Genomic DNA, 124163 nt, shown 5'->3' on the forward strand with positions numbered 1-124163 from the left:
TCCATGTTTAATTTGCAAAGGACTTTCATTAAACATCTTTTTATGTGTAGGTGACAGGCCCACTTTAAGACTACTAGAAAATCATGTAAACATTAAATAAACCCAACAGCCTGATTTTGCTTCCAACAAGGATTATTATATTTTAGTTTTGATCAAGTACAAGCTGCTGTTTTATTATTACAGAGAAAAAGATTTTTCTATTATGTCTCATTCTTCTCTTTTCCGTGTCTTAGGTTTGGACACTTGGGTCAATCGAAAAGTTAATCAAAGCCAAAATGCCAATGCAGAAAAAGATGTATGACAAAAATGAAGTAAGATATTGAGATGCAACTGTATAAGCAATATACAGGTGGACTTGAAACTCATTAATAGATTTCCAGGAGAATTGGTGTGGAAAGTACAAGATGGCTAGGACCTGGAGTTACTTAAAATGTAGAGAGAATGACTTGCAACCAAATGTGATGAGTGACTATTTTGAAAGCAGTATAAAGGTTAAGCACACAGAAAAAAATGAAATGCCCCTTGGACTTTAAAGAAAACAACTTAGCAATTTTGCTCTCTGCATTGACCATATGTGGGCTCATTGTAGGTAATGTACAGAGTTAGACTGTTAGCAGTTTGTGACACAAGGCTTTTAAACAGCTGAAGAGAAGGGTAAGAGGATAAAAGGCTATACTTATCAAAGAGTGAAAGTAAAATTTACCACAGTTCACATATTCAACATTTTGAACACTTTCAATTTACTTATATGGGATATTTAAGAGCACAAGTTTGAAGGTGGTAACCTTCCCAGCAACCAGAAAGCAGAATTCTCCTAAAGCCATACTTGTATTGTTGTTTGTATTTTCAGTAATTACCTTTCCAGTAAGATCATTTCTTCCTGTCATATATTCAAACCACAGCCTGGTTGCTAGTTAAGTAAGACCCTAGCAACCAAATACATTTAAACTACTAACTAGAGAGCTACACAAAAAAGTTGAGTAAATAAAATTAACTATTGAAAAAGAAAAAGCACGTACCAGTTGTTTTAGTTTTATCAGTAATAAAGTTAATCAGTAATTGCATAAGCAGTAATAAACAATTTAACAAGGGTTTCCCTAATCCTTACAGGATTGCAGTTTGCAGTCAGGATTAAAGGAACAGTAACACCAATGACAATATAATGTGCTGTAGCCCTGCACTGGTAAAACTGGTGTGACTGCTTCAGAAACACAACTATAGTTTATATAAACAAGCTGCTGTGTAGACATGGGGGCAGCCATTCAAGCACAGGATACACAGTAGATAACAGATACATTCTGAAGAATCCCATTATATACTACAGAGCTTATATGTTTTCTGCTGTGTATTCTGTGCTTTTTCTTCTTTTAAGCTTTGAATGGCTGCCCCCATGGCTACACACCTCACTTTGAAGAACCACCTACGCTGCTTCAAATTAAAGTTATTTTCCTCTAGTCTAAGCTTGCTTAGTACCCTGGTATGAATACCATTCGGTCCCAGACCTTTTTTTTTCTTAACATGTTGTAGTCTCTTTTGAATTTCCTTGTACATGAACCATGCATCATTGGTTGTATTACTAGAATTGGGACTATTAAGAAGGAAACCTTCATTAACTGGTCCCTCATTTGTGTAGACAGAAAATAACAGTTCAGAATTTAGCTTTTTCTCGATTTATATATATGCCCAACCTCCACAGCTCACAGGTTCAAAACATAATGCTCAGCAAAACTCTGTCAATATTCTGCCATTTTGGACACAATACGAGTCAATTCATCAGACTTTGATTTAATGTTGTTTATACTTACCACCCTACCTGTCAGTGCAGGACTGAGGTTAATATACTTCCTTATGGATAAACTGTCTTAACTAATTTTGCTAACGATATTGCTAACTAGGAGACAACAGCATGGCACAACCCAAAAAAAGGCTAGGGTGCTGCACTGACCTACACAAAAGGGATTTAGTAGAAGAACCAAGTCTTCTGAAAAGCTTCTCCGACGGCACTGTACAAAAAAGAAGCCTAACTACATAGTACTGTTAGCCCCATTAGATTCTCCTTAATTAGCCCATACATTTTCATTAAATTGTAAAAAATAATGTCCTTGTCTTCACAAAAAACACTATACCAGAATTGAAAATGACCGTGGCTGACGGTCGATGCTGTCTAACTTCTATGTAAAATGGAGGAAACCACTGCCAACACTGGTCTTCACCAATGCCATTTTGAAGCCCCAGAAATGACAGAGAACCTGCACGCATCAGAGTTAGGACCAGAGGAAATGAAGAGTGAAAGATAACGTTTACTCAGTTTTAGGATCAGGGCAGTGGTGTAACTAGATGTTACTGGGCCCCACAGCAAATTTATTTTAGGGCCCCCAACATATCCAGAGGTTGCCCTATTTTAACAATATATGTTGAAATTTCTCATTAATTAGGGCTTCATGGGGCCCTCTATACCTCCTGGCCCCGTGCAGACGCAGGGTCTGCTTCCTCTGTAGTTACGTCCATGGATCAGGGCACACAGGCAGATTCAGGGAGATTTGTCGCCTGGCGGCAAATCTCCTCTTCTTTGGGGTGACTTATCTCCCCGAACTGCCTCTCCTGCCTTCCCGCCGGCTTAAATGTAAATCGCCGGCGGAATGGCACTTGGCGCGATTCGTTTTCCGAAGACGCCCGAAGTTTCAAACTTTGGCCGACTTCGGAAAACAAATCACGCTAAGTGCCACCCCGCCGGTGGGAAGGCAGGGGAGGCAGTTTGGAGAGATTAGTCGCCCTGCGAAAAGAGATTTGTTTGTCTCTCGGAATTTGCCTGTGTGCCCTGACCAGGGTTGCCACCTGGCCGGTAAAAATTATGGCTGATCCCAATGTTATTAATAGGGAAAAAAGTTAAATATATAGGAAGGCCAGTATTTTTTTTCAAAAAAGGTGGCAACCCTAATTCATAGTTAGGACATGTTCTGGCACAAGCAAGAGCTCTGCCAATAAACAAAACATTTGTAACGCTTTTCTGGCCTATCCCGCCAATTAGGGGTTAAGGGTGTCCAGCTAGTGTATGAGCATGGGTTACACTGTGAAACTACACTCAGGGCGGAGCCTTCGCTAAATGGAAGCTTCCCCTTTAAGATGGTGTAAAACTACAACCCCCAGGCTAATTAGTGTGAAAGATAGAATAATGGACGCCAGGAGGTTCTTAGATAGTGAAAACAAGTGAGATGGTTTATTTAGCTCAACAGATATGCAAAAGCAATTGACCACAGGTTTACTCACGCAGGAGTTGCAGTAGGAGTTAGCACATCACAGAGGAGAAGGGATAGCATTGATGATGATGCAGCATGTACAGATGTCACTCCTCAAGTTAAACAGTAGGAAGAATATCTCACTCCCAAAGACCAGCGACCAAAGTGAAACAGGATCGATCAAGTAGGGGTCAGGCAGTGCTCTGCTAAACTGAATTCCCTATCACTGAGTTCCTTACACTAAAGGCACCTTAAAAGCCTTTGGGAGGCTACTCCCTGCTATTCTCCTCGTTGGAGCACAGAACTGCTCATGCTACCTAAATCTGGCTATCTCTCTCTCCTAGAGAGACTATTACAAATCTGCCCTAATGATAGCTAATCCTCATTCACGGGATTGCCTGGTTCCCGACTTCAGCACCAAAGGTACAGGTCCCTTTGGGGTAAATGGCTTTACTGGGGCCTTGGTGATCCCAGGCTCAATGGGAAACACCTAGCAGCACAGACACCAGGAGCCAAAGAGGCCACTCCCTACACAACACTATATAGCAGTGTGGCAGGGGAGTGTCATTACACTCTTTGTCCAATAGGTGTGGATGTTACACTTTACCAGTTACAAGGGCAAGGCCCAATAACAAGGGAAAAGAGAACTACATACAAAAGGTAGGGAATTAACTCTATAGGGATAGGATATCCTATAGGTCCCTACATACACCCGGGGGAAAAATCCATTTCGTCCCGACAATGGTGAAATGATATAGACACAATAGTAACAAAGTGAATATATAAGTGCAAACCAACAATACCATTGAACATCAATCTTCTGGTATCCCCTCCTGAGGAATACCTGGTAACAATGGGTACTGTGGAGAAAAGAACAGTAACGAGCAAAAATGCAAATACTGTATGAAGTAAGTTTCAGTGCAAATAACATCAGTTACATAACTTTATTACATTTCATGAGAACCCCTAAGGACACTCAGGCACTTAACTTACGATACGTGAACCATCCATAGTGTATCAGGAGGTCCAGGCACAAGCTTGGCTGAAAAGAAAAATTAGCATATATTTCTTTTCACATATGAACACACATTTTCAGTGCAGTTGAGTTACATGACCCCACCATAACCAAAAGCTTTATTCCATATCACACCCCCCCCCTACCCAAGTGTACAAAGTTACTGAGAGCCACTTGGGGAGTAGTAAGGCAAAGAATAAAGGTGCTACTCAGCGAGTAGTTAGAGGTAGAAGAGTTTTGGTGGGGGCTCAGCAGTCTTTGTCTCATGAACCCAACTATTTACAAGTGGTCCTGGACAATGTCCATAAGTCCAGCAACTGAAAATGGTGAACAAACAAATGAAGAAGGCCCAAACAGGGGCATCAATCTAGACGACTTCTTTGAAGAAGGCCCCAATAATCGGGCATCAATCTAGACGAACAGCAGACAAATCAGGCTCTCAAACAGGAGTCCCTTGACCTGTAACAACCTGCAGGAAACCATATGTATAGGAAGGAAACCTCACACCCCCCTAGGGGATGGCTGGTGGTGCTCCCTTCCAAGGCAGGACTTTGCCACGGTATCCTTGTAGGACAGGTAATAATTGGGGTGGGGCTTCTCCACACGACCCCCATTGGAAACTCTCTCCATTAAGCTAAACTGCTTATCTTCTTGGAATTTTCCACAACTTTTCACAAAATGCTTCAGCACAGTGCGGCCATACCACCATTCATGGACCACATTGCTCAAAAAGGAAAAGTCACGCTCCCCCTTGGAAGCATTTTTCTGAAACAGCCCTCCTGATCCAATCTTCTCCCTTCGGATTAACTCTCCATAAACCCATTCGTCAAGGTGTTTCTCCACTTCGTCATAAATGAACTCAGGGGCATATGGCATGTAGTAGCCCCATTGATCAAACACCCGAATATTTATTATCCTCTGGATCCTCGAAACCGTACGCTGCTTTTGGGGATCAGCACGGCCAGGAGAAACCCAAAAGGAAATATCAGTAGCAGGGTCCCCTGCAGGCGGCATGGGTTTGTCGAAGAAAGTGACCAATTCCTCTTTAGAGGACGCAGAAGATGAAGGCAGCGGTCCAAAATCCATTTCTCCCCAATCTGGGTCAGGAGAAGAATGCAAGGACTCAAAGCTGTTCCCTTCAGAGGAGCAGGAGGCGGAGGTAACCACACCAGTCAGCATGGTAGGTGGTTTTTCTCCAAACACTTTGGGAGGGGCGCGTCCGCGACCCCTTCCCTTTGTAGAGGTCTTCTTGGTAGAAAGTTCCACACTCAGACCCCCCATGGAATCTGTAACTTCCTTCAATTCCTCCCCTTTAGGCTCGGCCGAGATAGGAGAAGAAGATGGTGATTTGGAAGTAATGGTAGCCCCCATAGGCTGTACAGCAGGAAATGGTGGAGCCAGTATAATGGGCCCTGAGGATTCCTCCATTTTCATGAAGGGCCCCATCCAGCAGCTTCGCCCACACATCTTGCATGAGGGAGTCAGTCTCTTAAATGCAGCACCACATTCTGCCCCACACTCCCTGCAATATGGCACCATAATATTACAGCCAGGGCTGAGGAAATCTTCACCAAAAGTGCCCCTCCAGACATACCTGTTAGGTGAAGGGGCTGGTACGCTTGGGCGGAATGAAAAGGTGATATGTCCTTCTCGGGCCTCTGGGTCAGGCCATCCATCCCAGCCTTGATCCGCCATCCTTGTTTAGGACAGGTGAGGGGCTGGAGAGTTTCGTGAACAGCGTGTACCTGCAGCCGCAGGACAAATATGATATGCTGGGACCCTGGAGAAAATGGATGATTTTGATTCCAGAGATCCACAGCAAGAAGCGGTATGCCTTTAGCAGTTATCGCTTTGTAGTGGAGGCAAAAGGCAAGTTCCCTTAGCAGCCGCTAAGGGTGTAGGCCTGTGCAGAGTTTGGAGCTCACAGAGATGCGTCCGTCCTCTAGGAAATCCTCCACAAAATGGCGGCGGTGACGCGACGTCAGGGAACCGCCTAGTCCAAGCGCGCCAAAGGGTATGCGCAGGGACAAAATGGCGCCTGCGAAATCTCGCGATGACACCAATGGCGCCAGCGAAAATTCACAGCGCACAAAAACAAAAACGCCAGCGAATATGCGCCTGGCGAAAGCACTAGTGGCGCAGGCGAATAATGGGACACGGGAAGAACCACCAAGCCCGAACCCACGGCCTTACTATGCGCACACCAAAAATAGCAAGTGCGTGCAGGACTGCCCTTTGCCTAATGGGTCCGGCAGCCTGTCAGCAAAATTTAAAGATACAGTGCACAATTTCACAAAAATTGTAAAAACACAAATATAGCCTGGATTGGGGGCGGAGCCCCACGTTGGGCGCCAAAATGTAACGCTTTTCTGGCCTATCCCGCCAATTAGGGGTTAAGGGTGTCCAGCTAGTGTATGAGCATGGGTTACACTGTGAAACTACACTCAGGGCGGAGCCTTCGCTAAATGGAAGCTTCCCCTTTAAGATGGTGTAAAACTACAACCCCCAGGCTAATTAGTGTGAAAGATAGAATAATGGACGCCAGGAGGTTCTTAGATAGTGAAAACAAGTGAGATGGTTTATTTAGCTCAACAGATATGCAAAAGCAATTGACCACAGGTTTACTCACGCAGGAGTTGCAGTAGGAGTTAGCACATCACAGAGGAGAAGGGATAACATTGATGATGATGCAGCATGTACAGATGTCACTCCTCAAGTTAAACAGTAGGAAGAATATCTCACTCCCAAAGACCAGCGACCAAAGTGAAACAGGATCGATCAAGTAGGGGTCAGGCAGTGCTCTGCTAAACTGAATTCCCTATCACTGAGTTCCTTACACTAAAGGCACCTTAAAAGCCTTTGGGAGGCTACTCCCTGCTATTCTCCTCGTTGGAGCACAGAACTGCTCATGCTACCTAAATCTGGCTATCTCTCTCTCCTAGAGAGACTATTACAAATCTGCCCTAATGATAGCTAATCCTCATTCACGGGATTGCCTGGTTCCCGACTTCAGCACCAAAGGTACAGGTCCCTTTGGGGTAAATGGCTTTACTGGGGCCTTGGTGATCCCAGGCTCAATGGGAAACACCTAGCAGCACAGACACCAGGAGCCAAAGAGGAAGAGGCCACTCCCTACACAACACTATATAGCAGTGTGGCAGGGGAGTGTCATTACACTCTTTGTCCAATAGGTGTGGATGTTACACTTTACCAGTTACAAGGGCAAGGCCCAATAACAAGGGAAAAGAGAACTACATACAAAAGGTAGGGAATTAACTCTATAGGGATAGGATATCCTATAGGTCCCTACACATTAAAACAACTTCTTATGAAAAAATGGGGGATAAGATGGAGTAGGGAATGGTGGGCAACCAACACGAAAGAAACATATGTTTTACTTTTTTATTTTGTTTTGTAACAGTAGTAGAAGTTGCGAGCATTAGAAAAACTTTGACTGCACAACTGCCACCACAAACTTTCGTCCATGTCTACGTCACTCCCACCAAGGCGGATACGTGACGCGTCACAGCGCCTACGTGTGGTTGTGATGCCATAGTCTCGCGTGATGAGACTTGAGGCGTGGGGATTTTCTGCGAGACAGGAGACAAGGTGCTTGCAGGTAACAGCTTTCCGGGGGGTGTAAGTAGCGATTCGTGATCGTGAGTTTTGGTTGTAAACTCGGCGGTAGTGATAAGTGGGACTTCTGGGTAGTATTTGGTTTAGCCGGAGCCCTTTCTGTCAGTGAGCTGGTGACTTCGGATGGGTGGGCGGGAACTAAGGTGATTGCATGTTGTTTCCCCTCCACAGCTTTCTATTCTGTTCGTCTTGTCATTGTCACATAAGTTACTTCCGGTAGGACTGCGCATGGATTTGTTAGGCTACAGGATGAAGTCCCCACAGGCTCTACCTGGCTGAAACCTTCAGTGACAAAACAAACATTACAGAAAGCTGCCACCTTAGCTCAGGCCCAAGTCTGCAGCTCCCTGACAGCCCGGTAATACATTTAATTGCAGCACAGCCAGGCCCCTCCCAACATCCAAAACCCACTGTGCCTGTGTGTATATATTTGTTATATAGGAGGCCCAATTAGATTGTGGCTTTGTATGTGACTAACAGGCCAGAGGCACATGTGAGGATCTGTACACAGGATGGAGGAATGAAGTAGCTTGTGACATTGTACTGGCTGGCAGCTGTTGCTTCCTCTACAGTACACTCTGGTTTTGCCCCCTATAACATTTGTAACTTATTCTCCAGCCTTTGCTGTTTCTGGTAGAAAATAATTTCACACATTCATCAAGTTCACCCCTTTCAGGGGTAGGCGACCTTTTATCCAGAATGCTCAGAACCTGGTGTTTTCCATATAACAGATTTATGTTATTTACATTTCCAGACCTTAAAGGGGAACTCCACAAAAACATAGCTTAAGCTTTTTGAAAAGTAAACATTTCAATATACATCAATTAAAAAAATATGCAGACTTTTCATGATTGGTAATGGTTTGGAACAGTTCCCTTAGCCTATTCTCCTGCTGATCTGTCTGACTACTTTGCTGAGTTGGCTGACTACTGTTACTTTGTATCAACAGCCATCTGTCCTTAGCTGGCATCCCCCAAACCCCACAATTCCCTGCACATGTGATTTCAATAAGGCACAGAACATCACAGTGCATTGTGGGTTATGTAGTTCCTGCATGTTTTCTGTAATCTGTGGAGAAGATGATACAAATTATAACATCAGTGTTTTAGTCCGTCCTTCCCTGCCAGGATTTCAAATGATACAGAAAGAAAAGAACTGTTAAACAGCTGGATTCCAGCATAGAAAATGGCATTTATTCATACTCTTAATCAAATTTTTGTTTGGAAGCCGGAGTTCCCCTTTAAGTATGATAAAAATCTTTTCAACTTTAATTAAAATCAATAGGATTGTTTTGCCTCCAATAAGGATTAATTATATCTTAGATGGGATCAAGTACAATATACTGGTTTACTATTACAGAGAAAGGAAATCCTTTTTAAAAATCTGAACTATTTGATTAAAATTGAGTCAGTGGGAGATGGCCTTCCCATAATTTGGGGTTTGGTATAAAGGATCCCATACCTGTACATATGGGTTACAGTGTACTAGTTCTGGTGACAACTTTTTTTTTTTTTTACTCTCTCTCTTGTTTTGTGTAAAGCTTTGCCATGGATAGCCATAGTAAGAAGTTTCATTTAGCACAACCTTTGTTAAAGCTGCACCTGCTGTAAAACAGAGGCTGATATTTGGATGTGCATCTTTTCTGTTCTGGTTTCATATGAATACTTGTATGTTAATCTGGCATGTTGCTTTTCCTATTTTACTTTGATCCATGTGATTGGGGCATCATGGACTTTCTTTACAAAACTATTCGATCACAAACAGGTGTGTAAAATCACCCACGGCAAACCACACACAGAGACCTACTTATAAGCAAAGATGTGTTTGCATACTTTGCACAGTAAACTGGTATTCCTCCCCTGAGATCAGTCACTTATTTTTAGCCAAGACCAGAACCCCTGTCCTAGAAAAAATAACAACAGAACACTGGAATATGGTACTTCCATTGAACATGATTGAATATTTCTCTTCACTCTTCAGTCAGGTAAAGTAATTGTGGCTAGTGTATTACAGGAGGGGGATGCTGGTGGTGCCCAACAAACTGGCATAGAAAGTGCATAACATATATTGCCTTCCTATAATCCACGTAATACAGTATAACTATACACCCTATATACTTAGGGATTATGGGTAATGGTTACCAAAATTATGTTTTTATTGATGAGGTCTGATAAAGCCTATTGAGCCATACTGCATAATGCTGTCAGACCAAATAAAATCTCAGACTATTTTAACTTGCGGTGTAATGTGCAATCATTCATGTACATTAAGCCGTCTGTTCTGTAGAAGAATTGTAGCAGGGTTGTGAAAAGCAGGTTTCCCTCCTGTTGTGTGTTTTCTCTGAAAGTTCTAAAAAAAACATTTTATGTGTAGTTTGGCCTGGTACTGTCGATGTGGCCTTTATTTTGCTACAGGCATAGGCTATTCTATAATATTAAGGAGGTTATTTACTAAAGTCCAAATTATTCCATTTGGACTTTTAAAGGGAAAATACGATTTTTTTCGTATGAAAAGAAATGTTCATTTTTTTCCTGGATTTATTAAAGTCTGATGGTGTTAAAAGTCTGATGAAAAAAGTTCTCCAACTCAGACCTGTCGAGAAGTCATTGTCCTGTTAACAATTGGAAGATTTTCTGAGTTGTGCTGGTTTTCCGAAAAAATCGTAGCTTTCGGGCGATTTTACAAAAAAATCATAGGTTTAGAGAACAAAATGTGAAAAAAACATAGGGTTTGGATTTTTTTAAGATTTTATTGTGACTTTTCCCACACAAGAAAAATTTGTGAAAATGTATTGATAAATAGGGGGAAAAGGTCAGTACGAAGTTGGTCGGAGTGGTTTTCAGAAAATAGTGAGAACATTTCGTATTTTGATAAATTACCCCCTGAAAGATTTATATTTTTCTGGGAATTTCTGACGTTTTAAAGGAAAACTATACCCCCCAAACAATGTAGGTCTCTATTAAAAGATACTGAGTAAAACAGCTCATGTGTAAAACCCTGCTTCATGTAAATGAACCATTATCATAATAATATACTTTTTTAGTAGTATGTGCCATTGGGTAATCATAAATAGAAAATTGCCATTTTAAAAAATAAGGGCCGCCCCCTGAGATCGTACGATTCACTGTCTACACATACAAACCACATGTAAGGTCACATGAGCCAATTAACAGACAGAGTTCTGCCTTTTGCTTCCTCACTTCTTCCTGTTACAGTTAGTGTTGTAGTATTTCTGGTCAGGTGATCTCTGAGGCAGCACAGATAGAGTCACGAAATGGTGGTTCAAGGCAAGAGATATAAAAGGGCAATATTTATGTAAATATATATTCCAGTTTGGTAAGATTCTTTAATATGTCATTCAATTTGATATAAACTATCTGTTGCTTAAGTATTCATTTTGGGGGTATAGTTTTCCTTTAAGGGTGACTTATGCCACCTCAGGTCTGGTTTAACCCATTAAAGCCAAGTTCAGATATATAAATATTATTTCTGGCATTAAAAGTAAATAGTTTTTTATGTGGCTTTTTAAAAACTCGATTTAACGTGGCACACCATGGTGGTGCACTGTGTGCCTTTTTTCCACACCTCTATAAATATGCCTTTAGAGGGGCTGAAAATCATTGGTTTGCTAGTTTTGCCCTAATCATCATTTTCATTTCCTCTATGTTCAAGAAACCATAGGTTTTGTGAATGTGTTTTGTGTATAGTGATGAGCGCTAATGTACAAAAATTTATAAAAAAAAAAGCTGCCTAATTACCTGTTATTTACTAAAACACAGTGGCCAGTCCTACCAGCTTCAGTAGAGATTATTTCTAGTGCTTGTGGGGTTCATATTTTACATATTTATTGTGTATTTTTAAGTGCTTTTTTGTGATATGTACTAGCTGGAGCCACCTCGTCTCACTGTGTATTCGTATACTGGTGAGATGACAATAAAGTTTACTTTGACTTTCTGGCAAGAGCAGAGCTGGGCGGCCAAGAAAAAATTTTGTTAATCTGCTTTACAAGTTATCCATAGTGTTGATATGTTCTTTATTGTCTGCATATAAACTGGAAAGCAAAAACATTCTTTGGGTATAAGTTGAATGTCACACTAATACTTCAAGGTAGTGAGAGATTTTATAAGACTGTTAACCAATATAATTTTCTCTTGGTCAGGGGTCTGTCTACTGGTCTCCAGTGATGTGAAAATGACTCAGGGGAAGAAGAAAAAACGAGTGAATCGTAGTGTACTGCTGGCAAAGAAAATCATCATTAAAGACGGGGGATCTGTGAGTTTATGTATATTGTAATTGTAACGAGAAGTTGTAACGTGAATAACCAAGATCCAGGCAACTGATGCATGCGGGGGATTAGAGCATACGCTTGCTGTCTGCTACTTTAAATATGTGAAATTGCCTGGGGTGTCGTGTAGAGTTGCTATCATAAAAAGAGATTGAGCTACCGGGCAATAAATTAGTAAGAGAAAGTCATGTTATTTCCTTTCGTGGAAATGTAACAGTTGGTTTCCTCTCAAACTGTGTGTCAGTATTGTTCCACCCCTGCCTATAAATGTTCTCTTCTAGCTCAGTAATCGGGGGCTTGCTTTACTGTGGCCCAGCTTTTACTGGCTAATACAATAAACTGTATCTTACTAAATATCAGGGGCCTCACGTGGCCTTGGCTATTCAAAAGTGTTGTATTTCACACTGATAGCTCAGTACAAAAAAAAATCTTTTAACACTATCTCTATTAAGAGCTTATGTCTATTTATTCCCATGCTCCATTATGTAACATTTTACTTTTAAAGGAGAACTAAACTCTAAAAAATTAATGGCTAAAAATACCATATTTTATTAAAGTGGACCTATCACCCAGACACAAATCTGTATAATAAAAGTCCTTTTAAAATTAAACATGAAATCCAATTTCCATTTTTAATTAAAGCATTCGTAGCTGTTGTAAGCTCATTTAAAATCTCAGCTGTCAATCAAATATTGTCTGCCACTCCTCTATGCCTAGGCATAGAGGCGGGGCAGACAATTACTTTCACTTTCCATTCAGCACTTCCTAGATGTCACTGTTCTCCACACATTCCCCCAGTTCTCTTCACTGTTTAATTGTGTACCCAGGACATGGGGATAGACATCCCCCATTCTGGTGCACAAACAAGATTTTGAGATGATGCAAGTCTTCAGAGGTGTGGGCTAATACACACTCTGGTTGTGGATAACAGTAGTTTTTTTTAAAAAAATTGCCCCCCACCAGCACTAGGCCTTCTGCACTGGGAGGGAGCTCCAGACCGGAGTGCAGGCTCTATTAGCTTGCACCTTTGGTTGGGGATAATATTTTTGCCCAACAGATGCCTAAATTGTTTGCACTTGAGGAAGCACGCTAAGACAAATTCAAAAAAATGAATAAACATCTGCTGTTTTGTAACTATTCAGCTTTAAGGATTGCATAACCAATTTTCCTGTAATATCATTTTCTTCTCTTTTCAGCCTCAGGGGATTGGCTCTCCTAGTGTCTATCATGCAGTTATTGTCATCTTTTTGGAGTTTTTCGCCTGGGGTTTGCTGACTGCTCCAACTTTAGTGGTAAATTGTGTTGCCTAATAAGCATCATAATTAGTAACATTTCTTTGAAAATGTGTGGTTTTAATTTCTGCTCAACAGTTTACTCTTCCTGCTTTGTTCCCCTTGATTTTAGCAGATTTATTAAAGCAAAACTATACCTGCTGAACAATGTAGGCCTCTATAAATATATATTGCATATAACATATGTAAAACCCTGTTTCATGTAAATAAATAATTTTCATAATATACTTTTTCAGTAGTATGTGCCATTGGGTAATCATAAATCAAAAACTACCATTTTAAAAATAATGTATTCATGGTGCACGCAAACAAACCATACATGTTAGGTCACATGATTACAATTAATAGAGAGAGTTCTGTCTTTTGCTTCCACACTTCTTCATATTACAGTTAGAGTTGTAGTATTTCAGGTCAGATCTCTGAGGCAGCACAGAGACCATCATGAAATGGTGGTTCAAGTCAAGAGATATAAAAGGGCAATATTTACTTATATATTTACTTACTAATATATATACCAGTTTGGTCAGATTTTTTTAATATAACATGTACCGTTGAATTTTATTACAACAGCGTCACATGCTGGTCATTTTCTGACCAGTCTGAACACGAAGTAGTCAAAGAAGTTGTCAGGAGAAAGAAAGAGGCTGCTCTGATGTTCTTCTGCTTAGGAAAGATTTGAGAAAGGTTTCTAAATTTTTTCCTAAGCAGAAGAACATCAGAGCAGCCTCTTTCTTTCTTTCTTTCTCCTGACAACACCCTTGACTACTTGGTGGTCAGACTGGTCGGAAAATAACCAGCAGGTGGCGCTGTTGTAATAAAATTCATTCATGTTAACGGTACATGTATCCTTTAATATCTTGAAATTAAAAATAAATATATCATGAATGTACATTGCAAAAGTGCTTAGAATAGCACCCTTATTAATTTTATTGTCACTTATTTTTAAGGTTAACTTATCCTTTAAGTATTCATTTTGGGGAATAGTTTTCCTTTACCATCCTGGATGTTGTCATTAATTAACAAGGGAGCTGCTCTATAAATGTCTGCTTTTTTTAGGATTTTTGGTGTAAAAATAAATTACTGTCTTTATTAATATTCAGCCTAGATGTTCGTGGGAGATGTTAGAATCCAAAGGGTTTGACTCGGGAGATAGAGTTGCCTTGTTGTAAAGAGAGCTTTAGTTACAAGTGAGATAAAAGTGGGTGTTATTAATATTTTATGTTTTTTAATGGCACCATAATCTCCCACAGCTCCATTACTTTGTTCATCTATTCTGCTGAAATGTTTTAAATTGTATGCTAATAGATCATCTCATTTAACCTCTGTAATGCTATGGATTATAATATCTGGTGCTCTGATAAAAAGACAGTAGTACTGGCACTATAGATTCTGTTTTTTCTGTCTCCTATTTGATCTAGGCCATCCTTGGTATCTGGATTATTTAATTTTACATTGGACAGTACATAGCCAGAAACTACTGCATTTTTCAAATAGTTGCTTGAATGGTTGCTACTTAAAGAGGCCCACATAACACAGGAGGCCCACGTAACACAGAAACCCCTAATATACCCATCACCATTATCTGTTTTTTTTTTCAAAAAGTATATATATATAAATGCCATTTTCTATGCTGAAATCCAGCTGTAACAGTTCTTCTCTTTCTGTACCATTTGAAATCCTGGCAGGGAAGGAGGGACTAAACACTGATGTTACAAATTGTAACAACTACTGCACAACTTACAGACAGCATGCAGGAACTACATAACCCACAATACATTGCATTATGATGTTCTGTTCCTTATTGAAATTACGTGTGCAGAGAATTGTGGGGTTTGGAGGATGCAGGCTAAGGACAGATGGCTGCTGATACAAAGTAACAGTAGTCAGCCAGCTCAGCAAAGTAGTTAGACAGATCAGCAGAGAGCAGGGGGCTAGGCTTAAGGAACTGTCCCAAACCACTAAAAATCATGAAAATGCTGCATATTTTTTAATTGATGTATATTGCAAAGTTGCTTGAAATTATGTTTACTTTTCAAAATGCTTTAGTTCTGTTTGTGTGGATTACCCCTTTAAATCATGTAAATAGTACCGACAGACCAGCTGTCTGGATAGCATTGACCATACACGGTTGAATTCCAAGTTCCCCCTTGATACTCTATCTACTTGGCTGCAGAGCAGGACATAACTCTGGGAGAATTGGAAGTGCAAATTAAACCTCAATTCAATTTTTTTTACATCAATCATAATATTGCCTTTGACAGCTACTTATAACTTTGCCATAAAGTATTTGCACAATGCTTTTACATTACAAGTCTGATGCCCCATATTCCTGTATGAGTGCAGCAGGAGACAGTCAGTTTGGCAAAACAGTCAGGTATTTAGAAACTTTAACAATTACTTACAAAAACAAACCTCTCCCAAAAAACATGTTCTATAAGTAACTTTTAATATACTTTCATATTTTTAAAGGCAGTTTTTTAGTGTCCGTATCACTTAAATGTTATATTGTATTGTATTCTAAAAATTTTAAGTTTGTTTGCCCATAATTAGATTATTATTACCTGATTATGTAGCTCAATACGGCTCATGCTGAGTGCAGTTATATGTCTACAGTCTGAGTCACTACTATTTCCTGTTCTTGTGTGTGCATGCTATTTACTGATTATCTCTTTAGCTGTCACTAATATTCCTAAACTGTATAATTCTTTTTTTCTGCTTAGGTTTTACATGAGACATTTCCTAAGCATACCTTCCTCATGAATGGACTCATTCAGGGTGTCAAGGTGAGAGCTTTTCTTCTATACATCCAAAGAATCTGTATAGCAAATATCTTGTGTTTTCTGATGTGGTTGTGTAATCTTCTGTGGTCCTACAGGGGATTTTGCAGTGTTTCAAGAATTCTTCCTTGCTAAAATTTGGGAGCTGTTTTATTGTATATTGAACTGTCAAATCCAAACGATTCCCAGCAGTTCAATATAACACTTTCCTGACCATTGATAAAACTTTAACACATGGGCACATTTATTAAGTTGATAAAGATGGGTGTTTGTCAGTTTGTGTTTGACTACTTTAAATAGTAAAACACATTCTTATTTTCTGGTATTTGTGCAGTGTAGCACAGTAACCGCTCTATGTCCTAATGCCCAACTGGATTGTGATATCCTGATATCTCCAAGTGTGCCCTTACCTTAAATGGTTAGTTGCAGGTCAGAATATTGGCACAGACGATTGTTTGTCCAACATAGGTGCTATAATATGCACATCTATGGCCAGCTTAAGTGAAACTGCCAGTGGAGCATTTTGGGAATGATATTAGCAGTAGGATATAGAAGGTTATTTTTCTGCAACTTTACCAGCAGTCTTTCAGTGTCCATTATTTTCAGGTATATCCTGTTGAGTAAAATATTCATTTATAGTTAAAAGATTTTGCTTAGAATATATGTTTTTTATAGATTTTCTGTATATATATTCTCAGGCCCGGACTGGCAATTTGTGGGTTCTGGCAAATGCCACAGGGGCTGCTATAAGATGCCATCGAAAGTCAGTATTTAGTGGGCTGGTGGGGGCTGTTTGGGGCTCTGTGTACTTGAAATACCAGGGCCTATTTTTAGTCTCAGTCCAGACCTGACAATTTTGTACAATGCCAACTTTAAAGTTTTAGTGGCAGATACCTAGGATAACTTCAAGAAGTGGTAGAATGGCTTATATCAAGTTAGAAAATAGAGGGTTGCTGAAATTAGATATTCGCACAAAGTTAAACTTGGGACTGGTCTGATTGCCATCTTGGAGTTAGTAGAGAATTTTGTCCTTCACTGAGACAAATTGTCTTTTTCTTTTTTTAAACCTAATTACCATGTTTCCTGGTAGCGCAGATTAATGCAGCTCTGTGGTTATTTTTTTTATATTCTTGTCATATTAACAAACCGCAGATACTTTCAATTTGAATAAAACCAGTTAGGCCAGATATAGAATAAACCTTGTAACATGAAAGTCGGGGCTTGTGAGTTAGAGTAGTAACTAGTGATTATGTGCTTCTTGTATGGTTGTAAATAGGACTGGATAAAACAATGCCCTACATTATTTACCAGAAAGGTGCGATTAATAGTAAACATTGATGATGTGTTGGTCAAATGAGCCTATGATGATGGTGCTAATGCAGCAGAAATAATGGCATGGAGAGAGGATTCAATGGGTAATCATTCTGTCATTCACAGATGGAAATATTTTTTTCAAAAAAACTGTTCCTGTTACTGTTCAGATCAACATATGACTGTTATCTCTCTTTACTTTCAGGGTTTATTGTCCTTCCTAAGTGCTCCTTTGATAGGTGCACTATCAGATGTTTGGGGGAGAAAGTCCTTCCTGCTGCTAACAGTATTTTTCACTTGTGCCCCCATTCCACTAATGAAAATCAGCCCATGGTAAGTGGGATTTGTGTTTGCCAAGTCCAAAAATGCAGTAAATCCAATGTTCTGTTTGAGATTTACCTCACTCTGACAGGAATCCTTGCAATTGTACAACTCAGCGAAAACACATTTGTACTGGCATACAATTTTCTCTCTAATTCCATCTTGGCTATGTTCGCAAAAAATTGTGTGTGCGCAAAAAAAATTTGTGTGCACGTTTTTAAAATTTGTATGCTGTTTTTTTTATACACTATGGTCACAAAATTCTTTATGCACGTCACAATTTGTTGTGTACGATGGGCTCAATTTATTTGCGCTTACCTTAGAGGGAACGCTGCTAGCTTAAACTGCCACTTTTTCATGATATCCCATCAGTTTTTAGTATTCCATCTGAAGTTCTAAGCTAATATCACACATGGGGTTAAATAATAAAATACACTAAGTTTGATACTCAGACACTCGAATACATTTGCCCAGTAACCAAAATTAACCAATCAGCAGGAAGCATTTACTGGTCACCTGTTTAAAAGCAAACATCTTACTACTGCTTATGGGCAAGCTTAGTGCCTTTTATTACATATGGAGGGGTTAGTGTATTACATATGGAGGGGTTAGTGTTTTCTCTGTCTGTGTGACATTAGCCTTTGTAATTGGGCAGATATATATTTCATGCATCCTTACACTAAACAATATTTTTAAGACCACACTACAACTCCTCTTGCTGTTTCAAGATACTGCATCCACCAATCCAGTCTTTTTTTTTTTTTTGCAGGTGGTATTTTGCGGTTATTTCAGTGTCTGGGGTGTTTGCTGTTACATTCTCTGTAGTCTTCGCATATGTAGCAGATATAACGGAGGAGCATGAAAGAAGTATGGCATATGGTCTGGTGAGTTCACATCTGCTTTATGTCTTGGTATAATCTGTGTAATAAGTTAGGGTACAGAATGTACTCTTAAAGGTACTGCTGTCCCTTACTGATTTTAGGGACAGACTCAAAATATACAATATACACAGAATATAAATGTCACAATATAAGACTGATTAGTAATTAATACACATAATTACTACATGGCAGCACAGGTGCAATTAGCATCAAGATTGAATAATCAGCCCTGTTGCATCAGTTTATATTACAGGCCAGCCTCATTTTTTGCTTGATAGTTTACAACAATCCCTAAGTTTAGCTTCTGAACTGCTGCTCAGATCCCACTGAACATGTGAGTGTCGCAGACACTTTCCAAGATGGTGACCCCCTGTGACAAGTTTGAAGTCCTGGATTGTTTCTGCTATTGAGAAGCTGATACTTTCGGTTGGTGCAATAAGAATATGGCATTATTACACATTCATTTTCATTTCTCCTTTAATGCCGTTTGAGGTATTTTATTTGCATATTGCTCCAGCCCTATGTTAATCTGAGTGTGTCATTAGTGTGGGTGTAAAACTGTTCTGTCTTAACTGAAAAGTCACATGGAACTGGAACTAACACCTGCTTTATAGTAACGTATAAGCCGAGTTTTTCAGCACCAAAAATGTGCTGAAAAAGTCGACCTCGGCTTATACTCGAGTCAGACAGCAAATGCCCAGAGTCACCATTGCACAAGCAACACAATTGCTCAGCAGACAGGCTAAGTAAGTTAGCATGATTACTTACTTAGAGAGACTGACTGTCCCTGCCTGTATCCCCTCACACATTCTTCCCTACTCCTTGCGTGTGTGAATAGCAGGCTCAGAGGCACGGGCGATCACATTTATGAGCGGGGGGGGGGTGCTTTCCCCCTCCCTCAGTAGCTGCTCTTGTCAGCAATAATAATGGTTTAACCCTGCAAACACCCTCTGATTTGTAAGTAGCTTTTTTTTTTTTATTGCCCTTTGGCTTACTCTCGCTGGGATGTAATTTGTGCTTTTTCTCAGACTGAAGTTTTTATGACTCAGCACCACTTCCTGTGCTAAAGTATTTACTGTGTCAGGAACATATCTGTCATTATTAGCCGATCGTTGAAACACTCCATTATTGTCTGACAGTGATATAGCTTGTACGCAACATAATCTGGAATGTTTACTGCAAGAAGTGGAAATTTGTGATCAGCGTGCAGGTGTATTGCAGTGTTAGATGGCATTGCTTATTTATTTTTGTCCTGTATTTCTGCTTATACCATTGCTATGGAAAAAAAAATCTTTCAGAGAACTAACTGTGCTCTTCAGCATGTATTGCTATTTAGTTGGGGAGCATTCTGTCCCAGTGGCTTCACAGATCCTATCTGATCCCTATTGTAAGCAGCAGTTCTGCCCTGCTTTATGGCAGCTGAGATTCTAGCTATCTGTATAACAAAGCATTCTGTCCCAGTGGCTGCACAGATCTTATCTGATCCCCATTTTAAGCAGCAGTCCTGCCCTGCTTTATGGCAGCTGAGATTCTAGCTATCTGTTATTTAGGAAAATATAGGGAATCTTACCCTAAATTTCTCACCCTAGGCTTATACTCGAGTCAAAAAGTTTCCCCAGGTTTTGTAGATAAAATTAGATACCTCGGCTTATATTCGGGTCGGCTTATACTTGAGTATATACGGTAAGCAGTATCTACAGGGATTGTTGTTCCCCAGAACAGATTTCCCAACTGGCCTATAAGCTTTCAGAAAAGTTTGTATACTAGATGTGCAAAGTATTGTATAGATGAATGCCATTGCTGCTTTGTGTCAAATTTGAATTTATAATGCACCACACTAATGAATGAAACATCTCCTACAAAATTCCAGATGGAGGAGTCCAACAATAGCATTACACAGATGTATATCAGCTTTGCTGTGCTATGACATTAATTATGGTTTTGGATTGGGATTGAATTGATTCAGTCCTAAAATGTCATGTCAAGCTCCCGTGTAAGACAAATAATGTTTTGCACTAACGTCCTTTTGTGTTTGCTTTTTTTTATGTTAATATTTTAAAAACTTATCACAGATTTCTTGCCATTTACCTTATACCATGTTTTACAAAAAAAAACTCCACTTTAACCCCACACAGGTTTCTGCAACGTTTGCTGCTAGTTTAGTCACAAGCCCAGCTATTGGCGCTTACCTGGGCCATGTATATGGGGACAACCTTGTGGTGCTTCTGGCCACCGCCATTGCACTGCTCGACATCTGCTTTATCCTGGTGGCTGTTCCCGAGTCGCTTCCTGAAAAGATGCGGCCAGCATCCTGGGGAGCTCCAATTTCTTGGGAGCAAGCAGACCCTTTTGCGGTAAGTGGGATTGCATAGCATGATCTAAATCCTAAATTATTGACTTTTTCTAGCTTTTCTTTGTTTATCTTTTTAGTCTTTGAAGAAAGTAGGACAAGATTCCATTGTACTGCTTATATGTATCACAGTATTCCTCTCCTACCTCCCTGAAGCCGGGCAGTATTCCAGTTTTTTTCTGTACCTTAGACAGGTAAGTGTTGGTCAGGATGGATAATGCGAAAATAGAAATAAGCCATTCAGAATCAAGATATCCACTTAAAGAGGTTGTTCATCTTTGAGATAACTTTTAGAGAGTGTAGAGAGTGATATTCTGAGATTAATTTTTTATTATTAAAGGTTTTTGAGTTATTTAGCTTTTTATTCAGCAGCTCTTCAATTTGCATTTTAAGCAATCTGGTAACTTGGGCCCAAATTACCCTAGCAACCATGCATTGATTTATAAGAGACTGGAATATGAACAGGAGAGAGTCTGAATAGAAGGATCAGCAATAAAAAATAGCAATAACAATACATTTTGTAGCCTTACAGAGCATTTGTTTTTTTAGAAGGGGACAGCGACACTCATTTGAAAGCTGCAAACAATCAGAAGAAAAAGACAAATAACTATAGGAAATAAATAATGAAAACCAATTGAAAAGTTGCTTAGAATTGGTTGTTCTATAACATACTAAAAGTTACTTTAAAGGTGAACCACCTCATTAACTTTGGCTGTATTTCCCCTGATAATATATTTTGTCCCACCGTTTTGTTGTGCTCTGGGAAAAGGGATTTAAAAAAAGTGGCTTAAAGGAACAGTAACACCAAAAAATGAAAGTGTTAAAATGTAAATGAAAAAATATACTGTTGCCCTGCACTGGTAAAACTGATGTGTTTGCTTCAGAAACGCTACTATAGTTTAGCTGTGTAGCAGTGGCAGAAATTGAGAAAAAGTCTATATGGCACAGGTTAAATAGTGGAAAACAGATAACACCATTATGTTCTACAGAGCTTATCTGCTATGTAACCGGAGCCTTTTCTCCTTTGCTGCCCCCATTGCTAAACAGCAGCTTATTTATATAAACTAAACAAACACAGCAATTTTACCAGTGCAGGGCAACACTGCATTATATTTTTATTACTTTAAAACACTTTTATCTTTTGATGTTACTGTTCCTTTAAGTTGGTAGTGTTTTGGGGATAAAACCAAAAGTTAATTGCAGATGTGGTTAAAAAATAAAAAAGTTCCAGCCAGCTCAGTCAACCTATACCAGTGCTTCACCAAATGATTACTTGGGGTATCCCAGATATACATATATTTTCTAAAAATCTATTTCAAGAGTTTGAGTTGATTAAATTTGCATAATATAAACCATTTTGACATTTGTATCACAAGAGTCAACTGATCTTGTATCTGTAATATTCCAACATACGTTTTGGGAGATCCAGGGCTTCATCTATAGGTCCCCTCTGAATCACTCTGTACAATTACAAAGTTAGCATATAAAGATTTGGGTAACAGGAAACTCAAATTATATTATATTGAGGTGATTATTATTCATGAGCATAGCATTCCTTTTCTCTATTATGATATACAGTTACATGATAATACTCCATTATAATCCATACTATGCATAGATAGCACAGCCATAGGCTCCATTTTGATTTATAGATACATTTCAGCACAAATATATGTTCTACATATAACTATGGCTCCCTCAATCTGCTAAAAAAAACTAAACCCTTTGCTCTACTTTTCTACTGTTTTACCCAGTGTTCAATTGGCCCATAATTGTTGCTATATTTATGACCACCAGATCATGGATTTTTCACCAGAAAGTGTTGCAGCCTTTATAGCTGTCTTGGGGATCCTTTCCATCATTGCTCAGGTAAGCTATTTGCCTTTAAGTAGGTGTTCTGCTTCTCCTTTCAGTCTTGTCTAATATTCTGTGCAGGGAATCATTCAATGAAAATTGCACCTTTTTGGTGTTATTTTAATGTAAAGCAATAAACACAGCTTTAACGGAGTACACAAATATACTTAATAGCTATGCCCGGAAAGCATATGTATATTAGGATTTGAAGCCAATCGCGCTTAAGCTGGCCATAGATGCAAAGATCCGATAGTTTGAATCCTCGAAAGATTGGACTTCCCCATCTCCCGACCTGCCACTAACCATTCCGATCAAATAAAGTAGTAAAAGAACAGATGAGCCGATGTTCTGCCCCTGACAGCAATCGTACGAAAGTTATGTCCGACAAAAGCTAGTGATATTAGAGATATTATCAGCAGCCGACAGAAATTTTTTAACCTGGCCGATCGACCAAACGACCGATCTCCGTTAGACCAAAAATGTGGGGACTCTCCACACACGTTCCGAAAATTGTACGAATCCTCGATTCGTACGATCGGATCTTTGCATCTATGGCCAGCTTAATATCATGTGGTTTGGGTGCATCCTGCCCTTAGCCCTATGTTTGAATTTAAAAACTGCTCACTAATGGAGTTTTCAATAGTTCAGAAGATTAAAATATTCTTACCCACTTGATGGCCAGTCCCAGGCCTGTCAATTTGGATTTTGGCAAATTGGAAGTTCTTCAGCACTTCTTTTATTTGCGGGGGCTTCTTGCCGATAGCTTGGCTTCAGGTGTCTTCTAATTGTAACATTACTCACAGGTAACTTTAGACCTTCTTTGATCTTTCTGGAGCTGATCACTGGCCGAGTCTTTGCCATTTTGGCTATTCTTCTATTCATTTGAATAGTAGTTTTCTGTTTTCTTCCACACGTCTTTCAGGTTGAGGTTGCCATTTTAAAGCATTTAAGATCATTTTAGCCTATCATTTTCTGTATCTCTTTATATGCTTTCCCCTCTCAAAGTACACTGTCTTCGGAATGAATGACCTCACTAAATGAACTCCACACTGCTATTATTTGGAACAAGCTATTTTTTTTAACAAGCCCCAATGAATGATTCAGTTACACAGTTATCAGCAGCATGCATGTCATGACTGTTGGGTCTGTTGGTTTTCTATTACTCTACTACACCTACCAATAAATTATTTGCCATGTAGAAATATAATTTCTACTAAAAAAAGTGATTGATCAGGTTAGTGATATGAGACTGCTATTATTCTGAACACAACTGTAAATTTATGCTAGAACTTTACTTTTGATGCCTGGTTTGTGTTTTAAAAGTGATGCTATTGAAATGACAATGCCATTCTTACATTAGTTTTCTCAGCAATGGTTTCCACCAGGTCTCACTATAGGTATGTTTGCTGCAATTAAGTGGCACCAATGTGACAATTGTTCTGGTGGTGTCCTTAAAGGAGAAGGAAAGCCCCAGGGCGCAAAACCCCTCCCCCCCTCCCGTGTATTGCCCCCCCTCCCTCCTCCCCCCGGGCCTACCCCTCCCGCTGGGCAAATGCCCCTAACTTGTTACTCACCCCTCTGCACAGGTCCTGTCCACGGAGTTCACAGTCGCCATCTTCTCCCACGCGCGTCTTCTTCCTGCTCTGACCGGCGTCTTCTGGCGCATGCGCAGTAGGAACAGGTACCGGTACAGCTCTATTGCGCATGCGCCGAATGTCACGAAGTTTTCCGATTTCACTTCGTGACATTCGGCGCATGCGCAATAGAGCTGTACCGGTACCTGTTCCTACTGCGCATGCGCCAGAAGACGCCGGTCAGAGCAGGAAGAAGACGCGCGTGGGAGAAGATGGCGACTGTGAACTCCGTGGACAGGACCTGTGCAGAGGGTGAGTAACAAGTTAGGGGCATTTGCCCAGCGGGAGGGGTAGGCCCGGGGGGAGGAGGGAGGGGGGGCAATACACGGGAGGGGGGGAGGGGTTTTGCGCCCTGGGGCTTTCCTTCTCCTTTAAAGAGCACCTATAGCTCTAATACTATACACTTACCCAATGGGCACTGGAAACTGACGCTTTTGTCTGGGTGTGGAAAACAGTACCGGCACTAGCAAAAGTGCAGCCAGACTTGCTTTTCAATACTAGATACTTTTTATCTAGTGTTGCCTGTAGATTGGAAGCAAATAGAAATAGAACCCCCAATATAACACTTGGCAAGTATGGTTTTTGCCTGTTCTCCGTTCTATTAACCCTGCAGAATCCAATGTGTACCACTAACCCTTTAAGAAAATATTGCCTTTGGTTTTGTTTGCCTTTCTGCCTATTCCTCTTTACTTGCATAGTCCTACATCATGTTATGTGGTTTGTTTGTTTTTTTTGGCAGACCGTTGTTTTGAGCTTACTAATGAGGTCAATAGGAAACAAGAACACAATTCTCCTGGGCCTTGGCTTCCAGATATTGCAGCTGGCCTGGTATGGCTTTGGATCCGAGCCATGGTATGTAAAAGTCCATAGATAATGTACCTCTACATTTATATTTTGGTTAAGTTTTTGTAGGGTGCACTTATGGGCTTGGTCAGGGGTGCCCAAAAGGTAGATTGGGATTTTCCAGTAGACCTTTAGCTGGTCATCAGTAGATCTCAAGACACTGTCAACAAACAGCTTGTCAAAATCACCCTCCTATTTCATGCTTTTCATTCAGATATTTGTTACATTAAGGTTACATTGAACCTGAAAAACTCTGGCCAGTGCATTTTATAGTAATAATTGCCTGACCCATGAGAACACAACTGGTATTTAGCCAAGCTATGAAGTTTGCTATGGTCTGAGTTTAAATAAATAGAATTAATAGCAATTATAGTCATATGTGTGTATATAAATATTTGTGTTTGTCCACCACTGATTTTATATTTATCAATTTGCCGTTCCGCTTTCCTTTTGTTGACCTACTGTAGGATGATGTGGGCGGCTGGAGCAGTGGCTGCAATGTCCAGTATAACATTTCCTGCAGTGAGTGCTTTGGTTTCCCGAACGGCAGATGCTGACAAGCAAGGTATGCGAATTGTTACTGTAAGTGGTTGCCTGACTGTAAGGGACAGATTTATCAAGGGTTGAATTGAAAATTCGAAATTCAAATTTCTGAGTTTTTTTATGGTAAAAACTCAGATTTGACTAGGGAGTTATTCAAATTCGATTCATGATTTTTTTTTTTTTTTTTTAAATCTAATTTAATTTTGGAGATTTATCATACTCTGGCCCTTTAAAAACTTAAATTTGACTATTCACCACCTTAAACTGTATAAGTCAATGGGAGAGGTCCAGGGATCTGTCTTCCTGACATTCAAGTTTTTTTAATTCGATTCAAGATAATTTTGATTTTACTAATACATTTCGACTGGTCGAATTTCGAGTTTATGGGAGTTTTAAATAACTTGCATAAATCAGAAATTTGACACTTAATAACTCTGCCCCTAACAGTTTAGTAATGTTTGTTTTTAGGTGTCGTTCAGGGGATGATCACAGGCATTCGTGGACTTTGCAATGGGCTTGGACCTGCCCTCTATGGCTTTATATTTTATATCTTTCATGTGGAATTGAATGAGTTGCCTATTACAGAAACAGAACATGAGGGGAAGATGCCAGTCCACAAATTAGAGCAGGTATGGTCTTGTACAGTTCCTTAAAAGGGAAACCTCATACAATGTCATGTGCCTTTACAATTTACTGTACTTTTCACAACCCTTTGTTTAAATTAAGACCTTTTGTGAGAAGCTTTGCATAATGTATTATTCCTTTCAGGGGCGCAAATTCAAATCTTAAATCGTGTTTGTGGCACGAGAAGTGTTATTTTGGTATTCTTCTTAAGTGGCAATGATCAGGGCTAGCATTTTGAGCAGTGGTCTGCCTATCTTTATTAGGTTATATAGAGCAAAGTGTTGTGCTTGTATTTGCCCATACTCTATTCCCTATAACAAGGGTTTTTTTTGTTTTTTTTTTTACACATGAGCCACATTCATATGTAAAAAGAGTTGGGGGAGCAACAGCATGCAAAAAGCTCCTGGAATGCGGCTGCGATTGGCTATTTAGTAGCCCCTATGTCGACAGGCAGCCTGCAGGAGGCACAAACGAAACTTGCCTAGGAATTCAAAAATAAGCACTTGCTTTGGGGCCACTGGGAGCAACATCTAATGGGTTAGAGACCAATATGTAGTTTGTGAGAGGCTGGTTGGGGATCACTGGAAATAAAATGGAGCGGACACTCAAAATGAAGGCAATCTCCAATTAGGCAATTGTAGCAAAGTAAAACAGTTAATTATGTCCACAGCCTTCATTTTGAGTGCCTGCTCCATTGTATTGTATTATCGGTTTATCCGCTCCCTGTGCTGAAGGCTCAGGGCGGGCTACCTAGGCCTCCTCCCTTATGTGGTGAGTAACAACTTTAGTACTCTAAGACCCTCATCTAGGTTCTATTGCATGGTTGGCAATCACCACCCTATACGTTAGATATAGAAGTAAGCCATATGCTGCTTTTTCCAACCTCTACCAACTGGTACATCGGCAAGTATGCATCCTTATAATGTGTAAATAGTTTGGAAAATATTCTGGTAAGCCTTTAATTGTAATGCTGTCTCCGCAGAATTCCATAATCCCAGGGCCTCCTTTCCTCTTTGGGGCTTGTTCTGTGCTGCTGGCTTTGCTTGTAGCATTATTTATTCCTGAACATACCAATCTGAATATTCGTTCCGGCAGTTGGAAAAAGCATGGAGCAGGGCACAGCCCCCCAGCACAAGGTGAAGGCAAGGAACCTCTTTTACAGGACACAAATGTATGATGGTGCTTGAGACTGATGTTTGCTGCTGTACATTTGCATTCCATTCACTACTGTACTGGGGTATCGGCTGGATTCTTTTTCTCAGCTGCTGGACATGGGACCCATTCAACTTAACAGCAGGACCAGCCTCCAACTCTATAACAATGGAACCAGCCTTCTCAGTGATGTACCAATCCTGCTTGTTAACTGGCTTGTTAAAGCCTTGACCCAACAAAGCTGGTGTATTGGTGGCTATAACCGTATCTAGTCACTTAGACCAATAGAGTACTACAAGCCTGCAACTTAGAATGGTACAAGCACTTGTCTTTTTTTTGCTGAATTGTCTGGACAAATTGCGAGGTTTAACCTCAGAAAATATTCATTTTTATATAGACAAAGCCAAAGTATTTTATTATTATGTAATTTAATAGCAGCCGCTTTGCTCCTTTTTGACAGTTGTGTAAGCATTTTGTCTGCTGCTAAACTACTAGGTAATTAGTGCAGCTCTTTTACTTGTTTACAGAAATGATGGGGTTTTTTTAACAGTTAATATGGAGAAGTGGTAGCCAGGGAGGTCTTTTCTCTCTCGCTGCCGCTTTATAAAGGCATGAATTTCTGGTGCTGCCCATTTCCTTTCATCAGTCTGAGCTCTAACTGACAACATACAGGACATACGATTTGAAGCCTTAATAGTGAGTGCATAGTACATGAAGGATTTAGTTTGTGCTGTGCATTGAGATGCAACGTTCCCATATATTGATACAAACACCTCTGCATTAATAACTGTATAACAGGAATTAATAATGCTACAGAAGTCCAACTAAACTTCAACTGTAACTCCCAGAATTCCTTCCCAGCCAAATGCGAGGATCCTGTTGGTTTGACATCCCATCTCTATCTTGTAAGTTTGCGTTTCTTAAAGGCAACATCATTTCCCAGCTAAACACAAAGGTTCCTGGCAAAAACAAGGTTTGTTCAGCCTCCATTCATCTTATATCGCCAACATCAACCTCATGTTTATTGAATACCACTATATTCTGGACACTCAGTTCCCAAAACTTGAATACACAGCACACAACGCTAAACCAAGCGCCTTGGAACTGCCTGTGCATTTATTGGTGGCCTTTCGCTGTACATTCGATTTTTGAAGTTTCAGTTTCCCCAGAAAGCTTTATAAAACAACCGATAGTGAATTTCTCTTCTAAAAAGTATATTTGTGTATATTTTTGGTTGGTTATTTAAAGTGTTTCTTTGTATAAAGTGTTGTTTAACTTAACATTATCAATTTTTTTTTTCCTATTTGCCTGAACATTCCTCATTGGCTCAGATCTGAATGATGTAAATTTATGAATAAACCTAAATATTTTTATATTGAGATTTGCTAGGGTGGCTTTTTTTTCTTGATAAGAGAGGAACATTCTTGTTTCCCATTAGTTAATGTTGAGGCTTAAGATAGACATGGTTTTATGGGATCTTTATATTAGCACCTTCTGTTACTTCTTCTACACAATATATCCCTCATTCACAAACCATGCTCCTAATAGCTTCTTGTAAACAAATTCTACCTCCAGGTGTTAGAGACATGCTCGGGTCGTGTTAGGCTGACCCACATGCAGTTTAAACATTCACAGAAACTTAATAACAGAATCCTCGGCCTCTCGCACAAATTATCCTGAAAACTGTGTTCTGACTAAAATGCCATGAAATCAATTATCTTTGAAGTTGCCTTATTTCAATTATCGGCATACAAAATATTTAGTTGATTAGATAGTGGCGGCGCACACAAGTATTTTATTTTAAGATTATGCTACTCCAATCAAAGGAGTGGTGTGTGAGATAATTAATTATTAGATCATAAAAAAGTGTCTCATTTATCTCACACATTACACAAAATATTTAGACAAGAAAAACCTAGACCTTGTTAAAGGAGACACTTGATGGGAAAAACAGGAAAACATACCCTTCATTATTTTCACCCACCCAAGTGTAAGTATTTGGTACCACACCCATTGGAAAGCCCTGCCTAAAGCCTTAGATTAGCTTTCTATTTATATGTTACTACAGTTTGAACCAGTTCTTTAAGATGTGAAGGGAGTGCAAACCCTTAAAACAAATGAATCCAAAATTAACTTTTGCAAGACATTTTTTACACTGCTAATATGAGATGAGACACAACAGCACCAGCTGTGGGACAATTGTGCGGATTGTGCTACTATCCAGATCAGAATTCAGTAGAGTGGCAGAACTAACCAAAATACCTGGCAAATAACCAAGGTTCTTTCACCACAATTCACACAATCCTCTGAAATCTTTGATCAGTTTTCCGCTCATGACAAACGAATAAGCGCAGGGGGTGTTATCCAGTTACCATTATCAATAAGTCTGGCTTCTTGAATGGACCTTGTTCATTGAATTAAAAAAAAACTCTCAGTATAGTCATTTGTACTAGGCCTGTAAGATCTAAATGTGTGATTCCTTACCTGGGAAGGGAGATCTGAGATATCTCTGTTCACAGCAAGATCCAGCTTTTCAAGTTCTGCTGGAATATCCGAGATCTGGTTATAGCTGAGCAAGAGCTAACGCAGCTTAGTGACTTTTCCTGCGTAAGTGAGATATGATACAGAACAATAAAGAGTGCTGCTAAGCATTCTCATTGCATTAGTCAACTTATTTGTGGTGCAGTGAAACAGGGTTATGGCGGTTTAAAGTCCCTTTTAATACACATTGTCAGCATTGCTAAAGGCATATGCACAATTAAAATGCTTTAGTGTCCCAAACACATAGCTATAAATCCTCTTATAGAATCCTCCTCTGTTCCCAAGCTACAAAAAAGCCCAGAGCTTCATTGTATTGTTTTGTATAGTTTCCGTTTGTTACAATGGTACTAGTGCCACTGCAATGCCAAAGGGAAATGATGTAAATATATAGATGTTACTACTATAGGCAGGGTAATACAATGCCAATAATACAATTAATAATAATTCCTTCTATTATTTTCTCATTATTTATTCTCTACTCACCAATCTCCCGTGGGGTTTTAGTTATAGAATTCCAAGACAAATCTAAGACCAGTAGGCTAGTAAAATGTGCAATGCATGTGGGGATTGTAGTTAGACCTGTGCAATGTATCTGTCAATTCTGATGCTGAGGAATCTTCACCAAACATGGTGGCAGGGTCTGTAGCAGAGAGCAGAAAATCTTTCTTAGTTCTTATAGGAGTCTCCCCATCCAAGAAAAGGACAAAAATATACTGTATTTATGATATTCTCCATTTTCCCTTTTTTTTTTTTTTTTTTTTTACCCGAGTGCAAACTACAATTTTTTTTTTCCATTTAACATGGAAATGTAAACCTATGAAGAGCGCACCCTGTAAAAATCTCTTTCGCAGGTGAAGTTCAAATCTGCCGTATTTAAGGGTATGGAAGACATAATGTGGCACTGTAGGGGGGATTTCATAAATAGAAGAGGGGGATGGTGGTCAGTACAATTTTCCAAACGATTTGTGTCCGATTCCTTAAAGGGATACTGTCATGGGAAAAAAAAAATTCAAAATGAATCAGTTAATAGTTCTGCTCCAGCTGAATTCTGCACTGAAATCCATTTCTCAGAAAAGCAAACAGATTTTTTTTATATTCGATTTTGAAATCTGACATGGGGCTAGACATATTGTCAGTTTCCCAGCTGCCCCTGGTCATGTGACTTGTGCCTGCACTTTAGGAGAGAAATGCTTTCTGGCAGGCTGTTGTTTTTCCTTCTCAATGTAACTGAATGTGTCTCAGTGGGATATGGGTTTTTACTATTGAGTGTTGTTCATAGATCTCCCAGGCAGCTGTTATCTTGTGTTAGGGAGCTGTTATCTGGTTACCTTCCCATTGTTCTTTTGTTTGGCTGCTGGGGGGGGAAGGGACGGGGTGATATCACTCCAACTTGCAGTAAAGAGTGATTAAGTCAGATGACTTGGGGCAGCTGGGAAATTGACAATATGTCTAGCCCCATGTCAGATTTCAAGATTTTAGTTTGCTCTTTTGAGAAATGGATTTCAGTGCAGAATTCTGCTGGAGCAGCACTATTAACTGATTCATTTTGAAAAAAAAAAATTTTTTTCCCATGACAGTATCCCTTTAATGGTTGCTCTGTGCTGCAACTGCTACAAACAATCCAAGTATAGAAGAAGGAAAAAGAACTCCAGCAGTGTTGCAAACAACTTTTTATTCCGGGCAGTGGGGGGATTTCATAAAACTGCTCAGACCATATTTAAAATGTTGATGTGACTATAAAGGCGGTACATTGTATTACAATATTTTTATATGTCAGATTCTGGTTACCTTCCATTCTTCCTGTTCAATCCTTAGGATCAATCTTGTATCTTCATTAGAAACCTTTTCCTTCAATCTGCACAGTTGGATGTGGCTCTCCCATACATTAGATATTCTGTGACACGTGAGCAATCAATTATAGAGATCTGTGTGTATATATGTATATATATATATATATATATATATATATATATATATATATATATATATATATATATACACACACACACACACACAGTATAGATACTGACTCATTTCTATTCAGATTTTGGCAGAACATCAATCATTTTCCCTGGCCTGTCCCTTTGACCGCTAACTAATCAGACATAGCAGAACCCACATATATAATTATGAATGTATAACCGTTGTAGTGGCATTTTATTATTCTCTATTTAAATAGCACAAACATGTTTATGCAGCATGTATATCATTCATATTAGTCCCTGCCCCAGTGCAATTTAAAATCTAAGGCCCTCATTCACCCTCACTCTAGGGTCAATGTCAATCGAGGTCAGTAATGATCAACAGAAGTACAACTATACGCACGGATAACAAAAAACAATTGTTTCATTGGGGTTTTCATACCAAACGAGGGAAAAGGAGTGATTCATTAATTGGATTCAGAATGAGTCGGACACCCTCTTAGTAAAAAAATGGCATCTATCATTTTTGTTTTACTGTTCGATATTTGTAAATCTGCCCCATGTTGTTTCACTGCCATTGTCCTCTCCTTTAAACACTTAGCAACAGTTAAAAGTTTCCCCTGTCACCTGATGTATAATCTACACCTTCTGTCAGTGTTTACCAACAATCTCCCTACCAACAGGGAATGTTGGATTGTCATATACAGTATAATACTCAAGTAGAGGCCTATATTATAACAGCTAAATGACAGCTAAAAAGTATCAGCAATTTCGGACGTGCAGTTGTTGCTGAAGAAAAAATTTAAACATGTGGTTGCCATGGGATTCAGGAGGGTGTAGTTTAACAGCAGCTGAAGGGCCTTGTATAAGAGACATGAGTGTAAAACACAGCTTGGTACATGTGGACTAAAGTGATGAGTAAAAGATTCCTGCATAAACCACTACAAAAATGTTTACCAAAAATTGGGCAGGGACTGATAGCAATGAGAACACAGGGTCGTTGATCTTTAAGTTAGCTTTTAGTGTGTTATACAGTGGCTAATTCTAAGCAACTTTTTATAGTTTTTTAATTATTTGCCTTTTTCTTCTTTCAAGCTTTCAAATGGAGGTCACTGACCCCATCTAAAAAAGAAAAACAAATGATCTACAAGTCTACAAATGTATTGTTATTGCTACTTTTTCTTACTCATCCAGTGTCGGACTGGCCCACAGGGATACCAGGAAAATTCCCGGGTTGGCCCAGGTGTCAGTGGGCCTCTTACTTCTAACCATTTGGCATATTTCATGGTCATTCCCTATTTCTTTATGAGAACAAAGAGACTAAATAGATTGAATAATAGATTATAGCATGTAAAGAAAAAAGACTGGGAGAATAGAGGTTGAGTGAGGAGAGGAATTATAATAGTACTGAGAGTGGGCCCCTGATCGCTAAGATTTTTGGATGGGCCCCTGGTGTCCCAGTCCTACACTCTACTCATCTTTCTATTCAGGTCTCTCCTATTCATATTCCAGTATCTTATTCATATCAATGCGTGGTTGCTGGGGTAAATTGGACCTTAGCTACCAGATGCTGAAATTGCAAACAGAGAGCTGCCGAATAAAAAGATAAACAACTCAAAAACCACAAATAATAATTGTAAATAAAAAACCCTTTGCAAATTTTCTCAGAATATCACTCTCTACATCATAGTAAAAGTTAATTTAAAGGTGAACAACCCCTTTAACTTTAAACCACAAACAATTGAATTAACTACTTTAATATTATTCAATTAATATTTCATTATTAGACAAGACTGTGATCCAAGTCAGTTACAACCATGTACACTGAGCTGCATGCCCACTGACTTGGATTAAAATCACCAAAAATGAAAATGAACAAAAAAAAATCGAATAAGGAGTTTACTGGCCCCATGGTTCTCTATGGAAACAGAAGCCATGAGAGTGCTTTGAAATGCCGAGTGCAGAAGAAACACAATACTAATGAGCCAGTGGAATGCATCACTGTTCAACATAATTTATCATTAAGTGTATCATTCATTGATTTTCTTTGTTTGGCTCCACCACTTATAAAAATATGGTGTCTGGTTGCTAGGGTCAATGGCCTTAGCAACTAGGCAATCTTTCACATAGCTGACTAGGATGAATAGTAGAGGGTTGGGATAAAGAATAAAAGTAATAATAATAACAGCAATAAAAATACAGACTCACTAGGTATCTGCCTTTTTTTTACAATAGTCACTATTTTTATACCTGACCTTTGAAAGCACAGATATACACTAACAGTATGCCTAATATAAAACAATATGCTGATACATATTAAATATTTATTATTCATGTAAAACACCCAGTTCTTAAAGGGATTCTGTCTTGCTTTTTATGATGTCGTTTTTATTTCTAAATTACACTTATACTGCAAATAATTCACTCTACAATATAAAATTTCATTCCTAATCCAAGTGTACTTTTTTTTTTTTAGTTGTAATATTGGTGTGTAGGTGCCATCTCAGATCATTTTGCCTGGTCATGTGCTTTCAGAAAGAGTCAGCACTTTAGGATGGAACTGCTTTCTGGCAGGCTGTTGTTTCTCCTACTGAATGTGTCGTAGTTGGACCTGGATTTTAGTATTGAGTGCTGTTCTTAGATCTACCAGGGAGCTGTTATCTTGTGTTAGGGAGCTGTTATCTGGTTACCTTCCCATTGTTCTGTTGTTAGGCTGCTGGGGGGGGGAAGGTGATACTCCAACTTGCAGTGCAGCAGTAAAGAGTGACTGAAGTTTATCAGAGCACAAGTCCCAAGACTGGGGGCAGCTGGGAAACTGACATTATGGGGCACATTTACTAAGGGTCGAATATTGAGGGTTAATAAACCCTCGAATTCGACCCTCAAAGTAAAATCCTTCGAATTTGAAGGATTTACCGCAAATCCTACGATCGAAGGAAAAATCGTTTGATCGAACGTTGAAATCCTTTGAATCTAACAATTCGAAGGATTTTAATCCATCGATCGAAGGATTTTCCTTCAATCAAAAAAACGTTAGAAAAGTAATGGGGAAGGTCCCCATAGGCTAACATTGTACCTCTGTAGGTTTAAACTGCCGAAGTATGTAGTCGAAGTTTTTTTTTAAAGAGACAGTACTTAGACTATCAAATGGTCGAATACTCAAAAAGATTTTTAGTTTGAGTCGTAGTCGAAGGTCGTAGTAGCCTATTCGATGGTCGAAGTACCCAAAAAAATTCTTTGAAATTCGAAGTTTTTTTACTTTGAATCCTTCACTCGAGCTTAGTAAATGTGCCCCTATGTCTAGCCCCATGTCAGATTTCAAAATTAAATATAAAAAAAATCTGTTTGCTCTTTTGAGAAATGGATTTCAGTGGAGAATTCAGCTGGAGCAGCACTATTAACTGATCTATTTTGAAAAAAGGCATTTTTACCATGACAGTATCCTTTTAAGATGTTAGTGGACTACAACTCCCACCAGCCACTCCCCAAACAACCTGAAATGCTGGAGGGGGCACAGGTTGCCTATCCCATATATGCAGCACCTAAACAGAGTTACTTATCTTGATTTAAGAAGAGATCTGGTTTACTGCTCCTTGTAAGAAAACAGGGCTCACAAATATAATCAGGAAATAGCTCAGGGTCCCATATTCTATAGTAAAATCCATACTAAAGTCATTTTCCAGTCAGTTTTCAACTGTGCAGGTGACACGAAGAGTCTCTTCTGTAAGACAAGACAGCCCATGCAAGAGACAGCCCGTGCAAGAGACAGCCCGTGCAAGAGACAGCCCGTGCAAGAGACAGCCCGTGCAAGAGACAGCCCGTGCAAGAGACAGCCCGTGCAAGAGACAGCCCATGCAAGAGATAGCCCATGCAAGAGACAGCCTATGCAAGAGACAGCCCATGCAAGAGACAGCCCATGCAAGAGACAGCCCATGCAAGAGACAGTCCATGCAAGAGACAGTCCATGCAAGAGACAGTCCATGCAAGAGACAGCCCATGCAAGAGACAGCCCATGCAAGAGACAGCCTATGCAAGATATAGTCCATGCAAGATATAGTCCATGCAAGAGATAGCCCATGCAAGAGACAGCCCGTGCAAGAGACAGCCCGTGCAAGAGACAGCCTATGCAAGAGACAGCCTATGCAAGAGACAGCCCATGCAAGAGACAGCCCGTGCAAGAGACAGCCTATGCAAGATATAGTCCAGAGTCAGAACCACACGCCAGGATCTCCTCATGGGTTGGAAAATGTCTCCCCAGAGGGTTGGAGATTCATGCTAAGCAAAACCAGTTGAAGAGCTATACAAGAATTACATGACATCAATAGGATCCAACACAGTACCAGACATTTGTCATAAGGATTCTGTTGTATCCCCTGTGCAAAAGTACAATTAGTTTTTGTCCCGTTGCGCTGTTTAGGGCAGACCTTCAGCTCAGTTCTGAGAGCAGGAGGGAGGAATGTCACCCATGAAATGAATGCGACACGTGACCAGCTGAATATAGTCATGATTGGAGAACAAATCCTAATCAGCAGGTAGCACAGACAAAGGCATCACTGTTTTCATTCTTTTATAACAGACTAACCCAGCAGTAATCCTTAACTTTCCTTTTTTAATTGATATTTGTAACAATGCATCATTTCAGTTGGAATACTGGCAGTTACTCACAACAATTACAGGGTTAAAAATAATATATATGCATCCAATGTTTCGGCCCATATTCGAGCCTTTATCAAGGATAGAAGTGTTTCAGTGCATACTTATACACTAAGCCCTTCCCATTTCAAAAAATGGCGCCAAACATGACGTCATACATGTTAAACCAAATTGACAAAGCAAACATTCTTTAGACATTTAGTTAGGCAATTTGCATTCTCACCACAAGGTGCCACTATTGAGGAAAGCTGGAAGTGTTCTTTTCAGATCCACAAGATACTGTATTTTATACTGTTTTGGGGACTTTGCCCAGGAGCAGTAACCCATAACAACCCACAAGATGTTTTCTTTTAAACAGGTAACCAGTAAATGTTTTCTGCTGATTAGTTGCTATGGGTTACTGCCCCTGGGCAAATTAGTGCCATTAGTTTTTAGCTGGATGGGACGGGGGGAAGAGAATAGATCAGCTGACCGATGCTGGAAAGTACAAGGTGTAGATAAGACATTAATAAAATCAAAGGACTTGGAGACTCAGCTGATAATGCTGCAATATTATGATATGCTTGCATGATAGCTTGCACATCTACCTAATATGTAAAAAGAAAAAAGGTAGATGCAGCAAATGATATACAGAAACATTTTGGCCTGCAGGTGTCACTCACAGTACCCAGCATACACAACACAGAGTGCAAATATAGACTGATTCCTGAACACATACTCTGCATACGTGTCTGATGTGGGATTCCAGACACTCCTGCTACAACAGCAAAGATCTCCTTGAGATACTGGGCCCAGGACAATATAACAAACAAGCTTGTATCGTTCATATCCCAGCGCCTTCACTGCCTCCTTAACAAGCTGTGCCAGCTCCAGAGCTCGTTGGTGGCTCCCTGAGGCATCATACTCCGCATCTTGGAGTTGTTTCTCAAGGACAGATTTAATGACCATTGATACCTCTTCAGCAGAAATCATTCTTCTTGGCTGTAGACCTAGTGCTGAGTCCATGGTTCGTGGCTCTTTAGCACCCAACCCTGTGCGACTTCTGGGTTTGCCTTTATCTTGAGTTTCATTCTTACTTTGGGCCCAAGGCCTCTGAGCTTGTTGACTTCCAGTGGGTTTCATGGGGGTCTCTGGAAGACGTCTCATTGCTCCACTTTTGCTTCTTTGACGATTTGACTTTGGTTTTGGGAAGGTCCAATGTGGACTAACTGAATCTTGTCCAATCTCCATTTCTCACCTTATGCAATATAAATAACAGAAACTGTGTAATAAAGAAAATAACCTTTAAAACTACCTTTGGTTAACTAGATACATTTCTGAAAGGTATTATTAGGATTCTCATCTGCACAAAATGCAATCTACAATGTACATACAGAGGTTATTTTAGTGTGTGTTTTCCACTTGCGGTTAGGCTGAAAATTGTGGTTAATAATATGTTACTACTCTGGATTCATATTTGACTATAGCAGAATGTATTTTGTGTATCTCACAGGTACAAACTAACACTGGTTCAAATGTTGGAGCACAAAGGTGAGTTCAAAATTCCAAAAACCTCTGATATATATATATACATTCTGCGCGCTTGCACATTAGCTTGAAAAAACACAAACCCATCAAGTTTAACCTTTTAACGCTATATATATAACCTGCTTAGGTGCTAGTTGATCTAAAGGAAGGCAAAAAAAATTGACAACATGATTCTAATTCAGGCAATTTCTGCCTTTTTTCGGTTTTGGGTTAGTAATATGGGGATGAAGTATGGACTTTCTAATAAGCCTGTAAATTTAAATTCAAATCCCCGTAGATATGATCAGTGCTCTATAGTTATCCATATATTGTCCCGATGCATAGGAGTCAATGCTTTGGCCAAGGGGACGATGGTTGGATCAACAGTTAAGCCCCACATACATTTGTATTCTAAACCTTTTACCTGATCAGTCTTGTAAGGTATATCCTTGGAATGGACAATCAAGATCAAGCCCTCTGTCGACTTGGCAATTGTTCAAGTCTTTGTAGTCTTTACCCTTTTACACCTTCTCCTTTGTTCACCTCTAATGTCTGCACTTGGTTCCTCTTTCTGGTCTTTTCTCTTCTCAGTTCATATTGGGTACCTGTGTGATAGAGTTTCTTTAAGGTTTCGTTTTACTTCTCCATCTGTGTATCTGTCTTGTCGCATCAGCTGGCTTTTTTAAATACAAGCTGTTTTTCTCTTTGCATTTCTCTCAACCCCCTTTGCTTTGTCTGTAACGAGCTATTGTACCAATAAACCTGAAAAGGCCTGCCGATTCTGCATGCTAACACTGCACAGTACTGTCACCATGGAAGCCAGTCCCATAACTTCTCTCAGTGTCACCAAAATCCATCCTCTCTTTGAATTTGTTTATTCATGGGGATAATAGAAAGGTTTTGTTTCAGCATTTTATACATAGGGTATAGATGATTGGGAAGTGGGATTGCACTAGATTGACTTGAAGAAGTATCTCAACAACCTTCGCATGCACTTTATCCAGAGTAGCCTGTATCCTCCAGGCTTTATAACCCACAGCCTGTTCTCACCAGGCTTTATCAAGCATAGTCTGCTTCCTCTAGGCTTTATCATCATCTGTGATGTCATCAGAGAGGGGGAGAGGGGTGGGTATTGCTAGTGACTGGCTAATTTTCAATCCTCTAATGACATCACCAACTAAATCTAACAACAGCTGATTCCCTTTATTACCAACACGGTTTCTAACTTAATAAGCTCCTGTTAGTAGTAAGCATATTTACTTATACATCTAGACCAGTAATTAATTCTGTGTAAGTAGTGAGAGCACTCCCTTCTTTTTAGGGGATTGTATTACTCAATATAGTGCAAATATCAACCATGGTAAAATTGTCCCCTACTCCTCCATGGCCCAGAACCCCCAGAACTATAACTTTATAGTCATGGGGAGTTTCCTTAAATGAGAAGGATCTAGGGGTCTTTGTAGATAACAAGTTGTCTAATTCTGGGCAGTGTCATTCTGTGGCTACTAAAGCAAATAAAGTTCTGTCTTGCATAAAAAAGGGCATTAACTCAAGAGATGAAAACATAATTATGCCTCATTATAGGTCCCTGGTAAGTCCTCATCTGGAGTATGCAGTGCAGTTTTGGACTCCAGTCCTCAAGAGGGATATAAATGAGCTGGAGAGAGTGCAGAGACCTGCAACTAAACTGGTTAGGGGGATGGAGGACTTAAATTATGAGGGTAGACTGTCAAGGTTGGGGTTGTTTTCTCTGGAAAAAAGGGGCTTGCTAGGGGACATGATTACACTTACAAGTACATTAGAGGACATTATAGACAAATGGCAGGGGACCTTTTTACCCATAAAGTGGATCACCGTACAGAGGCCACCCCTTTAGACTAGAAGAAAAGAACGTTCATTTGAAGCATTATAGGTGGTTCTTCACAGTCAGGACAGTGAGGTTGTGGAATGCACTTCCGGGTGATGTTGTGATGGCTGATTCAGTTAATGCCTTTAAGAGTGGCTTGGATGATTTTTTGGACAGACATAATATTAAAGGCTATTGTGATACTAAGCTCTATAGTTAGTATAGGTATGGGTATATAGAATTTAATTAAAAGTAGGGAGGGGTGTGTGTATGGATGCTGGGTTTTCATTTGGAGGGGTTGAACTTGATGGACTTTGTCTTTTTTCAACCCAATTTAACTATGTCAGGAAAGTAAAATTAATGTATTTGATTTATTGTCCTAATTGTCCTCTTTGTACTTACCAGTATTCCATTCAATTTATTTATACTTTATATTATAGCCCAGCAACCTTTGGCTGCCAAAATGATGACGTATCGTTCTAATTTCCTATTGATTTTTTTTACAAATCTATTTATTGCTATAAATATATTGGCAGACAAATAATTAACAAAATACCGTATATACTCGAGTATAAGCCGTCCGGAGTATAAGCCAAGGTACCTAATTTTACCTCCAAAAACTGGGAAAGCGTATTGACTCGAGTATAAGCCTAGGGTGAGAAATGCAGCAGCTTCTGGTAAGTTTCAATCAAAAAATTGAGGGTTTCTGCTCCCATTGGAGGTGCTGGTGTCTCGTTTTTGGATGCCAGCGACCAGTCTTGGACGCCGGCGAATATTCTTGGAGACTATTATTGGACGCCGGTGACTTTTCTTGGACGACGGCGACTATTCTTAGACGCCGGCGGCCGTTTTTGCGCTTGACCCGAGTATAAACCGAGGTAGAGTTTTTCAGCATATTTTGGGGGCTTATACTCGAGTACATACGGTAAACAGAATAACATCCCAATCAATTTATTGGGTACGAGGAAGTGGGGCTGGAAAGTGATGGGGGGAAAGGAAAGGCATGCGGCAGTAAGAAGTGAACTCAGTACCTTGACTTTTGTGAATCTTGGTTAACCAAAAAATAAGGGGGTCGATGAGGATGATAAAGCTGGCCATACACGAAGAGATCCGATCGTCTAGCGACATTGCCAAATGAGCGGATATTTCCCCAATATGCCCACCAATGGCAGGGCTATATCGGGGTAATCCGAACATTCGGCCCTAGGGCCAAACGATCAGATTACAACAAGGAAAAATGGGCTCCGACGGGTCTGTCGCCGGAAAAATTTAAAAAATTTGACCCGTCGGAAGCCCCCATACACAGTCAGATAAGCAATTTATTGGGTATGAGTAAGTGGGGCTGGAAAGTGATGGGGGGGGGGAAGGAAAGGCATGGGGCAGTGAGAAGTGAACTCAGTACCTTGACTTTTGTGAATCTTGGTTAACCAAAATATAAGGGGGTCTATGAGGATAATAAAGCTGGCCATACATGAAGAGATCGGCTCTTTTTTTTCCCCTTTCACTTAATATGATATAAAACATCTGTTGGTTAAGTTATTCACCCTGAAGTTATAGTTTCCCTTTCAGTTATTTCAACTGAATTGATATTCATATCATGTAAATTAGATGCAGAAGCATACTCCAGCATTTCTTAAAGGAAACCGGTCATTTTTTTGCCGACAGTAGGACTGTAATTAAAGAGTTATAAATACTCACATATATATCGCTATACATTACTCATGTCTCAAGGTGACAGGTCCTCGATAAGGTCAGCCCAGCCTAAAATAAAGGTGTACAAACTATTCTATACCATACATATAAAACTGCTCTGTTCTGTACATGTGAAAGAGAACTTTGAATGAAACAAGATTAGTAAACGTATACAGTAATAAGAACAACATTCTCTATTTTTTTCAGTTTTATTCAGGAACAGTGTCAGTTCTGTCTATATCACACTAACAGAGTGGGCTTCAAGGACAGCGAATTAAAATTGTTAATTTCTTCTATGTTCTAAAACATACATCAGTACAATCCTGCCATTATTTACTGATCCGTAGTAGTGTAACAGTTGCTCAGATACCCCAATTAGAGGTCTTTACATAATGACCTATATCTTCATCAATCACAGATACTGTACTTTCTTCTTAGCACTATGAGGCATTGTAAGTGCAAAAATGACGGAGGCCGGAGGGTCTCCTGTCAATGTTTCAGCAGACTTGAAGATTTAACCATTTAGCCCGACACAATCATTATTATTTGCACTTCTGGAAGATAAAGAATTCACGACACACCCACACAATGTGTTGTTCTAGATTAAAATACTATATAAGGTACCTTGGAACTCACGGCAACTTTGATTTGTTTCCAACCGTGGCCAAAATATTAGTGTATATATATTTATCACTTTCATATCTCATCAGTGTGCCTTTTATACACATAGATAAAATATGATCGTGGCACAGCTTTTATTATTCCAGTAGGGCAACTGAATGGTTTAATAGAAAAGACAATATTTATTGGTATCCTGAATAAATTATCTGTCACCTACTAACACTTTCTTCAAATCCTTTTAGCTTCACAAAAGGTTGATCACTGTTTGCCTTAGGTCCCCCTAAGGTGAAGGAAGCTGGCAGAAGTTCTTCAAAAGGGAAGAGAATATGATGTCCCTTTTTTATGGTCGACGAGGACAGCACAGGAATTGTGTTTGCCTCTTTATCACTTAAGTTCCAGCAGCATCAGGGATGGATTCTCCAAGTAGGATTTCCATAGGTTAGAGAAACGGGACATGGTTGCTCCATCGATAATCCTATGATCTGCTGACCAGCTGACGTTTATGATTTGAGCCTTCACTACCTGTCCTTTAGAATCAAACCTTGGAAGAACCTGTGTGCAAGGAGATGAAGTGGTGTCAGAGCTATTTTCTGGAAAACCGTCTTGTGAACATTTCTGAACTATGACAATGCCTCTTCCCATAGTGTCCAACTTAATTTAGCATTTCTAAAACAATACCGTTACCTGGTTACTCCTGTTTGCTAAATTAAAGGGGTAGTTCACCTTTAAAACTTGTGCCGTGATGTAGACAGAGATATTTTGAGTAGGGATGCACTGAATACAGGAACCGGTTCTGGATTCGGGCAGAATTTGGCCTTTTTCAGCAGGATTCAGATTCAGCCAAATCCTTCTGCCCGGCCGAACTGAATCTAAATCCTAATTTGCATATCTAGTCAGATACACGATTTTACAAAAAGTAGAAGTAGCCAGTACTACCCTCCCTTCCACCATTCCCTCCGTTCGCCCACTACCTATCTACGTTGGGAAGAGTGGGAGCTAACCACACCACCTTCCACCAACGCCGCCCTACGCGTTTCGCTGTATATACAGCTTCCTCCTGGGGCAATCTGGTGACGTTTTGTCATGAAACAAGGATGTAAAAAATGTTTTCCCCTTCCCACTCCTAATTTGCATATGCAAATTAGGGTTCGGTATTCGGCCGAATCTTTCACAAGGGATTCAGAGCTTCGGCCGAATCCAAAATTTTGAGACAACATACAATTGGTCTTATTTTTTTTGTCATTTAATTATTCCACTTTTTGTTTAGCAGCTATTCACTTTCCAATTTTTAATTGCTATCTGGTTGCTAGGGTCTAGTTTACCCTGGCAACCAGACAGTAGTGTAAATGGAAGACTTGCAGGTGAATTGGGGAGGGCTGAAAAGAAAGAGAATTAATAATAAGTGACCCCCCCCTTCTGAAAGCTGGAAAGACGCAGAGCAGGAAAGCAAATAACTCAAAATCTTTAATAAAAAAAAAAGGTAAAAAATTGAAGACCGATTGAAAAGTTGCTAAGAATAAGTCATTCCATAACAAAGTTAATCATAAAATTGAACCAACCCTTAAAAGGGGGTTTGCAGTCTTTCCACATTACAGAAAGACCCGTAAAACCCCAGGATAATGTATAACTGCTATCCCAACTTCTCTGGAACAGAATTTTTCTGGCCTACGTGGTGGTAGAGGGATAATGGAAGCCAGTGTAGACCACTCCCTGTTTTTAAACCACACACACATTACCACAAGAACTTTTAAGACCATATCCACATTAATGGTGGCAGCACCACAAAAAAAATGAATGGTTGGTGCTCACTGCAGGGATATCACTCATATGTAAACAATGTCATATAAAACACACTCTTAAATTCACATGCCTCCTCCTACCCTGTAGATAACACAGCAACTCCCAGCACATGATTAAACACTTTAGGGGCCCCTAACAACAATCGAACAGTTCACACTATGCTGCATACAATGACACAAGGCTGGTGACCCTCCGGTATCTTGTCTGAGGGCGAACAGATGAACAATGTGGGCACTTTCAGTCTGGCTCTGAGTTGTGAGTCTGAGTTGCGAACAATAGAGGTGTTACAATGTGAGGATTATAGGCATGAACAATGCAAGAGTTCACAGTCTGTATTTGAGGTTTAAACAATGCATCATACATTTTAAAGAAGAACTAAACCCTAAAAATGAATTTGGCTAAAAATGCCATATTTTATATACTGAATTTATTACACCAGCCTAAAGTTTCAGCTTGTCAATAGCAGCAATGATCCAGGACTTCAAACTTGTCACAGGGGGTCACCATCTTGGAAATTGTCTGTGGGCTCTGAGCAGCTGTTGAGAAGCTAAGCTTAGGGGTCGTCACAAAATATCAGAAAATGAGGTTGTCCTGTAATATAAGCCGATTCTACAAGGCTGATTATTAAATTCTGATGCTAGTTGCGATGGTTTCTGTGATGCCATGTAGTAATTATCTGTATTATATACTAATAAGCCTTATATGGTGAGATTTATTTTCTATGTGTATATTGTGAGTCGGTCCCTAAGCTCAGTAAGTGACAGCAGCACAGAGCATGTGCAGTGAATCAGCAGAAAAGAAGATGGGGAGCTACTGGGGCATCTTTGGAGACACAGCTCTTCCCTGCTAAAGGGCTGTGGTTGCCTTGGGCTGGTACAGAAGCCCAAAACACAATGTACAACATTTCCAACCTATTTCCTTAGTTAAGCTTTAGTTAGCCTAAGCAGTGACAGCAGACAGGCTTCCATGTGTGTGTGTGGGGTGGGGGGGGGGGTTGCAGGCCGGATGCAGTTGGACAGCACTGATTTATACCATACCTATACTAACTCAACATGTTAAAAAGTTTTACAAAATGGTTATGTGGCCTAAAGGTATTTTAGGATTGGTACACGCAACTATAGGCCATCTCCCATAGATGCCACTGTAATCAAATAATTCAAATTATTAAAAATTATTATTTTTTCCGTAATATTACAACAGCGCCTTGTAATTGATCCCAACAAAGATATTACTAATCCTTACTGGAAGCAGAAGAATTCTTTTGGATTTATTTAATGTTTAAATTATTTTTTAGTAGATTTAAGATATGGCAATCCAAATTACAAAACACCCCTTATCCAGTTTGCTTGGGAGCAGGTAACAGGTCCCATAACTGTATACAATTTAACACTAGAGTTCATAAAGTGAAGAAGTAGGAGGATATTTAGACTAATAAGATAATGTTACACAAAGCCTGGCTGAAAGCTCTAAAATATGGAAATGCTATTTCCCATAAAGGTCTGTGTAAGCGAATTATTCTTAATTTCAGATTAATTTGCTTTTTGCATTAATAAAACAGTATCTTGTACTTGACAGTCACTAGGTTAGAATAAATATACATTGTTGACTAGACAATTATATGGGATTAAAAATTTTGAAGTTGCCTTAAAGCTTTGTGCTTCAAATTACAGTAAAACCCCTTATGTGGATTGTCCCAAGAAATCCAGATTATAGATGCCATATCTGTACTAGTTATTTTCAGTAACTAGCTAGGGATTTATGGCATTTCCATTCAACTGGAGAAAGTTGATTAAATCATATTAAAAAAAATCTGTGTACAATGGAATTCCTTGAATATGGAGAGGTAATTTTGCTGAGAGGTAATCAATTAAACTGCAAGCACTAACAACGCAAGAGGGAAGTCTATAAAAAAAGCAAATTCACCCAACCACTCACTGAGTTGGAGTTTATGTGTGCTGAGGCCAAGTTACTTTTCGGTTCTTACAGATTATATTTTATGACATTAATTAATATGTGTGAAAGCAATGGTTTCAATGGTTACATGAAAATACCAATTGATTAGATTCCTGGTACACATTCAGAACTAAAACAAACCTGCACTTTTCCAATGGCTCCTATTGCCACTTCAGGAGGTAATATTACCGGCTTGGCATATGTGCCTCCGATCTAGAAGGAAAGACACAAATGTCAGTCACTAGTAAAAAGATTTCTTAAACGCCACCTGTTTTTTTTTTTTAATGTACAGCTCACTCACCGATCCAATATTGGAAAGGGTAAATGTCCCCCCAGTCAAGTCTCCTGCCCCGAGTTGCCCAGTGGACCCTAAAGACTGCAATCGGTTAAGTTCTGCAGCAATCTCCAGGATGCTCCTGACCTGGACATTCTTTACATTAGGGACAACCAGGCCTTGTTGGGTGTCCATAGCAATTCCAATGTTATGAGCAGCCTGAGCAGAAGCGAAAAAAACAAGGTTGTTCATGTTATTCAAAAGCTCTAATTGGTTCTATTAAAAAAGGCACTTTTGAGCTTAAGCAGTGTGGACACAGGTGTATAATTTGCCATAAAATTGTACCTTGTATGTAATGTTTTGGCAATTTTCATCCACAGAAGAGTTCAGGATCGGGAACTGCATCAGTCCAAGGCTGGCTGCCTGAGAAAAGAATCCATATAACTTAGACATCAGCAATCATTGAAAAAAAATAAAACTGTTCTGGAGGGAAGTCTCCAATAACAAGTCAATTTCCACCCTACAATTCTTCTACTGGGTTATTCACCTACAATTTTAACATCTAGAACTCAATGCACCTTTGTACAGCCATTAAAAAAAAAAAAAAAAAAAGAGCTCCACTTCTCTTGCACTTGTGTTTTGGACAGAACTAGTGGAACAGGTCTACAAGGCCAGGAGCTGTCCTGACATATTTACTGAAATGTGGACACTATTCCCAATATGTAATAAAGGCACACAGTTTGCCCAGGTGCAGTGACCCAGAGCAATCATTAATATGTTTGCACTTGTAGTTACATTGTCCCCTATGTATTTTTTTAGAACAGATGCCAACAGTTTACATGCAAGGCAAAATATATTTAATCTATATTCCCAGATGTTGCAGAACCCCCAATTTTTTGGACATACACATGCAGCATATCCCAGAAAGTGTTACTTGCTAACAACTTCTAATGTTGACACAGATGGATTCATATTATGGACTTTCTCTCATTTGTCAGTCTTCCACCATTAACCCTTCCAGTAAATGATGTTCTTTTGCCTACCTTTAAAAAGAAGGGCATAAAGGACAAACGAACTCCACGAGATTCAGCCAAGGGTTTCAGGTCCTTTCTAAGTTGGGAAAGATTTGTCATGTCCACTTCATCACAGTACCCAAAGTGAGGAATCTTTAATGCTGCTGACATAGTCTTCACCATGGCTTTGTGGAAACCTATAAGAAAATATTAGTTTAAAACACAAGAAAGCAAGTAGTAGTGCAGCAGTATTATGCAAAATGGAAGAAAAACTTATCATGTAGGATAAGGATAAAAGAATTCTGGGGACTGAACATCATGGGGATGTAAGGAAGGAGGAAAGGCCAGATTAAATGTACATACTGTATACAAAGATTAACAATTTGTTTTAGATTTATTAAACTCAACATGTTTTAGGCATATAAATTAGTACATTTACCTTTTACAGGCTCTGTGACATCCTTTCCAGTAAATACAACTGGTTTGATCAAAGGAACAGGAATACTTGCAGCTTTGGCCTTTTGTTGTTGTGTGGAGGTCTCAAACGTTGGGGGTGGAGGAGTGATCTCCATCTGAGGTGAAGGTGGTAGAATAGCTCCAGTCTGCTTGGCTAGAAAACCAAGAATGTCCTCCTTAAGGATACGACCGTCCTTCCCGCTGCCCACCACCTCGCTGAGTTTTATCTGAAAAGGCAGAACACTGCAGCAGACAATCATATACAAAAATATAACTGCTTTGCAGTACCCTCCTTTTAAAAGGGATGCGATACATTCAATACGGTTACAGTAAATACAGCCAGGGCATCATTGCTATTGGTGACTGTTCACTACTTATGCACCATTAAGCCTCTGTCTCTCTGACAGGTGAGGGACTCATGGATTAAAACAGAGCAGACTCTGAATTAGTCCTTGAACTTGGAAACCATGATACATCTCCATGTGCAGCTGGGTACAGAGAAATAATGGAGTCTTATACTAATCGGACAGCTTTCACTGTCCAGGAAACTGAATGAAGAATGCTTTGTTGGTGACTACTAGTGTAGCATCACAACCTTCTTCATTCGTTTCCTATACTACAGGTATGACCTTTGATGATCTTACATTGTTTTCCATTGCTAGCCGTCTAACAGCTGGAGTTGCTAAAGTCTTATGTCCCTTTATCTCCTGGTGTGTGTGCTCATCATGGGACACAGCAGGGGTTTCCACCACATCTTCCTCAGGTGCCACATCTGAAAAACAAAGATAGACACTGTAATGGTGCAAAACAGATGACAGCTCTATAGCTACTTGTAATGAAAAGAGAAAAAGAAAGAAAAGAACCTTGTTTTGTAACTGTATCAAATGCTACACCTCTGTAGTTCAACCACTTCTCTCCAAAAATAGTTTCAATTCGTTGTATAGTTTAGAAAAGGATACCCTTAATTATTGCAGTAGTCCGAATTGAAACTATGTTGGTAATCTTTAAGGTAAACTGATAACACCAGATTAGCAAGTTACAATGTTGCTTATTGTTAAGGTCTAGTGAATTTAACTCCTCTCTACTGGATATGGCAATTCATGTGCAACATTCACCTTCAAACACCTTTTAATAATGATTCTAATAAGGAAACAACTTTACAGTTGGTATCATTTGTTATTTTATTCCGGTTTGACCCACACAGTCGATAACCAATTAAACTAAAAATTAAGAGTTGATTACTCCCTATTCAATCACTTATAATTTAAGGTGCCGTTTATCTTATAAGGATTCCAAATTCATTGAATTCACTCTCAATATTCTATATCAATTTAACCAATAAAAGGTTTACTATTGTAATTCATTAAAATGTATAATATAAAGTGACCTGTGCAAACAATTCAATGTTGAATAATTCTAACCTACAGGTCCTGTCGTTCTACATCTTTGTGGTGCTCCTAGGGACTTAGAAAAAACTATAGTTATATTCTTGGGAGCAACTCCACCCTCTATACAATTTCACTTTTCTCAACTTTTAATTAAGAGGTTGATAACCAGGAGGTTTTGACCATAGTGATTAACTCCTAGATTTTAATTAATTTATGCACAAGCCACTAAATGGAATGGTGAATTAATTAATTGCACATGGCACTTTATTAATCAGAGCACATCAGAATTATTCAACATTGAATTGTTTGCACAGGTCACTTCTACTTCTGCTGGAAGTAGAAGGTTTTGGTGTTGGTTTTGGTTTACTTCAGTATTTTTCAAAGACATTTATGTAGTTTTACAAACCTGAGGATGAGCGGTATTGATGTGCGGGTCTGGTTTTTCCCGACCCGCCTTCCCTCGAACCACGACCGCCAGAGCCCGACTTCCGGGTTTCTTTTATAGACACGACGTCACAAAAAAAGTGGGGCGAGCAGGCGCGCGTCTATAAAATATGAACTTGGAAGCCGGCATTTGTAAGGTCAGCCCGACCCCGCAGGTCCCACAGGTATTGAGCCGGACCGTACATCACTAATGAGCGATATATCTGATAATTTTTTGCTCACTTCTCTAATGTTTGCATAAAAAAGGCATAAACTCAAGGGATGCCTACATAATTTTGTCTTTTTATAGGTCCCTGGTAAGGCCTCATCTGGAGTATGCAGTGCAGTTTTGGGCTCCAGTCCTTAAGAGGGATATAAATGAGCTGGAGAGAGTGCAGAGACGTGCGACTAAATTGGTTAGAGGGATGGAAGACTTAAATTATGAGGGTAGATTGTCAAGGTTGGGGCTGTTCTGTGTGTGATTGTGTGTATTTATGGATGCTGGGTTTCAATTGGAGGGGATGAACTTGTTGGTACCATGGTCATTGGTATTTTTTCAACCCTATTTAACTATGTAACAGCAAAATGATGAAGAGCCTAACGTTTGTAAAATTCTATCTGCCATTTAAAGTGATATTGACACATTCAAGAGTCTTCCAGGACTCGGTCAGTATAATTTTACATAGCTTTCTGGCATGAATCTAATGTGGTAAAACTTCCTATAGCTTCCTGTTACTTGTGTCAGCTACGACAAAGGTAAGTAACCAGGGGGATTGGGTGGAGACAAGGTGTTAGCACATTCGTTTACAGGATTTTACAGGGTTATCTGTTAATATCACTGTAACACAGATTTAAACTGGCTTAGCTTGTGGTTTCATACTCATGCCACTTTGCTAAAATCATTTAACCTCCTTGCGTTGCACTTCTTATCAATTCCTTATCTTCCACCCTACATATTAGTTTTCTGTACACAATACAAAACCTGCCAGCTACAGAACTATTCACTTTGCCCTTGATACATTAAACATGAGGCAGCTGTGTCATTAAATTGCTAAAAAGGCATTTCACTTATGAAAGTAGATATAAGATATTAGATCTGTAGAAGTAGGATACTATTGGATATTGAATGACATTTTTCGAAAAAAAAAAAAAATATGAATTACCACCCATTTTCACACATCTAAGTCAGTTTAAAATCTGTATTTAAGTCCTTGATATTAGTGACTTTAAAGAGTTTGGTGACTTTCATTACATGCACAGCCCATAAACAACCAGGAGGAGATAATGTTGGTAGATCCTATTGCAATAAATTCCTCCAATCAGTGCTTTTGTAATGTAAATAACCTGAAGTGAAGTGTCAGGAGATGCATCTGCTATCTACATAAAGCCAAATCTAACAAGATCTGCTCACTAGGCCTGAAGCTTGATCACCTGGATTATATAAGAATAAATTAACTTCTTGGTGTTTTAAATCAATTCATATGAATCAAACTATAGCTCAGGAGAGAAACTCCCTCACAGATATACTATACATTATTACTAAACAACAACATATGACTGCACAACCTTATCAAGTACTAATCTAATAAATATATTACATTTTACAAATTCCAAACCTTTTAAAGCATCTGTCTCTATGTCCACTAGAGGTCTCCCAACATAAGCCGTGTCATCCACATTGTAATGCAGCTTTTTGACAACACCATCATAGCGGCTGGTGATTGTAACAGAGGCCTTGTCACTTTGTACCTCACAGATACTGTCAAACTGAGATACCGAATCACCTTCTTTTACATACCTTAAAAATGGAGCAGAGCCAAAGAATTAGGACACAGAAAAAGCAACAGTACACACAAAAGAGCTCTCTGATAGAGCAACAAACTGTGATCTGTATAATAAAAAAAAAAAGATACCGTACCAAACAGGGCAGAACTGGTAGTCTAACAAAAGCGAAAATGTATGTAAAAGACTTGCTATTCATTTTCTCTAATATTTTGCTACAAAGGTCACAATGTAAAGATACAGCTTTGTGTTTCATCTGCATCCAACTGGAAACTAAGTATCGTGGTCCCCAAGTTCTTGTTAAGACATAAAACAATATGCTACTTTTGGGCCTACAATATTTTCATTGCCGAAAATATTTCTTTCACCACCAGCTAACTCTTTCCATAGAAAAGGCTTCCATGTAGAAACATGGTGATACAGTATTAACACCCAAACGTTCACTGTGCATTATACATTCTTGGTAAATATATTTTAACTTGCTTGTGGGCAGACAGAAGTGATGTTAGGTTTATGTTTTTTCCCTGATGTTTTATTTTAAAACAGAAGGCACCACTAAGGATTTCATTATATTATATTGTAGTAAAAATGTCTGTACTCCACTGTATTAGTATTATAATTGTTTGTTTTATGTTTGTTGATGTTAAAATCAATAAAATTCTACCTTTAAAAAAAATGGCTGTACTCAAGTACTACATTTTTCAGACATAAGTAAATTAAGTTAATTACTGTTAACTTGTTTTTTATGAAAGGCAGTGTAGTGTAGAAATAACAGTTAACTGAAAATCAGCAAGTTACTAGAACTAAAAAAAAAAAAAAAAATGGATTACCTACCAGTCTTTCACTGTAACTTCTGTGATCCCTTCTCCAATGTCTGAAAGCTTGAATTGAACAATCTGGCCATTCAAAACTGCGGAAACAAAAAAAAAATCAGTGTCAATCATAAGTATCAGGCTTGTTAATGAAAACGTGTTAAGTAAGAATATTTTTAAAAATGTGATCCTTTTCTTACTAGCAGTCAATTCATAGACAAGTATTCTAGTCATTTTGAAATAGTATTACTGTACCAATTTGACTCTAGGCTTATTCAGACTACTGTTTTCTACTGCAGTCAGACCAGTTGATGCTACTATAAATCAAATATGGCTTCACAAACAATGCAGCAGAACTTGTTCCTACAGACAGTTTCATATGAGTTACCACTACAACATGTCACAGGCCCGAACTGGCAATCTGTGAGTTCTGGCAAATGCCAGAGGGGCTGCTGTAAGTTGCCATAGACAGGCACTATTTATTGGGCTGGTGGGAGGCTGTTTGGGCCTCTGTGTACTTGAAATGCCAGGGAATATTTTGATTCCCAGTCTGGACCGGACATGTCATATGGGTTATAATGTGGGACTTTAAAGTTGCTTGCTGCAATGTTGGGCCACCAGTCTGACAAGGAACTTAAGTCCATATAACTCTAGCAAAAGTCAAATCATATTAGGGAGTCCAGGATTCTGCCTTTTTTTTAGCATGATTGGGATTCGGCCGAATCCTTCTGCCCGGCGGAACCAAATCCGAACCCTAATTTACATATGCAAATTAGGGCATGAGGGAAATTGTTTGACAAATTAGGGTTTTCCGATTCGGTTCGGTATTCAGCCGAATTTTTCAAGAAGGATTCGGGGGTTCGGCCAAATCCAAAATAGTGGATTCGGTGCATCCCTAAATCATATATCGATCTAAAGCACTGCAGCGTGAAACAGCAGTTCTGAATGTAAACAGTGGTCCTGTAAGTAATAAATAACATTTATCCATGTTGGTGGCAAAAGAAAGCTTTTTTTTTTTAAACGGTTTAAATGTTTTGAGCAGCCTTACAAACAGGGCTCCAAATTACAGGGAAACCAAACGCCTGCACACTTAAAGAAAAGGCTTTGGTAGAGTATTTTTACAGACTTTTTACAGACTATGACTTTTTACAGACTATGATAACAAAACTCACTCTGCGCACTCTTACAGAATATAACAGATCTGTACCCCACAAGTCATATTACTGCATATACCTGAGGCTGTTCTTAAAGATCTGTGCGGTAGCTTTTGAAGGCGCCCACATGGTGTCTTCTGTGGAACAGAGGATCTGAGTATCTGAATTCGACTGCAGGACCCCAGCTGACGCAAGCCAACCTAGATAAAGAATATTGGACGAAGCATTAACAGATGATCATTTGACATGGGTTAAACGCCAAAGCTGGATCACTGCTGTTGTTAAAGTAGAGCCTTTAACTACAAGGAGACACAGGGGGAGACACACAAGAGGGGCTGCTGGGAGAAGACTTTACTAATGGCTCTCATGATTAAGTTATACTTTGCTGTCTTTGCAGTGACCTACCAGCAGAGCCTTATCTATTATAATAATATGTGGAAGCACTGACAGCCTCTTTGTGTGAGCTCTCCAATGCCTAGAAGCTCTCCAGCTGTCTGACAAACCTCCCTCTGAGCTAAATGCAAGTCGTCCCTATAAATGCCCCAATAAAATGCGTCGGGTATATAATTCAAAGCAGCCAAAGCGCACCTGGTAAAACGATACCTTAATGGTATTATCATTTTCCGTCTAACTCACCCAGCGGCCCAATGACCGGTTGCAGCTCCTTAATGCTCTCACCGCTGCCATTTTACCGGAATGACCAGGACGCCCAATCAGCTGTGCAGGCGTAAACAGTAACCAATCACAGGCGAGAGGCGGAACCCAGAATGTCAGCGTCAAGGAGAATAAGGATGTAAAGGGGAGTGTGGGCTCTGCTCCAATCACAGTGAAGACAGGAACAGATTCGACCAATCAATGTTTCAGCCGGATAATAAAGTTGGAGTTTAGAATAAAGGTGGCCTAACAAATAATGTATATGTTTAAAGCATCAGTTCTCCGTCCCAAATTTGATGACGTCTACTGCTTTCTCCTTTCTCTCTCAGTCCCCCCTCATCTACCCTTCTCCCTGTTCAGTTCCATTCTTGCTTGCCACAGCAAGGCAGGAGTTAAAGCCCAGGCAGGAGTTAAAAGAACAGTTCAGTGTAAAAATAAAAACTGCCCAAATAGATAGCCTGTGCAAAATAAAGATGTATATCCTGAAATATAGTTTTACCAGGATATACATCCAGAATATCTTTAAGCAGAATATTGTGCTAGGGTGACTTATAATTAATTGGTTGGGATGATAAAGGGTACATAACTAGTCTAGGGGAAGAACTGTTAAAATTGCAAATTTGTATAATTAAATAGCAGAATGTTGGTACAACAACCATTATATAATTTGGTGCTCTTTGAATATTAAATCATCTTAACAAGCAGTAACTGTCTATTACAATAATAACATGTATTCCTTTCAATCCTAACAGGCCAAATTTACAGTAAAGAAGTGTGAAGCCTGGACTGCGGTACTGCAGGTCAGTCGGCTCAAAAACCCGTTACCCACTGCCTATATGGGGCAACTCATACCTTCCTCATTTTCAAAAACTCCTCACATATATGAGGTGGCCAAGAACTGGGATCAGGACTGTGGGGAATGCAGCGCCGGAAGGGCAGTTACTTACTAGAGAACAAATGTTACAGTCTAATCCCGGGGTCCAAATTAACCAACTAGTATACCAGCAATTCAGGCTCGCCTTCATAGCACAATTTACATCAACCAGAGTGGAACTGGTTGCACCCCTTTTCTAGAGACCCTTAAGTTGCTAACCCCCAAAAAAATGGTTACCAAACTGTATGGGAATTTACTCCTCACTATCCCTTCTCCATTTGCCAAAGTAAATGAGACTTGGCATGCAGATATCCCCACTTTTACAGCAGTGTGAATTGAAACTTGATTTTAAGTTAATGTTGAATATTGTATCAACTATTGATGACTAAAATGTACCTGATAACCCCCCGCCCTTTCTCTTCTGTACCCCTTAAAGGAGAAGGAAAGCTATGGAGGCATTTTATTGGCAATAGATTAGCTGCAATAGTGCAAGCTAGAATGCTATATTTATTCTGTAGAATGTTTTACCATACCTGAGTAAAAAGCTCTAGAAACTCTGTTTGTTTAGGATAGGAGCTGCAGTATTAATGTGGTGTGACATCACTTCCTGCCTGAGACTCTCCCTGCTCTGGGCTCAGATTACAGTAGAGAAAGGAGGGGGGGGAGAGGAGCAAACTGAGCATGCTCTTGCCCAGGGCAATGAGGTTTAAGCTGAAGGCAGGAAGTCTGATACAGAAGTCCATGTGTACACAATAGTAGGAAAGAAATGCAGTGTTTCTTTTGACAGGGGACTTAGAGCAACATTACTTTGGGGGTTTACTGGTATATTAAGATGGACCTTTCTGATAAGGCTTACTTAGTTTTAACCTTTCCTTCTCCTTTAAGATGAAAATAAAAAATAAATACTTTAAAAAAAAGAAGAAGTGTGAATGAAGAGGCAACATGAATCTATGAGACTGAAAGTCAGTGAATGACTGCAGAAGTGAGGAAAAGGCCATCAGCCCAAGTCTAATGGCACAAAGTTGGGCCATAGGAGCAATGTACAGGCCACCATTTAGGGTAGTCATTTGTTTATATATATCATTGTCTCACCCACTTTTGTAAGTTATTATATTTTTTTTCATCTTTTATTGAGTTTGTTTTGGCAAAACTATATTGTGAACTATACACAGAAAGAATAATATGAAAAAAATATAGCAAATGGATCAAAGGGCATATGTAATTATTTCTGTAGCTTGTTGAACAGTAAATATCTTATCCCATTTAGGAAAGTTTCATACATATACAGGCATGGAACCTGTTATTCAGAATGCTTGGGACCTGGGGTTTTCCAGATAACTGATATTTCTGTAATTTGGATCTTCATACCTTAAGTCTTCTAGAAAATCATATAAACATTAAATAAACCCAATAGGCTGGGGTGGTTCACCTTTAAGGTAACTTTTAGTTAGAGAATAGCCAATTCTAAGTAACATTTTAATTGGTTTTCATTATTTATTTTTTATAGTTTTATAGTTATTTGCCTTTTTCTTCTGACCCTTTGCAGCTTTCAAATCTTATTTCAATCAATGCATGGTTGCTAGGGGAATTTGCACCCTAGCAACAAGATTGGTTAAGATGTAAACTGAAGAGTTGCTGAATTAAAAGCTAAATAAGTCAAATACATTAAATAATAAAAAATGAAAACCAATTGCAAATTGTCTCAGAATATCACTCTCTACATCATACTAAAAGTTCACTTAAAGTTGAACAACCCTGTACATCATTTAAAGGTGAACAACTACTGTATCTTTATTTGGATCATGTACACAGTACTGTTTTATTATTACAGAGAAAAATGAAATCATAGTAACAGTAAGTTAGGTTGAAAAAAGACACATGTCCATCAAGTTCAACCTTTGAACTCTTTTTCAACTGCTCACGATGGAAACTTCGGACGACTTCGGAAAACGAAGCGCTTCGAGTGCCATCCCACTTTCTAGCTGCCGGGACAGCAGGGGAAGATTAGTCACCCCAAAGAAGAGGAGATTTGTCGCCGGCGACTAATCTCCCCGAATCTGACCGTGTGTCTCTGCCGTTAAAGTCACCCTTTTAATTCAGTCTCAAACTGTGTCCCAAAATTTTGGGCAAGCCCAAAAATATGTTACCTGCATCTTTTTATCTTTTTCACATTTCCAGCATGCTACAGAAGCTGCATGCATGATTACATTCTTTATACATATTATTATTTATATATTATATTACTGTTTTTAAGCAAATATTAGCAGTTTATATCACACTCCTACTGTATACTACTTATATGAATTAAGATTATGTTTTTTTCAAATTTCAGCCAGAGCTCTCAGTAGAGGACAGCAGAATTGTAGATTTTGCAAGACTCTATTGATCCCAGTTGGTAAGAATGGTGGGATTAAAGGATAACTCCAGTTTTAATACCACCAACCTGAAACTTCCTTTGCTCTCCCTGATCCCGTCTGTAATCTCCAGGCTCAATCTCCTCTGCTCTTCTCACGTGGCTCTTTATCCCTCTTGTTTTTAATAGTGCAACTGGTTGCGTCTGTCACCCTGTATTCTAATTCTATAGTGGAAACATTTTAAAAGAGAGCTTGTGTATATTATAACAGTCCCTGTTACATTATAGGCTGCTCTGCTCTCTTGTTTATAAAATGGTATATCTTAACTATTGTATGGAAGATTTTGATGCGTAATGTTATTTTTAGTAGTCTCATGTTGCTCCCTGGGCAAAGATAGGATTACATGTGACTCTCTCTCTCATCTGGTCCCTTGTTGTAGCATTGCAAAAAAGGTCACCAAAATGATAAAAAATTAATTTTAGCAATCTTCACAATTATTTGGGAGCGAGTGGTTCTTCAAAACAGTAACTGGAGTTTTATTGCTGAACAAATGCGTCAGAATGGTACCTCACCACACAGGCTCCCTAAAGGGGTGGTTTGCCTTTAAGTTAACTTTTAGTATGTTATAGAATACCTAATTCTAAGCAACTTTCCAATTGGTCTCCATTATTTATCTTTTATAGTTTTTTTTTAAAATTATTTGCCTTCTTCTTCTGACTCTTTCCAGCAAATAGGGGGTCACTGACCCCATCTAAAACATAAATGCTCTTTAAGGCTACAAAGGTACTGTTATTGCGTATTGTTATTACTAATAAAAAGTTAAATAACTCAAAACCCACAAATAACAAAAAATGAAAACCAATTGCAAATTATCTCAGAAAATCACTCTCTACATCATACTAAAAGTTAACTCAAAGGTGATCAGCCCCTTTAAGAGACACAGGCACAGATTAATAACTAGTTACATGAAATGCAGCATTTGCACAGAGGTGACCCTGTATCAGCTGTCAAGGTATTGTCTTAAAGGTAGAGTCCACTGCACTAAGCATAACCACTTAATTCCCTATCCCCATGGGTATAGCCTGGGGAACTAACTCCACACCAATTCTACACTGTAGCTCCTGTGTAACACTTGTAAAGCTTCGATGTGTGGGTTGACCCAAAACCCATGGTGACCCACAGGTTTTCATTGTTGGTTTCAATTTGGTCAACTGTTGTGGGTTAGGGTTGCTGGGGAAGTACACGCCATACATATTTAGAAGGTACAGGTTGGGTGTCCTACAGTGGCAACATTTTGCGAGTTAGGGTCAGATGTGGGTTATTTTTCTCACCCTCACTACATGCAGTACGTCTCCCTGATTCCCAAATTTGCTTTTTTTTTTCCACAGGAGACAACTTTTTACTAAGACCTTACTAAGAGTGGTCTGCTGAACCTTTTGCCATTTGCTTTTATTTTCTATTGTATAACAGCAGTTTTATTTTGGCAAAATGACTTGGTTCAACAACTCTATCACAGAGATGGTGGGATGGTAGCCCAAGGGTCAAAAAATGGACAGCTCTAAAATCACCAGAAAGGGAGGGAGTGGTATAGTGTCACCTGTATATATAATTGGCCTAGCAGCCTTGGGCAAACTGTTGAGCCAAGTACCCTTTAAAGGAGAAGGAAAGTCTTCTTCCACGTGGGGGTGCCAAGTGAATGTATTTACTTACCTGAAACCCCGGGCCGGTGCTCCTATCAGCAGAAAACTGCACTGGCCTGGGGTTCTTCCATTGAGCACCACAAAGCGATCCTCTTCTGTCTTCGCCTTTCTTCATGCGGCTGCGCATGCGTAGTAGAGCGAAAAGCTGAACTTTAACTAAAAGGTCGGCTATTTCGTTCTACTGTGTATGCGTCTGCCCTGAGAAAATTTGAAGAAAGAAGAAGAAGGAAGAGGATGGATCCATGGTGCTCGATGGAAGAACCCCTGGCCGGTGCACTTTTCTGCTGATAGGAGCACCGGCCCAGGGTTTCAGGTAAGTAAGTCAAGAAGAGAAAGATGAGTAATAAAAAGAAGCAAAAACAATACATAGCTTTACTGCTTTACAGCGTTTGTAAATCCCGGTTGAAAGCAGGAAAGAAGGCAAATAAACAAAACTATAAAAAAAATAAAAATAAAAGTTGCCCAGAATTAGCCATTCTAAAACAAAAGTGAACCACCCCTTGATAAGTATGCTGAAATGTCAGATATAGAGATTATTGTTTGTTTCACTACCAGTTATTCATAAATACGAAATGGACAGGTAAATAAGTGAAGAATAAAAAGTCCACGTGTTTCTAAACGGTATATGAAGTAAAAGTAACCTCGGCTATGAACAGTTTAAGCATCGCCTTGTAAAATACTAACACTAATCATGGCTGTGCTGTTAATGAATTATGTATAGGGATGAGCCTCTTTCATCCCTTTTCTGCCACACAGCAGGGGTTAATGCTCGGAAGTCTGCCCCGCCTTCATTGGTCCGGCAAAACAAAGCCTTAGAAACGCAGCCCTGAGCCCAGCCTTTGATTGGTTGCTGGTTACTAGGAGCTGTGACTTTTAGATCGTAGCGTAAGAAGAGGAGAAACAGGGGCAGTTAAGTGGGACTTGGCGGAGGAGACAAGGCACCCGCGTGTGGCAGTGATACCCCCTCAGCTGCAGTAACCAGGAAGGAAGCGAGTCAAGAGAATGGGAGCTTAAGGGACAAAGGCGACATCAGTGGTATCGTGGCTGTGTGAGAGCGCTCATAGGGTTTTATCAGTATTAGGGCGATGCGAAACGCTAAGACAGTGTCCCCGTGATTGTGGCATGGACAATCAGGAGCTCATCAGCGCATCGGAACTGATTAAAGGTAAGGGAATAGCCTGTGTGAGACAGGGGGAGAGGGCTGTGGCGGATACACCTTTACATTCTTAGTTCTATTGTATATGGACTGCACACTCTCCAACTCAGACTCAGAGCATTGGCAGCAGGGGTTTCTGGGAGATGTAGTAAAGCAACGGGAAGAGATGAGCTTGTGTATGGTTAAAGTGTAGCCACGTGCATTCTGTATGTGCGCAAGCATTATTATCATATGTATATTCTGTATGTGTGCAAGCATTATTAACTAATAAATATTATGTATGTGTGCAAGCATAATTATCTAATATATATTCTGTATGTGTGCAAGCATTATTATCTTATATATATTCTGTATGTGTGCAAGCATTATTATCATATATATTATGTATGTGTGCAAGCATTATTATCTTATATAATGTATGTGTGCAAGCATTATTATCATATATATATTATGTATGTGTGCAAGCATTATTATCTTATATAATGTATGTGTGCAAGCATTATTATCATATATATATTATGTATGTGTGCAAGCATTATTATCTTATATATTTTATGTGTGTGTGCAAGCATTATTTTCATATATATATTCTGTATGTGTGCAAGCAATATATATATATTCTGTATGTGGGCAAGCATTATTATCATATATATATTCTGTATGTCTCCCAGACACTAGTCATCTGTCAGCCCGATGTTTCAGACTCAGCAGAACAGTTTATCTGCCCTACACTTACTGTGCTCCAGAGCCTGAGCCCCTTAATTTAACAGCCTAAAGTCTCAGTCACACACCCCTAACAGTCACACACCCCTAACAGTCACAGCATTATTCACCTACAACAGCATGCAGTCTTTAATCATGTCCCACAACCCTAACTTAACCAGTTGCCAGCAGCTAAACCCCAACAAAGGGGCCGGAGCAGATAGCATTGGGGTTGGGGCAGTGATGTTGGGTGGGAATAATGACATCAGAGGATAGCACAATGATGTCAGTGGAGTTTTGACACCGGGGCAGGGTTGGTGCATCAATTTTCTGAATGTTTTAAACCAGACAGAAAGTTTTGAACAGACAGCCCTTTGAAAAACTGAGATGTCCAGTTCAAAACCACATGGGTGGCAACCGTCCCTATCTCTATCTATATTCTGCTTGATCAGTAAGCAGGTATGGGATCTATTATGCAGATATTGGACATTGGTGTTGTTTCATCCAAATTTAGCTATGTAACTATGATTTGCTTTTTTTTGTTTCTGTAACAATAAGAAATTAACTGTACTTGATAATAACTAAGCCATGTTAATGTGACTATCTTAGTATTTAAATGTTTTGATTTATTGGCCAGATTATTCATCAGATTTCACAAGGTTGACCCAAACAGGCCTTAACTAAACCCCCCTTTGCCCTGATTTGCATTGACATAGCACCTATCATATCCTGTTCTATCACGTACCTACAGAAACCTACTCTTTCTTCACTACCATAGACCAGGGGCATCAACTACAACTCCCAATAACAGACAGTTTTAGGAGCATGCTGGGAGTTTTATTTCGACCAACAAGCTGGATGCTCCCAGGCTTTCTTGCCATGGTCTCACATGCACAGTTATATAATCCACAGCTTGTACTTTCCATTGCTACTCACAGGCTGCTGAAAATCCCAGGGGACTTAAACATTCGCCTCCAGTTCCCTGCAACCCATTTATGCCAAGTTTTCTGCTTTTATTTGCTGCTAGATATGTTATCAAAAGTGCAAGTGCCTTTATCCATGATATTGTACTATTAGTTCACAATAAGTCTCATTAAGCCTAGTGTAACAGATCCGTGATGTTCATTACCTCCGTAACTGGCTACATTGCCTTGTCTGTAAGTGCAACTGTAACTCTGTCCCATGCTGCACTTTTACATTTGTAACAACCACTTCCTGGCTTTGTTTTTGTCAAGGTCACCATGGCAACGGACACTAAACAGTCTCTGCTTGTCAGCAGTCTGTTTGCAAACACTCTGTGCCGAAGGAAGAACAGATTTATAATAATTTTAATATTCATTTGATTATATTTGGCATTTGTGCATAATGTATGCATCAGTATGACTGATATAGGGTATAATATTTATGTTTCTTTAGAGTCAAGAGATAGTAATCAGAAAATTATCTTCAGTGTTGTAGTAACCACTCCTCTACTGAGTTGCCCTATGGTAGTTAAAGCCTCACCAAGGCAACCAGTAGCCTCAGAAGTATCATCAAATACTCTTTCATTATATTCTAGTGGCGCAAAGAGTAGTTTGTGACATAAAAGGACACAGTGCTTTACGCTATACAGTTTTTAACATTTACTGCTGTATTTTATCACAATTACAGTATCTTATATGCATGTGACATATACAATATATATTTATTTGAGCTATGCTACAAGCCATGGTGTAATGTTCTCTGTATGTGGAAACAATACCATAATTTTTTTTACTTTTTACTTTTTTTACCCGAACCAATTAAATCAGGCTTTTTAAATAATAAATAAGGTCAAATAGTGGATTCTAGTTTAATCTGAAAAATTTGGATTTTGATAAATAACCACCTTGGTGATATTTGAGAGGTGTTTAAATGCAAGACATTGTACTGTCTGGCACTGGCATTAAGTGACAGGCATATAGAGAGGCTATGAATGGGGGTCTCTAACCCTAAGAGCTTGCAATTTAAAGAAGTTAATGGGCCAATTAATAGATTCTAATAAGAGGCTTGCCAGGGATATTTCTTTGTGTACCAGTCTTTTTTTCTATCTAATATAGGTGTGTTGCAAATGAAATTACTGAGTTAGCTCTTCCAGCCAGCCTTTGCAAGCTCATCACATTTACTATACAACCTGGTTTGATCTCATACACTATGAGAAATTATAAAAGTCCTTGGAATTTCTAGTACATTAAGGGGTAACGCAACGAAAGGTGCAATGTTTTCTATAGGTTTAGTTACCTATAGTAATCAATCAGCAAATAGCATTTTTTGTTTGCTTTCTATAAACAGCTGCCTTTCTGGGCTGGCATTTACCAAAATATCCAGGTTGCCACTTTAGATCTGCTTGGCCACTTATTTAGACAATTTGTGCAAAGAACACTGCTGTTATGTACCTTTCTGTAGGAAACTACTAGTCTGGAAGGGCAATTGCTGTTGGTATACAACCCAGTGGAGATTACTAGCATCTCAATAAATAAATAAATAAATAAATAAATAGTTGTTTAACAGGAGTTCTGATGTTATTTCCTGTCACTGTTTTTCGTGATGATAAACTTTTAAAGGGGAATATTGCCCATTATGGAGGTTGTAATCTATATTATCTGTATTTTTGTATAGCTTGTTTAACCTTGGTAAAATGCTTTGTTTAAATATAAGATGGCTAATGTAAGGTACCTTCCATTCCTGGGAGATATAGTATTTGTTTTTAGGTTAATGGAGCTGAAATGAATTTTCTAATTTAGAGTACTACTCTTCATTTATTGCAAGCAGCAATCTTCACCACATAGCAACAACATCATCACCTGAAGATACACTGCAGAAAACATATTGATATTTCCAACACAATAACTTTTAAATATAAAATGAGAATTTGTAGGCCTCTCATTTTGATTGTCAGTTTGAGTTCTACAAAATAACAAAATCGTAAATGTTACCTTCTGCATCAACTAAGATTGCTGAATGGTAAGAAAGAACAATTGTTCCTGGATTTGTTTTCAGCATTTAGCTCTTTCTTTTCTTCTGTATCTTTCTGAGCATTGTAACACAGACTTACAGTTTATCCTTTTATCTGGAACCTTGTACTGTTTCATTCTTCACTCTTGTAAAATTTCTACCTCCCATTAACTAGAGCACAGCCTCTCTTATACTGCGCCTCTCAGTCATTTACCATTTGGCTTTCATCTTGAGCAGTCTTAACACCTAAGCTTTGCTATGTAATATGCAGTCATATCCTTCCTACACCACAACAAAGCTATGTGGAGTTGTACTGTTCATCTTGTAAGAACAGCATGCAGAGTCGCTTATTTTTCTCAACTTTTTTCCCATAACAAACACAGGGATTTCTTCAGTTTCATATTACAATGCTGTTATTTTTATAGCAGTTTCTGGGAGGAACCCTTGTTTTATAGACTAGAAAGGATCTTAAAATGAATTCATTTACTCACATACAGTATATAAAATTCCAAGTTGCACAGACAGCATGTGGATAAATTGTCTAAGTATTGGATCTGTTGGAATCTGCTTAAAATCAGTTTCTGATCAGACAAATTGGTAAAACCATTCAGCTTAATCATGTCATTAAATGTATAGGATTGTCATCTACAGGATTTGCCTATTCGATTCTGGTTGATCTGGCAACTGACAAAACACAAGAATAGTTATGTATGGCCAACATTTTCTGTAGTCAAACTGGATAGTGGTCTTCCCATTCATTGCTATTAGTAAACTGGCAGATATTCATATTTGTAGCAGGGTTAAGTCTAATAGAATCTCTGTATGGCCACCTTAACTTACTATGGTGCATATGTTTATTTGCTTTTTTGGAAGTTTTGTTGTCTAGTAGAGCATTATGATATGTATAGATGGTTGTTTCATACTTAGGCTTGCATTTATATGTGCACATAGATGGTAAGACTTGCTTGCAAATCTAGGCTTAATTGGACTCATCATTCTTAATTATTAAAGTAGCAGTATATACCCTTTTCAACATTGATCCAGCAAATAGCATTTGTGTTGAACATACTTTTTACTCATTGTTTTAATTTAGAGACATTATTATTTTGTTATTTTTTGCACTAAACAGTGCAGAATATGGATATGAAATAAAATGTACATTATACTTCCTGGTCCCATAGAGCAAAGTAAAAATTAAAGTCAGCATCCACTGGTATTGCATACTATAGCTTTGGTATGGATGGGGTTTATTAATATATAAATGTCACATTGGAGTGCTGATTTGGGTTGACTTTGCTTATTGGGACCAGGATTCAGTATGTGATTTTCAAATTTTGCCCAGTTTATTGCAAGAGATAACAAAAGCTGTAAATATCTTCTCATGAAAACAATTATACTGTCCCTTTAAAATATATATCAACCTCCTTTTAAGGTATAATATTGCAATTGAATTGCTCTGGTAGAGCTTTTCCAGACACCTGTAACATTAGTAGTCATTTCAGTCCTCTTATTTCAAATGGGTGAGGCCTGGGTTATCATTATAAAGTCTTGATGAAAAATATAATTAAGACCTTCTGCATTAGATCACCCTCTGAATGATTCCCATAACCCAATGGCTAGACAAATTGGCAATGTGTTAACTTGTGCTATTCTGCAGCACAGTTTGAACCCTGATGCTCTGGGTTGCATCTGAAGACCCACAAGTTTTCGATTCATAGTAGTAGAATCTTCTTATCCCAGAGAATTGTCATGTTTAGCTCATGTTTAATTCCAGAATACTTGCTAGTGTTACATACCTCCCAGGGGTCCCTGAGGCCACCTTTCTTTTGCTGCCCCAACTTGCCCCCCCCCCCCGTTTACATTCAGGAACTCCGGGGAGGGTCAAGGTAGGGTTGGATCACTAGTGCAGTGAGGGCAATTGCACTCTCTGCACTAGAAGAAAACTGCTTAAAATTCCCATTCGCCTAATAGCAGTAACTGCCCTGATATCTCTTTTAGCATAACTTAAACTGATGCACCTTTTATTATTCCCATGTGCTTTCTTTCAGATCGCTTATATTTTGCTACGTTGAGAAACAAACCAAAAAGCACCCTAAATACTCACTACTTTTGTACAGATGAGGAGTTTGTGTATGAAAAGTAAGTATAGTTCAGTGTTTCTCCCATCTTATCCAATATATTATTTATATGTTGAATGCTGAAGCTTGAGTATATAGATATTTTTCATATGTACAGAATCAAATTGCCATTGCATTTATACTTTTTCAAGGTTGACAAAACTTAATTTTTAAAATTATTTATACCCAGTTGGGGAAAAATCTAGCTGGACCTGATAAATCTGTTTGGATGATGATTAAAAAGCCTGGTGCCCGAGTAGTGAAATCTATGCAATACAGATTTGATAACTTATATATCTGAAAAGACTTTTACAATGAATACCTTTCTATTCATTCACTTGTATAGGATGTTTAGAGGCATATTAAAATAGAGGGAATGTGTCCCTTTGAAAAGTATAACCTTGAAAATCCTATGCAAGTGAATAGAGAGCTGTGAAACTTTCTTCTGGCCTTTGGAGTAGCTCTGTTTAACTTAAAAATATGGCCGATTATGTGATCTAGAAGTAACCGGTTTGTGGTCAGTTATATTAATTGCTATGCACAACTGTAGTGCCTAGTTAATGGTAGCCCCATTTAACAGGAGCAGTTTGGAAGGCTGTGAGAATGTATACCAAGCAAGCAGAGATTGTTGTAAACCGAGATTCCATCTACCATCCAAGTGAATAATCACAAGCTTAGCAAACCCTAACATCTGACTTGGGAGCCCGGATTTCTTTGTTTATGCCTAAGATTACCAGTTTGCTTTTCTGTTGGTACAGTGTATTTTGCAATGCAGGGATAACATACCTCATGTATTTGTTCTGTTACTGAACTGGCACTAATTTATTAGCATGTTTCAGTTATTTACTCCAAGGGATATGAGGTATATTCTGTATGTATGCACTCGCAGCAAGAATCTGATCGTAGTCATGCTTTGTAAACAGATGTTTATATGTGCCATATGTGCTAGGGCCACCGATATTCTCCACAAAGCATAAAGAAGATCAGATTTTTTCATATATTCTGTCAGTAAACATGGAGGATCTGCCATATATACCCTATAAGTCAATATCTGATGTTCTAAAGTGACTGCTAGATTTCCTCCTGCCAGCAGTACAGCTGTAAGTCGCTTCAGTCTGTGATCCTCTGCTTCCAGTAATAATGTTAATCCTCCTGATCGGAAGGTGTAGGATCCTTCAGCCTGCTCATCTGTGCTTCCATCATTTTACTCTCCCTTTAGTCTTATTACAGCATGATTATGTGGCCCTGTTATATAACCAGCTATATTTTCAAGCCGAGGGACTCTGGGGCTTATCATTGCTGAGTAATAATGTTCAAAGAAAGAAGACCACATTGTAATAACTAAGAAGCTTTGTCCTCTGTAAGTACATTTACAGAAGGAACAGCTTTCCTTTCATTTGGCATTTGCATTTTGCTGATAACACCATGCAAGGAATATATATTATTGCATTCAAATGTAATATCAAATGAAATATTTATTGGAAGCAACAGTGCAGATTAGCGGTGTTCTGTGGATTCTGTTCAAGAAAATAACAGGCTGCAAAGCATCCCATAAAAATTGCTGCCCATAAAAATAACCAAGCAAGGTTGAATTTGCCAGTCAGAAAACCAAAGAATTTCCCACAAAATAAGTTGTACCATCAGACTTTCAAATTTAAAGTGGTTGCACTGTTGTTGTTGTCTGAGGCCCCTGGGTTACACAGCAGGGATCTAAAGCAGGGCAGGATCTACTCTTCAGGTACAGAAGCTTGGACAGTCCCTGATCAGTATCCCTTCAGTGAGGGATGGAGCATATGGGAATTCAAATATAAAATGGAGAGCTTTGAATAAAAAGTGAAAAAGTGTATGAGAAAGCAAATGTTTACAATGGTTAAAAACTCTTATTATGGGGGATTAATTTTCTAGAAGTGCGTTGTTTTGCATTCAGGATACGTAGAGTTTACTAAGCCCAAAAGCATCTGTGTACCATTAACCCCCAATTTCTTAATTTCAGCATTGTAATTTACCAATTGTCCTCATAACGTGCATGTGTTATATGCCTTCTGATAGTGTAGGTCTTCAGTCAATTTACACTTTACTTAAGTAAATAAGTCAGGCGTAAAGGTACTGAGGGTTAACAGTGTATGTGGGTAGAAGACGCATTTGCTGCCAGTATCTGAGTAATCTGCTACATATAATTTGTCCCCCCTTCACTGTGTTGTGGTCTAATTAAGAATAGTAATAACAAAACATATCTGTTATTTATGGATTTTAACTGTCAGAATTATATTGTTTATGATCGTGTGTTCCTGATGGTGATTTGCATTTAGTTTCTATGCAGATTTCGGGCCTTTGAACCTCGCACAGCTCTACAGATATTGCTGTAAACTTAATAAGAAGCTCAAGGTGAGTGGTCCTTTTTTTCTATTCATATTTCAGAGATGCTTTTCACAAGATCCTAGTCTCAACTATCAGTGAACCCATTTAATTGAAAAGAAAAAAATATTTTTTATTAACCTATGGCTGATCCCCTGTGCTCAGCCTGCTCCTGTGTCTTCACTTACAGGCACTACATTGGCCTGAGCGCAGTCTAATGGAGCAAATCAAGGTGCGAAAACACACCAGGCCGACACAGTGCCTGTGAGTGTAGACAGGTGCATAGTGATGTGGCTGTTTCTTGGTCTGTGTAGACACAACCCCATGTGCCCATAGCCTTAGATACATAAAGCCCATGCACCCCCCCCCCATATATAACACAAGACATTCAATTTGACCAGGTGTAGTAACCCAGAGAAATCAATAAAATGTTTGCTTTTTAAACAGGTGACCACTACACTCTACCGTGACTAGACCTGAAGGAAACATTGCACCTTTTATAACATGACCCCAATAATGCTTGTATTCATTAGCTCTTATCATTTAATATAAACTTCTGGTTTATGATACATCATGCTTTAACAGATAGAGTTGATTGCCTACCAGGTTATTTATTATATATAGTGTGTATGTGTGTGTGTATATATCAAAAGAAGTTGCACTCACAGGAAAAATTTATTGTGAACGCCCTCAAAGGCTGAGGAGTCAGCCAAAACATTAGGGGGCACATTTACTATGGGTCAAATATCGAGGGTTAATTAACCCTCGATATTCGACCATCGAAGTTAAATCCTTCGACTTCGAATATCGAAGTCGAAGGATTTACCGCAATTCGTTCGATCGAAGGAAAAATCAATCGAAAAAACGATTAAATCCTTCGAATCGAACAGTTTGAAGGGTTTTAATCCATCCATCAAACGATTTTCCTTCGATCACAAATTGCCTAGAAAGCCTATGGGGACCGTCCCCATCGGCTAACATTGGTGCTCAGTAGGTTTTAGGTGGCAAAGTAGGTGCTTAATGTTTTTTTTAAAGAGACAGTACTTTGACTATCGAATGGTCAAAAAGTCGAACGATTTTTAGTTCGAATCGTTCGATTCAAAGTCGTAGTCGAAGGTCGAAGTAGCCAATTTGATGGTCGAAGTAGCCAAAAAAATACTTCAAAATTCGAAGTATTTTTCCTTCTAACCCTTCACTCGAGCTAAGTAAATGTGCCCCTAGGTGTGCATTGAGGGCGTTCACAAAAAATTTGAGTGCAACCAGATCATCCAGCAATTTTGTCAGATCAATGAGGATTGTATGTGTTTGCTAGTATTGTCTGCAGATAATGAAATGAAGAGGAGGCCGTGCTCCCATTCTGAAGTTTGGATCATACTGCTTTGTCTCTTTGAGCAGCAACTCCTTCAAGTCTCAAGACCTCCTCTGTATTACTAGATCCACTTTTATCTGTCAGGAGGCTGACTGGGAGTAGGGGAGATTAGTCGCCCCAAAGAAGAGGAGATTTGTCACAGGGGGCAACCAGATCATCCAGCAATTTTGTCAGATCAATGAGGATTGTATGTGTTTGCTAGTATTGTCTGCAGATAATGAAATGAAGAGGAGGCCGTGCTCCCATTCTGAAGTTTGGATCATACTGCTTTGTCTCTTTGAGCAGCAACTCCTTCAAGTCTCAAGACCTCCTCTGTATTACTAGATCCACTTTTATCTGTCAGGAGGCTGACTGGGAGTAGGGGAGATTAGTCGCCCCAAAGAAGAGGAGATTTGTCACAGGGGGCGTCTAATCTCACTGAATCTGCCTGTGTGCCCTGACCCTAGCTGAAATCGCTGATGGTAAAACCAACACACAGCTTATTTCTTCTGAAGTTGCCTCGGAGGAAATTCGGGCAACTTTGTGATGTGTAGATTTTACCACTTGTGGTTACTGTTGGTGGAGAAACATTTTTTGGAGATTTGTCACCCACAGTCGTGCATTTTTATTGCGGGTGACAAATCTCACCATTGGCCATCACCTTTAGCAAAAGCCACCTCATGACCAAGGTTAAACTGACATTTGGCCTTCTTTTATTCTTGTGTGTCACATACGGCTCCCTAAATTCAGAACAAGTGCTAAGCTCCCTGGTCACGGCTCAATATTCTGCCTGTAGCAGCCTCCTTTGGCATCGGGAGGAGCCCTCAGCTCGCTACTCAGATGCCACCAGGTCTTACTTGAGAGGAGCAAAGCAGATGTTCTGAAAGAGCAAAGGGGCACGTGCGTTTCCAAGGTTTTGGATGGACAGCAACAGTTCAGGGAATAGATGAAAAGAGTAGTCAGGCAGGACGGGGTCGGTACAGGCGGAGTACAAGCAGGGAATCCCCTCCTATAGTTTAAATCTCGCACCAAAGCGTGATGACGTCATCACGCCCGGCATTTAAAATGCGGAAGTGCGCACCGCGTGCACCATAGGAACCCAGCATTAGGAGGAGTTAAATCGGGACCACACGGTGGCCATCCTGCTGGCCCAATAGGCCACCAGGGTGAGTTGTTACATTGTAAAGTTCTTGTTTTTCCATAGCCAATTGCCTTGGCTATTGTGTTCTTCATAGATAGCATTTACGTCATGAGAAGACTGAGGCGCTGATGTCTAAAGACAGACTAGATTTGATTCAAAATATGGACTTTTATAGTCATCACTACTGTACCTGAGGCTAATGACACATAAGGCTGTTTCTCCCTGACTGTAATCAAACCCATCCCCCAGTGCTACAAGGCAGCATCACTAAGCATTGCACCACTGTACTGCACAATATAGCTGCCCAGTATGGCTTGCGGTATCGTCCCATTACCCTACTTTGGGTCCCATGCAAGAAAAAAGCTATATAAATAGTTCCCCTTTTCCTTTTAGTCTTATTTTTAATTCTGTGATTGCCTTTTGCCTTTAAACCCAAAGTAGCAATGAAGGGCAAATATGACTTTGAGTGATTTACACTGTGCTTCGATACTTATAGCTCAACCAAAACTACACAATCCTTTACTTAATACTTAATGTATACTAAACTGTTCAATTAGAATAAGGTGAATACTAGTGGACTGGTTTAAATCCATCAGCTGTTGCTATGAATATAACTATCACTTAATACATTCACACGGTAAACTTAAATTATATTTTTTTGCAATCAAGTTGTAGTGATAGAGAAATGGTAGAATCAGCAGGGAACTGGGATGTGTCAAGGTGAAACAGTGTACAGTTTCTGTGCGATATCACACTGAGCGGGTTGTTGAGATACAATCAGTGCTAATTACTGGGCAATCACAGGACAAGAGAGTCGGCTTGCTTGGTGACACAGATCACTAGAGTGTGACATTGTGTTTTATTGTGCAGAGTATGGGCAGATGTGCTCTGCTGAGGAGGTTGAAGGTAAAGGTTTTGTTCAGTTGCTTGGCTTGTGTGTGTTGCTTGGAGATTGCCAGGGTGGGGGAAAACTCAGCTGCTCATAAGTCTTCCCTACATGCTGTGCCTTGCAAACCGCTTGGGATTTCCAGTTTGCACATGAGTGTTCATTCACTTGATTAGCAATTTTTCTGTCTGTATAATGTATGAGACTGACTTTTTTTTCAGCTTTTGATATCCCTATGTATACAGTGGCATGAAATAGTTCTGCTTGGTTTGCTTTATCTTTGTAATAATAAAGCTGGCCATAGATGTAAAGATTTTTAAAAGATCGATTATCTCGAAACGATCGAATGATCGTACGAATTGTCCATCAACTAAAAAGACCATTTGCCAGGAAAACAAAGGGGAGCTGCCTGCTTGTCCCTGGAAACATAGATAGATTGCACTGGGACAGATAAAGATTTTTTAACCTGGCCGATCAATTTTCTGACAGATGTCGGCCGAAAAATCGTAAGATGTGCAATCGTTCGAAATCCAACTAACCACACGATAATTTCGAAGGATTGGTCGGACATCGCTAAAATTGGTCGTTCGGCAAGAAAAATCTTTGCGTCTATGGGGACCTTAAGACAATAACTTGTACTTGATTTTAAAATAAGCGATTATATCTATGCTAATGGTAAAATTGTTTTTGTAATGTTTTAGTACCTTTAAAGGAATAGTTAGTGTAAAAATAAAAACTGGGTAAATAGATAGGTTGTGCACAATAATTTTTTTTGTAATATAGTTAGTTAGCCAAAAATGTATTGTATAAAGGCATTTACATTTTTGGCTAATAACTATATCAGAAACATTTTTTTATTTTGCAGAGCCACACTGAACAGTTCCTTTAAGACATGCTTCAGTCAGAGATCCCCTTATTTGGGAAAACTTCAAGTCTCAGTCATTTCATTTAATTTGATTTCTGGGCAATTGAGAGTAGAAGCCCGCAGTCAGCAAATAATGTGTTGTTCACATCTGTTTTTCTGTGTTTTGCAGTCTTTTAGTTTATCCAGGAAGAAGATTGTTCATTATACAAGCTTTGAACAGAGAAAAAGATCAAATGCAGGCTTCCTGATCAGTGCATATGCGGTGAGTGTTTGATATTCACTAGCCAGCAAAATATAATACTGCTTACTTTGGTATGCTATTAGGGTTGCCGGCCTTTCTATATATTTATCTTTTTTCCCTATTAATAACATTAGGATCGACCATCATATCGGCCAGGTGGTAACCCTATATGCTATGCATACATGTAAACTACATTAAATAGATATGGTGCTGCAGCTGTCGCAGAACTATAACGCTCATAATCCCTTGGCATGCCATATTTGGTGTTTGACCCCTAAACTTCCGAATTGTATAGCTACAGGGGTGATCCTGGCCCCTCTGCCGCCTGAGGAGGCTTGCTGCTGCCCCCCCTTCCTTTTGATGCTGGAGGGGGTGTAGGGTTGGTTCGGGGGTTCGGGGGTGCAATTGTGTTCCTTGCGCTAGAAGAGCCAAATTTCTTGTTTGAAAACTGGAAATTTGTCTCTTAAAGTTACCAGGAGCAGCATTTTTGCTGCCCTTTGTAACCAGTGGAGCACTTCCTCCTGAGGCGAGTTTCTCAAGCTGCCTCATTGGCACAGCGCCCCTGTATATAGGGTTGCCATCTGTCCGGTTTTGACCCGAACAGCCCGGTTTTTTGAAGTGCTCCCTGGGTCAAAACTGCCTGCCCGAATTTCCAAATAATGTTGTGACACGCCCCCAATGTGTCACAGTCCCGCCTCTATTAAACCACGGTCCCTCCCCAACACATCACAGCCCCGCCCCCTGCCTGGAGTTCGACTGTAAAGAAGGTGGCAACCCTACCTGTATAGCTATGAGGTTCCTGATTCTGTGAGTTTCCTGGTCCCCTTTGCTTTTACTGTGTGGATCTGATACTCTGTTTGTGTTTTGTGGCCTTATTTCTCCTTGTTAATATTTTACAGTAGTACAGAAATAGAGCAGGTCTCGTGTATCATGGTCGAGGAGATTATCAAGTGTCCCACTAATTGCACATAGTGTGCATCAGACCAAATGACATGGCACAGTGCACTGGGGTCAAGCAGATAGAACTGTGATCATAAAGAATGCAGGAAATAAAATCTGCAGGGACCCACATCTGTATAATTCTCAAATTAACTGTGTTAATAACAAGAATTAGTCACTGAAGCATTAATGTTACACTATGGCATGTGCAAGACCTCTCTGACAGTCACATGCACAATAAGTGATAAGGTGCAAACTAATTGGAATTGACCATAGGCAGAACCATGGCAAAATATGCATCTGTTTGGTATTTTAAACCTCTTTATTTCACTAATACTAACATTCATGCAGGACAAACAGACATTTTTGGCAACATCAGGACAAAGGTTTTATGTAAAATGCGGCAAAAAAACGCTTAGAATTAGGGAAATGCACCTATGTACTTTAAACTGGCAGGGCCACAAAAAAATTTAAAATATGGGAAAACTTAAAATCATCGTACTTAAAATTGATGTTTTACTGTATGCAAACTCCATTATAATGCCTCAGCAATGCAAATACCACTTTCAATTCACAGGAATGAATTAACACATTATGTAACTGTAACTGCAAACTATTTGGTATTCAGTCTCTGCTGTTTGCAGATAGTATCACGTCAATAAGGACTGCCTGTGACACATAAGGGACATTGTTAGGTTTAGTACAGTGCAAGGTGTTCAGTGGCAAATGAAATGTGATGCCACGTTATGCACAATGCCTGCTTTGTATAAGTACACTGCTTAGGCCAGGAAACTCTGCACCGGCCATTCTCTGCTTGTCTTGCTTTGCTGTTGGCTTCCTACCTGCACATAACCCCCTGAGATTTGCTGTCTCTGTGCATTTTAATAAACCATTCATCAGTCCCAAGTCTTTCACCAAGCATTGCTGCAACCTTATCTACTTACAATACAGTTTTGTGTAGGTCAGAAAGGGCATTTGTCCTCAGCCTAAGTGTCATAGGGGCCCCTTAGAAAGTACAAGGACCACATTGATTGTGTAACTATTATTTGAATGAATATTTATATTTCCTTTCATTTGTTGTTGCACTTGAACGCCCAGTGCCCTACCAACAGCTAAAGGCTAGGACTTGTATTGCAGCAACATCTAATGAAGAAGTGTAGTAGATTCACTATTATTTGAATTAATATTTCAATATTACAACTGGGATCAGAAATCTTTGCCTTTCATTTGTTGTTGCACTTGAACACCCAGTGCCCTAGCAACAGCTAAAGGGTAGGACTTGTATTGCAGCAACATCTAATGAAGAAGTGTAGTAGATCCACTATTTTGTTTGCATCTTGACTTCGCTCAAAGACAATGCTATGGTGCAATATACACTCGCACACCCTCCCAAAGAGCAGACAAATACACAAGAGTATGTTGTGCAAAGGCAATGGGGTATATTTATGAAAAAGTGAAATAAGAGGTTGCAACAGTCATCTAGAGTGAAATTCCGCCACTTTACATTCATTTATATGGGATTTTTAAAAGAATATTTATCAATGGGTGAAAGTTCATCCTTTGATAAATATGCCTTTCAAAATCCAATAGAAATGAATGGAGAGTGGCTGAATTTTACTCTGGAGGATTGTGGCAATCTCTTTGATAAATATACCCCATTGGATTTTACAACCTTGGCAATACAGAAAATTACCAGTAGGTGTCACATGTGTTCTTTAAAAATGTCATACTAGAGTGTAATTAATCATGCATGTGAGTTGTTTTTTTTCTGTGTGGATAACTGGATTGAATTACGGAAAGCATTTCTGCACTATGCAGCAGGTCCTTGTTCAGTAGATGGAACAGCACAACTGGAACTGAATATTCACACTAATAATTCCTTCTCCAAATGTTTATAATTTACATAGTAAAGGGAACTCTCATATTGCTTGTCTAGACTTTGCTATTCACTGATTGCTGTAGGTACAGCATCTGACGTAGTCAGAATAGATAGTGTGTTTCATCAATTGATTATGGCAGATATCTCAGCAGAACGGGCAATTATTTTTTATAAGCAGGAGAGTTATTCATTATACACATAACATACTATAACTACATATCTGACCATTGTGAAAAGCACTATGGAAATGAGTTTCCCTGTGTCAAGTAACTGTCTGGATCTACGGTAAGTGTGCTGCAGAATACAATGTTGTATAAAATACACTTTCTCTTCTTATTTGCTCTTTTATTGAGCACGATTTTGTGCAGTTGAGTGCCTGGATGCAGAAAGGAATGAAATATAAATATGTGTTGTCGCACTTTCATTTTAGGTTATCTATTTAAAGAAGTCTCCAGAAGAGGTATATAAAGCTCTGCTTAGTGGAACTAATGCTCAATATCTTCCTTTCAGGTGAGAAATTCATTATTTTATCAAGTCCCTTTTGCTAAAATGGTTATTTTAACAATATAGACAGAAAGGAGAGAAATAAAAAGGTGAAATACAATTTTTGCACAGAGCAATAGAAGTATCTTGCCTGTGATGTTACCATATAGTGGAAGAACTGTAGCCAAATGGCTGACAGAAGAGATACTGACAAGCTAGATAGCAACAGAGAAGTTCATGGTTTCAATGACTGGAAATTGGAAGGTAGGCAAAGAATAAGATCTAGGAGAATTATTTCACAGAAATACTGTGAAAAATGGTTCAGATAAACATGACAACTGTAAAAAAAAAGGTGAGGCAGACATACCAGTGACAGTGGAAACCATAATATATTTGGCTTTTGTTAGTTGTTTGCTTTTTATTTTACTTACCAAATAAAAATATCTTTCTCCTCTAGAGATGCTTCATTTGGGAGCTGCACATATAACCTTACCATACTGAATTGTTTGCAGGGGATCCGAAAGGTAAGTCAGGAATGTGAAGCTTTATGGGGGATTTTGTAGAAAGATGCTTAAAATGTAAAATCCAGAAAGCCTCAATATGTAAAATGGATAAAGCTGATATTTACAACAATTAACTGTAACTGTATAATTTGATTAATTTAAAAGGGCACAGAGGTGGGCTCTCTGATTGGCCACAGCATTCCCAGAATGCCAGACACTCTGTGTTCATAAGGGCATTGCAACTTAAAGGGGGTTATTTATCAAAATTTGAAAAGTTATCAATCTTTTCTGAAAACAACTCTTACTTTCCCCCCTATTTATCACAACATTTAAAAATTTTTTGCTTGAAAATTCGATAAAATCATGAGAAAAACCAAATCGTACAATTTTTTCGGATTTGACACCCGAAAACAACGTCATTTTCAGATAATTGAACAAAACCCAGAGCAGATCAGGATATCAATGGGACATCTACCATTGACTTCTACATAAACTGGGCAGGTCTGAGTTGGAGTACTTTTTTATTCTGACTTTTAAAACCATCTGACCAGAAAAACTCAAAGCTTAATACATAACCCCCAAAGTGTTTTATAGCCAAGTCTGACAGTTTGGGAATTTTCTTAAATCACTTCATATTGTTATAAAATATATAATTGTACTGACCTTCTGGCACACATTATAGCAACTGCCCCTAATAACTTCAGATTTTGTTGGATTAAAACTGGTGAGCAAGTTTTAACAAGTTCAGATTTTGTTGGATTTAGTGCGGGTGAGCGAGCTTTAACAACTTCAGATTTTGTTGGATGAAAGATATGTCCGACAATAGCAGTGACAATTTCCCACTAATAATGTCAGATACTGTACACAGGTCCGGGGACTAGGAGTCAAAACATGTCCGGGGACTAGGAGTCAAAATATGCCCTGGCATTCCAAGTACACAGAGGCCCAAGCAGCCCCCCACCACACCCAATAATGACTGTCTATGGCAACTTATAGCAGCACCTCTGGCATTTGCCAGAACCCACAGATTGCCAGTCCGGGCCTGACTGTACATGCAGAGATATTATCGGTAGCCAATATAAATATTTTAACCTATCCGATATGCCAAAATGTAGTCATGGAAAAGTTTAAGATTAGTATAACTCCGGGCCGGTGCAATTTGTCCCTTTACCTTGTGCTTGCTTGTTATATAACAATCCGTGGCCAATCAGTGGTGCCATGATTCGTCTGAGTTTAAAAAATAAGCTGGTGGTTCGGTAGGGTTGAGTTGGTCAGTTAGATATTACCAAACTGTATGAAAATTGGGGCCGACTTGAAATAACATCCATAAATAATGTGCCCTTAATAGTACATGTTACTCTTATGCTTACTATTATGTTTCAGGCTCTACACTTTGGCTTCTTTAACTTTGAAAATTTTGAAGCAGATGAATATGAACATTATGAGGTGAGTTTATTTCTATGTAACAACCATGGAATTTCTCAAGTATATAGAGGACAGGGTGCTGGAAGTTCTGCTCCATTTAAAATTTGTGCAGTGAGCCACACTTGCTGGGAATGGGATGCCCTTTGAAAGATGATGTTGACAGTTAATTTAGGGGAATTACATGGGCTAAAATTTTTCATCACTGACCTTGTGCCTTATTCTTAAGGTTTAGACAGCAGCCAATGAACAATTGTAATACAAATCCCACAGTTTTCCCCAGGTGTAGTAATCACAACAAGATTTTTGCTTTAAAACAGATGACCAGTTAGTGCCACTACCTGATTGGCTGCTTTAAGTTATTAGATCTGGTGCAAAGGTTACAGCTCTTTATTGCATTACACCTATGTTGCAGTTAGGGTTGCCACCTGGCCGGTATTTTACCGGCCTGACCGGTAAAAATTATGCTTGACCCCAATGTTGTTAGTAGGGAAAACAATCTAAATATACAGGAAGGCCGGTATTTTTTTCCAAAAAAGGTGGCAACTCTAGTTGCAGTGTGCCTGTTGTTTTGTATTTGCTACCTTCTTCATGCACACAGACGTTACACGGCCCCTCATGTTTCTATTAATATAGAATTGTGGTAGGATTAAAGATACTGCATATTTTGTCATTGTGAATTTTCTTTAAAAAAAGTAATGACAATGCATGCTCAAATGCTGTGAATCAAGACTGAAGGTCCTTTTTTTTGCTTGGGTAGATTTATTAAAGGTTGAGTTTTCTACCATTACAAATTTGAATTCATTTTTCCAAAACTTGATTGTTCATTATTTATTTAGCAAAACATTGTGAAAAACTTGCACGTAAACCCTCGGGGGCAAAATAAAAATTTTATTAGCTGTTTTGAAGGTTTCCCAGGCTTGTGTAGTGCTGCTACATTTACCTCCATTGTAACTTGAATTTGGCGGCGTATGCAAATTAACCATCGATAGTGTAACTTCGCTTTGCTTGGCGAATTAACGTTAGCGCCACTTCGCAACCTTACGCTACCCCTGAGCGCAACTTCGGATTTTAGTGAATTTGTGTAGCGCTGGCGAAAATACGCCTGGCGAAGTGCGGCGAATCAGACGCTGGCGCAATTAAACAACTTAGTGAATGTCCCACTCGGTATCTAAAATCTCAAGAGATCAATGGGAGTTGTCCTAGGCAAAATGTAAGCGTTTTTTTTTTTTTATTTGAGTTTTCAGATTTCTCAACTCTGGTTTTGTCACTGTTTTATGTTATAGAGTTTATTTTTATCTGGATTTTTTTTAACAAGCAAACATTCTAATTTTGTAAAATGTAGAGTTTATTCAAATAAAAAAAACCTCTAAAATCCACTAGTCAGATTTTGCTAAATAGGCCTCCCTTTGTGCATTTTGTTCCTTTTGGAGGAACTCTATTGAATTTTTTTTACATTTTTCTGTGATTTTTCACTGTAAGATTTTTGCTTGCAATGAGGAGGACAAAACATTTTTCCTCTATAACTGTAAAATGTTCCAGTGTAATCAACTATGAATGTCATTCAGTCAATATGGGCTTCACTCTTTTTTTGTGCCTAGGTTTATTCTGTGTCTGTAGAGGAAGCTATATCTAATAGTGCTTTTCTTTTTACAGAGAGTGGAGAATGGTGATTTTAATTGGATTGTCCCTGGCAAGTTTTTGGCATTCAGTGGGCCCCACCCAAAAAGTAAAATTGAAAATGGTAAGATTGTCAGTAGGTTTGTATTATCTTCTGCAGTTGGATCATAGCAGGATTTCCATGGGAGAATACAAAAGCCAAGTTGCTCTAGCATGATATATAATCTAAACAATTTGTGTGACGCTTATAACCATGGCCACCGCCTCCCTAGCCCACATTTGTAGAAATATGTAGAGGTGTGGGACAAATCCAAGGCAGCAACTGGACTGCAAAACTTCTTTATTGGGGATAGAGGTACACAACATGTTTCGGGCAGCGCCCTTGTCAAGTGTGCCTAGTGAGCCCACCTTGTGACTTGGGGAGAGCAGTAAACATTTGTAATGATTCAAAGACACCCAATACATCCATCAAATGTGTAGGGGTGGTGGAGTTTATCCACAAGCCCATCTTCCTGCCTTATGCTCAGTTGGGTAAGAGGCCTATAACTCCAAATCATTAGCTAAGGAAGGCAGGGTTCAGTTATCCATGGATAAGGGGGTTATGTGTTGATGTACGCTTGAGGTCATTTCTTTTATTAGTAACCCTACCCCTACATAGAGGAGTATCAGGGCTAATAAATAACCCGTCAAGGCTAATGGACCTTGCTGTCCCTGGCTAAAGGTATAGCAAACAAACAGATGTTATTGGTTTGGTGCTGCATTTATTTTTTTGCCCCATTGGAGGGGGGGGGATGTTTCGCTCCATACAAAGTGAATGTGCACCTATATAATATTCCTTGTGCAGTCTAGTGACAGGTGAGTTTATTTACATTTGCCTGCAGGCGATTGTATACCTAAATGGACTGGTAGCCTTTTTATTGTTTTAATTGTGTCTTTCTAGAAATTAAAGGGCAAGTCAACCCCAAAATAAAATTGTCTAATAAAAGAAAACAAAAGTCTAAGCAACTTTCCAGTATACATTTATTAAAAATTCTCAGAGCTTTCAAAATTATTTGTAAAAACAATTGCTATTTTCTTAACTCCTGGTTGTTACTTTTTAAACAATGTTGCAAACGTCTGTTAGTCAGCTGCCTTGTCTTATTTTGTTTCAAATGTCTGAGCCAACAGGGCAGAGAATAGAAAGGGACAGACAAGCACTGCTTTTAATAGCAGTACATACGCAATTAACGTAAAAAACATAGAACATTTGTAATTAATTTATACTGTAAAGTTGCTTAGAATTAGGTTTTCTTTTATTAGGCAAAAAAAAAATTTTGATAAACTTTTTGAGTGTGTGGTAGTTCCTTGCTAAGTTATAAATACTTCTTTCTCTAATTTAAAAGGCACCAATATGCAGGTAATAAATGTCACTCTCTGTGTCTCTCTTGCTCATATTCACATTTTCTCTTTTTCTGAAGGTTATCCACTTCATGCACCCGAAGCTTACTTCCCATATTTTAGAAAACATAATATCCGGGCTGTCATCCGACTGAACAAGAAAATTTATGATGCCAAACGATTCACCGATGCAGGGTTTGATCATTATGACCTGTTCTTTGTGGATGGGAGCACTCCCAGTGATGGAATAGTGCGGAGATTCCTGAACCTGTGTGAGAACACTGACGGAGCTATTGCTGTACACTGCAAAGGTATCTCTTCTAAGAAAAATTATTAAAGGGTAGGTTCACCTTCAGACCATAGTCTAATTTTGAATATCCCCAGTGAGAAGAAACATTTTTGTAATTCATCTTTAATATTTAGTTTTGAAGCTACAGACCATATAAGCTGTGTGGATCACTGATGCTAAAAGTCTTTCTTATCTGCACTCTGCTGCCTCTGGAAGGGATCGGCGACATAGATTTACATTCTGCCCATACAGGAAGCTGACACAGAACTGGTTACTGCTCATGCCTCCCCTCTCCTGCTTCATTTGCATTTCAATGATCTATTGGCTAAATCATGCCAGCCAATCCCATCAAAGATATGCAAATGAAATAGGAGAACGAAGGCATGGGCAAAGCCAGTTCAGAGTAATTTCTTTTTTATCTGCCAAGTCCTGGGTTGAAAAATCCACTACAGCAGGGGTGACCAAAAGTTTGTCAAAATCACCCTCCTGTTTCATGCTTTTCATTCAGATATTTATTATATGTTTGTTAAATATAACAATATACATTTCTCATCAATCAATATTTTAATATTTTCCATGGAACAGAATGTTACAACATCACTAGAAGTAGACCTCGCATTCGTAAAGTATGGGCACTCATGCCCTACAGACAGAACTGAGGGCACAGAAGAAAGAGCTTTAGCAGGGCTGGCCCATGGCTTATCATGTCTGTAGAGGAACATTTAAAATAATAAAGATGATTTACAAAAATGTTTTTTCTCAAATGAAGAATATGGTCTGATGTGAACATCCCCTTTAATGAAATATATGTGTGTGTGTGTATGTATATATATATATATATATATATATATATATATATATATATATATATATATATATACAGGTATATACACACATTTTATAATTAGTACAGTGCAACAGGACACTATAGGAATTGATATTGCTGGTACAAGTATCAGATCTACGGTATATTAAGGAATACTTGGGTCATGGAGTTTTCCGGATAAGGGGTTTTGCCACCAGTATTGATTTATGTGAATACGATATGCAAGGGGCAGTTGCATCTGACACAAGAACAAGGTAATGCTAATGTACGTACTTCAGCATTTTGATCAAGTCATAGCATTGTCCTCAAGGAGGAGCCGTTTCCTCTTGTTACATTAAAGGAAATACTTTCACTGTTATTAGTTGACACCAGAGACTCTTCAAGTAAATATTTAGAGCTTGCTTAGAAAAATGAATGTGTATTTGACATCCTCAATTGCTTGGAAGAATTTTTAATGCTAAATAGACAGTGGTTAATATCAGGGGGGATTTTCTGCACACATACTGTATATTCTGGCCTGTTAATGCATTGCAAAACACTGTGATTAAAAGGTAGCCAAGAATACGCCTTATTGTCGTTCCTTTATAAGAGACCTTTTGTTTCATTTCAGCTGTTCTTCTGCTATAATACTTTATACACCAGACCATGTTTTGTCATGCCCACCTTATGTTTCATTACATCATATACACTGACTATTGTCTAAGCACAATAATGTGTTAATGAAATCTAATTAGCCCCTTCTGTACAACACTTCCCAAAATTACTAAGCTGCATCCTTAGCACAATATTGATGAAAATAATGATGAGATACGCCCTGTCTTTTGAGCATCAGGGGAGGAAATGATACTCTAGTAGATTTCCTTGTTTTAAAATTTACTATTTGCTCTTAAAATGTTCTTTTATGTCTGACACCCTCACTCCACTTCAGCCCACTCCAATGCTATTTTCCACTTCACTCTGCTCACTGATAACACATGACACTACAGCCCATGATCGTGCAGCTAACTTTAAAAACAGAAGGATATATATTATAATATAACTTGTGTTTTTAATCCAGTTACTTTTAACATAACTTTAATAAGTGTGTAGCCAACAGACCCAGGATATTGACATTCAGCATAGACTTTTTAAATGAAGAATTGATAAATTAGACCAGCAATTGTTTAGCTAAGCTTATAAGGGATCAACATTCAACATGCATCACAGTGAAATGAATAAAGAAAGAATCAATTTTCAACATATATAATATATAATACAGTACATAAGCCAATATTAACCCACTGGGTTAAAAAAACTGCAGAACAATTTTGTTTTGGTAAGGGGTCATTGGTGGAGCCAGGGAAGTCCTTGATAAAGGACACTATGGGATATGTGTTGTTGTTCTTATTTTTTAAAAATGACTTCCTTAATAATAAACCACGTACTTGATCCTAAATATGTTTCTTAAATCTATATTGGTAGCAAAACTATGATATTAGGTTTATTTCATGTTTGAATGATTTTAGTTGACTATGGGGCCGAATTATTAAACCACAACTTTTTTGAGTCTTGCTTTTTGATTTGATTTGATTTTTAGAGGTTTTACTGGTATTTGTATTTTTTTCGGATAGGCCAGCACTTTTTTTTGTTCATGTTTTTTATATTCGTATCTTTTAATAAATATCATGACATTCATGGTTTTAGAGAAAGTGAGTTTATGTGTGGTTTCAAAAACCTCTAAAAGCACTAAAATGAGACTGTTGATAAACAGGCCTCTAAGCGTCTGTTATATGCATGCAGTGCTGCAAAGCAAGAGCATCCAATATAACATATTAAAAGGAATGGGGTATATGAATTTAAAAATAGTGTGCTGTGATTGGATTATCTAGTCAAAACCTCAGCACCAATAAACAAGTCTATGTAACAGTTATAAAGTATTGATCAGTTTACAAAAATTTTTTTTTTATAATAATCACCCTTTGATTGGAAGGTGGCAGTTTGTTCAGTGTTCATGCTTTGTCATTTATTCAGTCAGAAAGTTGTTTTCATTTGACTAAGGGAAGTCCAATTAATCTATTAAATAAAATGTAGCTATATTTGTAGGCTATTGACAAACTAGATATTGAATAAACAGAATGTCATCTGTCACGGGAATCTATTTGACCGCTTACTTTTTTCTTGATGCAGTTGTGCTCACTGCTGTCTCTTGCTCTGTTTTCCCTTAGCTGGCCTGGGCAGAACAGGAACTCTGATTGCTTGTTACATTATGAAGCACTACAGATTTACACACTCTGAAGCCATTGCATGGATCCGAATATGCAGGCCTGGTTCTATCATTGGACCCCAGCAACACTTTTTGGAGGAGTAAGTAGGTTTGCCTTTGTGACAAGGCTCAAATGTTATTTACCAGAATGACATTAAGGGGCCCATTTACTAAGGGTCAAAGTGAATTTTCGAGTTCAAAAACCTTGAATTTCAAAGTCATTTTTGGTTACTTCGACCATCGAATAGGCCAAAATTAGATTCGAATTGAAAAAACTTTGACTTCGAAAATCAAAGAACTGTCTCTTTAAAAGACTTCGACATCGACATTGCTACCTTAAACCTGCCGAATAGCTGTTTAGACTATTGGGACCTCCTATAAACTTTGGCTAAGTTTTGAGTATTTTTTTGTAAAATCGTTAAAACAATCGAAGTATCAAATTTAATGGTCGAATTTCAAAGTTTTTTAACTTCGAAATTCGACCCTTAGTAAATGTGCCCCTAACTGTTTCACCACACAGTTTACCTCTTTTCAACTTTTTTTTTAAATTATTGCTGTATATACCGCTATAAGATAATAATAGCATAGTAGAATACACAAGTAGAATGTATTTTTCTCTTAAGGGGTTGTAAACTCACATATGCAATATTTCTTAATGAAAGCAGAATACTTAGAGGCACATTTATCAAAGGTCGAATTTCGAATTCATGTGAATTTCTTTTAAAATACATTTGAATATACTCGAAATTCGATTGCTGGGTTATTTGATCTAAAACTCGAACAAATATTACCGATCCGAAAACTCAAATCAAATTTGACTAAATTCAAATTGAGTTTTTTCTCTGAAAAAAGCTCAAATGTCAGGAAGGCTCGTAACATATTTAAATTGGTCTCTGGACCTCTTCCATTGACTTATACATGAACTCGGCAGGTTTTAGGTGGCGAATAGTCTAATTCAAATTTTTAAAAGGCCAGGGTTTGATAAATCTCAAAATTCAAATTAGAATTAAAACTTGAATCAAGTTTGGATTATTCACAATTCGAATTTGAGAGTTTTGACCATAATTCGAATTTGAATTTTCAATTGGACCCTTATAAAATCTGCCCCTTAATATAATATAATAATACTTTATATAATATAATACTAAACAAGTTTCCAATAATACATATAAATTAATTATAAATTACAAATAATTTAAATATCATTTAAAAATATAATTTAAATTAAAAGTGTTATAGTCACAGCTGGAACTGACTACATCTATCATAGAATCAACAAAGCAGTATTCAACTCCCCTTCATCCAAGACACCATTTTCCACAATTCCATGTTCTGTGACTAACAGGCCTTTAAAGAAATTGAATTAGAGAAGTATGAAAGGCATTATGAGAATTGCAATCTTGGCTGGTGGAGAGTTGATCCTTACTACATTGGTCATTGTTCTATGTGGTACTTCAGGTTCTTGCAGGTAAATGAAAAGGACAAGCAGATACTGCTTTTAATATCAGTTACATTCACAAATTATTTCAAAACCACTGAAAGTTTGCAATCTGTGTACATGAACAACTTGGTTAGAGAGTCTTGCCCATTGTCTGTCACTGTGAGTGTGGTGTAGAAAAATGAAATATTCACGTCCATCCATGGCACTGGGCTATGCTTAAATATTTTATTGCAGGGGGCCATGACATTTTTTGCTTCATGAGCCACATTCAAATGTAAAAAGAGTTGGGCAGCAACACAAGTATAGAGTCCCTGGAGATGCCAAATAAGGGCTGTGATTGGCTATTTGGTACAACCGACAGCCTACAAGAGGCTCGATTTTATGCAATTAAAGCTTATCTCCAAGCCTGGAATTTAAAAATAAGGACCTGCTTTGCGGCCACTGAGAGCAACATCCAAGGTGAGCAACATGTTGCTCGAGAGCCACTGTTTTAATGTAGAGGTGTGATGTGAAAGTAATGAGCAAGGATCTGTTGTCTAGCCCTTGCCTAAGAATTACTACTCAGCCCAGACATCTGCTTGTACCCCATGCATGAATCAAAGTCTGTCTTTGGTCTGAATAACTAATATGCAAAGAGGGTGAATATATTTGAGAAACAATGCATCTTCTGTAAAATATAGGCATAGGATTTAAGGGGCCCATTCATTAAGTTTGAGTGAAGGAATAGAAGAAAAAATGCTTTGAATTTCGAAGTGTTTTTTTGGCTACTTCGACCATCGAATGGGCTACTTCGACTATTCGACCATTCGATAGTCAAAGTACTGTCTCTTTAAGAAAAAACTTCGACCCACTAGTTCACACCTAAAAGCTACCGAACTCAATGTTAGCCTATGGGGAAGGTCCCCATAGGCTTGGCTAACTTTTTTTGGTGAACGATTATTCCTTCGATCGTTCGATCAAAGTATTTGCGCAAAATCCTTCAACTTCGATATTCGAAGTTAAAGGATTTTCATTCCCCAGTCGAATATCGAGGTTTAATTAACCCTCGATATTCGACCCTTGATGCATTTGCCCCTAAATGTCCAAATAAACATATGTGGTTGTTGGCTGAATTTTTGCTCAAATATTATAAGTAAGCATGGTAACTTAGCCTTTTGGTTGTAGCATAGCGCACTAAAATGTCAGAGGTATCATTAGTAGTACAATTAGTTAGAAACTGGCCAAAATAGAGTTGTACAGGCATAACCTCATAATTCCATTATCATTTTCCATATGTGTCTCGGTGATGGCTTATAAAGGAAGCTTGAATAAATTAAAAGGAAAGGACTCTTCAATCACAATAAGTAACAAATTCTCAAAAGTCACAATCAGGGGCTGACAACCGTCAGAAAATCAGTGCACAAAAAAAAATAAAGGAATAGAAAGAAACCCCGTCTATGACAATTAATTGGTGTCTGGAAAGATAGAAGGATATAATGAAAAAATAGAGGGTGGAGCTGTCCCAAAACTAATTATCTTTGGGTTATTTAATTGGGCTGTGTTCATTCACTGTTGCTATGGTCGACCTTCTATCTACGCAATCTTCTTTACATTCTAAGTGGCCAGTGATTTGTGGCTTTTCAGGTTTAACTTAGTCTCCAACAAGATCAGGGCAAGTTAATTTACAAGGCCACAGTCCTGGTTACCCTGTCCTGCCTCCTCTTTGTGGTGTCCCAGTCTTAGAAATTAATAGGCAGTTAGTTTTGGGACAGCTCCACCCTCTATTTTTTCATTATATCCTTCTATCTTTCCTCAAGACCGTAGCTCTGTGATTGACCTTTACCCAATCCTTGGTCATAATCAATTAGAATTAAACTTTTCTCATTAACTTATCTTTTTAGTAATAGATAATTGTATGCCTGGCACTTTCCCTAAAAATTTTTTTTTAAAAAAAACATTAATTTATTATTAAGCACGTGTGTATAAACTTTTGGCACTTCCTAATGAATTTTGGTATTTTTTAACTTAATTTATTCGAGTCCAATCATGAATTGTCAATGAACTGGTTGTTACCATTAACTGGGCAGCAGTCATTAGGTATATGCACTAATTTGCACTTTATATTCATCTATTGATGAATTGGCTTGGAATTAATTGATTCAGGAAGTGATTGGTTTTCATATATTATCGTTGATGAACTAAAAGAATAGGCACGCACTGCACTTTAATTTAAGTCAATCACCTATCTTATTGGTAGGGGTTTAATCTATCACCAGACACCAATTAATTGTCATAGACGGGGTTTCTTTCTATTCCTTTATTTTTTTTTAAAAGGAAGCTACGATAAAATTACTTTAGCACTGGTGTTCCTTTATTAGAGAGGTGTTTTGCGACCCTTTTAGATATGCTTGCTACTTTCTATAGTACTCAGAGGGTTGTAATAAACCTTTGCTTGTGGCACTGTTATTCATCTCTTTATCTTTAAGCCATGGCAGTACAGGTTAAAGGATAATTGGTTTTAAGCACATTGTTATCTTGTAAGAATATACGCAGCACAATTAGATGTATGTTCAGTACATTTTCTGCTTGTGGGAGTTCATAGATCATCCAGGCAAAACCTTTTCTACCTAGACATATTTATTTGAAAGTGCATTCTGTACTTTACAATCATGTCTCGCTCAGAGAGTCTAATAAAAAGTGTTACATGGTCAGATTGCTTGATTGCACCTGCTGTGCCGAGTGTATTTCCAGGAAAATGGACTGATCTAGCATAGGCTGTAGCATGGGGGAGATTCCGAACATCAGAGATTAAAGCAGCATGGCTTCATTTCAATTAAAAAGCTGTAAGTGAATAAAAGAATTCCTTGGACAGAGAAAAGTGACACACTGCTGTGGTTCTAAAAGCTTCAAGTCTCTGTTGCTTGTAGAGTTTGTAGTATTTACACTGATGTTTTCATATTTTGTTTAATTATTTTTATTTATTAGTTAGTTTTAATTATTATTATTTTATTAAAAAACTTAAATACAGTGGCAAAACATTGTCATCTAAAAGCTGGTGAAGTTATGTAGAATTCAATAGGAGTTATTTTCCAAATGTACATTTTTTTCTTAGTTTTTGAGGTTTTTGGGTTTTTTTTTCCATTTCTAAATGCATGAAATTGTATATGAAAACAATGATTTTGAGGTTTTTGGTATTCTTATTCTGACCCTGTTAGTATTTGTTTGCACTTTTAATATTTGGATCTCTCTCTACATCATAACTTTTCATATGACATTCCGGGACAATTTGCATTTGGTTTTCATTTGCGCTTGAATAGAATGATGAACAATAAAAAGGTAGCAACAACAATAGTTTTGTAGCTTTACAGAGCATTTGTTTTTAGATGGGGTCAGTGACGCCCATTTGAAAGCTGTAAAGAGTCAGAAGAAGAAGGCAAATAATTTAAAAACTATAAAAAAATAAATAATGAAGACTAATTGAAAAGTTCCTTAGAACTTGGCATTCTATATAACATTCTAAAAGTTAACTTAAAGTTGAACCACCCCTTTAATAAATAAGTAGACATTTGTGGTTGTTAAAATGTGAGTTTAGTCACCTCTAAAACCAAACTGGAATTTTTATAAAACCAAATTGGAATTTTGATAAATAGGCCTATCGATCCTGTTCTTTTGGTGCTCAACACATGTGCAGTATGCAAGCTGTACTGCACATGCACCTGTCACCAAAGGGAGGGCCAGTCCATTCTAGGGTGGCACCGGACAAACATACAGCCCTGCTTACTTACATATGTCTGTTTGAATAGACTTGCATCCCAGCTCTTTACCCACTTTTTTACTTGATTTATCTACAACTTGACCCACTATCTACTGTCCACCATAGAAAGGCATCACCAGAGATGACGGCAAATGAGGCCTAGATGCATATTTTGAGACCTGTGTCCCCATGACCCACTATCTTGCCTCTGTACCCACATCCGCAGTTTCTTTCTGCAACCTGCCTATCTGTATTTTTGCAGTAACCAACTGCTGGACTCTGGCTTAGGCTGCTTTATACTGCTCCAACAATTCCCTAGTGATCAGATGTTAAATGGTGCAGCTGTAATGAAGAACAAGCCCATACCAACCTGAGAGTTGTTAAAGCTTTGTTACAGCTTTATAATTCAAACCTGGCATTACTTGTAAATAACTTGTAATTTCTTGTTATATTTAGGAAGCAGACCTGGTTATGGCTTCAGGGTGACCTTCACAGAAGTAATCAGAAACAGATTCAGTCAGAGGATCGGGCTGTAACTCGGCTTTTGACCGACTTTGAAGAGTTGTCTGTGTCTGGGAGGTTCTCTACCAATAATATTTATGAACGAGACAGAGAGGTCAGTTTGAACTTACTCAGCCGTAAGGCTAAACTTCCATACAATACAGGTGAACTCCCTTTTCTAGATTCTAAACTAATTCAAGTTAGTGGCATAATTTTTACACTTTTGCAGATGCGTTCATGTGCAAAATCCAGTGGCTAAAATCTTTATATCCAATACAGAATCCAAAATCCATGAAAAACTCACAGAACCATATGATGCATTCTGTCCTTCCATATTCTTATGATATTGTTATTTGATATCAGTATTTTTATAGTGCCAACATCTTCTGCAGTGCTGTACAAAGGGAGGGTATAGACGTTAAACACAGATTATATAAAAATACTTCTGGAAGCAGAGAAGGGCCTTCTCACTAAAATTTCTTTGCTGTCCTACTTCTTTTATTTGTCCAGTTTTTCAACTAATTATTAACCAGCTATTGATCCTGATCTTCAATAGAATAACTCTGAAGATGAACCGGATCACAGCAATGGGTTAACCCAGGGAGACAAACTTCGTGCCTTAAAGAGCAGACGACACCCAAGGTCTGCGACTACTGGAGCACTGCGGTAAACATTCTACTTACAGTATAGCTTCATCACCTGTGCAATTTTGTCTTTCTGTAAACAAGTTATGACAACTAAACAATTAACTAAACTAAACAATTAAGAACAAATGGTTAGAAAATTGTATTGGCAGTTACCCAAAGAGCACTTAGATTTGCTTCAGACATTTAATATGAAATAAGTATCCCTACATAAATATGAAATGTCATATGAAATATATTTCCATGTAGCAGATCTTTTAATGTATTATTGTTCTTTTACTAATTCCCTTCTTCAAATTTTAGGCTGGATGACATGAAACCACATGCAAGATCTACATCACAGCCTTTCAGGTGATTTGTGTGCTTTACTGGATTTTATCACTGTTTTACACTGCTACAGGTGATGTATACGCAATATCAATGGAACTATTTGCATCAGAAGGCTGATACTTGTTCCTTTAACAATTAATTTTTAATTATCATACTTTGTATCTCTGGAAAAATCATTACTTATACCTTAGTATTACATTTATATAATAATAGACCTCAAATATCCCAAAAATATGCCTTGCAGGGTGCTTGCTTCTAACAGCACACAGGGTTCAATGTCCCCTCTGAAGTCATCCAGAGTAACATCATCCACATCAGCTATTGGAAGAAGGGTTGCACAAAGTCCAAGATCAACCAATAGCAAAGGTGGAGGGTAAGTATCTACTTGATGGACAATAGAATAGACATTATGTCAATATAGAATAGACATTACAGTATATCAATTGAATGGAAACAAGAGTGTTAGACGCTTAGGGGCCCATTTACTAAGGGTCAAAGTGAATTTTCAAATTCAAAAACTTCAAATTTCTAAGTAATTTTTGGGTACTTTGACCATCGAATAGGCCAAAGTTTGATTCAAATTGAAAAAACTTCACAAATTCGACCATTCGAAAATCAAAGTACTGTCTCTTTAAAAAACGTCGACTTCGACACTTCGCCACCTTAAACTTGCCAAATTGCTGTTTAGCCTATGGGGGACCTCCTAGAACCTCTCTGAGTCTTTGGCTATGTTTTTAGAAGTCGAAGGTTTTTACTTCGCTCGAAAACAGGCGTTTTCGATCAAAAAAATACTTTGACTATTGAAGTATCAAAATCGCTGGTACAATTTCGAAGTTTTTTAACTTCGAAAGTCGACCCTTAGTAAATGTGCCCCTTAATGTATATTAAGTAATATTAGAAGAACAGCAGAACAGAAGAACTTTTGTAGAAACCTCACAAATAAATAAGAAGTAAAGAAGAAATGAATTGGGTAAGCAGTAGGAGCATTTCATTATATTGCATTAGGATTATGCTACTAAAATAGCTGCTGCTACCAAGCTCATGTGAAGTAATGAATGAGCAGTTTCTATGAACTGGTCAGCCAACTTACAGCACAGGAAACCCTGGTAGCTGTCTGCTACACAAATAAATAACTATAATGAATGGTAAACATCTCGGATGCTGTGGTGCACCAAAATTAACTGCTTGCTACTATCTACATATTCCAGCTTTTATAAACTATACAACTTTCTGCAACATCATTCTTCTTTAGCTACTTTCAATAAACTGAATCACAGCAACATTAAATTCTGTTCCCACAACCTTTCCTTCTATCGCCTGCTGTTAATGAATGAGGGACATGTCTCTAAACCCTGGTCCCTCCCACATATCCACTCACTTTCTCCCTATCTGCTGATTCTCTACGTTCATAAACTTTTGCTTCTCAATCCCTTCTAACCTTATTCAAATTGCGACATTTCCCTCACTTTCTTCCATTTCTTTCTTCTCTTAAATTAACAAATGTAGGTTAATCCATACTCTAATTCTTCTCCCGCTGTCTTAACCTGTATTAGCTTATAGCTAACTCTCTCAAGACCAGTCTCTTCTTTCTAAAATATTCATCTGATGCTCTTGTCAATAACTAAAACAGTATTTTAAAATTATTAGTCCTGTTCACCATTACACATTACACCTACAAGTCCAGCGTACCAACAATAAAATCCCTTGTTCCAGCTGAACTAATCTTCAAACTTTATATTGAAGAAATCCTACGCATGAGCTGACTTCATCCCATATAAAATAATTTTGTCAATTCTGCTCTCAAAGCTAGCATAATAACCACAATACACACAGTATTATTGGATGCCCATTTTCTATGTTGAGTATTCTTCTGTGTCCATCACACGTAGAATCACTCCATTTTCCACAGACCTTCTTTTAAAAAAAAAAGTATATTTCATCTACAAAAGTAACTACACCCCTACAGATATACTGTACATTATATTTTCCTTCCTAAGCCTCCTCTCCCTGTTCCGATTCCATGACTGACCCTAAAGCCTCCTAGCTTCTGTTGTATTTTCTTCTCACGACTTTTTGCCTTAGAAACCATTTTTCTGAATAAATTTCTTTTAAATGTATGCAAATAGTTAATATGCTAATGAAGGAGATGTCTTTAAAAGACAAACATGCTAATGAGAATGGAGGTCTCTGAGGAAGTGCGTAGCCACGAAACGCGTCAGACCTCAGACGCTAGATGTTTAATCAGATGTGAAAATAAAGTTATACCTTTTAAACCATAACCTTGTGAGTGGGCGATTCCTCTTGATGCCGGTGTGCGCTGCCACAAATCCTTGTGTGCTGTGAAAACGTCTCCTCTATGACAGACTCGGGGGGCGGCTGCACCCGGGTCACCACGTGGACAGGGTAAGACTCTGAAAATATATTTCATCTATAAGTAACATGATGTTAGATGACAGGGAGCCCGATGGGACGTACATTATTGTGGAACTTCAGTGCAGGGTCCGGGGCTATTAGCACCTGGGCCACTAGCCTTAAATGGTGAGCGACGTCAAGGGTGTTTATAAGTTCCCTGTGAGGGTTAAACCCCCTGTACCTTGTAGTTAATTAACCTTGTAAACCTCATTGGAAACGCTGAACTGGAGAGGTGTTTGTGTATACAAATAGCACTAGTTGGCAGCTAATGCCAGTGTTCGCCATTCTTTTTACTAAACTTTCATGTATTTCACCTGCAGGTTTAATAATTGCTCAATTCCATACTCTGCATTACGTTAAAAATTGACCCTTACGGTTAACATGTACGGTATATATATACATGAGAGAGTCATTGGTGCTGTTTGTGAGTGTTTCAGCGAACACCCACACCTCTGCATAAAGCCCTTCTGCCAGCCATTAAAGGCAACTTTAAAGGGGATCTAAACTCCCCTAAATGATTTGGTATCAACTTATTCAGACTGATCCCTGAGAACTTTTGTAATGTACATTAATTTTCTATTGTACGTGGTTTCTGAGATATTAGCCGTTTTAGAGAGTTTTCTATTGCTTGGCTACACCTCAGGTTTCAACTCACTGACTATTTTTGAAGGCCCAGAGTGTCAGTGACCCTTACTATCTCTGTACTTTCTATGCACTTACTGGATTCAATTAACCCTCAGGTTACTGACTCTCAGTTGAGCCAAAAGCCTGGCGTTTAAAATTAAAATATCCCAGAAACTGATAAAATATAGAAAATTACTGTAAATTGCAGAAGTGCTCAGATAGGAACCCTGTGTAAGACAGCAGCAATTTATTTTTTGGATTTCAGTTGTCTTTAAGACAAGAAGCAGTCATACTGAAATTGGGTGGATTTCCAGTTGCAACTTTCTACTGCCATGTTTGAGAAACATATGTCATTATTTGACACTACCTGTAAATATTGTAATTGCATTAGGTTCATCAAATCTTAATTATTTATGATTTGCTGTGAATTACTACACACAACTAAACTTATACTAAATGTACAGTAATCCATTCAAAACTTCCCAGCTATTGTTTTGGCACTGAAGTAGTTAATCTTCACTTTGGAACCAGTTCCCTGAATGTCTGCGTGGGATAATAATGTATCTCTGCATGTGACAGTATTATTATGTCACTGAACTAATGGCTTTCAGAAGTGTCATCTGCCAATGTAGTATAATCTGATTACTTTACTATGCTATATTTTTCATGTAAATATACATTTATAAAATGCCTTGAAAAACACACGGGTAGATTATAGAGCACAGAGACTGCTGTTTTAATGTTCTGATTTTTTTTTTCTTTAAACTATTGAAATTTCCAGAATTTGTCATAATCACGTGAGTTGTAGCCAAACCAATCATATCGTAATCTGCATCTGGAAGTCACTGCATTCCATTAATTTAAGTTTATGTTTAATCATGCAGGATATGCATATGTTCTTAATTTGGACTATTGTTATTGTTATTCCTTTATAGCACTGAACATAGCATTGTAAATCCCTGCCCATGGGATCTAGACTTTAAAGGTTTTTAATCCCTTACAGGCTACTTGATGATGGGATTTCTGAAGATTTAGTGTAGTTTGTGTTTAACTATAATACACATTATTTACTAAACTGTCACACCAGCACAATGTATAAAATGAAAACTGTCCTCATTATACGTTGAATCAACTGTGATGGTGTAAGGCAAGTGACAGTTGGTGCAATTAGAGCAGTCCATTCGGAGCGACCAAATGTATTGTGGTAATGCACATTGTGTTTAATTGTTTCCTTAAGGGAATATAATCAATAATACTTAAAGGCATTAGAGCAGTGCTTCCCAAACTGTGGAGCTGCCTCCCGTGTAAGGGACCTGGAAGAGTGGTTAGGGAGAAGCCACTTCATTAGCGTGAACTTAACTTTCATCAACTTGTGTTTATTGAAAACACTCCTAATAATTAACTCCTAATATGGGTGGCCTTTGATGGGCCATCATTGTGTCATTTATTATAGAATTTAGTAATGGTGTATCTAGCTACCTTTACAAAAAAAAATAAAACTCTTTATTAGTCAGTAAAGCTTAATAAAATCCAGTTTCTATGGTTAAAACTGTTACAGGAAAATATAGTGAAGTATTTAGATGAAATGAATGGTAAAGATCAATGTAATCAATCAACATCATGATAAATAGTAAAGATCGTGTTGATTTTTTTCCCCCAATAAAATTTACAGGTATGGGACCTGTTATCCAGAATGCTCTGGATCTGGGGTTTTCTGGATGAGGGGTCTCTTCATGATATGGATCTTCATACCCTAAGGGGCAGATTTATCAAGGGTCGAATTTCGAAGTAAAAAATACTTCGAAATTCAACCATCGAAGTGAAATACTTCGAATTCGAATATCGAATTCAAAACTTTTTTCATCGAATTTGAGATGGCCTTCCCGTAATTGAGAACTTTCTGAATAACAGGTTTCCAGATTAACAGATCCAATTCATGTACCATGAAAATATGGTATTATTACATATTTATTATAGTAAAACTCCCATTTTACGTTTTCCGGGGGACTTGAAAAAATGGTGTAAAATCCAGTATAATTTAATGTAAAAAAAAATGCATTATATATTGGTGGGACCATGCAAAAAAAGGGAAAACTTAAAATTGAGGTTTCATTGTATATGCAACTGCATCTTGCAAACCTCTGTGGTACAGCAATAGCTACAAAATATGTAAATACTGTATATAGTTCAAAATACTTTGTATTGTTATCTGTTTAAATTTTGTTTCATGAGTGCATATTGCATAGTCTGTGCCACCCCCTTTGCTGTGTATGTTGCTGAACTATTTTGTTGCAATGCATGCTGGATATCTAAAGTCCAAAGCTAATTGTATACCATTGCTGTTTGCACAAATAAGTACCAAGTGTATCCTATGGAATCCACCCAGAAAACACTTCTGTATGGGCACATACCTAACAAGCCAGTGTTTGTGTAGCATTTACATTTTGTTATCGAATTTGTGTGCTATTTCCTCCCTCGTGTTTTCTCCTCCCAGTTTCTCAGCAAATTTGCGATTTGCTGGCTCCCATGGAAATCTGAATTCAGCTTTGGAAAAGATAGAGAGCACCGGTCGCCCTTATTCTAACCGAGCCATGAGCTCCCAGGCGGTACCCTCCAACCTGTACCATTCCAACTCTCGTGTGCGAAGTCAAGGAGAGCTAAACAACAATTGCAACCAGAATGTCCCCAGCACACCTAGTGATCTGTATGGATCCTTCCGACCCTCATACACAGGCCTCGTCTCCAGTCCACGTTTCCTGAGCCGTTCTATTCCTGTAAGTGCCCTGACAGTGCCTACCCCACAAGAAGACTTTTAGAAAATAATCACTCGAAATACAGCTGTAACTTCAAAGCCTTCATCTTTCTTCACTCACCCTTTATGGGTCTCTCTTAGACCTTTAACACATTGTATGTTTCTTCCCGCTTGTTTCCATTTCCAATCATGATTTGTTTAATATATTATAAAAGTGGTATAATCATCACCTTAAAACATTATGTTTAGTCTGTATATATTCTAAATCAATACTACTTTTGAATGTTTTATTTTGTTCCCTCCACCTGTGTGTCCATTCTTCCAGATGGATTTCTTGCCTGATTATTCAAATGAAATAGTTCCACATATTGGAAGCAGAACTATGAATAGGGCAAGTGCACACCATTTGCCTTTTAGTTCTTGTGTCTTTTTAGTCCAGTGTGACTTTGGCCTTGTATTTGGAATCATCATACTGCTGAAAGATTAACTCTTTACTAACTAATTGGTATGAGATCTGGGAATAACCTTGTTTTACTCAGCAATAAAATGAAATGGTACATGAGATAAACGATTAGCTTTTAAAATGATTATATCCATTGTAACTAGAGCAACTATATCCCATTTCCCCATTCATTTTCTTATAAGCCATTATAATTCAGTGTGTCTGTAGTTGGCTCACCTCCTAACCCTGCCCTGTGCTTACTACAATTGTTCCGTATCATTCCTATATTACATTCATTGGCATTTTATATGTACTCCTATAGCTATTTCTATTGCCTACTACAACATCCATGTCCTGTACTAATGCTTCCCAGAAATCCTTCAGTCAATCTACTCTTCTTATGATATGGAAAAACATAAAATAAGTAATACCAACAGAGCCCTCTCTCTCTTTAGCATATATAAACTCTCTCTCTTTTCTCGCCTTACTATAATTGTGTTGTGCTTTGTAATCCAACTCAACATCTAATTTCCTTATTCTCTGTCTGGGAAGGATGAAACTTCCATGATGGGAGTGTCACTTTAGTTCTACAAGATCTGCAGGATCCAGACTGGGCAGCTGTGTTCTAACTCCTCCTATGGCACATTACGATTGGATTGTTATGCTTTCAACTGTTTCTTTCTAAACAATATTTCTGTGTTTAACCTTCTTTTACTCTAGTTGCATTGCTTTAATGAAAATATTTCTAGCTTCTGTTGCTGTATAAAGCCATTGTCTTCATTAATTAGCGATTCTTAATTTATAGGTCCTAGAAATCGTTACGCTGGGTGGAGCATATGATCGCTTGTAGTAGTCTAGTCCTACAATAGACATATTGTAACTAAAGTGGTGGTTCAAATTTAAGTAACTACAATTTATTGATAGCTACTTTTTATTACTTGGCTTTCTATTCAGGCCCTCTGCTATTCATATTCCAGTTTCTCGTTCAAACCACTGCCTGGTTGTTAGGGCAATTTGGACCCTAGCAACCAGATAGCTGCTATAATTCCATAACTGGAAGAGTTGCTGAATTGTTGCTAGATAATTCAAATAAAACCACAAATAATAGAAAATGAAGACAAATTGTCGCAGAATAGCACTCTCTAGAACATACTAAAAGTTAATTTGAAGGTGAACAACCCTTTTAAGAAGGAAAGGTAGAATCAGTGTTGGGTAGGGAAGCCAAATTGTTTCCAGTGATTTTAGTTGCTTAGACAGGTTAGAAGATTTCTGACAGATAACGATAATATCTCTGAGGATATCAATGGGTGACTGTCACTACTATTTGTCAAACATAACTTTTGTACGATTGTCCTCTGTGAATTAACGGTCAGTACATTGTCTGATTTGTTCTTTTTACTACTTTATTTAATCTGAATGGTTAGTGGTAGGTCGGTAGATTGCAATGAATGATTGTTCAGCACACACAAGGATAAAATCTGCACATTTATGGCCAGCTTTAGGGATGCCTGGGACACCCCAAATAAAATGAGAGGAGTACAGCTTGGGGTAGTGAGTAAGTGACTTTAGTCATTGTTGAGGGAGCCTACCTTCTTGTCCTTAAAAAAGAAAAACAGAATCCTTAACTGATCAAACCCTCAACATGAATTTGGGTTCCTTTAAAAAAAAGGTTAGGCAATATTGTTTAATATATAAAGAGCATTTCCCTTCTTACTCACATCTCCTCACACACAAACTACACACAGAGTTATGTTACTTTTCTCTTTTATTTTTCTGGCCTTCGCAGGAAATTATGGTTACACTCTCTTTCTCTCTTCGAAACAACCTTGGTAGTCACATTTGGTTTTTTCATTCTTTTCCAGTCCCTTCAGTCTGAATATGCCCAGATCTGAATGTTCACAGATTCCAGTTAACCCCTTCGCGGTGACAGATTCTCAGTCGTCGAGAAGCAGAGAGCAGACGAAGAGAAGAACATCTGTCTCCACATAACCTTATCTCCCCACTCCCCACCAGGACTTGATGCCTGATATCTACACACTACTGACTTACACCCACTACTGACAGATGTTATTAAATTTTACAATATCCAGGACTTTACCAGAGTTGCCACGGATTTCTTCTTTTTTTTTTTTTTAAAGAACTGGAATTTTATATTGAAATAATTTTTTTAAAACCCTATTTTGGTTTTACACGAATTAGCTAATAAGTATAGTTAGTATGTTCTAGAATATATTAAGTACTGTATATGTGTTTAAATCTTGCAGAATATATTTTCATGATAGGAATTCTTTGTAATCAAAAGCAATATATATATATATATATATATTTTCTGTTTAGGTTAATATTTTTATAACAGTGTTTGCAGTGACAGATTATTTAATTTTTTGGATGAAGATTCTTTGGGAACATATTTAAACAGCACTACAGTATTGATAGTAGTGGGAAATGTGCAGTACTCCTGAAGTTTAGGCCTGTTTATTTAGTAGATATCGATATGACAAATGCTGGATTAACTGTGCCACGCTGGCACCAAGTTAGACATCAGGAATTTTGTAGAACCCCTCCTACCAGTGGTGTATTATAAATACCAGATACGTCAGTCTTCCTCTGTAATTTTTAAAATGAATCAAGATCAAGGGGTGCCTTTTATTTCCGTCCAGTTTTACACATGAAAACTCTATTGAAGTCTAAACTGGAACTAAATTAAGTTTGAGAAGCTTTTTTCTTCTCAAATTGAATGTCATCTATAAGTTAAAAAAGCGGTTTCTCATGAGATTGAATCTGGCCCAGTGTCAGAGGCGTAAAAACTCCAGGCCGACCCCCCCTGCAAAAAATCTTTCAAGGGGCCTGGCACCAAATGCAACTTACGTGGCCCAGCTCTCCCAACCCATTTGAGTACATGCGCGCCTGCGCAGGGACCAGCTTCCCCGGTGATCAAGAGCAAATGCAGGCAGCTGGTTTGCGAATTCGCAGTTATCAGCTGTAGAGGAAGCTAACCCCACAGTCCAGGGTCTGCGTCCTCTATAGTTACTAGGGTTGCCACCTGGCCTGCCTGGTAAAAATGATGGTTGATCCCAATGTTATTAATAGGGAAAAAAGATAAATATATAGGAAGGCCGGTATTTTTTTGCAGAAAAGGTGGCAACCCTAATAGTTGCGCCACTGCCCGGTGTCTCTGGCAGTTGCACTTATGTGACCTCTTAAAGCCCAGCATTTTTCTGCATTGAAGGAAATGATATCTAAAGGAAACAGTGATATCATGTACCCTGTGGTTGTGACACCTTCCAGTGATTTATAAGATTTCTCCAGCACCCATAAGGTTAATAATTTAGAACAGAAAATAACATCTGTATCTTTAGTGTTATTACTTGCTATACTCTTGGAATAAGCTATTAGTAATATTACATTTCCTGCTCTTGTGCAATCACGGAAAGGCAGTGTCGGACTGGGGGGGTCTGGGCTCACCACGGCTGCAGCATTGGGGCCCACACCCGACCCCCCTCCATGACCCCCTGCCCCAGCTGCAACCCCCCTCCACCCACTTACCCCATAGGCGCATACCTCTTCACAATCAGGGCAGGGGAGAGCAGCAGTAGGGTGCATGGAGTCCACAGCTATTGTGCCCCTGGGGAGCAGGTCTGGGCCGGAGGCCGCTAGCCCAGTCTAACGCTGCTGAAAGGCAACTAATAAGCATGCAGTAGGGACACCAGCAGGTAGACTGATCTGCCAGACTGTTATAATGATCACTTGTTGCACAGGTAGTTATTAGTGTTGCATTTTCTAAACAAAAACAGCAGTTTATGATGCATTTGTATGATTTTATTACTAAAAATGAAATCTGATATTTGAGTAATTTTGTTTTTTTACAATGGGCAGTAATGCAGTACTCTTTCTATGCAATGACCTTCACAGTATCCAAATAATTAAATACATCCTTGGTGGACATTTCATCAGATTTATAGAATAGACCAAATTCTGCATATGGACATACAGTAGCTACTACTGAGAAGAGTTTTGAAGGAAGGTTATTTGCAGTTGGATCTCCAGTTTTCTTGACAACCAGTACAATTCTACATTTCCTAGAACTTCCCAATTCAAATATATTTCCAATAGGTTTACAATTTGTTCACTTTTTAAGCATATTTATGCTTGTTGTCATGCTGTATTAAACTCTCTCTGCTAAAGGACATTAAGGGGACCCTTGCACCCAAATACACCAAGCACAGTTCCATCCATACATTCTCGAATAAACAATTTCCTAGCACACACATTCATTCTGCTTTTCCACTACTCTACAAATTCAGAAGAGCTTTTTTCATTTTCTCTCTAAAGAGCATATCATGTTATAATTTCGTTTATATAGTTTAGATCTGTATAACCCTAACTTTTGTAGCCTTTGTGTAAAGGCCACAGCTTAGGGGTTACCACCTGCCAGTTCCTCCTTTCAGTTGCTATTGTACAGATTCCCTTGTTAACACTTCTAAACACAGATAAACCCTAAATGAGAAGCCGGTTTGTGAAGTAAAGGGTTGCCAGCCTTTAAGAGTAATCTCAGTGGGGCTATTTGAAATATAAGGAGAGAAAGCCTGGCATAGTAGGTGGGCATCATTCACAGAAATGGTATCAGTACCCAACCACATACTGCTCCTTAGACTTTACCAGGAGCGAAGCTCATAACCTGCAGCCACGCAATTATTTAGCCATAACTTCTGACTTTATAAAACTTTAAAAGCCAGGAAGCAAATTTCTTTACTGGAGAAAGTTCTTTAACCCAGTAGCTCAGAAAACCCAGTGTCGGAGAACTAAAGCTTAACTAAAGAAGTAGCTATAAATGTTGTACATTATGTTTTGGGCTTCTGTACCAGCCCAAGGCAAACATAGCCCTTTAGCAGTAAAGATCTGCGTCTCCAAAGATGCCCCTGAAGCTCCACATCTTCTTTTCTGCTGATTCACTGCACATGCTCTGTGCTGCTGTCACTTACTGAGCTTAGTGACCCACTCACAATATACAGTACACATAGACTATAAATGTCACAATATAAGGCTGATTAGTAATTAATACAGATAATTACTACATGGCAGCACAGAAAACAAGTGCAAATAGCATCAGAATTTAATAATCAGTCTTGTAGCATCAGTTTATATTACAGGCCAATCTCATTTTCTGCTTGTAAATTTACAATAACCCCTAAGCTTAGCTTCTCAAAAGCTGCTCAGATCCCACTGAGTGTTGCAGACACTTTCCAAGATGGTGACCCCCTGTGACAAGTTTGAAGTCCTGGGTCATTGCTGCTATTGACAAGCTGAAACTTCAGGCTAATACAATAAGCTCAGTACATAAAAAATTGCATTTTTAGCCTTATTCATTTTAAGTTTACTTCTTCTTTAAAGATAGTCTCTTCCTTAGTAAACTATGGGATATTTCATGGCAAGATCATCTGCAAAGGTAAGCTAAGTAATTATGTGATAAAATGGCCTTGACAAAGGACTTGGTTATAGATAAGAATGTAAGTGCTGACTTGTCTTTCTGAAATCAAATAAAACTACATTAATTCAAAATAATCATACCTTGTGGTAAAGAGGTTTTGCATTATGTATAATTTTTGGTGTTTAATTTCTCAATATCGCTTTTTACTATGTATCAATATCAAAGAAAACATAGGCTTCTGCAGCAGGTACTGACCATTATTATTGGCTTAGTTCTATATCCTTTTACACTGTGCGTGTTTATTAAATCATATTATGATACCCCATGCTCTTTCTCCAAGATCACTACAACTTCTGGACATCGGGTTACTGTTTAATTGTTTGCCAAAACCAACTGATTTGCTCAAGTGCAAGTAGAGTTTGCAGTTTGTGTGGAATGCATTGGGCTGCCCTTTTGTGAACTCCCTCCCCTCAGGCACCTAGTATTGTTTTCTTTGCCTGACAATCAAAAATAAATGCTTTGGCTCTGAGAATGGGCCCGAGTTCAGTGAGATTGTATCTCACAGCTGTAGCCTTTCTTGCTACATGGTAATGGTAATATATGTATCATGGTAATTCAACAGGTCTTAATATATACACTTTTTGCTTCTCACCGAAAAACACTGTTAATAGCTAACTTTGCTAGAAAAAAATGCATTCAAAAGGGAAGAGTTAATAAAAGTGGAATAAACTGATAGTGGTGTAAGACGTATTTGGAATTGAATCTGGTCTACAGACAAAATTCAATTTGAAGAGAAAAAAATGAATGTTCTAATTGAGTTTTAATTTTTTTCCCATAGAATTCAATAGAGTTTTCATGTGATAAACAGATACAGTACATTTTTCTCATTGAATAGCATCTGGCACTATGGGAAACTCTGGAATTGAATAAGGAGCAAAGCTTTTCTCAAACTGAAATCTGAAAAGCCTTAATGCGTTTCGTGAATATGGCAGTTTTGTTAACCTTTAAATTGTTGTTCCTGAATGTCACTTTAGTGAATCCACAGTCCAGCTTGTATCAGTTTGAAGTTGGTGTAAGCTTTTTGGAATGTGTTTTGGTGTATATGTCAAATTCAGATGGGAGAAAGATGGGCTTTTGTGAGAATTCTTTTAACTCAAATGTAACTCCAAAACAGAGTGAAGGACAGTAAGGATGGGATTTGGAGAGAATGCTTATTGCTAAATACTCCTGAAAGCCTGGTAATGAGCTCAGAGGTGCACTGACACAATGGTTGAACCTTGAAGGGATTCTGTCATGATTTTTACAATTAGTTTTTATTACTAAATTGCAATCTGTATATTGCAAGTTATTTTATACTTTAACCAATACATGTATTTCTTTAGTTACAATAGTGGTGTGTAGGCCGTCATCTCAGGTCATTATGCCTGATTCTGAGCTTTCATAAAGATCCAGCACTTCACGATTGAGCTGCTTTAAGATAAGCTGTTTTTTCTTCTATTCAATTTTGTTTCCCATGCCCCAGATTTAGACTTAGGTTGTTCTATTACTCCTCCTGTTTTGGTGCTATTCTCTACAATCTTGTGTATATATCTATATCCTTTACTATACAGGCTAATCCAGGCTGATGGCACATGGGGCAGTTTTTCCACAGTGTATTTTAGCTGGCAGAGAAATGCCTGAAACCATCCATGCCACTTCCTCTTTTAAATTGAAGTTGCCTGTCAGTTCTTGTCCCAAAATCACGCAATGTGCATATTCATGACCACCTGTACCAGCAGTGTTTGCCATTTGGGTTGTGCCACACAGGTCATTTTATCCACCAGTGGTAAAGGTAGCTAAAATGCCCCATTGCCACTCCCGATGATATTAAATTAAAAACACTTTGGGACAGATTTACTTAAAGGGATACTGTCATGGGAAAAACTTTTTTTTCAAAATGAACCAGTTAATAGTGCTGCTCCAGCAGAATTCTGCACTGAAATCCATTTCTCAAAAGAGCAAACAGATTTTTTTATATTTAATTTTGAAATCTGACATGGGGCTAGACATATTGCCAATTTCCCAGCTGCCCCAAGTCATGTGACTTGTGCTCTGATAAACTTCAATCACTCTTTACTGCTGTACTGCAAGTTGAAGTGATATCAACCCCCTCCCTTTTCCCCCCCAGCAGCCAAACAAAAGAATAATGGGAAGGTAACCAGATAACAGCTCCCTAACACAAGATAACAGCTGCCTGGTAGATCTAAGAACAACACTCAATAGTAAAAACCCATGTCTCACTGAGACACATTCAGTTACATTGAGAAGGAAAAACAGCAGCCTGCCAGAAAGCATTTCTCTCCTAAAGTGCAGGCACAAGTCAAATGACCAGGGGCAGCTGGGAAATTGACAAAATGTCTAGCCCCATGTCAGATTTCAAAATTGAATATAAAAAAATCGGTTTGCTCTTTTGAGAAATGGATTTCAGTGCAGAATTCTGCTGGAGTAGCACTATTAACTGGTTCATTTTGGAAAAAATTTTTTCCCATGACAGTATCCCTTTAAGGTCGAATTGTCGCCATCGACCACTTCGTACACATAGCACCACTTCGCCAGGCTAATTCATTAAAATGTGAGGTTTCGTCCTGGGCGCCAAACACTGGCGGCTTTCCCCTAGCGTTACTTTGGCAGTGCAAGCATTTCATAGCAAAGATGTGTTAGCGTTCGTTTGTGCCTAGCGAAAATTCGCTAGTGATCTTGCGCTTAGGTCAATTTGCATACGGCGGGTAATTTAAAGTTGTATGAACGTCTTTATTATAAATCTTGGTGCAAATGCTTGATGTTTTTCTTAAACATGTCCAGGGAACCTTAATAAAGACGAGAGAGTTAATATAATGCCTTACACATGAGCCCAATGTAAAATTAATGTTCCATATGTTAGGAAATGTCTGGAGAAAACTGGTTACCCAAAAAAAGTTTCAGTGACATAACTATAGAAAAAGCAGATCCTGCAGTTGCTGGGGGACTGGACTGCAGAGTTTATTTCCTCTATAGCTGTATCAAAGCCCCTTCCCCAGCCACAATCTAAGCTACCTGGTGTGAGTGGGTGGTACGGCAGGCAAGGAAGTGGGAGGGTAGATGGAGGGAGGGCCGGGTAGGTGCGCGATGGGTAGCTTCCCCTGTTGTCACTTTAAGGCCAGAAAATCTGCATGCATGTGAGCAAGTCATCAATCAATGGGTTGTTTGTAGGAGTGCGTAATGATGAACCTCCGGGGTCCCGCCTAAAAATACTTCAGTTGTACCTGGCGGTGCACCATTAAGCTGCTGCTCATTACAATAGCTTTCAGTAGCCATGTAAAATAGAGAACCCAATGAATAACCATGATATTATATTATTGTTTGGTTTCACAAATATTTAAATTTACATGCATTATCTGTACTGTACTTAAGTGTCACTTGTCGGGTAAGTGAATGGATAAATATAGAGAAGCACCTGTTTTAGTTTTAATAGCTTTGTCCTCTGATCAAACACAATAATATTTTCATACTGTTATGTGATTTTACATCCTATGATTTCCATGATTCATAAAATATATACAGGAGTAACCTATTGACCCGGAGACATATAGAACATCATGGGTCAACCTGGAACGTCAAGTGCCTGCACAGCTACATAATGACCCAATGGATTTATGTGGGGCTAATGGGTTATTTGGGGGTGAGTGATATTTGGCTATATATACGGCTATATTGTTCAGTTCTAAATAAACAGTCTGCAGAGTAATCTGTCAGATTTGGCAATTGTTAGCTCTTGTGTCACCTAGTTACAAGTTTGCCAATCAGAAGGAGGGGAATGCTTAGTAATTTCCCACAGACCCACACATTTTTTTTTTCTTTTGGTGAATTTTCATGGGATGGAGGCATCTGTTACCATCAGTTGTTGGGCTTTGTGGGTCACAGATGAATTGCGGTCAATGCTGTTGACAAAAAAATAAGAGCACTTTTTTTCCACATTTTATTCTCTGTTAAAAGATGATGCCTAAATAAATAATCTCACATTTAAAAAGCAGGGGAAATGTCAGTTTTCTTAGGCTTAGGCTCAGCTTTTTGCTAAATGTTGGGCAAAGTTCCTGGATTATTCTATTACATCAGTTCAGCTTCTTAAGTCTCTTAAGAGTTACAATACAAGGTTGGGAGCTGAGAACTGGAGACTACAGCATTTAAAGTTGATCCATAAGGGTTATGGCTCCTGTTATAAAAAAAGAGGATAATCTTAAAAAATGCTCTTATTGCCCAAAATGTGAGTCTGAGAATGTGGAAATGTTTCATTACTTCTGGTCCTGCCCCTTAATCTCTCAATTATGGGAGAAATTGGAAAGGTTTCTCTCTCTTAGCTTAGAGAGAAAATCAATCTATATCCAATGGTATGCTGTATATAGTGAAGTCTGCGCTGTTGTATGAGAGTCTATGGGGATAGCGGCACCAGGGGTAGTGGATCCACACTTCCACTATGAGTACTAATAATAGGCAGAAAAGGTGCGCTGATGTTCACTTTGGAAGCAGCAAGTAAGTTGCAGGAGATGAGTACTTAGAATTTGGCATTTCCCCCCCCCTGTTTGCCTATTCAATTATTGCACTTCACCCCCGGACCGCCGAGCTTCTGTGACAGAGGAAAGGAAAAGAAAAAGCGGAACCCGAACACGGTGCTGGTCTAGGACGCCGACATTATCCGTAAGGCTGCCTCCCTTTGAATGCTGGTACGAGCGGCGTCTTGGACATACAGCCATATCGAACAACTATCCCGCAACTCCTTCAACGTGTTACTCTGCTACCGCTCGGTAAGTTTATAGGACCCGCAGGGCCTAAACCTAAGTTCTCAGAACTACCGTAAAGTTCTTCAGCGTGTGCACACTCCGGCCACAGAGAACTAATCTATGTGCCTATGTTCGATAATCTACATTGTGAGTAGTTCCAATATCGTTAAAACAATTTATGAATACTGAACATACTACTCTATATACTGTTTTTCTTTATAGGTGATTGTGACTATATCCAATAGGGAACATCACCTTTTCTGCCTATTATTAATCTATATCCAATGTTTGCTTTATTAGATTTAATTGAGGTTGATAGTTATTTTGACAACTCAGCTTTGAAATTAGAGAAGGAGATTTTGAAGTTATTACACCTTATCATGAATGCTACAAGGAAACCTATCTCTTTATTGGATACAGAAGGAAGTCCCTTTAAAGGAAGTTCTTTTTTTCTCTAAGCCAGTTATGCTTGCAAGAAGCTTTTAGATATAATTTTGAGAAAGAAAAGTCCTCCTATTCTTTTCATTGTCTATGGTCCAGATGTCTAAATTTATTTGTTAAACCCAAAAAGGAATTGCTGACTAAATTGGGATTCATACGGTCATCTGAATATGGGAATGGAAAGTCAAAATATTTCCTGGAAATTATCTAGTTATTTCCCCATTTAATGTTTTTATTTCTTTCATGTATTTTTTCTTTGCTCTAATGTAATTTCTATTTTGTTTAGATTTATTTTTATGATTTATGTTGGGTCATTATTGCTCTGTTTGTTCATGAAGATTATCATTGGTTATTATATTTGTATATTTCTACATTCAATATTTTGGAATTTTGTTTATGTACTGCTCCATAATTATTACTAGATGAGATCAGTTCTGCAGGATTGGATTTTCATCTGCTCTTTGTTGACTAGGTTTAATTACTCTAGTGAAATGGGTTACATTTAATAACGCTACATGTGCTCCTTCAGTCTAAACAGAGAGATATTGCAAGTTTCAACTACATGAGCTGGAACATTACTGAATGTGATTCAACCTTTGGTTCTACTAATGGTGGAACAGAAGAATAATAGCTTTGTGCAGTGTTTTTCAGTGCTGTGATACTAATCTTGTATAATGGAAAGTCATTTAGATCTTTGTGGGTGTAAAATAGGCGCCTACATTCTATTTGTGCGCATCTTATATAACAGATTCTTAGAACCATATAATGATGTTAAACACTGTTTTTTAAGATCATATTGAATCTTCACACAATAATTTGTTTTTCATAGGAAAACAAATCTCCTGAAAACTTGTTTTACCATTTCTGTATGCTGATTCCTGGAAACAGATACATGCCATTGGCTTCTTCACTTACAATTGGGACTTTTCTTCAACCTGAGAGGCATATTTCTAATCATATATATACAGGTATGGGAATGGGACATGTTATCCAAAATGCTCGGGACTGGGAGGTTTCCAGATAATACATCTTATCATAATTTGGATCTTCATACCTTAAGTAAAAGTATAAAATCATGTAAATATTAAGGGGCAGATTTACTAAGCCTCGGGTGAATATTCGAATTTCAAAGTAAATTTTTGGATACTTTGACCATCGAATAGGCTACTTCGACTTCGATTTGAACAATTAGAATAAAAAATCATTTGACTATTCGACCATTCGATAGTCGAAGTACTGTCTCTTTAAAAATCCTTCGAATTCAATATTTTGCCAAGTTAAACCTACCGAATTGAATTATAAGCCTATGGGGACCTTCTACAAGCAGTTTCTAAGTTTTTGGCATTGAATAAAAATTTTATCCGATCGATCGAATGCTTTTTTTAGCGCTACATCCTTCTAATTCGATATTCTAATTCGATGGATTTGAATTCGATGGTCGAATCTGAGGGTTTTAACCCCTCGAAATTCGACCCTTGATAAATACCCCCCTAAATGAACCCAATAGCCTGGTTCTGTCTCCAATAAAGATTATTATATCTTAGTTTGGATCAAGTATAAGGTCCTGTTTTATTATTACAGAGAAAAAGGGAATCATTTTTAAAAATTTTAATTATTTGGATAAATTCGAGTCTATGGGAGATGCCCTTTCCATAATTCAGAGTTTACTAAATACTGGGTTTCCAGATAATGGATCCCATACCCGTATAATAAAAGAAAAGCTTTGAAATGCATCACATGTTGCCACTTTAATACAGGCCACGTCTTTATAAAGCTATATAATGTTTCATAAAGAACATGAAGCCAAGTAAGAAATTCTGTTGTAAAAATTATTTTAATGACAGAACTTTAACTCCACTTAAATTATTCCAACCACTTCAACCAGCTCTGAGACATCATACAATGATAATCGTATTTTTAGCATTAGAATGCTGTTATAGAAAATGCTCACCTTTATAAATACCATAAAATATGCCTGGTTTATGCTTTTGCTTTGTCCAATAAATAAATGTGATACATTTAGGGGCAGATTTATCAAGGGTCGAATTTCGAAGTACAAAAAACTTCAAAATTCGACCATCGAATTGAAAAACTTAAAATTCGAATATCGAATTCGAAGGTTATTCACCGAATTTGGCAATCCTACGATCGAATAAAAAACGTTCGATCGAACGATTAAATTGTTTGAATCGAACGATTCGAACTATTTTACCTTACGATCGAAGGATTTTTATTCGATGTGTAAAGACTTAGAAAAAGTTTGTAGAAGGTCCCCATAGGCTAACATAGCAATTCGGCAGGTTTAATTTGGTGAAGTATTGAAATCTAAGTTTTTTTAAAGAGACAGTACTTCGAATGGTCGAATATTCTAACGATTTTTACTTCGAATTGAAGTCGAAGTAAATTCGAAGTCGTAGTATCCTATTTGATGGTCGAAGTATCCAAAAAAATTACTATAAAAATTTGAACTTTTTGTATTTCGAAAATTCACTCGAACCTTAGTAAATCTGCCCCCTATAGTAAATATCCAGATCCCAGATCAAATTGATTGAGTTGGAATAAAATTCTTGTTGTAGTATGTCCATAAAGTGCAAATGTAGCTATGAAACCCAAGGCCGAGTGCTTTTATACAGGTTATGGAACTCCAGGGTGACTTCTAATATTCTGACAAGTTTTAGTGATGTCATGTGACAGTTATTACATCACTGAGTGCCAATTATAAGGACATATCCCTTATGTGTTGTTGCCATGGTATTTTGCAGCTTCAAAGACAGGGAACAAAATGCTTGAAATTGTTCCTTATATGCTTTTAGTGGCATTTTCCTGAGATCTCCACTGTATTTGCCACTTTAAGATGAGAATGTGTAAGGAGAGATAATCCTATTAAATCAATCAGATATCATTTACAAAAGGATTCTAACTCAATTGTGATACCATTGTTATGGAGGAAAAAACAACTGCAGAAGGAATGATAGACAATCTCTCTTATAATACAGCATTTACAGTCAATTTTATTACAAGACAATGAGTAATTTAAAACCCACTTGAGATAACAGCTCTTGAAGCATCCTGAAGGGCCATGAATACCAAAGAACATTTCCTTCTCGCAGAAATATATATATATATATATATATATATATATATATATATATATAAACGACCTGGGTGCTCTGGTTATAGAATAAATAAGGACTGCACTTGGTACTGGCACTCACGGGATTTGCAGGAAGAATCAAACGTTTTGATATGGTGAAAATAAAAAATTAGGTTTATTAAATCCGACGTTTCTCAAGGACAAAAAAGGTTCCTGTGAGGAACCGAAACGTCGGATTTAATAAACCTAATTTTTTATTTTCACCATATCAAAACGTTTGATTCTTCATGCAAATATATGTATAAATATGTATATATATATATATATATATATATATATATATATATATATATATATATATAAACAAGGGAAAGTTGTGCTCACCACTATTTTTTAAAACCATTAGGCGGGGGTGCAATGAGGGTGTGACCACAAAATACATATAGACAAATACAAGATTCCTCTGCACTCAACCCATTATCAATATATTTAAGACAGAGACATTTTGTGCATACTGCTACTAAAAAATGCCTTACCCTTTAAACAAAACAGGGATTGGTTTGGGTTGAGTGCAGAGGACTCTTGTATTTGTCTATATGTATTTTGTGGTCACAGCCTCATTGCACCCCCGCCTAATGGTTTTAAAAAATAGTGGTGAGCACAACTTTCCCTTGTTTGTTATAGTTTATACAGGAGCAGTGACCAGCTCCATGTTGTAGCTCCCACCCTTCCCAGCTATAGTCAGGTGATCCCACTGGTGTCTAATAAAAGGGCAGCCAAGTTTGGGAGTTTTACTTTGAAAGCAGCTAGTAAGTTGCAGGTAAAACCTAGTCCCTTTGTAAAATGTATAATGAAGCAATATAATTCTTAATGAATCAGATGAAAATTGAGCATAGGACTGGCCAGATATGGGATGACTTTGACGTAGTTGGCCAGCTTAAATATATTGCAATATATGGACAAACAATCCCTGTTTTGTTTAAAGGGTAAGGCATTTTTTAGTAGCAGTATGCACAAAATGTCTCTGTCTTAAATATATTGATTATTGGTTGAGTGCAGAGGACTCTTGTATTTGTCTATATGTATTTTGTGGTCACAGCCTCATTGCACCCCCACCTAATGGTTTTAAAAAATAGTGGTGAGCACAACTTTCCCTTGTTCGTTTTAGTATATAAATATATATATACATATACTGTATATATATATGAACTGCTGGTGATAATTTTTTGTGCCTGATTGCAGCAGGTGCATTAACATTAGAAATCTTGAATGTTACATATTTGCTTATATCTACCTCTTATCTATCTATTTATCTATCTACCTCTCATTTATCTATGTATCTATCTATCATATTAAGTTCATTGTAACTAAACCCAGTTCTAACTGCTAGCTATATTTCTACTTATTGTTAGCATATCAAATGAACATACAGCTTGTCCCAAGAAAACAACCAAAAGTAGATATTGTTTCCTGGAACTGATGCAGAAAGTACAAAGAGACATATTTAGTAATGTTCAGATGTGACGTTAATGTAACAAGAACATTTACCTTATACTTACCTCCAATTCATTCCAATCAATGCTACACTAGCCCTGGCTTATTATGCCCTCAGCATGTTATATGCCCGGGTGCGCTAGTGCTTAATGTGCGAGTGTGCAGCCCATTGAAGTCCTTATCATGGCTTCCTATAAAACAAAGAATAACATAAACTCCTCCTCATAACCTTCAAAGCCCTTCATTCCTCTGCACCTAACTACATCTCATCTCTTGTCTCTCTATATGTTCCTACCCAAAACCTCTGCTCCTCTCAGAGCAATCGCTTGGTTGTTCCCCCCACTACTACTGCTGTTTCCCGTATCAAACCCTTCTCTCTTGCGACTCCTTATATTTGGAGAGAATCCTCCTTCAGTGATTTTAAAACGAAACTCAAAGACTACCTCTGGGAGCACCTGGATAACACCTGAACTGGCACTTATATAACAGTGTAACAAACTGTAACCCACAGCACCGTAATACCCCTCTGAATTGTGTCTGTATGTTACCCTCCCATTTAGACTGTAAGCCCTACGGGGTAGGGTCCTCTAGCCTTTTATTTCCTTGACACTGAGCACTTAATCTGTATTGTAATTATATTTTATATTTATGTCAATTGTATTTCTAATAATGCACTTATTGTTACTTTTTATTCCAATGACCCCTTGTTTGTTACTACTAATTTATTGTTTTGTTGTACAGTGCTTTGCCCTCAAGGAGCTCTTTACAAATAAAAATATACATACATACATACATTGATGCTCATGTTTGACCCAAGAGAGACCAGTCAACACATTTAGAATATGCTTTTACTAAAGAAAAAGACACAATCATACACTTAGCGGCATAGTTATCAAGGGTCGAATTTCGAAGTAAAAAATACTTCGAAATTCGACCATCTAATTGAAATACTTCGAATAGCGAATTCGAACTTTTTTCATCGAATTTGGGTATTCTTTGGTCGAAGTAAAATCGTTTGATCAACGATTAAATCCTTCGAATCGAGCGATTTGAACGATTTTATCGTACGATCAAACGATTTTACGTCGACTTAAAAAAACTTAGAAAAATGCTGTAGAAGGTCCCCATAGGCTAACATAGCACTTCGGCAGGTTTAATTTGGCCAAGTATTGAAGTTGAAGTTATTTTAAAGAGACAGTACTTCGATTATCGAATGGTCGAAAATTCAAACTATTTTACTTCGAATCAAATTTGAGTTGTAGTATCCTATTTGATGGTCGAAGTATCCAAAAAATTACTTCGAATTTCGAATGTTTTTACTTCCCTCAAATTCACTTCGACCCTTGATAAATCTGCCCCTTAAATCTGCATTTCTTATGCATGTCAAACAAATCTCCTTTGTCTTAAGATTCTTAGAAAAATCTTAAAATATCATTTTCGACATCTGTAAAAGACTTTACTGTCAAATTATTCAGATTTCTAGTGGTCACTAATATATTTTAAGATTTTTCAAAAACTAGTGTAAAGGAAGAAGAAGAAAAAGGGTTTATTGCTTATTCAATTCTCATGAGCCTGTTGGTGTATTACAGATGAAGCCAAGAGACCTCCTCTTTCACAGATGCTTGTTAATTCTTTTATCCTACAGCTTGTATCATACACTCACATATACTCACACAATTGTGTAAGATGGTCTGTATTTCATGAACAGCTGGAGAATATGCAAAAAGCAACAACCTAAAGCACTGGCACCCTCTCAAACCCAGCAGCCCACACACCCCTCCCTCCTACTGTATTTCCAATAACACAATCATCTTAAGTAAGGACCATACTGTTGAGCATAACATTATAAACGTTATCTCGACTGATAGTGTAGCTTTTTTTGCTGCTATGTATCGCTGATTTAGCTTACAGATATTTTCAGATGACCATTTGATTTTTATACATGCATTCATTTATACCATGTAAATTTTGAGAGGTTTCATCCATGTTCCATAGAGATGGTTTTAGTAGTAAAGCATTGTTCTTTAGTTCTGGAGTAACATGTTCCAGTCCAGTTTGACCCTGAATTGGCTGAATCCAATTTAATGCATGTGCTACTGCAGCTAAATGTATTTTTCTTGACTCTTTAGAGCACAATGGGATAAGATAGAGAGGCTCTGTTATGTTTAAAGTCATTTTGAGGAATATTTATGCTCTCCATAGCCTGGTCTATACAGAAGAGAACATAACAATGATAATGATACAGCTTTTCTGTATCCACCTTCCCTGTTAGAAGCTGCTGCGTACAATTACTGTTATTTTTCCAAGTATTATGTATTGTTACATGAAAACTGAGACGAGAGAGAGAATAAGAGTCCTGTCACTGCTGTGTCATCTCCACCCACCCTCTCAATCTCATATTCGCTTTCTTTCTTTCTGACTGTTCACTCTCTTGCTCTCTCTTACACATACATATTAACTCTGTACTGTTTACCTTTTCTTCATTTGGATCATGGTTCATACATTGAGGACAAGATGACCAATATCACTTCTGCCCACTGTGAGGGTCATGTGGGTACAAAGGTGCTGGTGGCCACTGTTTACTCCTTGTTTTCTGTATCGGGCACTTTGGCCAATGTCCTGGTCATTTATCTGGTCTGCTCTTTCAAGAAACTTAAAACAACTAGTAATGCCTTCATTGTCAATGGCTGTGTCTCCGATCTTCTAGTCTGTGCTTTCTGGATGCCACAAGAAATCATCTTGCTTTCAACAGGTCGAGTTGAGAATCACGCATACAGAGTCTTCATGGAGGGTGTATTTTTCCTTTGGATGACAGTCTCTCTGCTCTCTCATGCTCTCATTGCCCTGAATCGTTTTGTGATGATCACCAAACTGCCTACTGTTTACCACACAGTCTATCAGAAGCGCAATACAGAGTGGATGATCGCTATGGCATGGGTGCTGCCACTTGCTTTTCTTCTCCCTTGGTTGTTTGGTCAGAGGCCACGTGAGATTTCTCTTTCATGTCCACAGCTACGACTTTATGTATTTTTGGGGCAAGAAGTCCCCTTATCCAGTAACTACACAGCTATTCTTTCTGCTGTCACTGTGCTGAGCCAGACAGCCATTGTCCTCCACTGTTATTTTCGTATCTTTAGAAAAGTTCAAATCAGTTTGAAGAGGGTAAGTGTCCTTAATTTCCAGGTGGTGCACAACCTACCTTGCTCCTGCCCTCGTAAGGACAAACGTTTGGGTCTGTATGTACTGATTGTATGTTGCGTGTTTGCACTGACCACAGAGCCTTTTGCTTGGTCAGTCCTGTATGGCCTGTTCCAGCCTCTGCCCAGAACTTTGTTAACAGCTAGCTGGCTTCTGTTCTGCTTTCTTTTTGTGCTCAATCCTTTCATTTACACCTGGAAGAATGAAGAGTTCAGAAGATCCTTCAGAGCTATTGTAGGGGGTGAATTATGGAAAAACACAGCCATTGCTACTGATCCAGCTGTTCAGACCATTTCCCAAAATGAACCATAAGTGAAATTCAAGCAACAGTTGGTTCTCTTTTCCTCCACATCTAAGAGCCACTAGACAGTGTCTCGAGAGAGCCTTTCACTCGGCAATCGAAGCAGATTCTTGACTCTGTGTTATGCTCAGACTCCTCACTTTTGTATTGATGGTTTCCATGGAAACCTTCTAGATTCAGCACCCTCATCTCCACAGGCTAGAAAAACGAGACCATTGCTGTGATCTGTAAATGATGCGACAAACGTGTGTACATGCCCACAGATATGTACGTTTCATTCATTGATTTTAGGACACAGAAGTGACTGGAGTCATAATATTTTTTTAAATAAATGTACATGTCTACTGAATGGTGAGCGCTTTTATTTTATCAAACCCAACAACTGTTCCTTAGATCTGGTATTTACCCATGACCCTTGAATTTAAGAATAAACTTCGAATGGAGAGCTTTATAAAATTTGTTCTATGGTCCCTGACACTGGGCTAGATATTTCTTCAGATTTCATATACCCAGCATAGGTTTATACAGTATTCTAAATAGGTTTATATTCATACCAGCACAGGAGCAAACATGCCCTTTGTCTGAATGTGAATGTTTTTGTGGGTTGTGACATAGCGGTTTTATTTCATAATGATTTACAATATATATACCTTTGCATACCTCCCAACTGTCCCGTTTTTCGCGGGACAGTCCCAATTTTGACAGCTCAACCCGCAGTCCCAGATTGTTACAGAAAAGTCCCAACTTTCTCTTTGATCTCCTGCACTGAACAGCGAGAAATACAAAATGTTTAACTTAATTGGCTTTTGGCAAAGAGCCCAGAACACTCAGCAGGTGCACTTGAATACTTTTGTAACAATTTTAGATAAGCAAAGAAACAATTGTAACAATTTAAGATAAGCAGGTCTCTTGGGGAAAGTGTGAATTGCATCTTAAAGAGCAATTCACCTTCATTAGCAAAACTGTAATAACACATAAAAACCACAGAGAACTTTCATAACCTGCAAAAGTTTTTAAAATGAACATGGTAATTAAGGGGTGTGACCACAAAATGGGCATGGCAAATCTTTTTGTCCCTCTTTCTATTTCCAAAATGTTGGGAGGTATGCATCTGATATATGAATTAAATCTTAGGTTTGGGTCAAGTAAGACCAGCACATTTTGGGACAGCTATTGTCCAATGTTCAAGGTACAATGTCTTTGTTCTATTTAGGCCTGAATTTGTATGAAGGTCACAAAGGCCTGGGCCTAGGGCGGCAAAATTTTTGGGGCGGCATACTGCCCGGCCACATTAAATACTGTGCATCAAGTACTGGTGATGTATAGTATTTTAATTTCCTAACGCACAAAACCCCTAGCGCTCTGATGGGAACCTCTGCATGTGAGTATGTGGGAAGGGGGGGCAGGTTGGTGCGAGGAACCTCTGGGCTAGAAGCAGTTAAATTAGAAATCCGGCCCTGGTTCTATCTATATTGCTGGGTAAATCAGTAAATAGGCATTGGTTACCCAGCAAATATCCAGCAATAGATACAATAGATGGGCATCCTTTACCTGTCATGATATTCTGTAAATCACAACAATAACTCAGCTTTCAATATACTTTGGAGATTACATGCAACTGACTTGTCCACTCTGTTTTTGGGGTGATAATACTTTTTGCACTTAGAAGGTATATATATATATATATATATATATATATATATATATATATATATATATATATATATATATATATATATATATATATAATGTGGAGGAGGGAGATAGACTCCAGAACATAATATCAATGTAATACAAATCATGCCTGTAGTTAGGTTTTGAAGATAATGTTAATGGCTACTTATTACTTATTAGCCAAGGGAACTTTCATACCTCCTGTGAAAAAAGAAGGTGCTGCTGGCATGTACTACCCTATGGTTGAGTGTGTCAGAACTGAGCCCACAGCCATTGTTGCACAAGAAATTTCCCTTCTTCTCTACTCTGTCCAGTAAAGAAATGAGTTCCTCCACCCCCGGATGGCACTTGAATCACTTTCCCATGAACTAGATTATACTATCATCAACTTTTCTGCCCCATCTGTCACATATTGAAACCCCCAAATTAGGCCTCCTACCTTGACTTTTTTGAAAGTAGTGCAGAGCAGGTCAAATGCTGCCTGGAGTCTGCTAGGTAGTGGCCTTTGGAAAAATCTTATAGAAAGCTGATTTCTCCTTTAAAGAAAGAATTTCAGTATGCAGACTACTTACAGTGAGGGGCCTTGCGGCTCCAGCAGCGGAAGAATCCACATCAAGGAGGAAGTCAAAGGGTTAAAATCTGATTCACGGTGGCCAAAGGGTTAGAGAATAAACTTGGTCAGGTTCAGGCAAATGTTCAAAGGCAGGCAGCACAGGATCAAGTTCACTTCACTCTATAATCTAGTCCTCATTGTTACTAAGCTTTACTTAATTCAGTGCTGCCTAAATACTTTATTGGAACTGAAGGAAAGATCCTTTTGACTTCTGCCCATCACGGAATCCAGGTGGGTGATGTTAAATAATTTAAAATAGAAGGTATTAATAACATGATTTGGGCTGTCAAAGGGAAGAATAAGAGCAAACATGCATTGGATGGAAGTCAAATTATGGATCTTACCAGAATTCTCTTTGGTTTAAATAAAATTGTAGATTGCCGCTAAGAGTGAACTAATACAGTACATTGACTGTATCCTCAAATAATCAGTTATACTGTCGTTAGTTCACTAGAGGGGTGTAATGTTCACATACCTTTACTACAAGGTGCTGGAATGGGTTGTACTGCACTTTATTTTTCTATACTCTGTCTAGCATCTACCAATGTGTCGTCCCAAAATTATTGGACTGGCTGTTCTTTGTTATTAGTCTGGGAAATATTCCTCTGCTATTTGCAAACAGCTACTAACTCTGATCTCATTAATACAGTACAATTAATAAAAGGAAAATATTGATTATAAAACAAAGTAGAATGTATACTTTTTGGTTGTAAGTTTCCCTTTTTTAAACCTTCATCTTATTCCCCTTCAGTTTTCTACTCTCTCTCTCTTGTTCAATTGCAATATTTTGTTCACTTCCTTCTCACAAACTCTGTGTAAACAGAAAACTGACAAATAAACAGAAACTCGCTAGTGTGTGCATACTGCATCTAAAAGGTCAAGTGAAACATTTTGGCTAAACCTAGTTCATTAGCAAAACTTGATCATACTCATAAGCTGCTGGTAGTATTATGCAAATGTCATGCTATCGACTCACAGTTGTAGAAGGGGCTGATTTACTAGTGCTTCTGCACAGGACCAGATGCAGATTTACAATGTTCCCCCTCCTTCAGGTCAGTCGCCTGGTAAATACACTGGCAGAGAATACCTTGCCCTCCATCCTTTCTTTAGAATGCACATGGCATCCATCTGTTCATGCACACATGAGGAATTTTAAAACCGGTTAAGACAAGTGCCTCCACTAATATTGAAAGTTACATTTGCAATCTTGTAATTAATAATTTAATAGTAATTTTCAGAAATGTGATGACTTTGGGGAGGGGGATATAATATTTGCCTGTCAGAGGTCATTGAACTACATTGCAGAGTTTCCTATTCTCTAAGATTTTTGTTTGTGATGCTGCCCCCCTTGCCGTCCCCAACTTGTACATCACTGGCGGGGGCCACATCGCTAGCACAGTGAGCACAATTGTGCTTTCAATGCTAGAAAAGCAGAATTTGCAGTTTAATAACCAAACATTCAGCTCTTAGGGGCACATTTACTAAGGGTCGAATATCGAGGGTTAATAAACCCTCGAATTCGACCCTCGAAGTAAAACCCTTCGAATTCGAATATCGTATTTGAAGGATTTTAGCGCAAATCCTACAATCGATCGAATAAAAATCGTTCGATAAAATCCTTTGAATCAAACGATTCTAACGATTTTAAGCGCTTGATCGAAGGCTTTTTGTTCAATCAAAAAACCTTAGAAAAGTGATGGGGAAGGTCCCCATAGGCTAACATTGTACCTCGGTAGGTTTTAACTGCCGAAGTATGTAGTTGAAGTTTTTTTTAAACAGACAGTACTTCGACTATCGAATGGTCGATTAGTCAACGATTTTTAGTTCGAATCGTTCGAATCGAAGTCAAAGGTCGTAGTAGCCTATTCGATGGTTGAAGTACCCAAAAAATACTTCAAAGTTTTTTTCATTCGAATCCTTCACTCGAGCTTAGTAAATGTGCCCCTTAAAGTTACCAGGATCGTCTTTTTGCTGCTTCTGGTAACTTCTGGGGAACTCACCTTGCCTGATGGCAGGAATCCCCCAGTGGTGGCATCTTGCAAACAAAATGCAAAACTTTTGGTGGTGATGCTGATGTTGCTTTAATACCTGGCGTTAGTGATGTGTGGTCCAGCCGACCTCGCACCCCCTTTCCAGGTCGCAGGCGGGTTGAGCTCTTCTGCTCTCCCGTCCGCGTCTTTCCAAATGCCGGCTTCCGGGTTGAACTTTTATAGACGCACACCTCTCTACCCTTTTGTGATGTCATCTGCGGGGCCGGTCAGCGTGGGTCTATAAAAGGAACCCAGAAGTCAGCCTCGCTCGGGCATGGGATGGCTTGTCAAGGAAAATGTATGTCACCTAGTTTTAGTTTGCCTACAGAGAGTTCAACCGTTGCAGTCAAACTACCATTCGTTACATAAGATTCTATGTTCTAAGTTCTATGGTACAAGTATTTCATTGCACAGCTCCTCCCATTAATTATCAGTAGGTGGGGGATCATTTACTCAGTGGATTAAAAGTGTAAAAGGTTATCATTCATGTGAAGTGTAAGTCATAAGTTCAAAATGTTTTCTTAGGAGTCCTTCATAAACAAAGTCCATACTGTTAGCCAAGGCGAAATCCAAGATGCAAATTATTGTACCCTGTATATACCTGTGGGAGAAAGTGACCATGCATACACATTTACACATGGCAACACGTTATTCAGCTATACTATGCATACCTGTTGGATCCATTTCCTTCACTTGCATATCTGTCTGCACGTCTTCTAGCTGGATTAGTATGTCGAAAAATGTAAAACAAAGTATAAGACATTCTATAAATAGCAGTTCAGATTCCAACACTCATTGAGTGAAAAATATACCCCCAAACAATGTAGGTCTCTATAAAAAGATATTGCATAAAACAGCTCATATGTAAAACCCTGCTTCATGTAAATAAACTATTTTCATAATAATATACTTTTCTTATAGTATGTGCCATTGGGTAATCATAAATAGAAAATTGGCATTTTAAAAAATAAGGGCCGTCCCCTGGGATCGTATGATTCACTGTGCACATAAACATACCAAACAAACTATACATGTAAGGTCACATGAGCCAATTAACAGAGTTCTGCCTTTTGCTCTCACACTTCTTCCTGTTACAGTTAGAGTTGAAGTATTTCTGGTCAGGTGATCTCTGAGGCAGCACAGAGACCATCACGAAATGGTGACTCAAGGCAAGAGATGTTAAAGGGCAAGACTTACTTAAATAAATATTCCAGTTTGGTAAGATTATTTAATATGCCACTTAATATGACATGAACTGTTGCTTAAGTATTTATTTTGGGGGTATAGTTTTCCTTTAAATTGTAGTTTGTCTAATGTCAAAATCCAATATGCTTCCCTTTTTAATATAATTGGAATTAGTACTATTACTTGTTTGGCAAGATATCAGTGGCGTAACTAGAGTTTGGGTGGCCCCCCTGCAGACAAACATGGGGTCCCCCTTTTTCGTGGGACAGTCATCGTTTTTTTTTTTCCTTAATGTTTTGGGGTTTAGAAATAAGATTCCCCATGGGTTTTCCTATTAGGGAGATCCATAAATAATTCCCTACACTGTTTGTCTTTTTGTAAAATTCCCCAAAGCTTTTTTCACTGTGTTTTATTTATGTTCCACTGTAGTTCTCTTACTAGCCTATCTTTCTCAGTTGCTCAGGGCAGAAATTCTCCAAATCAGACATCAGTTTCAATGGTCTGTGTTATCAGCAAGGGGCAGATTAACGCCAGCTGCTGAGAATAGTTTTTTTTTTCAGTCAAAACAGACTGCTTGGGATAATACTAAAGTGGATTCATAGCTGGCCAACTGAGAATTTCACCATGTAACTGTACTGGGCAAATAAATGTGCTCATCCCTTCAAATGAAATATGTACAGTAATTTGGTGGGCAGTGAAATGTTAAAGGATCTTTTTCTCAAAAGAGGGTAATTTAAAAAGATCAAGTCCTCTGAAGAGCATATCATAAAGTGCATGGATTCTGTCCCTTATTTATAATAGCTCCTAGTCCAACCAGCTGCATCTGACAGTTCAGTAATGGAAATATTCTAGTTTTAATGCCATTTCTACCAAAAGTAACACCTGTTCTGCTGTTCAACATGCCTGTATTGCTGAAAGAAATAAAGAATATACTGAATGATAAAAATATAGAAACAGAAATACACAACTGTAGCAAAAGCCCCTAATTAAAGAGTAATTAGACTAAGGATACGAGTTTCAAATCCCTTTATTCCATGTTTCTGCTCTCACTGACACCTATTTCACACACAGTGGGCTTGAGATACACATCTCTATACACACGGCAGTGCAAAAGGTCACAGTTATACAGTGGCAATAGGGAAGTGAAACCACAGAGGTTGCGCTCAGAACTTTTGGCTCTGTGACGTGTCTGGGAACCACCGTCTGCTTCTAAACAATTTTGTAAAACCCAAAGGGAAGGGATTTATTTAACTTTCCACTTAATTGCATTGCTCGTTTATTTTTAATACTGTGTAAAAAATGACTGGACTCTCCCATAACTAAAGCAAGGGGAAAACCAGACACTTTTCTTATGTAGCAAGTCACTATTACAGCAATATTTGGCTGGAATACCAGGAAGGCTCAGCTTGCTGCTGTTTCATGATGGTGGCTAGCATTGATGTCTCACTGGAGCACTGGATCCTTGGTTATGACTTATCTACCTTATGTACATGGTGTTTGTATGATACTGCTACCTGTTGGTTGGTAACTTCTCTGTGCTTTCCTTCCACAGCCCAAAAACATACAGTTAGGCTACTGTGGCTCCTAGTGTGTGTCTATGGCAGGAAATTTAAACTGCAATATGCCATTTGAGAGGGACTTATGTGAATGATTAGCTGTTATCTGTAAAGTTTAAAATGCTGGTATTTTTATATTAATAATATTAAAGATTCTTATGAGATGTAGGCTGAAAAGCACTTACAGTATTTGCTATTGGTGATAGCCATGAACTGCATCAACAAGAATCACAGAACCACCTGGCTGCATATATTTGCAGTTTTAGACTTGCTTAAGCAGTCATTGGGGCAAATTCACTAAGCGCTGAAGCGCCTAACGCTAGCGTTAATTCGCTAGCATTGGTCATTTTCGTTACTTCGCAAATTCACTAACGAACGCTGACGTAAATTTGCTAGTGTTACTTCGCACCCTTACACCTGGCGAATTTTCACAACGGACGTAACTACACAAATTCACTAACGCGCGCATTGTACTGAACGCTACCTTTTACGCTAGACTTCCTTCGCCACCTCAGACCAGGCGAAGCGCAATAGAGTAGATAGGGATTGCTTAAAAAAAATCAAATTTTTTCTAAGTCCCAAAAAACGCTAGCGTTTTTTCTATATTATGGGTAATAGGCTGAAAAAGATCGAAAAAATGTTTGGGGCTCCCCTCCTTCCCCCCTACATTTCCTAACTCATGGCAACTTAACTATACAGTGGGCACATGTGTAGGGCAAAAAAAAAAATTTATTTGATGTTTTGAAGGTTTCCCAGGCATTTGTAGTGATTGTACGTATTCCTCCATTGAAATTTGAATTTGGCGCCGTATGCAAATTAACCATCGCTAGCGTAACTTCGCTTCGCTTAGCGAATCAACGCTAGCGCAACTTCGCAACCTTACGCTACCCCTGAGCGCAACTTCAGATTTTAGTGAATTTGCGTAGCGCTGGCGAAACTAC

At 38.4% G+C, this 124163-nt stretch overlaps 5 protein-coding genes across 9 annotated transcripts; 3 read left to right on the plus strand and 2 right to left on the minus strand.

The window, feature by feature from the left end:
- The first annotated feature begins 7719 nt into the window (after window positions 1-7719).
- mfsd14a.S (major facilitator superfamily domain containing 14A S homeolog) lies at window positions 7720-29133 on the plus strand. Of its 4 annotated transcripts, none has more exons than XM_018259582.2 (13): window positions 7720-7870; window positions 12047-12159; window positions 13369-13464; window positions 16185-16247; window positions 17758-17885; window positions 18643-18757; window positions 20890-21108; window positions 21185-21298; window positions 22902-22973; window positions 25332-25444; window positions 25903-26000; window positions 26447-26607; window positions 27585-29133. In XM_018259582.2, exons 2-13 carry the CDS (start codon window positions 12079-12081, stop codon window positions 27777-27779), a joined length of 1455 nt encoding a protein of 484 aa, XP_018115071.1. In that variant the 5' UTR covers window positions 7720-7870; window positions 12047-12078; the 3' UTR covers window positions 27780-29133.
- A 7287-nt stretch (window positions 29134-36420) lies between these two features.
- On the minus strand, window positions 36421-39857 carry LOC108715686 (dynein light chain Tctex-type 5-A-like). The gene is made up of 2 exons (XM_018261075.2): window positions 38801-39857; window positions 36421-38107 (listed from the first exon to the last, which is right to left on the minus strand). The coding sequence occupies exon 2, from the start codon at window positions 38098-38100 to the stop codon at window positions 37525-37527; it is 576 nt and encodes a 191-aa protein (XP_018116564.1). The 5' UTR covers window positions 38101-38107; window positions 38801-39857; the 3' UTR covers window positions 36421-37524.
- Window positions 39858-42109: 2252 nt separating this feature from the next.
- On the minus strand, window positions 42110-54377 carry dbt.S (dihydrolipoamide branched chain transacylase E2 S homeolog). The gene is made up of 11 exons (XM_018261077.2): window positions 54227-54377; window positions 53670-53790; window positions 52459-52534; window positions 51459-51640; window positions 48676-48803; window positions 48015-48258; window positions 47606-47772; window positions 46908-46985; window positions 46590-46781; window positions 46430-46501; window positions 42110-43087 (listed from the first exon to the last, which is right to left on the minus strand). The coding sequence occupies exons 1-11, from the start codon at window positions 54275-54277 to the stop codon at window positions 42920-42922; spliced, it is 1479 nt and encodes a 492-aa protein (XP_018116566.1). The 5' UTR covers window positions 54278-54377; the 3' UTR covers window positions 42110-42919.
- A 5615-nt stretch (window positions 54378-59992) lies between these two features.
- On the plus strand, window positions 59993-101259 carry cdc14a.S (cell division cycle 14A S homeolog). 2 transcript variants are annotated; one of them, XM_018261078.2, is made up of 16 exons: window positions 59993-60337; window positions 66052-66142; window positions 68430-68505; window positions 72885-72977; window positions 76205-76284; window positions 76715-76781; window positions 78144-78206; window positions 79839-79926; window positions 81260-81490; window positions 84499-84637; window positions 90167-90326; window positions 90768-90877; window positions 91159-91206; window positions 91430-91558; window positions 96716-96995; window positions 99278-101259. In XM_018261078.2, exons 1-16 carry the CDS (start codon window positions 60295-60297, stop codon window positions 99305-99307), a joined length of 1728 nt encoding a protein of 575 aa, XP_018116567.1. In that variant the 5' UTR covers window positions 59993-60294; the 3' UTR covers window positions 99308-101259. The 2 variants fall into 2 exon arrangements, with proteins under 2 accessions (XP_018116567.1, XP_018116568.1); XM_018261079.2 differs by lacking the exon at window positions 96716-96995.
- A 13805-nt stretch (window positions 101260-115064) lies between these two features.
- Window positions 115065-116542, plus strand: gpr88.S (G protein-coupled receptor 88 S homeolog). Its single transcript, XM_018261080.2, has one exon. The coding sequence runs from the start codon at window positions 115180-115182 to the stop codon at window positions 116173-116175; it is 996 nt and encodes a 331-aa protein (XP_018116569.1). The 5' UTR covers window positions 115065-115179; the 3' UTR covers window positions 116176-116542.
- The last annotated feature ends 7621 nt before the right edge of the window (window positions 116543-124163 follow it).

This window comes from Xenopus laevis, chromosome 4S (assembly GCF_017654675.1).
Source record: "Xenopus laevis strain J_2021 chromosome 4S, Xenopus_laevis_v10.1, whole genome shotgun sequence".
Taxonomy (NCBI): Eukaryota; Metazoa; Chordata; class Amphibia; order Anura; family Pipidae; genus Xenopus; species Xenopus laevis.

Excerpts from the sequence above, each read along its gene's own strand:
- dbt.S (XM_018261077.2), bottom strand. The coding sequence starts at position 54,277 with ATGGCAGCGGTGAGAGCATTAAGGAGCTGCAACCGGTCATTGGGCCGC. Across the intron at positions 51,641-52,458 it reads GAAGTTACAGTGAAAGACTG|GTATGTAAAAGAAGGTGATT; the intron begins GTAGGTAATCCA and ends TCCATTTTTAAG. Across the intron at positions 46,782-46,907 it reads GCCAAAACATTACATACAAG|GCTGCTCATAACATTGGAAT; the intron begins GTACAATTTTAT and ends GCTTCTGCTCAG.
- LOC108715686 (XM_018261075.2), bottom strand. The coding sequence starts at position 38,100 with ATGGAGATTGGACAAGATTCAGTTAGTCCACATTGGACCTTCCCAAAA.
- mfsd14a.S (XM_018259582.2), top strand. The coding sequence starts at position 12,079 with ATGACTCAGGGGAAGAAGAAAAAACGAGTGAATCGTAGTGTACTGCTG. Across the intron at positions 16,248-17,757 it reads GACTCATTCAGGGTGTCAAG|GGTTTATTGTCCTTCCTAAG; the intron begins GTGAGAGCTTTT and ends CTTTACTTTCAG. Across the intron at positions 26,001-26,446 it reads GGCAGATGCTGACAAGCAAG|GTGTCGTTCAGGGGATGATC; the intron begins GTATGCGAATTG and ends GTTTGTTTTTAG.
- gpr88.S (XM_018261080.2), top strand. The coding sequence starts at position 115,180 with ATGACCAATATCACTTCTGCCCACTGTGAGGGTCATGTGGGTACAAAG.
- cdc14a.S (XM_018261078.2), top strand. The coding sequence starts at position 60,295 with ATGGACAATCAGGAGCTCATCAGCGCATCGGAACTGATTAAAG. Across the intron at positions 78,207-79,838 it reads ATGAATATGAACATTATGAG|AGAGTGGAGAATGGTGATTT; the intron begins GTGAGTTTATTT and ends TTCTTTTTACAG. Across the intron at positions 84,638-90,166 it reads CAGCAACACTTTTTGGAGGA|GAAGCAGACCTGGTTATGGC; the intron begins GTAAGTAGGTTT and ends TGTTATATTTAG.